At 55.0% G+C, this 118,767-nt stretch overlaps 2 protein-coding genes across 2 annotated transcripts; both read left to right on the top strand.

Annotated features, from left to right (window-relative positions):
* Positions 1-31,729: 31,729 nt before the first annotated feature.
* LAMC3 (laminin subunit gamma 3) lies at positions 31,730-92,898 on the top strand (the record flags this gene model as incomplete). The annotated part of the gene is made up of 28 exons (XM_079706011.1): positions 31,730-32,105; positions 45,599-45,903; positions 50,126-50,256; positions 53,646-53,812; positions 56,550-56,738; positions 56,818-56,935; positions 58,206-58,304; positions 61,023-61,159; positions 63,762-63,872; positions 65,771-65,963; positions 66,142-66,260; positions 68,400-68,618; positions 70,295-70,483; positions 74,228-74,473; positions 75,291-75,444; positions 76,113-76,255; positions 76,748-76,926; positions 78,247-78,388; positions 79,405-79,610; positions 79,996-80,072; positions 81,519-81,653; positions 82,801-82,948; positions 83,957-84,106; positions 86,254-86,356; positions 88,463-88,662; positions 89,379-89,525; positions 89,621-89,720; positions 92,648-92,898. The coding sequence occupies 28 exons, from the start codon at positions 31,730-31,732 to the stop codon at positions 92,896-92,898; spliced, it is 4,734 nt and encodes a 1,577-aa protein (XP_079562137.1).
* Positions 92,899-97,369: 4,471 nt separating this feature from the next.
* Positions 97,370-118,359, top strand: AIF1L (allograft inflammatory factor 1 like; the record flags this gene model as incomplete). The annotated part of the gene is made up of 6 exons (XM_079706541.1): positions 97,370-97,400; positions 97,581-97,642; positions 109,363-109,429; positions 111,968-112,009; positions 114,623-114,785; positions 118,178-118,359. The coding sequence occupies 6 exons, from the start codon at positions 97,370-97,372 to the stop codon at positions 118,263-118,265; spliced, it is 453 nt and encodes a 150-aa protein (XP_079562667.1). The 3' UTR covers positions 118,266-118,359.
* Positions 118,360-118,767: the final 408 nt, after the last annotated feature.

The following is a 118,767-nucleotide window of genomic DNA, read 5'->3' as shown; positions in this document are numbered from 1 at the left end:
CACCTGCAGGCCCTCAGTCCATGGTGACTCTGTTGTTTTATTATAACTACCAGCACTCAGCCTTATTACAATTACCCAGCACCCAGTCTATGTCAAATGGCACCAACAGCTGAGTCAAAACTGGGAACCAGAGTGGATTTGTTCGCAGCCTAAAAGAATGGTGCACCTGGGAGATCCAGCTGCATGCAACTAATGCAAGAGGACTTTCTGCTTTAGGGGTTCAGGAGGAGAAATGAGGCCGAGTCGCCTGGAACACTTGTCCAGGCTGTGTCCTGCACAAGGGCGCCTGGCCGAGAAAGGTGGTGGGAGCTGAAATGGGTGCCCTTTTCTAATTCATGCAAAAGCACCAGGTAGGATGGTGGGGCCCCAGATGCATTAGCATGTGTCTAGAAGTCGAGGGTTTGGAGGGGATGGTATGGGCTGACCCAGAACATTCGAACCAGCAGCAATTCCCAGGAAAGACTGAGACTCTGGACACAAGAGTGTGTCTGACGGGTGGGAGGGGTTGAGTTCAGCTCAGCAAGGGGAAGGGAACTTCTCTCCATGTCAGACCTGAGATGCAAGGCTGAGTCCAGCACTCACGTGGACACAGCTACCAGGGCTGGGTCCCCTCGCACTGCTGCCTCCTGGGGCTGGGAGAAGGGCCCTGGCCAGGAGCCTGCTCAGGGGGCTGGGGGTAGGACCTGCAGGCACAGCACTGGAGCCCCCAGCTCCTGGGGCCTTGAGAGCCCACCCCGAAGACTCCAGCAGTAACCAGAACTCTGAGCGAGGGCTTGGGCCTGCCCTGGGCCAGGTGGACCCTCTAGAAGCATCTGATTCATCCTGGGGGCCTACACATACCTGTCATCACCACTACCATGACCGCCACTTCTGGGGGTAAGGGCAGCTTCTGGAACTTAACCCCAAAGCAGGCACCATTCAGCCACAACAAGCCCCACAGTGTCAGGAAGGACAGTAGGAGGTAGAGGCCCTTCACCGTGCTGACCCCTGCCCCTCTGGGCTCAGAGACCCCTCGCTCTAACGGCATGAGGATCTCTGCCCTCTGGGCTCACCTGGTTTCTTGCTTCCCCTTGTGTAGCCAATCCAGAGCCTGGCTCAGGCATAACTCCACTGGGCCTCCGGCTCCTGGCTCTCCCCCTGGGGACTGCCATGCCCCCCTTGGCCTGAGCTTCGGGGTGCTGGGCCCCCCAAGGGGTGCACCTCTAACACAAGCCCATGCAGCCAGCCCTGCCCACCTGTCATAGCTGCCCCCACTGAGTTATAGGTTACAAACCCCCTGGCCCAGGGCAGGGGAAGGACAGCCCTGCCCAGAGTGTCTGCTCTGTGCCCGGCAGTTATCAGGCAGACTGTCCCCTCCCTCCAGGGTGCTCAGGTGATGGGAAAGAGCAAGGAGTGGGGGAGCCATGGGGGGAGGGGTGGCTCAGGGCTGCGGGGCAGGAGCCGGGGCCTCCCAGCTGCCCCCAGCTCCTGGCACCAGCTCTGCTCTGCCCGGAGCCCCGTGGCTGAGCCCTCAGCTCAGAGCTGACAGCCGTGCGAATCCCGTCCCAGGCTGGCGGCCGCCCCTGGCCGGGAGGGGGCACTGAGCCACCCGGAGAGCTGGTTTGGAGTCCCCATTCGTCGTGGATGGCATCACGGTGCCACCAGGAAATTATCTACACCCGGTGGGTCCCTGGCAGCCGGCCCCAGCGCCCCCAAAGAAGGCAGCTACCTATTAAGGAGAGTCCTGGGAAGGGGGCCAGGCGGGAGGAAGGCTAATCAAGCCTCCTGATTGTAAATCGTCTGAAGGCACTGCCCTCCTCCGGTACATGCAGACCGGGGCCTGCCTCTGCGGCTCAGCAGGGCTTCTCCCTGCTGGGACCGCGCTGGGTAATGTTCTTTCCACATAACTCTATTTAAATTCACATTTCCATCATCCCCCAGAGGAGCCGGCAAGAGAGCTGAGCTGCTTGGTGTAAGCCGGGAAAGGATTAGGTGGGGTGGGTGCGATTTTTTCCCTTTTATTTTCCCTTCGTGATGGAGATGAGGTTATAGGGGGCGGCTGTTCTAGAATCCTACAGCATCAGAGTCAGAGGGCCGTGAGAGGCCATCCAGCCTGAACCTCCCCCCAGTGTCCAGATGGGAAACTGAGGCCACAGGGGCCCTCAGCACACACAGCAGAGCCCCCTCTCCGGCTTCCTTCCCCGACTAACCCCGGGGCGGGTGTCGAGGAAAGGCCCAGAGCCCAGGTCTTTGCCCCTTTGCTAATTGGCAGGTGGGACAACTTCCCTGGAAGCGGAGCAGCATGCCGACCAGCTGAAACCCCCCAGAGACCCAGCCCCTCCCCTGCTGTGCATCTGAGTGAGCTCGTCAGTCACCTTTCTCCGGAGCACAGCTGGGGCCTCATTTCCTCTGCAGGAGGCCCCCAGGGCCTGGCAAAGGCCGGGGCCTCCCAGGAGCGGAGGATGGGGGCAGGCCCAGGCGCAGGGCCAGAGCTAGCATCCAGGAACGTGGCTCCGGGGGAGGCCGAAGCCTGACGGAGGGCTGAGTCTACAAGAGATGGAGCACTGTAAGGTGGGGTGGGGGGAACGGGGAGGAGGCGGCAGGGAGACGGGGATCCAGAGGGAGGAGCTGGCCCTCCCGGCCTTCTGCTGCCCACCTGGAGGGTGGGGGGCGCGTAGAGCTGAAGGCAGGCGGCAGCAGGGGAGAGGAACTTAGCTGCTTTGGGGATGAAACGCTCAGCCTTATGAATGCCAAAAACATTCAAGGAAGCATCTGGTTTTGTTTTTCTCAATTTCCCCCATTATCAACAGCTTGGGTGCTGCGGAGAGGGCTGCAGCCCAGCCTGGATGTGCCCACTGCCAAGAGGCCTTGCCACCCTGGTGGCAGCGGGTTGTGTGTGTGTGAGGACCGCCTCCTCCGAGCAGCCCGTGGGACCCGCAGCTCAGCCACTCGCGTGAGGCTCAGGAAAGCTCTTCACCTCCGAGGCTCCTCCTCTGAGACCCGTAGGAGGGGGGTTTTGGCTTGTCCTTAACTGGACTCCGACCCACTGGGATGGACTGGGTCCTCTCCTCCAGGGTGAGCACATTCCATCCAGGGCGGTGGGTGGCAGGGTGGCCTCCTGCATGGATCCCAAGGCTCTGGGCTTCTACCACTCGTGCCCAGCGTGGGCCCTCTGCTACACGTCCATGGACCGGCATTTTGTCCCGTTCCAGGGCCTGTGCTGAGTCCTGACCCAGGCTCAGAGAGGTTGAGACACCCACCTATGGTTGCACAGCCAGGCAGTGCCCTCATCACTACCTTGTGTGCCCCCGTTTGGGTGTCCCCGTGACCAGGTTGATGGCCCCAGGGAGGTGTTGGGTAGAACCTGGACTGAGAGTCAGGCACCTTGCCTTCTAGACCAGTTGCCTCCTGAACTGTGCTCCGTGACCTCTGTCCAGCCACATCCCCTCTCTGGCCCCCGTTTCCTCATCTGCTAATCAGCTCTACCTCTTAGGACCACTGCGGAAGTCAAAGAAGACAAGGGCTGTGAAGTCCGTCTGCGAAGGAGTTAGCGAGTCACACACTCAGATGCTATCTGGGCAGGGGGGTATGTGAGGGGCCCAGGGAAGGGTGACTGGCGGGGGAGGGAGGGGACAAGGGGTTGTGCCAGTTTCCTCCAGCAGGTCTGCCACCTTCTGGTCACCTTCTGGCCCTGCAGCGGGGGCCAGATACGAGAGGTTAATGCAGTGCTACGTAGGCAGGCAGACACGGGTTCCTGTCCCTATCTCACCACTTACCAACTGACCTTGATCTTGAGGAGGTGACTTTGCCAGTCTGAGCCTCAATTTTCTCATCTGTAAATAGGATGATAACCCAAGAAGCCACACCTCCTTGGGTGGCCATGAAGATGCAATGAGATAAGGCTCATGGACTCCTTAGGACAGGGCTTGGCACACAGTGAGGGCTCAATAAATTGTGGCTGCTGTTGTTACTACCATTACTACCACCACCACCATCATCACCACCATTACCACCACCAACATCATTATCACCACCACCACCATCAGCACCACCATCACTACCACCACCAAGATAACTACCAGCATCATCACCATCATCGCCACCAACAACAACACTATCACCATCATCACCACCATCATCATCACCACCATTACCACCACCACCACTATCATTATCACCACCACCACCATCATCACCACCATCACCACCACCACCATCATCACCACCATCACCACCACTATCACCATCCTCACCACTATCACCATCATCACCACCACCACCATCATCACCACCATCACCACCACCACCATCATCACCACCATCACCACCACTATCACCATCCTCACCACTATCACCATCATCACCACCACTATCACCATCCTCACCACTATCACCATCATCACCACCACCACCATCATCGCCACCATCACCACCACCACCACCACCACCACCATCACCATCCTCACCACTATCACCATCATCACCACCACCACCATCATCACCACCACCACCATCATCACTACCATCACCACCACTATCACCATCCTCACCACCATCACCACCATCACCACCACCACCACCACCACCACCATCACCACCATCACCACCATCACCACCATCACCACCACCACCATCATCACCACCATCACCACCATCACCATCATCACCACCATCACCACCACTATCACCATCCTCACCACTATCACCATCATCACCACCACCACCATCATCACCACCATCACCACCACCACCATCATCACCACCATCACCACCACTATCACCATCCTCACCACTATCATCATCATCACCACCACTATCACCATCATCACCACTATCACCACCATCACCACCACCACCACCATCACCACCATCACCACCATCACCACCATCACCACCATCACCACCATCACCACCATCACCACCACACCTCCCCATTACTTTTACACAAAAGTCCTCATTACCCCCTTTCACCCCAACCCTACTCTCCCCATGGACCATCAGGTACACCCCCAGGGCCTGGGCTGAATCTGAGTGGGCCCTTGAGCATTAGAGCTCTCTACCCAGCTCACAGGGCCCAGTGTTAATGCCTTGATTGTCATCCCAGCTCAGGCCCGCCCAGTGGGACCTGCTTATGAAGCAAGGGCCTATCTTTAGCCCGGATTTCCTGCTGGCCTCCTCCGCCCCCCACCCGCCAGTCAGCCCCCTTTTCCATAAATTATCAACATCAAACCTAAGAGGGCTCACAGAGGACCAGGTTGGGGTAAACCATGGACATGGCTACCCCAGGGCTCCAGCCCCGAAGGCACCTGGAAAATGGGGTGAGACAGACTCCACAGGATACGATTTGGCCAGGAACTCAAGGATCCTGCCCCAGACCCTGGTCACCCAACCCCAGAGGCACCTGAGGGAGATTGGTTCCAGGGACGATGATGGTGAATGGGAGGTGAAATGGAACTTGAGTGTGCCTCCAATTCCAGAAGGTTCCGTGGAGAGTTCTGCCTAGTCCTGAGCAACTCAGGTCTAAACTGCCCTGACTAAAGTGGGCTGAGAGGTGGTTCTGACCCCCAGGTGACCACCCCTTGTCTCTGCCAGGAAAGGAAAAGTCAGTTCTCACCTCAGGCCCCAAGAGAAGGGGTATGGGAAGCGGGGTGGGGTGGGGTTGGTCTGCCCTCCCTGGGGCCGGGGCCTGGACTGCCCACCCAGGCTGTGACGGGAGGAGGGGGCCCTCAAAGGCCAAGAAGGAGAGGAGAGAGCTGTGGTCATGGGCTCTGACAGCCCCACACAGCTCCCTCAAGCATGGTGGCCCGGAGGAGAGGCTTCCTCTGGACCCTGATGGGGGAGCAGCGTGAGGGTGTTCGGCCTCCTCTCCCCTGAGGCCAGCAGGTGGGACCTTGCCCTGGAGCTGTCTCTCAGCTCACATGACTGGTCGGGAGGGCTCAGGCCAGGGCAGAGAGAACAGGTGGCCTGAGGCCAGGATGGGCTCTGCCGTCCACAGGGCAGAATGGGAATCTCCAGCTCCTAGAATCTTCCAACTACTGAATCTGGGGACCAGAGGATCTTAGAATCATGAAATCATGGGCCTCCCAGGATGTTTGGGATAATATTTTTGTTTTTAAAGAGAGATAACAAATGGCAAAGGAATTTGGTAATTCTTCCCAAACCTGAGGACGGCTGATTGCTCTGTGCCGTCTTGAAGGGTGGGTGTGGGGTATCTGGGAGGGGGTGGAAACACAGAGGGGACTGGAGAGGCTGCCAGGACACCTGCTGCTTCCTGGGTGAGAGCCAGAGACTGACACCCACTCCAGATGTTGCCAAGCCCCCCTGCTTCCGCCTTCTCCTGCTAACTCCATCCCTGCGGCTGGGTCCCCGCTAGCCTGGGATGTGGCTGAGGCCAGGAGGAGCCCCCAGCCCAGTGCCCCCTCCCCCAGGCCCAGCTACACTTTCCCCATCTTCAAATGAGGTCTCTGGATTCGATTTCAGCTGCAACGCTCTGTTTACAGGAGACCTTTTAAGGAACCCCGCAGTCTAAGAGCAGAGTTGTTCTGGGTTGGGGGGCAGGGGGTACTGAAGGCCCCTGGCCCCCTCCTGGTCTCCCAGTTTCCTCCTTCAGCCCCTCCTGCCTTCAGCACCCCCAAAGCCACTCCACAGAACCTGAGATTGTGAGACGCCTTTAACCCCTGGCCTGGATGGATGCTCTGCAGATGTTAACACCCACACTTCTGCACATTGGAAAGCCCTCGGATTCTAGGACGATGGGGGAGCCCCTCAGATTCCAAGGGAGCCTGAGCTCCTTGCCAGCCTGGCCGTCAGCTCTGTTCGTGTCTATAACCAGCTGATCAGGGGCCCCAGATGTCAGCAGGTGGAGGTGACTGAAGGAGGTGGGAGTTGGGGTGTCTGCTGCGAGGAAGGGCCCCTTCCGAGGGCGGACCTTGGGACGCTTGGGGCTACGCAGTGCTGCTCTGGGACCCAGGGGACCAGGCCTGGACCAAAGCAGGTGCTTAATAAATAGAGATTGAATAACTGGCACGGGAGGGGGTGGCCCATCTCGCATCTCGGCCTGAAGCCAGCTTCCTGGGTGATGCCAGGAATCTTACAGTGGAGCCAGCACGCCTTGGGCATTGGAGGGGTCAGCTGGTGGGGGGCGTCCCCCGAGAGCTATCAAGTGCCCTCTGTGATGTGTCCTGAGGGAGAGAGACCCCAGCAGGGCGGGAACTTGCTTGGGGGTCTGACCTGGTCAGGAAGGGTCCCCTGAGGAAGCGACAAGGAGCAGATGAGATGCGAAGGCTAACAGGTGTCACAGGAGAGGAGAGGAGGGGACCAGGGCACTGTGCTGGGGGGGGCTATGGGGGCTGTGGGGGAGGGGAGGGGAGGGGAAGGGTGTGTAATGGGGGCTGCAGGGCAAAGGGACCAGACTCTGTGTCCCCTGCAAGCCCTGCTGGGGAGAGAACTGGGAACTCACTGATGGTTTTAAACAGGGGCTTGATGTGATCAGATGGTGCTTCTGGAAGTCCACTCTGATGGTGATAGGAGACGGACTGGGGGCCAACCAGGGGCTGCACAGGGGCCAGAAGAGGTGCTGGCCCCCTGGGCCAGCCTGGAGAGAGGAGACGGAGTGCGGAGGACAGAGTTGCAGGGACTTAGGAAGGACAAGGTCAGAAACGGGTGAAGGAGAGGCGGGCGTCATGAGTGACCCTCAGACTGGCATCTGGCCCAGGCATTTCAATGACGGGGTGCTAGTCACTTCAACAGGAAACCCGGGTGAGAACCAGGCTTGGTGGGTAGATATGAAGCCTCCTACTGACACAGTGGGTTGGGGGAGCCCTTGAATCATTCCATGCGGCAAGTTAGAGGCCGCAGTTAGCAGCAGTTAGAGGTCCAGGTGCTGGACTGGAGGTGCAGGTTGTGTATCATCGCTGCACGCGGGGTGATCATGGGTGCAAGATCCCAGGGCCGAGTCTCAGGGACTCCCAGCTTGAGAATCCTAGGTCGCCATCCTGGGCAGGTCGCCTGCCGCTTAGCCGAGGGGAGCTTCCTTTGTCAAGTGGCCGGTGCGGGACATCAGTAAGGACGGGTGGCCTCCTTGTGGGAAGCCCCCAGGATCTGGGTGGCTCTGAGAGTAGGCTGCAGCCACAGAGTCGTGTGGATGGTGGGGAGCGGCAAAGTGAGTCCTGTGGCTCACGTGACTTCGTCAGAGCTCACAGCTGCCAGGGCCATTTAGATGCAGGAGAGTCCGTAGCAGCCCTTCCAAGATGCCGTGAAACTGAGAATCTGTGACCTCTGATTCTCAGACACTGATCTCAGAGTCAGTGATTGGGACCCATCACAAGCAAAGCTCCCGGGGGTCGTCCCTGTGCCCCTCTCCTAAGGATGCCTCCAGCTGACCTTCCACCCTCAACAGTGGCCCCTGACACTAGTGGGGGGTCAGAGGATGGAGGGAGAATTGGGGGGGACGAGGGGCAGGCCTCCCGCATCTGTCCCACAGGCTGGGGGCTGCTTGGAAAGGGACCAGGTAGCCTGAGTTGCGTCCCTGCCCACGCAGCCCCTCAGACATCCTCATAATATTAATATTATTAATATTAATATTAATAATGAAAGGGCCTGCACTTGGCTCCAGCAGGAGCTTGGAATGCCACGTTGTCCCCCGCAGACAGATGAGGGAGCACTCGCCTGCAGCCTGCAGCCTGCACCCGCCCCTGGGGGGCTGTCTGGGCCGCCTTTAAGAATGCTTTGTTAAGCCCCATTAAATATGCATCGTCCCCATGAAACTTTAATGTCCCATTAAAGGTGTCACATTTTTCACCTCCTGGGATGAGGGAGGGTTGAGCTGCTGAGTGCTGACTTCTGGCACTGGGGACCCAGGCCCAGCCCCTCGGCCAGCGCCTGGGCCTTGGACAAGGCACAGCTGGGAGACACTGCCCAAGGGTGTGGATTGTGCCCCAAACCTCGTGCACCCACCCCCCGCCCTGAGGATGGGGGGCTCCTCCATAAGAGTTTCTCCTCTGGGCAAAGCTGGGGTCAGCAAACTTTTCCTGTAAAGGGCTGGCAGTGAATGCTTTAGGCTTTGCATGTACATCTTTGATTTCTTTGGGCAACCCTTTAAAAATATGAACAAGCTTAGCTCACAGGCTGGAGTTGAATTTAACTGTGGGCTGTAGTTTGCCAACCCCTGGGCTACCATATTGTGCCTAGAGACGGGGGAGCAAAGGGCTTTGGAATCAGGCGGACACGGGCCAGGGCTGGTGACCTTTGAAATATTCAGCAACCTGTTCATCTTTGTTCCACCAGAACAGGTGCCAGCTGAGACCTGTTACCCTGCCTGGGCCCTCCTGGCTTTGCTGTCCACCAGCCATCCTGTGGAGAACCCTCACCTCTGGGCATCTGTTTTCTCTCTTAGTGTAAAGTGGGTACACAAACAGGGCCTCAAAAGACTGTCCTGAGAATCAGAGATAAGGTGGGGAAACACTGACCAAAGCAAGCTAGGAGTTTATACCACAGGCTGCCCATCAGAATCACCCAGGTTCCTGAAAAAATTCTGGGGGCAAAACCACAGTGAACGAACAAGGCAAGGTTGTCTGCTTTAACCACATCTGTTCAATGTAGTATTAGAAGTTCTAGCCACAGCAAGAAAAAGAAATGAGAGGCGTCCATCAGAGAAATGAAAATTAAAACTGGAGATACCACTTCACAACCATTAGGATGGCTATGATTAAAAACAAAACAAGGGCTCCCCTGGTGGCGCAGTGGTTGAGAGTCTGCCTGTCAATGCAGGGGACGCGGGTTCGTGTCCCAGTTCGGGAAGATCCCACGTGCCACGGAGCGGCTGGACCCGTGAGCCATGGCCGCTGAACCTGCGCGTCCAGAGCCTGTGCTCCGCAACGGGAGAGGCCGCAACAGTGAGAGGCCCGCGTACCACAAAAAAAAATTTTTTTTTAATAAAAATAAAAAATAGAAAATAACAAGTGTTAGTGGGGATGCGGAGAAATTGGACTCCTGTGCACTGCTGGTAAAAATGTAAAATGGTGGTTCCTTAAAAAATTAAAAATAGAATTACTGTATGTTCAGCAATTCCACTTCTGGGTATATTCCAAGAAAAATATATTCCCAAAAGAACTGAAAGCAGGGTCTCAAAGAGGTATTTGTACACCCGCATTCTTAGCAGTATTATTCACAATAGCTAAAAGGTGGAAGCAATCTAGATGTCCATCAGTGAATGAACAGATGAACAAAACATGGTACATCCATACAATGGAAAATTATTGAGCCATAAAAAGGAATGACGCTCTGATACATGTTACAACGTGGATGAGCCTCAAAATCATTATGGCAGGGCTTCCCTGGTGGAGCAGTGGTTGAGAGTCCGCCTGCCGATGCAGGGGACGCGGGTTCGTGCCCCGGTCTGGGAAGATCCCATGTGCCGCGGAGTGGCTGGGCCCGTGAACCATGGCCGCTGAGCCTGTGCGTCCGGGGCCTGTGCTCCGCAACGGGAGAGGCCACAACGGTGAGAGGCCTGCGTACCGCAAAAAAAAAAAAAAAAAAAAAAAAAATCATTATGGCAAGTAAAAGAAGCCAGACACAAAAGGCTGAATATTGTATGATTCCATTTATACCCAGAATAGAAAACAGAGACACAAAGTAGAATAAGTGGTTGCTAGAGGCTGGGGGGAGGGGTTGGAGGAGGAGAGAATGGAGACTGACTACTTTATGGGTTTCCACTGGGGTGATGGAAAATTCTGGAACCAGATAGTGGAGATGGTTGCACAGCACTGTAGAAGTATTGAATTCCATTGAACTGTACACTTTAAAATGGTTAAAATGGTAAATTTTATGTTTTCTGTATTTTACCACTGTAAACAGATACCAGGAGATATCCGGGCTGGTGGAACTGGACTGTGCTGTGTGAGACCCAGGAATCTGGGCCTCTGATGTACAGCCAGGGTTGGGTGGCAGCCACCTAAGGGAGGGGCTTCAGGAAGTGTACGTTTGGAGAGGAAGCTCATGGGTGGGGGGAATAAGACAGTGAGGGGAGCAGTTTCCCTCTAACCCTCCATCCTATTGAGCCCTTGGGGCCGAGCAGCATGGACGCCGCCCGCTAAGACAGGAAGGCTGCGCCGTCGAGCTGGCAGTCTGCAGAGAAAGGGCGGGCAGAGTCGAATCGCTGCTTAGCTGGGTTATGGTGACGATTCGTAGACCAGGGTGGCGAAGACCTTTTGCTCCACGCAGAGGCAGGACTCCAGGACCAAGCCCCAGAGATGAGCTTGAAGTGGCCACACCTGTGCAGGCCCTGAGCGAGGACACATGGGTTAGGGGCACGGGCAGGAAGCGTTGCTGGGCAAGGGCTCTGACCTGACGGACGGGAAGGTGGCCCAGAGCACGGGCTGGGGTCCCAGTTCTGCCACCACAAGCTGTGCGACCTCAGATGTGACACCTCCCTCTCCCAGCTTTTAAGTGACGCCGTGAAGGCACTCTCCTTCCTGCGGTGGCAAAGCTGAGAGGGGGCCGCGCGTGGGCCTGGCACCGGGTGGCCATCCAGCAGACCCTCCTGGTGGTGGCTGCAAGGGCAGCCTGCACGCTGCTGCCCAGGCCTGACCTGATGGGGTGCGGCAGGCAGGGTAACATTGCACAGAAGAGGCTGCACGCGGTTTCTGAGCTCGGAGAAGGAGGCCTGAGGTCCAGCAATCTGCGGGTGGTCAAGAACCCTCAGAACAGCCTTCGAGGAACAGTGGAAGGGACGGGAGATACCTAGTTTCCAAAATTGTTTATCAGCAATCTACACTAGCCAGACAACTCACACATGTTCAAGAAGTGAATGAATGAGTGAGTGGACGGGGGAATGAATGAGTGAATGGCTCTCTGCCCCTGGTGGTGGACATTTGCCTATTTTTTTTAAAATTAAAGTATGGTTAATTTACAATGCTGTGTTAGTTTCAGGTGTACAGCAAAGTGATTCAGTTATACATACACATATATCTATTCTTTTTCAGATTCTTTTCCCATATAGGTTATTACAGAGTACTGAGTAGAGCTCCCTGTGCTATACAGTAGGTCCTTGTTGATTATCATCTAGTTTATATATAGTCGTGTGTATCTGTTAGTCCCAAACTCCTAATTTATCCCTCCTCCCACCCTCCCTTTCCCCTTTGGTAACCATAAGTTCATTTTCTAGGTCTGTGAGTCTGTTTCTGTTTTGTAAATAAGTTCATTTGTTTCATTCTTTTTTAGATTCCACGTATAAGTGATATCATATGATATTTGTCTTTGTCTGACTTATTTCACTTAGTATGACAGTCTCTAGGTTCATCCATGTTGCTGCAAATGGCATTATTTCGTTCTTTTTAATGGCTGAGTAGTATTCCATTGTATACAGGTACAACATCTTCTTTATCCATTCCTCTGTCGATGAACATTTAGGTTGCTTCCATGTCTTGGCTATTCGCTCACCCATTCTTAACAAAGGACTTGGGTTGCTTGGTCTGCCTGCTTCTAGGACTTGAGTGGTAGAAACAGATTTAAAAATGGAAACAAGAAGGGTCCGTGTCCCGATCTCATCTCTGTGGAGGTAGTTCTGTGGCCTCGGTCGCGTCACTGCTCTTGTTGGCCTCCGTGTTCTCATCTGGAAACGGGGTCTCTGTGCCTCACTCTGAAGGTCCTCAGGTCGCCAGATGGACCTGGCACATCAGAAGTTTCCGGAAAGGGTAGCTGCTGCTGGACTAGTGGTTCTCATCGTCTTCACCTCGTTTAACCCTCGAGATCACCCTGGAGGCAAGCGATGGGGCCTCCCGCTCCATTTTGCAGATATAGAAACTGAGGCAGGAGAGTGGTGAGCTGGCCTGGGGTGGGAGGTCACAGCCCCGCCCATCCCTCTGACCTCAGGCACTGCTGTCAGGTGGTCCATCGTTCTGTGTCCTGAGCACTGGAGCAGGGGGATGACCACACACACGCCCGTCACCTGAGGACCAAGGACAATACCCCATAGCTGGGATGACAGTGGGCCCAGGACTTCAGCAGCTTCACCCAAGCTCCCCTGAGGAGGCTCAGACCCCATAGCTCTACCCCACCCCCAGTGCCCCGGATCTCCGGTGTCCCCCATTCTCTGGGTGTCCCCCTGTGTCCCTGTCTCTGCTTCTGGGTGTACGTGTCGGGGTGGGGGTCTCAGTCTCTCCCTTTCTCTGTGCTGTATCTCTGTGTGTCTCCGTGTTATGTATTTACCTGTGTCTGTCTCTCTCCATCCCTCTGTCTCTGTGGGTTTCTGCCTGTATCTCTCTGTGTCGTATCTCTCCGTGTATGAGTATCTCTCTCTGTTTTCGGCTCTGTTAATCTGTGTTTCCCCAGGTCTCTCGTGTCTCTCTGGGTCAGTCTCTCCCCCTCCCTCTGTCCCTCTCCTTCGGTGGAATATCGATCAGCCTGGCTTATTAAGCCTCATTATCCCTCAGAACATTTGCCTTTGAAATTCCAGCAGGTGGGCTGGGGCCTCGGGTGGCACAGCCCACTGGGGGCCCAGTCGGAGGGGTGCCGGGTCCACTTCCCACTTCCCATTTGTGCAGATGCCAGACCAGCCTTCTTGAGGTCTCTGCCAGCCCCTGCGGCTCGAGGCTGTGGGCAGCCATCGCCTGTGACACTGACAGTGACGGCGGCAGGGCAGGACCATTCCAGGAAGCGTCGCTGTAGAAGGGAGTGGTGTGCAGGGAGAAGCAGTGGTCCCAGCACCACGGCTGGGGGCTCCCCTCCAGGCCACCCAGGGCCGACCCCTCCCGGCATGCCGCGGGGAAGAGGAATTGACCTAGGTCTGTGGGCACCGGGGTTCACTGACGGCCCAGAGCAGCAAGTCCCTGGCTGCTAACACAGCCCGGCTTTCTTCCAGAGTGTAGTTGCCCACCCTGGGGCTGGGGGTGGTGATCCCCTGCTTCCAGCAGCCTCCCATCGGCCCCAGCCCCAGCCTCTACCTCCTGCGTATCCCCAGGCTGTTTAAATGACAGTCCCTCCATCAGGCCTGGAGGCTGGGGGCGTAGCTGTGGCCACAGCTGGGACCCTTCAGTGCAGACACTGCCGCCTCCCCGGTGGGACAGGAGGGGCGATCCCCTCCCTTCCTGGCTCAGCCCCACCTCCAGGACAAAGCCCAGACTCGTGCCTGTGGGGCTGCTGTGCCCACCTCTCCAGCCCCGTGTCTCACTACTCCCCCCACCCCCGCCCCTCCAGGAGCAGCCACCCAGCCTTCCCTACACACACACTGCACACAGATACTCTGCGTCTTTATTTCCTCAGGGCCTTTGCACAAGCTGCCCTCCTGCCTAGACCACTCTTCCCTGACCGTCATCAGCAGCTGACTGTAGCTCTGGTTAATCCTTGGGTCCAGTCTTCCCCGACAGCCCGTGCCAGCCCCTGAACTTCCATCACAGCCCGTGGCCAAGGACTGCTCACTCTGCTTCCTGCAGCTGTGGCCAGAGTCCTGTCTGTGTGCATCCCTGTGGTATCCCCTCCTCCGGTTCCACTGGCCCCAAGCGGGCACCCATTGAGGAAGGGGTGGAAATGCTTCCAGAGCTCAGTGTAGGAGGACCTGCCTCTCCGGGGCTTCCTTGGGGACCACACAGCCTTTCCCTGAGCCGTGCTGTCACCTGTGAGCCCTGCCTTCCCAGCTCTGCCCCCGCGGGAGGAGACAGGCAGCCCCTCGACGGCCCCCTGGTGGGGACTCCCCTGCCTTGGTCCCAGGCAAGTGGGAGGCCGCGGGGAGCTCCCACGGGGCAGCAGGAGGCAGGACAGCGATGTCCACCAGGCCACGAACCCTGGCCATTCCGGCCACTCCCACCTTTTGCTTTGGGTCACAGATTCAAATTCTGGACCAGCCCACGTTTCACGCTCACTCCTGCCCAAACTCCAGGGACTTCTGCTCATGGAAGTTGATCATGGCCAGAGGATCACAGGTTTGGAAACGTGACCAAGACTTTCTCTCTCAAGCCCTGCCTGGGCTCAGAGAGAAGAGAGAAGGTTCACCTAATGACCCCTCAGGCCGTCACCTGATAGCTGCCAGCCTGGTGGGACGTGGCCCTTCTCCCGAGGTGAGGCCACACAGGCTCTCGGGGTGGGAGCACTCTCCAGTGATGTTGGTGTCACACCTTCGACAGGTACGTCTTCCTTGAGAATGCAGACAGGTGAGTGGTTTCTTCCAGATGTGAAACACTCCACCATCAAGGCCCCTCGGTGGGAGAGGCAGTTTCCGCAGAGGGCCAGTCCATTTTAATACCCTGTGAGTCTCTCGTGGTCAGCAGTACCAGCCTGGGGGAGCAGGTCCAAAGGGCAGGGCTGGGTGGCCATGGTCATAATAGCAACAACTTCAGACTCTGGAAGTTGGCTCGCCAAATCCTCATAATGGCCCTTGGGGGTGGTACCATTTTATACCCATTTTACAGAGGAAAAGACTGAGGCTTCCACTGAGTTGTCCAGTGACTTGTCCAAAGTCACACAGCTAGTAAGAGGGACTGGAAGGGAGGTCTCTCTGGCTCCAAAGGCCAAGGTCTTTACTACCCAGAACCAGCGTGAGGCACACGCTCAAGGCTGGAGGTCTGACTCCTGGGGGGCACGAGGGATTCTGCACATGAATTTCAGAGAACACAGACCCTGAGCACAGGGGCACCAGGAGCTGCCAGGACTGTGGGCAGGAAGGTCGAGTTCACAAGGGTGTTGCCCTATGAAGGGCATGGCTCGTCCATGGGGGGGGGGGGGCGGGTCTTGGCCTGTGTGTGGACCCCAGGACAGGGGCAGCTGGGTCTGTGTCCCAGCTGGGACAGGCAGAGAAATTCAAATACGTCTTCATTGACTCATGGCCACTCGAGGTGTCAACCAGTACAAGGCATTCATTCATTCATTCATTCATTCAGTGACTATTTAAATGCCTCCTTTGTGCCAGGCACTGGGCAAGACTCTAAGGACACACAGTAAAAAGGCAAAGTGGCCACCCGCATGGAGCTTCTGTTCAAGTAGGGGAGGTGGATTGGGAGCAACCATGGCTTGATGCAGTGGGTACAGGGCCTGGGCAGAGACTAGAGCATCTGGGGAGGGGTGTTAGGGAAGATGGAGGTCACACACGCACACACACACACATGCACACACACACACGCTCACATGTGTGCACCCACGTTTCCTGGGCCCCGACTCTGGGCTCTGGGGCTCCTCCACCCTCACATTCACTGCAGAGGCCTCTTAGACGTCTGAGATGAGGCCTGAAGGAAGTGTGAGAGTGAGCTAAGATCGCAGGGACAAGTGTTCCAGGAAGTGGGAACAGCCTGTGTGTGGGGTTTTGAGGGACGGAAACAAGCCCAGATTGTCCCAGGGAGAGAAGGGAGCTGGGCTGGGGGTGCTGAAGGGACTGGATCCGGGTCCTGCCGCCCCACTTCCAGGGGCATGACCTTGGGCAAGCCTCCTCTGGCCGCTGAGCCTGTTGGCTTATTTGTGAAATGCCCCATCCGCATGACTGGTTGGTTACAAGCCCAGAATTGCCTTGGCTTAAAAGCTCTGGGAACCAGGCGAACGGAAGCTCTACCATTTGGGGGGAGAGCAGAGCCAGGGGTCCCACACCCACATGTACCTGCTCTGGCCCAGAAGTGGCCCCCTACCTCCCCGTCAGCTTCCCTTTGCCAGAGCAAGCCACACGTCTGCGTCTAACTTCGAGAGGTGACAGCCCCCAGAAGCGGGGTGATGGATCCCACTTCCCAGGGCGCTGTGAGGATGGCCGCTGCCTTGTCTGGAGCCGATGCCCCGTATAGACAGGAATGACGCTTCCAGGAGTGACTCCCCATCCCTGCCCCTCTGTTTCCTCCTCCCTCAACTGGGCGGCTTGATCCAAACCCGGCCATATCCGTGGGCCAGTGGTCACATCATTTACAGAATCGTTTTCTATAAGTCCACTCGTTTGTTTGTTCGCTTTGCAAGGCAAGTGCCCTAATTCAGGATCGTCTAATTGTCCCTCTGCGTGTGGGGAGTTCTCCGAGTGTGCAGGGCCATGTGGGTATATATCCAAGGCTCACCCACTGTACCCCCGCCGAGAGTCCCATTGCATAAAAGATACATGAGGCCCTGAGCTACATTTTCCATGGTGAGACGTGTATTAGACATGATACAGTACATGGGATAATGAAGGCGTGTCACTTTGGCACCTACAATATGCCCCGTGGCTTCCTAGTAGAGAGCAGGGAATAGAGGGGACGCCGGCCTCTGAGTGAGGACATGCCAGCCCCAGGAGAGCGCATGCAGGACAGTGGGTGAGAACCCAGGGCTTAGCGCCTGGCTGGACTGGGTTTGAATCCTGGCTCTGCCACTTTCCAGATGTGTGACTTACAGCAAGTAAGGTAGAGACTTTGGTGTTCGGCCAGGTCCTCAGAGTCCCCTTTACTGGCGCTGTTGCCCATCAGCCAGCTTCTCTGGCTTTGCTGATAACAGTTTACAGCCACTGGCTGGCGGGTGGGTACAGAAGCCCAGCCTGGTCCTCGGATGAGACAAAGGCCAAGGGTACAATCCCGGCTCCAGCGCTCCTCACGGGATCAGGCTGAGTCCGGGCCTCACGTGAAATCACACCCTTCTCTGCCTTCTCTCCCTCCCCGTGCAGCTTCCCCCACTCCTTCTGGCTTCTCCTGGGAGCACTTCCTTCATAAAATCACTTGCCCTGAAATCCTTGACTCAGTTCTGCTCCTGGAAGACCTCGCCTAAGACAGCAGGTGACTTTGTCTCTCTGAGTCTCACTTACCTCACCTGTAAAATGGACAGACATAACATTCCCTGCTGCAGGCAGTTAGCACGAAGGGCCTTAGTGTAGGGCCTGGCACACAGTAAGTGCTCACTAAATGAAATCTCTTCTGATTGCTGTGGAATGCATAGCAGTCCTGTCAGTATGGATACTCAGGAATGAGACACTGCCCCTTGGGCAGTGGAAGGTGTCCCGGGTCACCTGCACAGTGGTTGAGCAGAAGCAGCTTTAGAAAATGTCTGTAGCCCCTCGGAGCCCCATCCCACCCACCCCTTCCCATCAGAGGAGTTCTCATCCTTGGCTCTGAGATTTAACAGCCCCTCTGACTCTCAGGCCGTGCGTTGGTGCCTTGGGGGAGTGGTCAGTTACGAGAGTGGGTTTGGCCTCTGACATGGTCATTTCCTGGAGATGTGGTCTAGGCCACGTGGGGCTCTGGGTTAGAGAGTGTGGGCATTTTGCTGTGAAGCCATCCTCATTGCGGGGGGACTTGAGGGTCTCTGCACAGACGGCAGAGTCGATGGGCTGTCAGAAAAAAGAGCCATCGGTGGGGGCCACCTGGACCTCATCCCCACCCTGGGCCACCCACCTCGGCCAGAGAAGACTCAACTGGCTGGGGAGCCCAGGGCAAGTCATATCGTCTCCCGGGGCTTGTGGCCACATCCATAAAGCGGGACATAAGTGAATAAGGGATCAAGGCAGGAACGTGCCCTTGTCCCAGAGCAGGCCATGGTGAGCCTCTCTTCCAAGTCCAAGGGAGATGATTTTGCAGTTCTGCAAACTGCTTCAAAAAAAGAAAAGGAGGGACTTCCCTGGCGATCCAGTGGTTAAGACTCCTCGCTTCCAATGCAGGGGGTGTGGATTCAATCCCTGGTTGAGGAACGAAGAGATCCCATGTACCGCGTGGAACGGCCAAAAAAAAAAAAAAAAGAAAAGGTCAGGCTGGGGCGAGGCCACCCCCCACCACATCCACGATGAGGGCAGTGCTGGCCGTTGGATGGGGCCCCACTAAGGGCCTCACTGTGCTCTCTCACTCAACCCCCACCCCCCAACCCCGGGGAGGGATGCCACTACTCCCCCAGTTCTGATGAGGAAAAGGCCGCCCAGCCTGTGACAAGAGGGGACTCACGGCCAACCAGAGCTGAACTCTAACCACTGGCCGGCCGTGCCCGCCTCTTAGGAGCCCCGACTCACACTGGTCCCTCCAAGGCTCTGTCCCCGCCTGGGGTGGGTATTTGGGACCTGAGGACTTTCCTCACACCTGGGCCTGGCTTCCCCGGCCTCCAGGCCACATCTCAAACCTTCAGTTGGTGTTTCCTGCACCGTCAGAGCTGCCTTTATTCTTATGAAGTCAGCAGCCCCTGTGGAAGGAGGGCGTCAGCCTCCTTCTGCCTCTGACCCCACCCCTCCCCCTGCCCCACGCCCCTCGCTGCCCCTTTCATCACAGGGAAAAAAATCCCAAGAAGATGACTAACATCCGCTCAGCCCAAGTTACCAAGACAATCTTCCCTGCCCACCACTGGCGGGCAGGGAGGAGAGGCTGTAGGGCCGACCCCACCCACACCTACGGTGCCCACCCTCCAGCGGGTCCCGCCAGGAGAGGCTGGGACGGCGGGCACCCCTGCCACGGGGCTGTCAGCCTGGCTTGCAAGCTGCAGCTTTCATCTGCGAGACGCTGCCTTTGCAGCAGATTTGATTCTCTCAGGTTCCCGGTGGCAAGATAATTGAGGAGAGGGTGACGAGCTGATGGACCGAAATCCTCTCCACTGTGGAAGGAGCTCGGTCACGGCTGCTCCCCCCTGCTGCTTGCCGTCTCGTTCGGCCCTGGCCCGAATTTGGAGGTCCAGAGCCCTGGGGAAGGGCAGCACATGGGCCAAGACCGGGGGCCCGAGGGGTCAGACCTGCCTGAGTGCGAACCTCAGCTCCGCTGTTGCTAAGCTGTGTGACGTTGGGCAAGTTACTTCACTTTGCTGAGCCCCAGGACTGACCAGACACCAGTTACAGCCTTCATGGGGTTGTGGAGACATCAGACAAGAGACGGTGTGGACAGTTCCTCCCATGAACCTGGCCCCTAGGAAGCGCTCAGCGATGAAAGGGGCTAGTGTGGATGCCAGGCCTGTTTCTGTCCCCACCCCACCCTCTGGAAGGGAAGGGGACTGATGTTTCCGCAGAGCCTGCGGGGCACCAGCCCCTGTTCAGTGTTGCAGCAGCGATGCCCAGGAGGAAGCGTTAGACCCTGTTTGCTGTTGGTTTGTGTAACGGGTGGGGCTCAGAGAGTGAGCTACTGCCCACAGCACTCAGCAGGGAGGGCAAGGCAGTGCAATCCTGCCAGGCTGCTGTGATTCGAAGCCCAAGGTCTTCCCCAGAGCCTGCCTTCTTCAAGCCGGCCCAAGTATCCGTGGCTTCAGCAGCAGGGGATGCAGGGCCTGCAATTAACGGTGGGGACACCGGAGTCTCCACGAGGGTCCACGGCCCTCGGAGAGCCCCAGTCTCCTCATGACCTCCCCCTCCTCCTACTCTGGGCCTCTTCCTGGGTGGTGGCCAGGCTTTCTACCCACCTCCTGTCCTCGTGGTGACCTCAGAACTGTGACAGAATCCCTGAGAGACACACAGAATCCAATCACCTGTCATTAGGAGTCCTCCACGGCAGCAGCCCTAACTGAGCGGAGGGATATGAAGAGCTCAGGACAGAAGGAATCAGTAAACTGATTAGCTGAATCCAATCTACTGGGGAGGGGGTGGAGAGGATGGAGGGCTTCAGGCTGGGCTGAGCAGAGAGGAGAATGAAGGGCCCAGGGGCACAGCCCCACCAGCCAGGGAGCCCCGGGAACCTGATCTTTCCATGCTGGGTTAACTTCTTTCAGCCTCAAGAAGCTTTAGAATTAAGAACAGGCACCTTTGTGACTTCCCTGGCCGTCCAGTGGTTAAGACTCCGTGCTTCCACTGCAGGGGACACTGGTTCGATCCTTGGTCAGGGAACTAAGATCCCACATGCTGCACGGTGCAGCCACAGGGAAAAAAAAAAAAGGCACTTTTAAGAAAATCAAAACAGGGCTTCCCTGGTGGCGCAGTGGTTGAGAGTCCGCCGGCCGATGCAGGGGACGCGGGTTCATACCCCGGGGGAAGATCCCACATGCCGCGGAGCGGCTGGGCCCGTGAGCCATAGCCGCTGAGCCTGCGCGTCCGGAGCCTGTGCTCCGCAACGGGAGAGGCCACAGCAGTGAGAGGCCCGTGTACCGCAAAAAAAAAAAAAAAGAGAATCAAAACAACATTAATATCTTCGTCTTCAGTGTGTACAGGTTGGGTGGCTTAAGCATTTGTAGGTTTCAGGATTTGCTGATTAAAGCACTAGTCAAGCCTTGCAATTCGAATTTAAAATATGAAATTGAGTACTTGATTTAGACTTGGGATTTCAGGTTATACTCTTAGGAAGTTTGTAAACAGTGCTGGAGTTTACCACATTTACAAATTCCGTGTATTAGATGTGCAAAGGATGTACTTAATGTTGCTGAGAGGCTGCCTTCTCAGTCAGATCGTTGAAGTACTTAAAAGAAAACTGGATATATTCAATTTATTTATGCAGTTTCAAATCCTTAAAGGAGTTTGATTAACTAGTTTTGTAAATGGGACCAAAGAGTAATCAAATGGCCCTTAAAAGAGACAGTTCAGTTGTGTTAATTTATAAATATAGAAATAGAATAGTAAGATGTAAGGTGAACTTAAAAACTTAAGAAAGAACAACATTTTTGTGTTTGGTTTTTTTTTTGGCCACACCACGTGGCTTACGGGATCTTAATTCTCCAACCAGGGATTGAACCCAAGCCCTCCGCAGTGAAAGCGCCAAGTCCTAACCACTGAACTGCCGGGGAAGTCCCAGAAGAGCATTTTGTAACATGGCACATTCATGAATCAAATCTGAATGTGTAAAGTCAAAGTCATTGTCTCAGGCATCTTTTCTGTGCACAAAAGTCACCCAGGGAGCAAACCAATCACAAGCCTACATTCCTGCCCCCGTTCAAAACTTATCCCTCCCGTGTACCCCACATGCCATGTCCTTTCCCCAAGGTGAGCTCTGGAGGTGACAGGCCTGGCTGTATTCATGGGTTTATGGTTAACAGGCTAATGTCTGGCTTCAGCGGGAAGCACTTGGCCCTTTGATCCTGGCCTTGGTCTCTAATGATGGGGCTGCCCCGAGGCCTTTAGTTGGCCCTCCTGTTCAAGGGGAGAAGGAGCTCCTGTCGTAACTAGGAAGTGTTCAAGGTACCCAACAAGGTAACAAAAGCTAACACGGCTATGGTGTTATTAACACCAGGGATATTAACTCATGAGATGGCCAGAACAACCCATTTCACAGACGAGGAGGCTGAGACACAGAGCTGTGGGTGGCAAAGCTGGGACGTGGCTCCGAAGAGCCTGGTGGCAGGACTTTGGCTCTTCATCACGCTCTTTTCCTTCAGTATCTCCTCCATCCTCCCACCTCTGGGAAGTAGACATTATTGTCCCATTGTGCAGATAGTCAACTGAGGCTCAGAGAGTCTAGAGACTTGCTCGAGGCTGCATGGCCAACATGGGACAGAGACTCAGTAGCCTCTGGCCCGTCCAACCCCTGTGTAACCCAAATCCAGTGGGGGGAGATGGATTTCCACATACAGTCCTCAAATGGTTTTGTAATATTGATTGTCATGACCAATGCTTTGCAGGCAGAGGACAGGGGCTCAGAGCGTGCGCAGCAGGAAGACCTGGACTGGACTGGGGACAGGGGAGGCCGGGTGGGTGCAAGGGCGGGAGATGGGGGGCAGGCTGGAGTGGGGAACGGGACCAGGATGGGCAGCACCCCCCGGAGGTGCTTCCTGCCTTTGGACTTTCTCCTGGAAACAGCTGGAGGCGACTGAAGGGCTCTGAGCATGGAAGAGACTTGGTTAGACTTACGTTTGTAAGCCGGCCATCATGGGCGGGCAGCAAGACGAGACAGGGAGACCAGAGAGGGGCTGCCTTTGGCGTCCAGGTGAGGGAGCTGGAGCCCGGGCCAGCCTAGTGGCTGGAAAACGGAGCCAGCTGGGTGCGCTGAGGTGGGTTCAGTTGGCAGCCTGGGCAGGGTTGGCAAGGATGGAGTGGGGGAGGGGCTGGACATCAAGGAGGACCTCCTCCAGGGCCTGCTTGGGCCCTGGCACGTGTGTGGACCCCCTGGCCTGCCATACCAGGACCCCAAGCCGAGGGCCTTCTGCTGGCCTGGAGTACAGCGTGGAGGGCAGCCCAAGGGACAGAGAAGCATGGCCGCAGGGCCGGCTACAGCAAACTGGCCTCCGTCGGGCCCCCCAGCCCGGCTTGAGGTGCCCTCACAGCGACCCGAACTGCTTAACACCCCCCAGAGGCGTCCGGGTAATTCAGTCTCTGTGTTTATTCCCACGGTGAGTGCCTCTGAATCTTTCAACTTGACTGCGGACTGTATCAAAATTCCCGTGGTAATTGGATCAGGTGCAGTATTTTCCATGAGGATATTAAATCAGGCCTTCTGCCCGCATCCAGAACGACCCGCTTCAGAATATAAAGACGCAGGAGATGGCATTAGCCAAGGTATTTTTCCTCCTTTAAACTTTCTCCCCCGCTCTTAATCATGGCAGCTCTTTATTTGTTGCCAAAGAAATTGGGTCGTCCTCCCCTCCCCCGGTTATCAGCCAAAGGAAAGGAAAGATTCCTGCGGGTCCAAGAGGGAGGCCGGGGGTGTGAGGGAGGCGGGCAGGGCTGTGGGACGGCAGAGCCCAGGTTTGCCCAGGACTGTCCCACCTCTAGGGGACTTGTGGGCCCAGGCAGAGTGGCCAACAGTGTGTGTGTTGGTGGGGGGAGGTGGGAGGGACAACCAGCCACTTCCCTGCCCCCAGTCTCTGCATCAGGCCCCTGGGAAGGCCACGTGGAGGGGGGTGCTCTGGGCACGGGGATGGGAGCCCCCGGTCAGCCAACCTTCACAGTGGGACGTTTGGACCATCTGTAAACACCGTAGGAGAGAGCTCCAGGATACAGGAAGACTCAGGGCTGGGAGCTGGAAACTCAAAGACATTTAGTTGTTTAAAAATATAAAGAGGGGAGGGCTTCCCTGGTGGCGCAGTGGTTGAGAGTCCGCCTGCTGATGCAGGGGACGCGGGAAGATCCCACATGCCGCGGAGTGGCTGGGCCCGTGAGCCATGGCCGCTGAGCCTGAGCGTCCGGAGCCTGTGCTCCGCAACGGGAGAGGCCACAACAGTGAGAGGCCCGCGTACCGCAAAAAATAAAAATAAAAAAAAATAAAGAGGGGAGACTGTTAAGGTCACATCAGAAGTTGAGGAGGCCACGTCAAAACTGCTGTCATCTGGAACAAGACAGGGATGGTGGTTGCACAACAGTGTGAATGCGGTACGTGCCACTGGACTGTGTGCTTTAAAATGCTTACTTCTACGTTATGAGTTTCATGTCCATTCAGAACAGGGGCTCTGCTAAATGCCATGTTGCCTGCCACTGACTCGTTTCAACTGTTCAGCCAGTATTGACTGAGCCTCTGCTCTGTGCCAGGCGCTGACCTAGGCTATGGGGATGCAACAGGGAGCAAAACACAGGTGCTGCCCTTGGAGAGCTGGCACCAGGGAAGGAGGGACAGATGACAATGGTGGGGGAAGGCCCGAGCACAGCAGGACCCATCAGGACCTCAGCGTTTACTTTCAGTGAGCTGGGAGCTATGGGAGGGTTCTGAGCAGAGGAGGGTCTTGACCTGACAACAGGGTCCCTCTGGCTACGGAGTGCGGGATGGACTGCCGGGGACAGGAAGTCAGCCCAGGGACCCCAGGTGGGAGGTCAGTGCAGTCATCTAGGTAAGAGTCGGTGGTGAAAATACACGTTAAAACCACAAAGAGATCTAGTACATAGCCACCAGAGTGGCTAAAATTAAAGACAGACATAACCAAGTGTTGACATGCACCTGCAGCAACCAGAACTCTCATATGTTGCTGTGGGCATGTAATGTTACGGCCACTTGGAAGACGTTCTTGGCAGTTTCTGGTAAAGTTAAATGTACCTCTACCCTACAACACAACAATTCCACTCACAGCCATATACCGTAGAGAAATGAGTGCTTATATTCACAAAAAGACACATACAAGCAGCTTTATTCACAATAGCCCCAAATTAGAAACAGCTCAAATGTCCATCCACAGGAGAATGGATGAAAAAATGGTGTATCCACACAATGAGATACTACACAGCAATGAAAAAGAAGGAACCCCTGATACATACAGTGACATGGATGCATCTCCTATACACTAATGTCAAACAAATTAGAAAACAGACACAAAAGAGTACATATTATATGAATGCATTTTTCTGAAGTTCTAGAACCTGCAAAGTGACCTACAGTGACAGAAATGCAGCTTCCTTTGGAAAGGTGTTAATGACAGGGAGGGAGCATGAGGGAACTTTCCCCAGTGACAAACGTTCTTGGTCTTGATCCTGGTGGTGTTTTTACATACTCAGGTAAAAATTCATCAAGCTATGTATTTATGTGTGCATTTCACTGAATGTGAATTACATCTTGGGAAAAAAACTGTCATAGGATGAAAGAGAAAGAATCCAAGATGTGAATTACATCTTGGGAACAAAACTGTCATAGGATGAAAGAGAAAGAATCCAGGCTCCAACCAGGTGCCAGGGTGGTAGGTGTGCAGGTGGAAGCAAAGGGCCTGCAGAAACCTACTTCCCTCCATGGGCTCACTGCATCGGGGCCTGGGCACCTTGTAATTCCAGCTACCACCTGCCCTTTCTCGAGGACCCCGCCCCTTACTCTGGGTGAAGGCAGCCCGGGTGACCAGATGCCTGCCTTAAAGAGGGCAGGTGGCCTGAGGAAGTACTTATTTATTTTGGGGACTCAGCCCGTTTGTCTAATGGGAGAGGGACTGGTGGTGAGCATCGCGGGACCAGATTCCTGATTATAACTTCATAACGGGCACTGGCTATTCGGGAGGTGCTGATATTTATGGAATAAATACGACGCGATTTATGGCTGTATCTCCCTCTGATGTCCCATCTGATATGCAATTCAATTTCTTTTATTGTCTTTGGGCTTTTGCCATGGAGGAGAATGCATAAATAAATAAATATGTGGGTAAATGGCAGCCGGCAGGCCGGGCCAGGGCTGCCAGCCCGCCGTCTCCAGTCCCATATTAGGCCCATCGATCACGCTTTATGAAGCCTGAGCCTGTCCCCCGGCTGGGACGGGAGCAGTCATGCTGGTCACTCCCTGTTATTTAGGGGTCTCTGCTGGCAGGCTGCCCTGCCCGCCTTCTGCCTGCCACCGGGCCGAGGCGTGCCTACTCAGGACCGAAACCAGTGCCACTCGCTTGCAGGGACCCCTGAGGTCCAGATGTCCCAGCTCTTCTGCGGGTGGAGAACACGGAAGACTCGTGACATGTGCCCCCTGCCCGCTCTCCCATGGGGACCCCACGCCACGTGGCCAGGCCGTGCTTCTGCTTGGGAGACAAACCACATTTTGAAAACCAAGCAGCAGCACCTCTGAGCCCTGGGGGCCTGGGTAAGTCACCCTGCCTGACCCCTGTCTCCTCATCTGTGGAGGGGGCAGTGGCCTTTATCCCGGGGCTGCTTCCAAGATGCGGGGAGGCCCTGCGCACGCTCGGGGCACAGGGCTGGGCGTTCAGTCCGCACAAACGTTGCCCGGGCACTGACTGGTTGAGGGGCTTCGGGAGTGGGCAGACCCCAACCCCGCCCTCAGCCAGCCCTGTTCTGGGGGTGATGGAAGGGCTCAGTGGCTGGTTCCCTGCCCCTTGCTGAGGACACAGCTGGAGAGCCCTGAGGCTGGCTTCAAGGCTGTCCTCCACAGCCGCTCTGTGGCCCCCCATCTCATGTGGACTCCTGCACCCCATGATTTGAGTAGCCTGCAGCGCCCCCCTGTGCCCCTCGGGGACTGTCCTCCAGGGGCCAGCCTCTGGCCTCAAGCCCCCCTCCGCGAGGTGCTCCCATCCGGTGTCTCTCCATCCTAGCAGTAGGCTCGGAGCCCCGCACGCCCCCAGCCGGGCCAGGCCACAGGGTCTAGGACAAGCACCGCTAACTTCCGGCTCCAGGGGATGCGTCCCTCACCCCCCATCAGTTCCTGCCACTCTGCCTCCTCTACCTCCCACGGAGCCTGCCTGCTGGACCCCACGTGTCTCAGGGCTCCACAGCCTTCAGACCATGTCTGTGCCCACCCCCAGCCCAGGTCCCAGCACACACACCACAGTCACACCCACACGAGCACACACCACACACACCTGCCCATACCCCACATCGATCTCACACACACACGGCTCACACTCACAAAACACACACCGCTCATGCATGCACACACACGTGCACACGCGCGTGCGCACACATCCAAACAGAAGCCTGACAGCTCCAGCACACCCCTGAAACAGCTGTGCGGGAAGGGCGATTTGCAAGGATGATCCCCACTGAAGAGATAAATTTCCCTGCTGGGGACCAGGATGGACAATCGGCCACAGTTTTGGAAAGGAAGGGAGTGTGGAGGGGAGGTGATCCAGTGGCAGGAACAGCGCATGTGCAAGTGCTGCGCGGCCCAGGCAGAGCATCCAGGATGCTCTCGGGGGGACTTCTAATCTGACACGCGTGCTGGGGGCCGTCCTACCTGTGGTTTGTTCTGGAAATCGGGAAAGGTGGGGGAGGGCAGGCACGGAGGCTGCTAGAGAATCCCAGAGAACTGAGTTCAAACCCCACCTGACCCCTCCCAGCCAGGGAACGCTGGGCAAGTTACTTTGCTTCCTGAGCCTCAGTCTCCCTCTCTGAAGTGTGGGGCCGATACCTGCACCCTAGCAGGATCCCCGTGAGGAGGAGCCTGATGGTTTGCGTGTCAGGTGGTCAGGGACAGGCCCTGTCCGAGGCAGGGAGGGTGAGCGGTCAGCATCCAAGGGTGCAGCAAAGGGGGACCTCTTACCGCCCGGTCCCCATGGCTACCCTCATCTGTGGGAGCTACCCTCTGCCCATCTCCCTGTCCTCCAGGTGCCCCACCCTCCTGGCCTTGGACCGGCCCCAGCAGGCGGCACAAATTTCCCGCAGCCCCTGCAGAGCCCCATTAAGCTGGCACCAGGAATGCAAATGGCTCCTTGTGGCCCCAGGCTGAGAATCCCAGCCTCTCACTGACATTTGTAAGGTTCACGTTTTCAAAATAAAGCCACGTGAAGGGTGAGGTGCATTTGTAGATCACTTCCCAGCCATGGGTCATGGGCTTGCGCGCTCCTTCCCTGCCCTTGATCTTCACCCCCATTTACGGGCAGCCTCACCCCCAAAGAAGAGCCCAACTGCAGCCTGGGCCTCGCTGCCAGATCTCTTTCTCCTTCCCTCCCTCCCTCGATCCAGTCTGCTCTCCCACACTCATTCATTCACTCTATGGACCATCTAGCGTACACCCTGCCTTGGGTGCACGTCAGGGACAGAGCGGGAAGCCACAGGATTCTTGTCCTCTGGGACCGGCAGCCTGACGGGAAAGAGGGACATGAAAGTAATGATGGGTCTGGAAGTGCCATGAAGCCAGGGGGCGGGGCAAGCTGCGGAAGTGACATCATCCTGAGGTCTGAGCCCTAGAGGAGGAGCAAGAGTCAGGCTGGTGAGAAGAGCAAAGGAGCCTTTCAGGCAGAGGGACCGGCAGGTGCCGAAGTCCTGGGGCTGGAGGGGACCTGGAAAGCCTGAGGGTCAGAAGGTGCTGGTCAGTGATGTAGGAGTTCTGGAGTCTTAGGAGCTGAGGTCTCAGAGACCGCCCTTACCCGAGAGCACTGGGAGCCTCTGCAGGGTCGTGCCAGGCCCTGGGGGCAGACGGGGTCCAACTCAGGCCTGGGGGTCCCATTCTGGTTCCAGCGGTGCTCACAGCAATGGTTAAGAATCCCTGGGGCAGGGCTTCCCTGGTGGCGCAGTGGTTGGGAGTCCGCCTGCCGATGCTGGGGACGCGGGTTCGTGCCCCGGTCCGGGAAGATCCCACATGCCGCGGAGCGGCTGGGCCCGTGAGCCATGACCGCTGAGCCTGCGCGTCCGGAGCCTGTGCTCCTCAACGGGAGGGGCCACAACAGTGAGAGGCCTGTGTACCGCAAAAAAAAAAAAAAAAAAAAAAAAAAAAAAGAATCCCTGGGGCAGCTGGAGTGCAGGTGTGGCTTATCTGTCTGTGCCTTCCCTTCCCTTGCTAGGTTCTGCTGCTGACTTATAATTGCCGTTTCCTTGTCCTCAGCAGAAAGAGCTTGGAAATGAAATTACTGTTTAAGGGTAGCTTCCCTGTGGTGGGGACTGCTGGCACAGACCAGTGTCTGCGTGGAGCTGGTCACTCCACTGGGGACTCTGTGCCCTCACCTGCTGCTTTGTGCCCCATGGATTCATCCCACAAGTGTCCCTGCTGGGCAGAGAAAGGGGGGCAGCACAGTTGCCGCCCTCAGGAAGCTCCCAGTCTGATGGGAGAGACGGACCACGGACAAACAAGCAAGTATGTGTATGTGTCACAGGTTAGGAAGGAAAACACTGCACAGTGCAGGAGCAGGAAGCACAGGGGAAGGTCAAGGAAGGTCTGGGCCGGACTCTCCATATCGGGATCCTGGGGCAGGGAGGGACACAGAAATCTGCAGGAACAGTGCTCCAGGCATAAGGCACAGCATGTGCAAAAGCCCTGAGGTGGGAATGCGCTCTGTGTTTGGGAAGGAGGCCCGTGTGGCCGGAGCTGAGTGGCCAAAAGGAGAGGGTGGCAGGTGCAGTGGGAGAAATGGGGAGGGGCTATCAGGTTGTGCCTTCTGCTGAGAGAGCAAGGGCCCCAGAACTGGGGGCAGAGGTTGTGTGAGGAGAACCCAGGGAGCAGAAGCTCTTACTTCCCACATGCATGCATTTATTCATCACCATCATTATCACCATCACCATCACCATCATCATCATCATCACCATCATCATCACTTCATCTTTATCATCACCATCACCACCATCATCACCATCATCATCACCATCATCACCATCATCATCATCATCACCATCATCATCATCATAATCATCACCGTCATCATCAATCACACTTATATCCATTCGTTCACCATCCATCCATCCATCCATCCCTCCATCCATCCATTCATTCAGATGCTCTCATTCTTCATGTACTTTTTATTCACTTACCATCCATTTAACATTCATCATCCTTCATTCATTCACTAGGCATTCTGCAAGCACCCACTTTGCTGCCCACCCAGGGGATGAGTCACACCCCTCCTGCCTACCCTCCAGGGACCCCTAGTTGGGGGAGCGGTGCAGACAAACAAGAAAACCCACTGAGGAGCAGCTGGGCTCTGTGATCTACCCACAGGGTGGGCTCCATGGCCTTGTGTTCCTGGCTGACCTGTGTTGTGGGTGACTTTGGCTGCGTGTGGGCAGTGTCAGGCACAGCAGAGACATGTCTGTGTGGACTCGGCCGTGGGGTTTCCCCAGGGAGTGCCAGGCCCAACGATGTCCATGCTGGACCCTGAGTGTCCAGAGGAAGTGGGAGGGGACCCACAGTACATGTTTGCTGAGGAACAAACGACTGGAAAACACGTGGTCACAATCCAGTCTTATAAAACAGGCAAGAACAAGCCTTGGAATGTCATCAGGCTGTTTCTTAGTGCCCTGTCTCCCTCTCCAGTCAGACCGAGGGCTCATAGAGAGCAGGATCTTGTCTTCATTGTAGTGATAGCAATTTATTGCCCACCTCTCCACCTTCACCACGCTGGGCTCGGCGCCAAGCACTTGGCAAGTGCTTAGGTGTTTGCAGTAGGAAGGACTGGATGCAGAGAGGTAAGTGCTCAGGGGATGGATGGAAAGACACTGGAAGTGCTGACATCTAGGACATTGCAGAACTGACCCACCTGGGAAACTGCCACCACCTGAGGCTCTGGGAGCTCACTCTGTAACTGCAATCCAGGGGGCAGAAATAGGAGTCAAGATGCCACGCCTGCTGCTGCCACCACACAAAGCCCTCTCAACCCCCACAGAGCTGGAGAATGGGAAGCACGCTGCTGCAGAAAGCCTCCTCCTCTGTGACCTCACTTGCCACCAGAAAAAATCACCAGAAGGGCAGAGGATGGCCTCTGCCCACTTTAACTTTCCCAGTCGCAAGCAAGGACTACTGATGGGAAGGACCTAGCTGCAAAGGCTGCAGCTGAAAAATAGTCCTGAGCATGTTTAGGAAGTTTATTACTATTTTCCTTAGAGTTTTTCTGGGAAGGGCTGCTAAGTTTTATCAAGTGTTTTCTCTAGCATCTATTGATATGAGCATCTGGCTTTCTCCTTTGATTTACTAATTTTAATGAATGGAGCATATAAGGGGGCATCTCCTGTGGGTGGGGGGAGGGAAGGTCTCTCTCTGAGGTGATGTTTGTGATGAGACCAGGTATCCTTGGTCACAAATGTCGGCTTAGAATCTCTGCTTTGAGAGCAGAGAATAGCCAGCAGCAGAAGCACTTTTCAGAGTTAATGGAACAGTGGAAACTTAAGGAACTACCCCTAGGGTGACTTTATTGCTGGGAGGAGACGTGCAACGGGAAAGACCAGGTAAAGACCCTGATGCCCCCTTTTATTTCAGGACTTGAAAGGCACTAGTGAGCAGTTTCCATGTCATGAACAGCCACTGAAACCTCAGAAGCACGGCAATAAACCTGCATCATTACCAATCCCTTTTTACAGACGCAGACACCGAGGCTCAAAGAGCCAGGGTCCCCCAGCAGAGCCAGGGCAAGGCAGCTGGGGCTGACTCCCAAGCCGGGCACTCCCGGGCACGACCACCAGGTGGGGGTGAGCGCCCAGGAACGGAGCCGTCGGGAGGTTGCGGGCGCTGCCCGCCGTCTGTCCCTCCCTCCCGCCATGGGTCCCGCCCGCCGGGGGAGGCGCGTACTGGGGCCCCGCGCGCGGTCCGCGCCCACCGGAGCGGGAGCCGAGGCGGGCGCGCAGAGACTGGCGGGCGCGCACTGCCGGACCGCAAGGGCGTCGGTGCCCTTGACCATGGCGGCGGTGGCCGCGCTCCTCCTGGGTCTGGCGCTCTTGGCGCCGCGGGCGGCCGGCGCGGGCATGGGAGCGTGTTACGACGGCGCGGGGCGCCCGCAGCGCTGCCTGCCCATGTTCGAGAACGCGGCGTTCGGCCGGCTAGCCGAGGCCTCCCACACGTGCGGCCGCCCGCCCGAGGACTTCTGTCCGCACGTGGCCGCTCAGGGAGCGGGGGCGCAGTGCCAGCGCTGCGACGACGCCGACCCCGAGCGCCACCACAACGCCTCCTACCTCACCGACTTCCACAGCCAGGACGACAGCACCTGGTGGCAGAGCCCGTCCATGGCCTTCGGGGTGCAGTACCCCACCTCGGTCAACATCACTCTCAACCTGGGTAAGCGCGGGCTCAGGGCACCGCCGTCACCTCGTCCCCTGTGCCCACCATCGGGGGCTCGAGGCTGCGCGCCCTGGGTTAGCTGTAGGATCCAGATATGGGGGTGGGGCTCAGGAAAGGGACCTGTGCCCCCCACTATCTGGAAGGATAGACTGATGAGTGTCTCTTGGGGCTGGGAGGGGTGGGAAGCCTCCTGGGAGCCCTTTACAGAGCAGTGGATCTGGGTGCGAGCACCATGCCCTGTAATGATTGTCCATCCTAGACCCAGAGCTGTTGTGGGCAAAGAAGGGAGGTGACCCACCAGGGGGTGAACTAGTCGGCTCTCTGGGGCAGGGGCTCCTAATCTTGGGGCATCTGGTTGACTTCTGGGGTTCAGTGAATCCCTGAGGCTGTGTGCCGTCCCTGGGGGTGATCTTGGGGACAGAACCAGCGTGTTCATCACCGGGAAGGTTGCCCTCAGGGCAGGAGCCAAGTTTCACCCGGCTGTTGGGTAACTGGACCGGATGGCATGGCCTCTCTGCTGTGCCCAAGCCTCTCCACCCAACCCCACGCCAAGGTGCAAGAGCCCTTAGGTCCCCGGGAATCACAGTCCCGAGTCTGGACGCAGCACTTCACTCCTGGCACCTCCCCCATTTCAGGGAATGGGAATAACCACCTCCGCCCCGACCCCTGGCTCCATAGCCCTTTCAGGGAGGGAGAGTTTCCATCGGTCCACACTCCCTTATCTGTGAGTTCAAAATCTCCCAAAGCTCTGAAAACTCAAAGTATTTTTTTTTTAATATTTATTTATTTATTTATTTGGCTGCGCTGAGTCTTAGCTGTGGCACAAGGGCTCTTAGTTGTGGCATGCGTGCGGGATCTAGTTCCCTGACCAGGGATCAAACCCAGGCCCCCCGCACTGGGAGCATGGAGTCTTAACCGCTGGACCAGTGGGGAAGACCCTCAATTTTTTTTTTTTTTTTTTTTTTTTTTTTTTTGCGGTACGCGGGCCTCTCACTGTTGTGGCCTCTCCCAGTGCGGAGCACAGGCTCCGGATGCTCAGGCTCAGCGGCCATGGCTCACGGGCCCAGCCACTCTGCGGCATGTGGGATCTTCCCGGACCAGGGCACGAACCCGTGTCCCCTGCATCGGCAGGCGGACTCTGAACCACTGCGCCACCAGGGAAGCCCTGAAAGTATTTTTATAACTCATTTCGGCTGCTAAACCTGACCTGAGGCTCCTTACAGACCTTGTTGATCCTAGAGTGAAGAGTCATACATTCTGGTCCTGAGATGTTTGAACATGGCTGTTAGCCCCAGACCTGGCTGGAGGTGTTAACACAGTGCATGGCATAAGGACTGCATCATCTCTCTAAAGTCTGAAGAGTTCTGAATTCTAAACTACATCCGGAGCCAAACAGTTTCGATAAGGAATTATGGGAATGTATCCCTATGTTTCAGATGAGAAAATTGAGGTCCAGAGAGGTTAAGTTTTTTGCCCAAAGACACACAGCTGCTAAATGATCCTGACATCCGTGTGTATCCAAGACCAGAGCATTAACTCCTTGACGTGAATTCCACTCATCGGTGGAGTTGGCTCTTCCTAGCTCTGGGTAACAGTGCCTTGGGGAGGTCTGGGGAATGGCACTGAAGTGGTAGGGGGGACACCGAGCCTTCTCAGAAGAGCAGGCTGGTACCCACTGCCACCCCAAGAAGCTCGGTTGCTCTGAGGCCTTGTTACCACCCACTGACCTGTCGGGCTCTCCAGGTGGGGCTTGTCGATGGGATGGGAGGGATGGGATGGGACAGGGTCTCTACCCAGGCGTGCGACAGGAAACCAGTGGGGGGAGAGAGGTTGGGGGACCTGGCTGGACTGGCCTGGCAGGACCCCAGGGCCACAGGGGAAGGAATCTGGGATAGGATGGGGTCTGTGGGAGACAGTCTGTTCCATGACAGAGGATGCGGTATTGGCTGATGTGTTGCTTGTGTGGGTGGAACCCAGGGCAGACGAGGGGCTCAGGCCAGGCACAGACGAGGCAGGAGTGGGCGGGGCAGGGTCTACGTGTTTGGATTTGGGGCAGTTCCCGTTTACACTTGGTGTGTGCCAGGCCCTACGCCACACACACACACACACACACACACACACACACACACACACACCGTTGTTCTTCCCATGGTGTTGTGCAGCACCAGGCACGTGGCAGGGGCTCTGGAAGGGTCTGCACAGTGAATGAATGAAGGAGGGACAATGTCACCTCCTCCGTCCTGTGCCCCGGGCCCAGCTCAGGGCTCTCTTTTGCCTGCCCCAGGCCACAGAAGAGGCTTTGCACTCAGGCCCAACACAGCCCCTCACTGGGCAAACGCCACCCCCTCCCCGTGCCTCGGTTTCCTCCCTGTCAAATGGGATGAGAGTTGCCACCTCTCGGGCAGCGTGCAGGTCCTGTGAGCTCAGGTCGGCCAGGTGCTTACAGGAGCTGCGACAGTCCCTGTGTGTGTCCCACAGGACTCTGCTGAGAGCGGCTCAGGCTGAGGTTCCCCTTGGGGCGGCCTCTTCCAAAGGGATTGAGAAATGTTCACCCAGCTGGCTCCCAAAAGACATCCTGACCCTGGTCGCATTTATGCAGGAGGGGTTCTGGGGACCCACAGCAGCCCCAGACGTGGCCCACGTTTGGTTCCATTCAAATTTGGTTTTCTCCACGCTGAGCCACAGATTGCGTAATATCAGGGGAAGACGAGGTCTGGGATCTTCAGGGTATTCCCGGTGGGGGCCGGATGGATCCTCAGTCACGGTGGGCGGGGCAGCCTCTCCTAGCCCTCAGGCCGCCTCTGCCGGCTCTGCCCTCTCTCTCCTTGACCTCGTTGGAGGGAGGAGTGGGCAGCGGCTCTGGCCCCGGTCTCCTGGAGGGAGTGGGGTGAGGCCGGGGGAGGGACAGGAGGCGGGTCAGCCCTGGATGGAGGTCGCTGCTTTCCCAGCCCCCTGCGAGCTCACAGACATCTGTTCCAAATCCCTGAGTCCTGTCGCTAAGCTGAGCCTTCCTGTCTGGGATGAAAGGCAGCAGCGGGGTCTGGTGGCTCCCAGCCCTCCACGGAGGCCACGGGAAGTGAGCAGGCTGGAGCCTTGTAGTGGGTGTGTGGGAGGTGGATGGTCATCGGAGATAACACAATATTCAGGGGGCCCTCACCACGTGCTAGGGATCCCACTAAGTCAGCACCCCATCCCAGCACCGTTTGTTCTTTTTCGTTGGCCACGCCGTGCGGCATGTGGAATCTTAGTTCCCCGACCAGGGATTGAACCCGTGCCCCCTGCATTGGGAGCGTGGAGTCTTAACCACTGGACTGCCAGGGAAGTCCCTGTTTGTTCTTTTATAGACAGGGAAACTGAGGCTCTGAGGATGAAATCAGTGCCTAGGGTCCCACTGCAGACCGTGGGACCCTCCCCACAGTGTGCTGCATTTGGGGATGATAAACGTCCAGGTTATGCCTCAGCTTTCGGCTGGGCTCAGGGGAGTCTCCCTTCTTGCTTGTACACTTTCTTGGATTCCTGAGAACCTACTGGAAAGACCATTAAGTCCCTGAGCAGGTGAGTTCTGAGCCCCTGAGCGAGGGGAAGGTTTCAGGAGGAATGGTGAGTGGGCTCCTGCCCCCCAGCCCTCCAGCCTCAGATCCCGGCTGGGGGCTGCCCATGTGCAGGGCCAGTTCTCCCTGCATCTGTTCAGCATCTGCTCCATCTTCATGGAGCCAGAAGACGAGCTGGGCCCCGGGAACGATGTGGATGAAGATTTATGCTCAGGGGACACACCCGGGGTGAGCGGGCCTCTCGGAGATCTGAAGCGTGGTGGGAGTTGACAAAAGAGTGGAGGGCATTCCAGGTCAGGGGGAGCCAGGAGGCCGCTCTGTGTGTTCTTGGACCTGCACGGCCTGGATGGCCAGAGCAGAGGGGACAAGAGGACAGCGGGGCCTGGCCCAGTGGGAGCTGGATGTCAGAAGGACCTGCCGGCCCCTGTGGAGCCCGATGCCGGCTGGGTCTCCTGAGCTTTGGCTCCACTGCGTCTTCCTGTCGAGTGGGCGGCCGTGTTTGCATTGGACGAGGCCAGTGCCGGGGCGCCAAGTCCTCCTTCCTTCTCCCTGGGGGTTCTGGCTGGAATGCCGGGCCCCAGTCAGGTCAGGGGTCAAGGCAGCAGCCCTGATTAGCCCCTACCACAGAAGCAGCCCCCCATGGCCCTGGGCCCAGCTGGCCCTGGCCGCCTCGCCCCCCATCTGGGCTCAGGATGGACCCAGCAGTTGCAGGAGTGGGAAGTCCCAAAGCCCAGGAAGGATGCAGGCAGCCTCCAGATCTCCCCTCCCTCCCCTCCCACTCTGGCTGCACCAGCTGCCCTGCAGCAGGGCTGAGGATGGGCCGAGACTGCCTCTCTCCTCCTGGTCTTTGCCTTTGCTGTTGCATCTGCCCAGCAAAACTTCCTGTTCCCGCCTTCTCCTGGATAACCCGTATCTCATTCATAAACAAAACAGCCTAGTGCCTACTGCGTGCCAGTCCCTGTACCAAGCCCTGGGGATGCAACAGCGGACAAGCCACTATCCGCCCCACTAGGCTTTGAGGTCACCTCCTACAGGAAGCCCTCAGCCCCCAGGATTGGGCGGAGAGCCTGCCTGCATGTTCTTGCAGCCCCTCACCCTTCCCCTGTCACAGTCTAGATCATGCACGTGAGGTTTTGGTTTGTTTGTGTCCATCACTGGCTCCAGGCTACAGAGGGAATGCCTGTTTTCACAGCTGCACCCCAGCGCCCAGTGCAGGGACCCCTGCACAGTGGTGCTGTTGGTTGGGTGGATGGATGGAATGACAGCATTTAGTCATGCATGTGCCGGGGACTGTTGTAAGTGCTTTGCAGGCATTTACTCATGAAGCCTTTTTATTGTGATGCACATTTTGCAAATGGAGAAATGGAGTCACTGTGTTCAAGACACCTGCCCATTTCACTGGAGGGAGGTTAGGTATTTTGCCCAAGGCAACAGAGCTGCTAAGCAGTGGAGCGGGGATGTGAACCCCTGCACATCATGGCTACACTGTATTTCCTCCCTGGAAACAAGGAATGAGTGGATGAATGCATGAATGAATAACTCCCCAGATCCATCCCAGACTCTTAAGCTGTGGCTCCACCCTTCCTCCTGGCCCTGCCCCGTACCTGGGCACGCCAGGGCTCCAGCCGCTTCACCTGCCTCCCTTCCCCTGCTCTCTCTCATCTCCCTGCCAGCCTTGCCACCAACTGTGCCCTTCCCCCATCTCATGCCCTTGGCTTTGCCTGTTGGGATCATGGTCGACATTTGGGGCTCCACCTGCACCTCCAGCCCAGTCCCCCACCTGAGCCCTTGACCAGGTCATTCAAGCATCCTCCTGAAAGTCGACCCTTGAATTTCACACACGGGCCCCAAACTTAGGGTCCAAAAGTAAAGGTGCACCGTGTAAACCATATTCATAGCAGCATTATTCAAAATAACTGAAGAATGGAAGCAACCCAAGTGTCCACTGATGAATGAATAAGCAAAATGTGGCATAGCCATACAATGGAATATTTTTCAGCCTTAAAAAGGAAGGAGATTCTGGGCTACCCTGGTGGCACAGTCGTTGAGAGTCCGCCTGCCGATGCAGGGGACACAGGTTCGTGCCCCGGTCCGGGAAGATCCTACGTGCTGCAGAGCGGCTAGGCCCGTGAGCCATGGCCGCTGGGCCTGCACGTCCGGAGCCTGTGCTCTGCAACGGGAGAGGCCACAACAGTGAGAGGCCCGCGTACCGCAAAAAAAAAAAAAAAAAAAAAAAGGAAGGAGATTCTGACACATGCTGCTACGTGGATGAACCTTGAAGACATTATGCTCAGTGAAATAAGCCAGACACAGAAGGACAAACACTCTGATTCCACTCATATGAGTCCCTAAACGAGTCACATTCATAGAGACAGAAAGTAGAATGGTGGTTGCCAGGGGCTGGGGGAGGAAAGAATGGGAAGTTAGTGTTTTTTGTTTGTTTGTTTGTTTTTTGCGGTATGCGGGCCTCTCACTGTTGTGGCCTCTCCCGTTGCGGAGCACAGGTTCCGGACTCACAGTCTCAGCGGCCACAGCTCACGGGCCTAGCCGCTCCACGGCATGTGGGATCCTCCCGGACCGGGGCACGAACCCGTGTCCCCTGCATCGGCAGGCGGACTCTCAACCACTGCGCCACCAGGGAAGCCCGGGAAGTTAGTGTTTAATGGGTATGGAGTTGCAGTTTGGGAAGATGAAAAAGTTCTGAAGATGGATGGTGGCCACGGTTGCACAACAGCGTGAATGTGCTTGATACCAGTGATCCATATGCTTAAAAATGATTAAGATGGTAAATTTTATGTTATATATATATATTTAAAATTAAAAAGTAAAGGCATCCTTCCTTCCCCCTCGTCTCTCCATGCACCAAAGCAAGGAACTCAGGAATCCGCTGCAATTCTTCCCTCCTCACCCTTTGACTTCAGCATTCGCCAGATCACTAGGTCATTCTCTGGAATGTTCCTTGTCTTTGCCTTCCTCTCCATCATTCCCACTCAGCCCCTCATCTGTTCCCTGATTGATTGCAATGGTCTTAAATGCCCTGACACCTCTCTTTGCAGACGTGTAGTTCGTACATTTCAGTCATGGCTCCATTCAGGCTGGACCTCAGAGTCCTTCTTAACACAAAGCCCTAGGCAATAGTCAATCAGACGAAATCTGTTCACTCTCCCCAGGTTAGACAATAGGCTTGACAATCTTGATCCATATTTGGGGATTAGACTCTTGGCCCAAAGTTGAGGGAACTGTCGTGGGCCTAGCTCTGATTCAGCCAGACTCTCATGGTGTCTGGCATTGTGGTCACAGGGATTCCCCAGCTCTTCACAGGGATTCAGCGAGCCCCAAATTGCCAAGAGCTAGGGTGGGAGAGGAAGTCAAGAACAGTGGATGGCCAGATGCTAGGGCGGAGGAGCCCTGCTGTGATGCCTCCTGCAGGCTGGGAGCGGCTCTCCCCACCTGGTTCTCATGCCCACAGTGGGCAGGGCAGCCTCGCCCAGGCATTTCCGCTCAGCTCCCCACCCTGTCCCCTCCAGCCCCATCCCCAGGCCACTGCTCCCCAGATGGCTCCAATTAAAGGGCTTTGTTTTGTTTCCATTTTCCCAAAATAAGCCTCTCCTTCGGAGCTCATTCTGCTCGGTCAGTGCCGGATGTGGGCCAGCCTGCTTTTATGACCGCCCTGGTGTCATTCCTGTTGGGCTTTATGTCCCAGCTGGCTGGGGAGGACATGGCTTGGTGCTCCTGGTGCTGGCTTGGGCGACCTCTGCAGTTTTCATGGGCACTGGCACCTCCTTCTGGGCAGCCCTTTCTCTCTGAGCATTGAATGGAGGGGTGGCTGGTTCGCCAACTTGGGGGCAGACAAGCCTGTAGTTGGGTAGAGACTCAGCTGTTTTCTACGTGACCTTGTGCGAGACCCTTTCTCCTGCCTGAACCTCGGGTTCCTTGTTAGTAAGATGTGCACGGTTATGGAACTGTTTGGGGGTCTCTGAGATAGAGTGTACATAGAGCACTTAACAAGGTGCCTGGCACATAGTAGGTGCTCACTAAATGCTGGCTGTTGTTAAACAGACTCATTCGGGGGTCGTGATTGGCAGAACCCTGTGACAGCCTCAGTCATGTTGTCAGGCCTGTCTGTCTCAACTTGTTCACTGGATTATAACCTCCTTGAAGGTACAAATCATGCTTCATCTGGCAAGCATTTATGGAGCACCTACTGTGTACCAGGCACTGTGCTCAGCTCTAAGGATTCACTGGCCCGTCCCAAGGAGGGCACAGACTAGTGGGAGGGATGAGCAGGTCTTTACAGAACAGGGTGAAGAGGCTCAGGGCAGCTGGGGAGCACCAGTGAGGCACCCAAACCCACAGCTCCAGGGATGAGTAGCCATCAGGGAAGGCGGGAGAAAGGTGTTCCACGCAGGACTCAGGCTGGGGCATTTGATCAGTCTGCTAAACCAGTGGGATGAGCAGGGATGCACGGAAGCCAGCCAGGTGAGGAGCGGAGGGAACAGCGTTCCAGGCAGAGGGAACAGCATATTGGGTGGCTGGGAGTTGAGATCCATGTGGTCCCAAGCAGTGTCACTCCGCAGTTAACAGGTGAGGATGATACTTTGGCCCAGCTCTTTTGATGGGAGCACACCTGTCTCAATCACCCTGAAGCCTCATTGGCCCCTGGAGCTTGCAAGGGTCTGGGTTGAGGCTGCAAATTTAATTCTTGTCACCGTTTAGAAGATCTCAGGGCCAGTTCCTTCCCCAGTCTTCGGGTTGCCTTTGGCAGAAACTTTTTCATCGCAAAGCAGGGATTAAGTTGCTTTCTTAGCCCTTCTAATTAACTCTTAGACCTTCTGTTAACCTTTTTTTTTTTTTTGTGGTACGCGGGCCTCTCACTGTTGTGGCCTCTCCCGTTGCGGAGCACAGGCTCCGGACGCGCAGGCTCAGCGGCCATGGCTCACGGGCCCAGCCGCTCCGCGGCACGTGGGATCTTCCCGGACTGGGGCATGAACCCGCGTCCCCTGCATCGGCAGGCGGACTCTCAACCACTGCGCCACCAGGGAAGCCCCTTTCTGTTAACTCTTGTAACAGAAAGTCCCTGCCGCGCCTCTGTGATGTTCCTGCATCTTCTCTCACCTCCTGGCTTGGCAAGGAAAGGGAAAAGCCGCGATGTTTCCTAGTGTGTGATGTTGCTCATTTGCATGAAATCCCGGTGGCTGCCTTTTTCCAATCGCACTTCTAGCTGCCAGCTACCTTTTAAGTGGCTCCAAGTACCCCTCCTGAGAGGTGTCTGGCTGCTAGATGTTTACAGAAGAATCTGGGCCTGTGGATCCACGGCGACCTCCACACAGCATCCTTTCGTGAACGCGGACCTGGGGCAAGTCCTCACCTGGTTCTGAGGTCTGACGCCTGCTCAGAACAGAAGCGGCCGCCCCAGACACTGGCTCCGTTGGCAACACATGCTTTCTTTTAAGGGGCTTGGAGTGACAGTGCCAGGCTGTGCTGCAATGTAACTTTGAAAAACGTCTTAAAACAGAACATGGCAAGGCGGTTGCTTTTTAAATTTTTTTTAATTTGTGTTTTCTCCAGTTTTTTAATTAGAACAAACTTAGTGAGAAAAAATTGGGAAAATGTAAAACACTTGAAAAGGGAAGAAAAGTCACTGGGTCCTCTGCCCTGAGGACAGTCACGCTTATGCGTTCGATGTCTTTCTTTTCTGCTTGTTCTTTAGGGATTTTTAAATATCATCTGACGATTCTAAACGTAAGATCGTTTGTCTTTTTTTTTACCTTCAACGTTTTCACTTTCCCATGTAATATAAACTCATTGTCAGCTGTTTCAGTGGTTTCAATCATCCTGTGAGTTTATCCCTACAATTTATTGAATCCTTATGGTTCCATTTTTTTCCCTATTATAAAAAGATTCCTTGATGAACTTCTTGATTTAGGTTCCATGCCTTGTTCGAATTCCCAGAAGTGGGATTTTTTTTTTTTCACCAAAGGCCATGAATATTTTTATGGCCCTTCATCTGTGTCACCACACTGCATTCCCAAGGGGCCAATATGTATACTTTTGCCCCAGTTTTTTCTTTTATTGTGGTAAAATACACATAACATAAAATTTATTACCTTAACCATTTTTAAGTGTACAGTTCACTGGTATTAAGTATATTCACATTGTTGTATTATTGTTGTATATTCACCACCATCCACCCACAGAATTTTTTCATCTTCCTAAACTGAAACTCTGTCCCCATTAAATACTGTTGCTCTCTTCCCTCACCCACCATTCTACTTTCTGTCTCTATAAATTCGACTCCTCTAGGGGCTTCATATAAGTGGAATCATATAGTATTTGTCTTTTGATGACTGACCTAATTTGCTTCACATAATGTCCTCAGGGTTCATCCACGTTGTAGCATGTGTCAGAATTTCCTTCCTTTTTAAGGCTGAATACTATTTCGCTGGGTGGATGGACCACATTTTGTTTTTTAATTAATTAATTTATTTTTGACTGCGTTGGGTCTTCGTTGCTGTGTGCAGGCTTTCTTTAGTTGTGGCACAAAGGCTCAGTAGTTGTGGTTCGCGGGCTCTAGAGTACAAGCTCAGTAGTTGTGGCACACGGGCTTAGCTGCTCCACGGCATGTGGGATCTTCCTGGACCAGGGCTCGAACCCGTGTCCTCTGCATTGGCAGGCGGATTCCTAACCACTGCATCACCAGGGAAGTCCCTGGACCACATTTTGTTTATTTGTCATCTGTTGATGGACACATGGGTTGCTTCTACATCTTGGCTATTGTGTGTAATGCTGCTATGAACATGTGTGTCCAAATATTTCTTCAAGACCCCGCTTTCAATACTCTGGGATCTATACTCAGTAGTGGAATTGCTGGATCATATGGTAAGTCTATTTTTAATTTTTTGTGGAACCGCCAAACTGTTTTCCAAAGCAAATGCACCATTTTACACTCCTACTAATGGTGCACAAGGGTTCCAACTTTTCCACATCCTCACCAATGCTTGTTATTGTTTTCTGATTTTTTTTAATATTTTTATTTATTTATTTAATTTATTTATTTTGGCTGTGCCGCGTCTTAGTTGCGGCATGCATGTGGGATCTAGTTCCTCGACCACGGATTGAACCTGGGCCCCCTGCATTGGGAGCATGGAGTCTTAACCACTGGACCACCAAGTAAGTCCCTGTTATCTGTTTTTTAAAAAAATAATAGCCATCCTAATGGATGTGAGGACCAATTTTTAAAAATATATGTAACAGCTTTATGGAGATATAATTTACAATTCACCCAATTCAAGCACACAATTCAGTGCTTTTTAGTATTATTCATAGAATTGTATACCCATCACCACAATCCATTTTTGAACATTTTTATCACCTCCAAAGAAACCCTGTGCCCGTTAGCGGTCACCTCCCCCTGCCAAGTATTCACCTAACACCCCAGGCCCTGAAAACCACTAATCTACTTTCTGTCTTTCTGGATTTGCCTATTCAGGACATTTAATATAGGTGAAATCATACATTATATAGTCTTTGGGATTAGCTTCTTTTATTTATCACAATATTTTCAAGGTTCGTCCACATTGTAGCATGTGTCAGTACTTTATTCCTTTTTCTTGCCAAGTAATATTCCTTTGTATGATATACCACATTTTATTTATTCATTTATCTGTTGACGAACATTTGAGTTGTTTCCATTCTTTGGATTTTATGAGTACTGCTGCTCTGAACATTGGTGTACAAGTTTTTGTGAGGACATATGTTTTCATTTCACTTGGGTACACGCCTAGGAGTGAGATTGCTGAGTCATGTGGTAACTCTATGTTTAACATTTTGAGAAACCACCAGACTGCTTTCCAAAGCAACTGCACCATTTTACATCTTCACCAGCTGTATACGAGGCTTCTGATTTCTCCACCTCCTTGCCAACACTTATTTTTGTCTGTCTCTTTTATTATATCCATCTTAAGGGAGTGAGGTGGTATCTCATTGTGGTTTTGGTCTGGCTAATGATGTTGGGCATCTTCTCGTGCTCATTGACCATTGATATACCTTTTTTGGAGAAATGCCTATGTAGATCCTTTTTTCTGTTTTCCATTTTTAAATTGGGTTATCTGTGTTTGTTTGTTTTTTTTTTGGCTGCGCTGCACAGCTTGTGAGATCTTAGTTCCCCGACCAGGGATTGAACCCATGCCCCCTGCAGTGAAAGCGAGGAGTCTTAACCACTGGACCTCCAGGGAATTCCCGGGTTATCTGTCTTTTTATTTTTGAGTTGTAAGAATTCTTTAAATAGTCTAGATAAATCCCTTAACAGATATAATGCTTTGCAAATATTTTCTCCTATTCTGTGGGTTGGCTTTTCATTTTTCACAGTGGTGTCTTTAGAAGCACAAACTTTTTGATTTTGATGAAGTTCAATTCATCTGTTTTTTTCCTTTGTCAGTTGTGCTTTTGGTGTCACATCTAAGAAGGCTTTGCCTAACCCAGGTCATGAAGACTTACTCCTATATTTTCTTCTAAGAGTTTTATAGATTTAGCTCTCACTTTGGGCCAAGATGTTTAAACAGAAGATTGAAGTGACTTCTCCTCAGTGCATAAGGAAGACTGTGGACAGTGACAGAGGTGGCAGCAGCGGGAAAGGCCTCCTGGGGTATCTGGGACCCGGGCAGAACAGCCAGAGGGAAGAAAGCAGATGTGGGAAAGGGGTGTAGAGAAGTTCTGTGCTGCTCTGGGGAATGGGAGGGCTCCCTCTGTTGGCCATTCGTTCGTTCATTAGTCCATCGGTTTCTTTGTTCTTAGGCATTGCTTGCTGACACCTGTCGGGGCAGATGAGGATGTAGGCGGCTGTCCTCCCCACCCACCCTGCTCCCCAGCCACATGTCCCTTCCCATCCCGGCCTCCCAGCTCTGAGTAATTGTGGTGGATCTGGAGCCATTGTGAGCGCTCCTGCGGCATAAAGGTGGCAGCTGGGCAGAGAGGAGGGCAGGGTGGGGCCTGAAGATCCCACATCTTGATGTCAGCAGGGTGGGGGAGGGGAGCAGGACTAAAGCCGATGGAGAGGCCACTGGGAGAGGAGGGACTGAGCAGAGGGGGCCGAGGAGGGGACCCAGGGTGGGCTGGAAGGAGCGGCCCAGGAGCAAGACCCAGGAGGCAGGGCCAGGAGTGTGGGCTGCACGGAGGCCTGGGGAGGGGGCTTCCAAGTAACGGGGACGATCCATGGCCCAGGAAGTAAGGCAAGGTGTGGTCCCCTGGCTGTGACCACAAGGGGCTCTTTGTGAGGAGGCTTTGCAAGAGCAGTTTCTATTGAGTGGCCCAGAGAAGCTGAATTGCAGTGGACTGAGGGTTAAATTGGGAGATGAGACCATGGGGCCAACAGATACAGACTTCTCTTAAGAACTTTGGATCAAACGGAAGTTAGATGGAAGCAGGAGAAAGAGAGGGGTTCAGGGGGGATTGTGTTAGGATTGGGGGGGGGGGCTTGAAACAGGCATGTCTCCAGACTCCAGGGGTCTAAAATCACTGGGAGGGAATGAGACCAAAAGGCACAGGTGGAAGGTTTGGTTTTGTTGGAGTGTAGTAAAAGAAATGACTTTCTAATGGTAGAGCAGGCTTCTTCAGGATGTGGCAACATCCCATTGCTGGAGATAGTTGAGCAAAAAGAGATGGCTGCCTGTCAGGGGTGTTACACTGCAGATTCCTGTGCAGGGAGACAAACGGGCCTAGTTAAGGGATGGCAGGTACTTGGGAAGCATGCCAGCATTGTCCCCTCCTGTGTCCTTGACAGGCATCACTAATTAATCATGGCACACCCAGCATGGTGCTCCAGGCAGCCTCTAACGATCCATCCAAGATAGTATACGCAGCACAGCCGTTCTGCTCTCCCTGGACCAGGATTCTGACGCTCCCTTCCCTTCTGTAAAATGGGTCCACGTCTTCTCACTGCAGGGAAAGCTTACGAGATCACCTACGTGCGGCTGAAGTTCCACACCAGCCGCCCTGAGAGCTTCGCCATCTACAAGCGCACCCGGGCCGGCGGTCCCTGGGAGCCTTACCAGTACTACAGCGCCTCCTGCCAGACGACCTACGGCAAGCCCGAGGGCCAGTACCTGCGCCCCGGCGAGGACGAGCGCGTGGCCTTGTGCACCTCCGAGTTCAGCGACATCTCCCCGCTGAGTGGGGGCAACGTGGCCTTCTCCACCCTGGAGGGCCGGCCCAGTGCCTACAACTTTGAGGAGAGCCCCGTGTTGCAGGTCAGAGAGGAGTGGGGCTGGGCGGGGGCAGGGTTGGGGCAGGGGCTGGGCTGGACACTCGGGTCCAGCGGAGCACAGGGAAGTCTAAAAGGGCAGGAGGACACAGGGGACTGTGAGAGCTCCCGTGGTCTTCAGATTTGAAACAACAGAAGCTTTTGTTGTATCTGAATCTTTTGTGGATGACTGATAATGAAATAGATGGAAGAGGGTGCCCTGTGACAGCCACCAACTCAGCTGACCCCTTCCTTAGGCAAGTGTGGAAACTGAGGCCCGGAGTGGGGAAAGGACTTCCCAAGGGCACACGTGGGTTGGTGGAAGGGCCCAGCACAGACCCTGAGGGTCCTGACTCCTGGCTGGAGCTTCTGCTAGAACTCCCTGCTGGGAGCTCCGCTTCCTCCCTCTGTGATGGATGGCGTTGCCTGCCTTGTGTGTCTCCAAGGGCTGTGACGGGGCTAAAAGGGAAAACACGAAAAGAACGTGAGTTTGGAGTCATAGAGTCCTGGGATCTGTGCTGTCAGGCAGAGCTATCCAACAGAACTTCCTGCAGCGACAGAAATGAACCCTAGCAGCACCCTCCGGTATGGTAGCCACAAGCCACGTGTGTGTCTGTAGAACACATGAAATGTGACTAGCACGACTGAGGAATTGAATTTTCATTTTTATTTCATTTTAATGAAGTTTAAACAGCCACATGGGGCCAGCAGCTGCCACGTTGGAGAGCCAACTATAAAGTGACCAGCACAGTGCGTGTCCTAGAAAAGATGCTCATTCACGCTTTGACGATGAGTTCGTGGTAGCTCACCCGTCTCATCCTCGTGGCAGAGAGCATGGCAGGCTTGTGGCTGTGTGCATCCATACAGGGCCCCCATCCTGCCCACCTGGGTCTACTCAGCTTTGTGGCCCTACCCGTATAAGCACCCACGCACGTCCACATTTCTGTGCGTCAGTGACGGTTCATCTGTGGATGTGGTGGTCTGTTTGATGTTTCGGGGCATTGGACGGCCCTCTAGCCCACTTCCCTGCGTTCCAACAGACCTCTGCCGAGAAAAACTGCTATCTTCTTCCCTCGACATGTTCAGAGCATTTCCTTTGCCTGTCTGGGATAATAAGGGGGCTGGGATTAGAATCCCGTTTGTTTCTGGAGGGGACACTGAGGCCCAGAAAGAGGTTGTGCCCCACCCAGGCTGTCCAGCACAAGAAAACACGGTGTCAGCTGGCTTGAGGTCCCCAAGACCACCCTCAGCTTCAGTGATTCACTGAAAGGACTCACAGAACTCAGAAAAGCCGCTGTACTCATGGTGACGATTTATTACAGTGAAAGGATACAGACTGAAACCAGCAAAGGGAACAGGCACACGGGACAGGTCCAGGCGAGACCAGGCATGGGGCTTCTGGGCGTCCTCTCCTAGTGGAGTTGTGGGGACAGTGCCGATTTCTCCCAGCAACGGCATGTGACAAGGACATTGCCAACCAGGGAAGCTCACCCGTGCCTTGGAGTCCAGGGTTTTTATTGGGGGTCAGCCACATGCACATGGCGGACTGCCCATGGCTGACCTTGACCTCCAGCCCCTCCAGAGACCAGGCTGATTCTGTGTGGCCCAAGGGCTCCCCATAAGTCACATTGTCAGCATGGACCATCTGGGGTGGCCCAGGGCCCCAGGTGGACAAAGTTCCTCTTTTCAAGCAGTACATTCTGAGGGCTTGCAGGTGACCCCCCAGGAGTAGGGGGCAAAGGTCAGAACTCTCTCAGGCAAGGTTAATCCTTTCTGGCACAGAGTCTCATCTCCAGATGCCCAGGCCCTGCTTATCCCATTAAAAACGTTCACTTGTGATCATCATGTGATCCTGTTGAAAATGACAATTTCTTCTCCACGGGGCTCCAAGCTCTGTAGACTAGAAAACATCGGCCAAGGTCATCTGAAGACAAGCACAAGGGCTGGGCACCTGCTCTGCCTGCATCTGTGCTCTCTTGACAGAGGGGCCCCCTGACTTGTTGCCCCTTATGTCCTGGATGCTGTCCCTAACGGAAAAACAGCCTTTTCAGAAATGAGACCCCTGCAGCCCCCAGGCAGAAGAAGGACAGAGAAGGTCAGAGAAGGACCAAAAAAGCCAAGCCCCCCTCCTCCTCTCCCCTCTGGGCACCCCCAGAGTGGCGCTTCCTCTGAGGACGTGGAGCATTTGGGGTGTGGGGTAACGAAGGATGTGCCCCTGCGGCTGCTGTGTCTTGGGTCCCTCTGTCCTCCGTGGGGGCCCGGGACCTTGGGGAGAAGGCTGACCCTCTCTGGGGTGCTTGGAGACGAAGCTCCTGCCTGCCGTTTCTCGCTAACGCTGCATTCTTGCTCCCACGTCTGTCCAGAGTCAACCCGAGAGCCCACTTGTAGTTTTAGCTGGGCCACTGCAAGTTGCACAAGGTCCTTGCCCCTGTGTATTGGGGCTCCGGTTTTCCCCCAAAGTTACCTCTAAGGCATCAGGGAGTGACCCGTACAATTTGGGCTAAGGGAACAAATTCCCCTTCTCTCTCCCAGCTCCCTTCCTGGTGTCTCAGGGAGATTTTGATGCTGTTCCTATCACCATTGTCTTCAAGACTGATGGAGCAGGTCATAGGCTGCAAAGCAGATGCAGGAACCCAAAGAGGGGTCACTGCAGGCCGAGACCTTGGGCAGGTCATTGCCCTCTGGACTCCATTAGTATGATGAGGGCTTTGGAGTAGATGCAGGAAGGCAGGCTACCTAGTAGCGAAAGCTGGGACCCTGGGGTCAGATAGACCCGAATCCCAGCTCTGCGTGCACCAGCCGTGCAACTAGGAAGCCGAGTACTTACCCTCGCTGATCCTCAGTCTTCTCATCTGTAAAACATGGGTAAGAATAACACCCCCCTGTGGGGTTATTGTGAGGACCTGAACCGTAACCACACAATAAGCGTCAGCTACTGCACCTTCCAGCTTGGACATCAGCTGGTTTGGGTTCTCTAGGGGCACTTTTTCTGGAGAAAGAAAAGACTCTTAGACCATCAGTTGTGCTCTGCTGGGTTCCCACCCCGGGCCTTAGCCCCTTGCTCCTCAGCTGCTTCAGGGACCAACCAGCAGCATCAGTACCCCCTGGGCACGTGTGGAAATACAGAGTCTCAGGCCCCACCTCTGATCAGAAGCTGCATTTTAACCTGAGCCCTGAATGCACACTGACATTTGGGAAGTGATTCAGGGAGTGACTCCCCGGAGGTTTACAAACTCAGCTGAGTGCTGAGGTCCCCTCTGAAGCTTTCTGGTTCTGGACCCCTCCCTGGCTGAAGCATCCTCAGGCAGAGGCCCTGGGCCCCAGGCCACGGGCTCGAGAGTTGCTGAGCCCAAGGGGATCGGAGAGACCCGCTGGCCTGAGTCATGCTGGGGTGAGAAGTCAGACTTTGCTAGTTCATTTTCTGTCCTGATGAGCCTGATTGCTAAACCAGGAGCTGCTGGGCTGAATTAAAATGCTGATTAACGTTCAGCTGGGGCTACCTCTGATTATAACAGCAGGCAGATGAAAATGTCAGCTTTCACGTGGGCTCTCCCCCACTTCACCACCAGCTCTTCCAGGGGGAAGCCTCTCATTCCGCCACCAGCAAGTATTTATCGAGTGCCTGCTGTGCGCCAGGCAGAGCCCAGGCTGGGGATGCAGCGAGAACCAGGGGCCCTGAGTCCTTGTCCTCTTGGGGCTATGTTCTGGTGGAACAGATGTCACCTGGGGCAGGTGCCTTGTCTGTGGGAGCCTGATCCTTAGAACGTGAGAAGCCTATAAACCCAGGGCCCACCCCACGCCAGGGCACTGGGATGCACCTTCCCTCAGCTGCCCTGTAGAACGGGGGTGCAGTCCCGCTGAGGAGTCAGGTAACCTGCGTGACACGGTTTTAGATGGGCTGCTCCAGCACCTCGACCACGTGCCCCGCCGCTGACATTGGCCATCCTCCTCCAGCACCCTCCTGGAGCCGACATTATTCCTGGTCCTATTTCACAGATGGGGAAATGGAGGCTCTGAGACACTGAGCGAATTCCCCAAAGTTGCACAGTTAGGAAGGGGCCAGGCATCCAGGTTGGTGTGACCCAAAAGCACAGGCTCCTTATTTCTGCAGTGTTCTCGGAATTTGTCTGTGTTTGGCCTGTCCCTGTGTCCCAGAAGATGCCCTGGGGAGCCGGCAGACACGCAGGAACCTGCTGATGGCGCCCTTTCCCTTCCACCTTGTCCCCCAGGATTGGGTCACCAGCACCGAGCTCCTCATCTCCCTAGACCGGCTCAACACGTTTGGGGATGACATCTTCAAGGACCCCAAGGTGCTGCGGTCCTACTACTACGCCGTGTCGGACTTCTCTGTGGGCGGCAGGTAGGCGGGAAGCAGCGCAGCGGCCGGGACGCTGGACGGGGTGGCTGCCACGTGGGCTCACCCGGTGGCTACCGTGGAGGGTAAAGAAACCACTTCTGGTGCTCCAGGGGGGAAAAAAGAAGGAGCCTGGTTCCCGGGCCCGGCGTTCGAGGCCTTTGTGACCCACCTGCTTCCCGCCTCCCAGCCCCGTTCCTGCTGCTTTTCCCACGTCAGCTGTGTTTCCGCTGCCGTCAGTGGGACACACCAGCCCTTTGCACCTGTGGTTCCCTCTGCCTGGTGGTCCGTCCCCTTTTCTTTCTTTCTTTTTTTTTTTTTTTTTTTTGCATCTGACAGTACATTCATTCCCGCCACATGTGCACCATCTAACACGTAGAACCTGCTTAAATTTCCAGTCGGACCACCGTTCTGTGGGATGTGGGCTCCAAACGAAGCTGGTTAACAGTGGCCATAGGCAGGCACGGGACCCCAGGCTTTCAAAGCTTCTTTCATCAGCACTCATGAGCTTATAACTGATGGAGCCCATCAACCCCATTCTTCCCCAAATCTTCTGGTAAACTTGGGTAGAGTAGGGCTTCCTGGGGACCCAAGCATGTTTTCGTGTTTTTTTTTTGCGGTACGCGGGCCTCTCACTGTTGTGGCCTCTCCCGTTGCGGAGCACAGGCTCCGGACGCGCAGGCTCAGCGGCCATGGCTCACGGGCCCAGCCGCTCCGCGGCATGTGGCATCTTCCCGGACCAGGGCACGAACCCGTGTCCCCTGCATCGGCAGGCGGACTCTCAACCACTGCGCCACCAGGGAAGCCCCCAAGCATGTTTAATAAGGCTCTGAGGCATCTCCAAACAGTACGAACGGTTCAGGCCACTCCAAAGCCCCACGGCCAGTGACCCAGAAAGGTCACCGAGGAAGGAGGCACCGCACTTCTGCCCCCTTCTCATGTGAGAAGCGTCGGGCTGTCCCGTCGGGACCCCTGGGCCTGGCCTACATACTCCTCCAGCTTCCATCAGTGCACATTGTAGTTTAAGCATCTCGCCTCTCCAAGAAGCAGGGGCCATCCTGTACACACATGGCCACCTGGTACTGGGCCCTCCGGGCACAAATGACGTCTTCAGTGTAAACGCTCCCTCGTCAGGCTCCTTCTTGGAAAGGAGAGAGGAGACAGATGTGTTCCCGCCCCAGGCAGACAGTAACCAGCTCAGTCCCCGGTAATCATGTCGCATGCCCCAGATTAACAAGGATAGGAAGCCAGGGCAGGGTGTGCTGGCGGTCAGGGAGACCACCCTGCAGATGGGGACCCTGCGGGAGGTCAGGGGGACCACCCTGCAGATGGGGACCCTGCGGGAGGTCAGGGGGACCACCCGGCAGATGGGGACCTGGCGAGGCTGGAGATGTGAGGGGCAAGCATCCGAGGTGGAAGAGCCAGCATGTCCGAGACCCAGGCTTGAGGAACGAGGTAACAGCTCTGCAGCTGGAACAGGGGGTGTGGAGACGGCCGGAAGATTGTCGGGGCCATGGACCAAGTTTATGCAGTCAGTGGGAAGCTGCTGAGGATTTGGCCAGGGTAGTGACAGGGTCGGATTTCTAAGACACCCCAAGCCCTGACATCGCAAGGGGGCAGATGAGAGAGAAGAAGCTGGTTGGGCAGAGATGGTGGTAGGATGGGAGAGGTGTGGATCCGAAAGCTATTTAGGGTGGGAAGTCAGCTCCACGCGGGAGTGGTGGCCCATGGGGGTAGGGGACGAGGGGCTTCCAAAATTCAAGGATGTTTAGGTGGCGTTCAGAGAGGTGAAGATGTCTGCGAAGGGAGCACGGGCACAACTGCCTACACGCAGGGTGTCTGCACCCTCTGGAGGCTGGCGCTCGGGAGTGAAGGGGAAATGGGGCGTGTCTGTGAGGGCCCCTCCGCTTCTCCTCCTCCCCCGCCACTCCCACACTTGATTCAGGTCAAACGGCCCGGGAGCAGGGCCTCTCCAAGGATGGTGGATGGCGGTGAGCTGCAGCGTCTGCCATCAGGGGGCTTCGGGACAGGGAACATCTGGGCCCCAGCTGCCAGAGCCGGACCACCCTCAGGCCAGCAGCTGGCTGGGGGGCAGTGGCCCGGCAGCCTGTGTCCCACAATGGCCTGTAGGAATTTCACTCTTCCCTTGGGATCAGAGGGCTTCGTGGAGGAGGGAGTGTTTGCAACATCCCCTTGGGGCCGTGGGTGGTCCCTTGTCCCAAGACGGGTGACCACTGTCTCCCAAGACTGCCTGGTGCCCGCCTCACCCCTGCCAGAAGTTCTGGGCATTCCCTGCCTACCCTGAGCTCCCAGGGAGGCCTGGCGAGGAAACAGTGCCCTTCCCAAGCCCTGTGTCCCCAGTAGCATGGGTACCGGCAGTGGTCAGAGGTTCTTCAACACCCACTTAAGGCAGAGCGTGGAACATAGCTTATGGGGAGACACCAGGTGGCCGTAGAGGGGCGTCTAGGGGCTCGGGGTCTGTGTGAAGTAGGAGAGGACGGGGTGCAGACTCTAGCTCTGCCACGTAGCATTCGTCACTTCACGGCCTGAGCCTCAGTTTCCTCATCTGTGAAACGTGGATAGTTATGGTCCTCGTGCTGCAGTGGTGAAACTCCAGAGGGAGGATGTGAGCTGACTGCTCTGTCGGGGGCTGCTACAGAGGAAGGCTGGGAGCTAGGAGCCACGGCCATCCTCTGCGTGTCTCAGTCTGGCCACCCGGGATGGGGGCGATGACCCCACCGGGTCAGGCTCAGCCGAGCACGCTGTGTGGCCCCCTGAGCACCTTTGTTCCTACCTGATTCCGCCTGTCTGACTCTGCGGGGTGGGGGGGGGTAGGCCCAGGGCTGCCTCCAAGGCACAGGCTCACTGGGTTCTTGAGATGAGTTGGGGGCTGTCCTGTGTAAGGCGCCATCTCCTTATCATCCCTTTAGACACGAAGGAGGGGGCGTGAGGCGCCTCCCTGGCTGCCTCCACCTCCCACCCACTGCCCTGAGAGCTGGCCCACCCTCTAGCCAGGAGACTGAGATGACTCTTCCTGGGTCCCCCTCGGCCCCTGGCTGTGGTGCCTTCAGTGGCAGCATCGAGAACGTCACCATTACTAACTGGTGGCCTCGGGCGGCCTCTCTGTGTCTTGGTTCCTCCGTCTGTTAAATGGGGATCATAGTGGGCTTGTGAAGATGTGATGGGTTTACACGCGTACAGAGCTCAGAACAGCCCAGCGCGGTCGGTTCCTTTCCTGTTGCCCTGGGCACACAGTAGGAGTTCAGTAAAGCTCCATAGCCGAGCAGTAAATCAGGGGCTCACCCGAAGGCAGGGGCTACCTGGTGATGAACCCCTTCTCCGCCGGCACCTCCCCCAGCTTCCGGACACCCCCCACCCCCGTGTTCTTTTCCCAGGTGCAAGTGCAACGGGCACGCCAGCGAGTGTGGCCCCAATGAGGAGGGCCGGCTGGTCTGCCGATGCCAGCACAACACCGTGGGCACGGACTGCGAGCGCTGCCTGCCGTTCTTCCGGGACCGCCCGTGGGCCCGGGGCACAGCCGAGGCGGCCAGCGAGTGTCTGCGTGAGTGTCCTGGGACTTCGGTGGCCGGGGGTGCAGGCCAGGAGACACACTCCCCATCCCTGGCAGCGGGGCTGCTCCCTGGGGGGCCTGGCCGTAGCTTGGGGCTCTAAACCCTGTGCAGGTATGAGGAGGAGCTGAGGGGGCGCTGGAGGGGGCACGTGATCCTCCGTCCTCACCCCCCAGGGCAGCCCCTCAGACCCAGTCTCCCCAGGTAGAGGCATGCGTGGCAGGAGGGCTGAGAAGGACCCCCAACTTGTTCCTTTGTGTCAACTGCTCCAACCACAGCCGCCAATCAAAGCCAGGTCACCCCAGGTCCTGGGGGTGCTGACCTGCCCACCCAGCCTCTCCTGCAGGCCCCCAGGCAGCCCTCTGCTGCCCCGGCCCCCATGCGACATGGCTGGCACTGCCTGATGTTGCCATCATACTTTTTCCAGGGACGGGGGCCGCGCATGGGGTGGGGGGCTCCTCCCAGCCTGGCGTGCCCCTCCAGCTTCCCTCTGTCCCCAAGCCCTGCCCTCTGACAGTCATCTGGCTTGCTCCGGGCTACCATGTGTGGCTGGTCGTCGCTGGGCACCGGACTCCACCTAGCTCTGCTGCTGGCAGGAGGCATGTCTTCATGTGCAGGCGCTCCTGACGGCTCAGCCTCTGGACCCACTGTGCTCCTGGGCTTGGGCTGCTGGCATGTAGAGCTGGGGTGGGGAGAGAACGGCTTGTTCCGTGGAACAGGGTGCTGTCTGCAGGAGCTTCCCGGGGCCACTGTGGCCCTAATGGGTTCCTGCTGCCCTTGCTGGCCTGCCTCCACCAGGAAGTCCTCTCGGGGCCAAGGAAGCTGGCTGGCTCACCCGTTCTGAGTCTGGGGCTCTCTCCATGGTGGGGACACAAAAGGCCAGATTGCTTCTCCCGTCAGGTCCTCACCCCTGAGGTCACACCTCTGTCCTCCCAGCCTGGAACCTGCGTTTCGTGCCTGACCCCTCACGCCCCCCGGTCCAGGCAGCCCCTGAGCCGCATTCACGTCCCCCCAACCCATCTGACTGTGTCCTTCTACACGGTCGACCCTGTGGTCCGGCCGGTCACCCCTCCTCTGAGCATCTGAAGCCCCCACCTCCCTGCTCTCCCAGCCCCCATACCCCGCCTGCCGCCCAGCTGAAGGCACTTTCAAGTGCAGATGCGATTATATTCATCCACGGAGCCCGTCGCTCCAAGGTGAAGTCCACTGACCACGGCTGGCTGCCCAGCCTCCCTGGATCAAGCCCTGGCTGACCTCTTGACCTCATAACTGCCCCTGCGCCCCTCCCTGTCCCATCACAGCGCACAACGTCCCCACCCTCTGCCCTGCCCATCACATGACATGCCACCCTCCCACGCCATGCTGGGTGAACCTTGCTTCTCTGCCTGTGCCGCAACTGTCCTCTCACCTCCTGCCTGGGACTCTCCCTTCCCTCTCCTCCCCTCCTCTGCCTGGACACTTCCTTCCTGCTCACCCTTCAGGTCCCACTTAGCTGTGACTTCCTCCAGGAAGGCAGCTGTAGGCCCCTCCTTTCACCTCCCGGAGCCTCCCTGCTTCTCCCATCACAGCCCTTCACCTGCAGGATTTTCACCTGCTTGCTGCATCTGACCTCCATCAAACAGTGGGACCATGTGTGCGGGCACTGGTCCACACCATGCTGGGCTCACCACGGGAGCCAAGACGGAGCCGATCTTTGGTACATACTTTTTTTTTTTAACATGAATGTACTTTATTTATTTATTTATTTTTGGCTGCATTGGGTCTTCGTTGCTGCGCGAGGGCTTCTCATTGCGGTGGCTTCTCTTGTTGTGGAGCACAGGCTCTAGGTGTGCAGGCTTCAGTAGTTGTGGCACGTGGGCTCAGTAGTTGTGGTGCACGGGCTTAGTTGCTCCGCGGCTTATGGGATCTTCCCGGACCAGGGCTCGAACCCATGTCCCCTGCATTGGCAGGCAGATTCTTAACCACTGTGCCACCAGGGAAGTCCCTTTGGTACATACTTTTTAAAATTGTAGGGAGAGTAAGCTGGGACGAAGTGAGAGAGTGGCATGGACATATATACACTACCGAATGTAAAATAGATAGCTAGTGGGAAGCAGCCACGTGGCACAGGGAGATCAGCTTGGTGCTTTGTGACCACCTAGAGGGGTAGGATAGGGAGGGTGGGAGGGAGGGAGACGCAAGAGGGAAGACATATGGGAACATACGTATATGTATAGCTGACTCACTTTGTTATAAAGCAGAAACTAGCACACCATTGTAAAGCAATTATACACCAATAAAGATGTTTTTTTTAAAATGTATTTACGAGTGAATGAAAGGTGACTTGTATTTTCCATGCTTCTGAGTGACCTCATGGTCACTGGGGATCAGATTCACATACTCTTATGGCTCAGAGGATCCACAGGAGATCTTGGAGGGAGCCACGCTGCCACTCGAGAAGGTAGCCAGTCTGTGATCCATGACCAGGTGACTCTACGTCCTGGCTTGCCTGGGAGGGTCCTGTGTGTGGGTATATTTATTAATGGTGCCCCCTTTGTTCTCGAGAGTGTCCTGTTTTGGAAGATCAATTGACTGGTCTCCAGATCCTTGATCAAGCCAGGCCTGAACTCCATCCTTGCCCTTCCTCCAGCTGCCTGCTCACTCACCACAAGGAAGCTGATTGGCCCATACTCCCCTCTTACCATGTGCCACGGCCTCTCTCACACACCCTCCCCCACCTCCTGCCCACAGCTTGCAATTGCAGCGGCCGCTCTGAGGAGTGCACGTTTGACCGGGAGCTCTTCCGCAGCTCGGGCCATGGTGGGCGTTGCCTCCGCTGCCGTGACCACACAGCCGGGCCACACTGTGAGCGCTGCCGGGAGAACTTCTATCGCTGGAAGCCACAGCTGCCGTGCCAGCCCTGTGACTGCCACCCAGCAGGTGAGTGGGCCACACTGCCCCGGCCCCCACTCTCGCCCACCACCACGGGCTCCTGCTGCCCTGTGCCCTTCCTCCCCAGGCTCCCTGCACCTCCAGTGCAATGACTCCGGCACCTGCATCTGCAAGCCCACGGTGACGGGCTGGAAGTGTGACCGCTGCCTGCCCGGGTTCCACTCGCTCAGTGAGGGCGGCTGCAGGTGAGGGCGGTGGGGACAGTGGGTGTAGATGACCCAGCAAGGGCGCACGGTGGCGGATTTGGACTGAATGATGGGAAGTGGGAGGGAGAGTCCCAAGCCCCTCGGAACGCAGAGTTGGCAGCAGGTGGTTACCCGGGAGCGGAAGAGGAAGAAGGGATGAAGCCTGACCCCCTGGGGTTCCGCCTCAGGCACCTGGGCAAAGGGGGGCCATTCATGGCAAGGGGAGCACAGGGTGGGGAGCGGCTGAGTCTGCAGTGCTCGTGGGGCATCCAGGGGGACAGAGATGGGCAGGGGCTACTGGGGTCTGGACCTCAGAAGAGGGTCTAACACTTTACTATCACTTGATTGAGAAAATACGCAATGACCAAAAAACATAAAGCCCTTATAAATTCAGAAGTACTATTAAATGACCTTGGCTTTGGTTCATGGCACCAGTCTCCTTGTATATTTGAAAGGCAGTGGAAATGCCATTGGGGAGGTTTGGGGAGTCTCAGATATCTCTCAAAATACTCAGTCGTTCAGGCATAAAACTGGCCATTAGGTGGGGACCTGGATGCTTCCCCAGGGTCTCTGTGGCCTCTGGGCCTCTGTCCGTGCCTCTTCTCCTACCCTGGAGCGTTCTCTTCTCCCTCAACTCCCTGCCTCTCCCCGGCCTGTGTCGGAAAAAAGCCCTACCCATTCTTTAATTTTCAGCCAGGGTACAACTCCCCACCTTGTTCCCACTCCAGACCCCTCACTGGTGCTGCCACAGCCTCTTCTTGTACATTCTCTCCCATAGCTTGTATCAAAGTACAGCATCTACCTGTTTGCCTGTCCATCCTCACTGGACTCTAGGCTCTGTGAGGACAGGGACCATGTCTTATCAGATGGGGGATGGATGGATGGATGGGTAGATGGATGGCTGGGTGGATGGAAAATGCATGGATGGGTAAGTGAATAGGTGTGTGGGTGGGATGGATAGAAGGATGGAAGGATGGATAAATGGATCAGTGGTTGCATGGATGAACAGATGGATGAATGAGTGGATGGATGAACAGATGGATGGATAAGCAGGTGGGGAGGCAGATGGATCACTGTTCAGGTGAGTGGATGGGTCACTTCCTCCACTCAGTGAGAACAGTAGAGCCAGGGGGCAGGCTCTTGGGTCAGCCTGCCTCCTGTTCCTCTCGGGCGTGGGGAAGGATAGAGAGATTCCTTCCAAGGAGGGTGGGCTATTCCCACTCCGGAGCTGCTCGTTGGACGCTTTCCTCTTGTCCTCTCTCTTTGGCAGACCCTGTACCTGCAATCCCGCTGGCAGCCTGGGCACCTGTGATCCCCGCAGTGGCCGCTGTCCCTGCAAAGAGAATGTGGAAGGCAACCTGTGTGACAGGTGGGTGAACCGATCCAGTAATAAGCCTGCTGGAAGTGACCTCAGTGGTGGTGGGAGGAGCAGGGGCCATCATCCTCCCAGACTTGGGCAACCCCACCACCTGGCACCCTTCCTGGAGCACCATGGATCTGACACTCAGGAAGTTATCTAAAGACTTTACAATACCATTTATACTTTGACCCACCACCACTGAGAGTTCATAAGCTGTGGAAAATACATCTTTTTCCCCCTAGCTCAGAATCCTGAAAAGAAAGATCTAGAAGGGATAGGAGAGACCATCTAATCCAGGGAGAGCAGATACATGGTACTCGTACCACAAGCCTCCCATCTCACACTCAGGGCAGACATCACTAATAGAGCGCTACCACAACCTCCCATCTCACACCCAAGGCAGACATCACCAATGGACCACAGCAGTTTACCATGAGCTCTACTGTAACCTCAGAATCCTTCTCTACGCCCTGCTCCAAGAAGCTCCCACCAGTTGAGCTGAGATTCAAGCTTGTGTGCCATCCTTGCCATCCTGTCATGGTACAAACAGAGCTTCTAAGGCTCAACGAGGCAGAGGACTTTTTCCTGCCCTTGCTCCTTCGTGTGTTTAGGGGGCCTCCTAGCCCCGGCAATGGGCTGGCAGACACATGTGGGTGTACGTCCTCGGGCACACACTGTCCCCTCTTCCTGGCTTCATCTCCAACCTCTGCAGCCTTTGCAGCCAGCGTGGGGTGTGCCAGGGCCTCTTTGATCCTCTGGCCATGGGCCGTGTGTGGGGAACCTGACACGGCCGTATATCATGGACTCTACTCTTGCCAGACTATGTTGGGCCTCTACTGGTTCAGGAAGAAGCCCGTCCTTGACTCTCACCTTGTCCACGCGGGGCCTGTGGGTCCTGGGGTGGGAGGTAGACTCCCTGCTGGGTCTTCCTCCCCCAAGACCCCTCAAGCTGAAGAGACAAAGTGGAGTTGGGGGACTAGACCCCACTAGCTGTACTCCACTGCCTCGCACCTTGAGGAGGTCCGCCTCTGAGCCTCACTTCACCTGTTTGTGAGATGGGGGCGCTGGTGAGATGTGTTCGTTGGAGCTGGCCCAGCTTTGGGGTAATTGGCAGCTTCTTATGAATTGGATTCCTCCACCTGGGTCGGCCCGAATGGAGCCCCCGTGGTGCAAACCAGGAAAATGTGTTTGTAAAAGGCCTCTGCAGGGCTCCTGGGAGAAATGGCTGATTCTGGGGCTGGGACGGGGAAAACACAGGATGAGCCCGAAGCATCTTGTAGAAAGCAGGGAAGCGCTTAAAAACAAAACCAGACGAAGACAAACCCAGAAAACCCCAAACCAGGATGGGGGCCCATGTCAAACGGACATGAGCGCCAACCTGAAAGAGTTCCCAGAGCTGGAACAAAATAAATAACAACAATATCGGATTATAACCCAAAGTATAAAATAAACATCCACGAGTCCACACTGATATAAATAGATGAGTGAATAAATAAATACAGGGGGATGAAGGGACAAATCTTCCTGGCAGAAGAATTCCACATTATAAATGGAGAAGGGATGAGGGAAATATTAAAGCACTGTTACAATATCAGAGTAACGATCGCTGTAGGCCAGAGCCGCTGATGAATGCTGAAATTCGTGGGCAGAACTTGAGGGAGAAACAGGATATTTGCATGGCCCCCAAATATCTCCCTCAAAATATTTGCTAATTACTGTGGTGCTTTCACCATAGGTCCACGATTCTTTGATTACTGCCCCCCTCCCAGAGGTGGAGCTTAATTCCCTTCCCCTTGACCCTGGGCTAGATTTAGTGACTTGCTTTTGATGACTAGAATATGGCAGTTTTGCAGTGGAGAAACCTGGCAGGGACTTCCCTGGTGGTCCAGTGGTTAAGACTCCGCACTCCCAATGCAGGGGGCCCGGGTTCGATCCCTGGTCAGGGAACTAGATCCCACATGCCACAACTAAGAGTTCGCGTGCAGCAACTAAAGATCCCACACGTGGCAACGAAGATCCTGTGTGCTGCAACTAAGACCTGGTGCAGCCAAATAAATATTAAAAAAAGGAAAGAAAGAAAAGAAAAGAAACCCGGCAGGCAGCGCCTTAACTAAATGGTGAAGGTTAACTTTACCAGTGACGTCATACATGACCAGTGACGTCATATATTACCAGTGACATCACACAGGTATCATTTACCCTGATATGATGTGAGAAGACGGGCACTTCGCCTCTATTTCTTCCCCAAACCCACAGCCCCAGTCTAATCTTGAAAAACACCAGACAAACCCAAATGGTGGACATTCTACAAAATATCTGACCAGTACTGTCAAAAGTGTCCAGGAAAGACCGAGAAGCTGTTACAGATGAGATTAAGGACACCGCTAAATGCAATGCCATGTCCTGGATGGGATCCTGGAGCAGAAAACAGACGTTCATGGAAAAGGGGGAGATATCCTAATAAAGTCTGGGGTTTAGGAAATAACGTTAATCAGTGTTAATTTCTTGGCTTTGATAAACCTACCCTGGTAATGGCAGATGGTAACATTAGGAAAAGCTGGGTGAAGAGGCCATGGGAACTCGTGTCTACAATCTTTGCGACTCTTCTTTAAATCTGAAATTAAAACAACTTTCCCCAGTGATTCTGGGCTCCGGTTAGTCTAGCTGGGATCCCCCGAATGTAGCCAATTCATCTGGCCCCCGTGGGCATGTCTGCCTCCATTGCAGATGTCGCCCGGGCACATTTAACCTGCAGTCCCACAGCCCAGTCGGCTGCAGCAGCTGCTTCTGCTACGGCCACTCCAGGGCGTGTGCGGCCGCTGCCCGCTTCCGGGAGCACCACATCCTCTCCGACTTCCGCCGGGGTAAGAAGTGCCCCCTCTGCAGCCACCTCCGAGGGTTCTGCTCCCAGCGCAGCTGGGACGGGTGGTCCTGGGTCCTGCTCTGGGGAGATCCTGTGGTATGGGTGGGTGTGGAAAGGAGAGGGCAGCCTCGGGCCCCAGCCCGGGCGTCTCCCACAGGCCCACACACCGGCCATGCCCCTCTGGGTCCTTCAGTACCCCCAGCACCTACCTGCACCCCTTGGCTCCCTTCTGGCCACTGCCTTCTTCCTCAGCCTCCAGCAGGGGTCGGGGGTGGGCACCTGGCAGCCTTTGGAGCCTGTGGGGGAATTTCCAGTTGCTCCTTGGCCCCCTTGGTGTATCCTAGTGCTGGGGATCTGGGCTCAATCCCCTGGCCTCCATTTATTGAGCACCTGCTGTATGCTAGCTCCTTATGTCCATGGAACCTCCTGGATTCCCTGGCAGGTAGATATCCTCATCCCCATTTTACAGATGAGGCACCTGAGGCCCAGAAAAGGAAGGTCACGTAACTTAGTTGTCGGCACCTTGGGTTCATCAGCTCCCGAGTTTTGCTCTTCACTGCTGTGCAGGTCCTGTCTCTAGTCCAGGGGTGCTGTGGGGACCTGGGTCCTCCAGCTCCAGGTGGATCTTTGGAACAGGAAAGCAGTGGATCTCTGAACTCTGCATTAAATCATGGCCTGCGTGGGTCCCTGCCATGCCCACTGAGTCTCCCCGCCCCCGCATCTCCCCCAGGGAGCTAGAACCTCAGGGCTGGCTCTGGGGCGCCCCAGATGCAGGGGGAGCAGTGCGCCCTCTGCTGGACACCACGCAGAAAGCAGGACCGAGCCGGGCTTGGAATGGGGACCGCATTGTGGTCACTTGGGCTGTAGTCCAGGATGTCAGCGTCAGAAGGGACTCATTTTATAGATCCTAGAATAACACCACGATCCTCCTCACTTGGAGCCAAGCCCTGGGTTTGGCACTTCAGTCTCAGCATCTCACGTGATCTCACTAACACCCTCGGCCAGCAATTCTCAAGCTTTTTGATCTCTGGATCCCTTCATGCTCTTGAAAATTAGAGAGAACCTCAAAGTCCTTTTGTTTATGTGGGTTGTTTATACGGATATTTTCTGTATTAGAAATTAAAACAGTAGTTTTTAAATATCTGTGTATTAATTCATTTACAGGTGACCGTAGTAAACTTATAACAAAATATAACTTCTGCCTGTGAAAAATAACCCTCTTTTTAAAAGACAAAAAACTTTGAGAAGAGTGATACCCGTTTTACATTTTTGCACATCTCCTTGTCTGGCTTAATAGAAGTCAGCTGATTCCTATCACGGCTTCTGCCAGTTAGTCTGTTGTGATATCACACATCCTGTAGCTTCTGGAAAATTCTCACTGTAAGAAAGAGAATGAAAAACGCAAATAACATTTTAATGTTATTTAGAAGATAGTTTGATGCCATGGACCCCCTGAAAGAGACTTAGGGATCTCCCAGGATATTCAAACCAACTTGAGAACTGCTACCGGGACCACAGTACCTCATTGCCCCCATTTTGCAGATGAGGCACTAACTGGCTTCAGAGAGGCTAAGTAACTTGCCCAGGGTCACACAGCCAGCAAAGGGGCAGAGCCTAGTCGAGCACGGAGGAGCCCCGGACTTCCCCTTTCTGACCTCCTTCTGTTTCTTCATCCCTCCCTCCTCACCCCTTGGGCGCCCCAGGTGTTGGGCCTCCACCGTATTCTCCAGCTGCCCCCCTGGAGAGCACCCTCTGGAGGTCACTTGCTCTGTGCCCGACTGTGCCTGGTGTACTGCCATCACCAGAGAGAGGGTGGACTGAACTGGGACTGGGTTCCCACCCTGACCTGGCCACTTCCTAACCAGGTGGCCTCCCTGGGTGCAGTGGGGCTCGTGGCACACACACCTGGAAGGATGGGGTGGTGAGGTCACGGGCGAGGAAATCCTCTGAAGACCTGAAGACGAGGTCAAGTCCAGTCTCGTTAGAGACTGCCCACAATGGGGTCTCCCGGCTGTCCTCATGTCCTCATCATGTGCTCAAAGCCCAGTGAAGGGGTCTTCCCTGGTGGTCCAGTGGTTAAGACTCCATGCTCCCAATGCAGGGGGCCCAGGTTCGATCCCTAGTCAGGGAACTAGATCCTGCATGCTGAAACTAAGAGCCTACATGCTGCAACTAAAGATCCGGTGTGCCACAGTTAAGACCCGGTGCAGCCAAATAAATATATATATATATTTAAAAAGATAAAAGCCCACTGAAGGGGCAAGGCAGGCCCAGAGGTCTGACTGTGCCCCAACAGAGCCGGGTCTCTGAGCCTCCCAGCTCCTCCTGGAGCCACCTCCCACCCCAAGACCCCCATCCTGATCTGGAATGGGGTTCCGAGCTGCCTGGCTCTGGGCACGGAGGGTTTGCTGGCACCAGCCGGCTCTCATCCCCCCCGGCCTGTCTCTAGAACAGTCTCTCCCCTCCCTGGGTCCTGGTGTTTCAGGCTGCACTCAGGCCTCTGGGGGTCGTCCTTGGGACCCGGGAAAGGGTGTGAAGTGGAAGGGGGCAGAGGCCACCCTCCAGGGCCTCACAGGGTCCCTGTGTGTGTGTTTGCTGTCCAGGAGCCGAGGGCTGGCGGACCAGAAGCATGGGGGGCCCAGAGCATCCTGCACAATGGAGCCCGAGGGGGCTTCTCCTGGACCCAGAGGGCAAGGAGGAGCTCACAGCACCAGGTACCTGCCTCCACAGGCAGGGGCAGGGCTGCCCGCGTTCATTTCCTGTGGCTGCTGTCACAGATTACCATCAACTTAGTGGCTAAAAGCAACGCAGCTGTATTCTCTTAGTGTTCTAGAGGTCGGAAGTTGAAAACGGGTCTTTCTGGGCTGAAATCAAGGTGTCGGCTGGGCTGGGCTCCTTCTGGGGGACGCTCTGGGGGAGAATCCGTTCCCTGGCCTTTTCCAGCTTCTCGAGGCGGCCTGCATCTCTCTGCTCGTGGCCTCTTCCTCCTCCTTCAAAGCCGGTCAAATCTTTCTCACGTTGCATCTTCCTGACACCACCTCTTCTGCCTTCCTCTCCCATCTTTGAAGGACCCTTGTGATTACATTGGGCCCAGCTGGATAATCTAAAATAATCTCTCTACTTTAAGGTCCGGCTGATTAACAACCTTAATTCCACCGCAACCTTAATTGCCCCCGCCATGCAGCATAACATATTCACAGATTTCAGGGATCAGGACCTGGACACTTTTGGGGGCCATTTTCCTGCTGACCACGTGCCCCGCAGCCTCTGCTTCCTCATCACAGCCTTGCCACCCAGGGCTCCCTCAGGCCACCGTCGCACCCCAGACAATCCCTGCGCGTTTCCCATCAGCGTCTCACCCTGCCAGGCCACCGCACCCCCATGCCTGGGACCATGGTATTCCTGTAGAAGCAAGACGTTTTAGATTATTCTGAACCACTCCCCACCAACTAGGGCAGCTTTGGTCTCCTGGAAACTATCTCAGACCAGGAGCCTGGAGCCCATTCTTAGCTCCACTGTGGCCAGATTTGGGGTCCACTGGCTCCCTTCACCCAGTCCTGCCCTTTCCCTCTCTCTGCAAGAGGGGCTAGAGAGAGGCACTCAGATGTCTGAGGAACTGTGTGGATGCAGCACCCATGTGCCCTGCAGCCAGGAAACAAAAGACATGGGGTCCTCGGGTCCCCTCCTGGGGCAGGTGTTCCAAGTTCAGAAGCCGTAGAGCTGAAAACACGCTCTGTTCCCTCGCTGCTTTGTCAACGGATTTAAGAAGGAGTTATTCACTCAGGTGTTTGCTGCGTTCTCTGCTGGGTGTGCTGGGCACACTGCAGTGGGCAGGGCAGGTGGTGGGCGAACTCAACTGTTTTTATTTCACTTCTTTTTACGCACACATTCAACAAACACTCGTGAGTACAGAAGGCCTGAAGGGAGGAAGGATGGGGTGTCTTTTGGTCCCTTTCCTTCTGTGTCATGATTTTCCGCCTAAGCACTTGGCTAATACAGAGAAATGACAAAGTAAGACAGGCTATGACAGGGCCCCTTGGTCCTTTGTGCATCTGCCGTCTTTCCACCGGAAGCAAGTTCTGATTCCCATGGAAAGTGTGGCCCTTGGGGGCTGTCAGTGCCCCTGCTTAGTCACACGTGTAGCACGCTTGCCTGGTACTCGCTTTGAGCCTCACGAAATGCCATGGATGCGGGTCCCTAGGGATTCTGAGCTCACGGGGTGTTGGGCGTCGTGAGCGCTGTGTGAACGGGCAGGCAGGTGCCCCCGCCTTGCATACTGTGAGTTTCTCCTGTGCTCCTGTACAGACTCCCTTGTCCCATGGCACTTCACTTACAAAACCCAAGTTCCAAGATAAAAGTCTTAAGAGTGTCAAGATAGTGACAGCAGAGCGTTAAGCCAGGCGTGTGGGGCCCCAGGTAACTGCCAGGGTCACATGCCCAGGAAGCCAGCCCTGTCTGCGGAGATGGGCCACCGTCAGCATCTTCTGTGCAGGGACCCTTTGGTTTTGTAGTTTTCTCTTTTGAAGGTTTAATTGCCAATAAAATCAGTGTAGACATTTAAAATCCAGCTAATTAATTGAAGACCGTCAAAGCTGCCCTCTCTTGTCTTCAGAGAAGTTCCTGGGAGACCAGCGGTTCAGCTACGGGCAGCCCCTCACCCTGACATTCCGGGTCCCCCCCAGGGGCTCCCCCATCCCTGCGAGGCTGAGGCTGGAAGGGGCGGGTCTGACCTTGACTCTGCGGCATTCCAGCTCGCCCAGCCCCCTGGACGCCAGGCAGCCGGGGGAGGTGCAGCTCAAGTTCCTGTAAGTGTCCCGCCTTGTCCTGAGAGATGGGGTCAAGCAGTCGGGGTGGTCCCTGAGGTCCAGGCACACCTGGTTCCCTGGGGTCTGGGGGCTCCCGCCCTCCCCACTCCCGCTGGAGGATTCCTGGCACCACCTGCCCTGGGCCTCAGGTTCTGCTTTGACCCCCTCCCCCTGCCAGGTTGCAAGAGACCTCCGAGGACGTGGACCCTCCGCTGCCCGCCTTCCACTTCCAGCGGCTGCTCACCAACCTGACTGCTCTGCACATCCAGGCCAGTGGCCACAGTGCCGGCCCTTCCAGTGAGTAATGAGAGGGACATCCCCGGCCCCCAAACCAGCTAGGCCCCCGGGCTCTTTCGTGCATAGCCTTGTTGAGTCCTCACAGCAGGTGATCATCATCCCCACTTTACCGCAAAGGAGTCTGAGGCTCAGAGAGGTTGGGACACTTGCCCAAGTTCATATAACCAGTAAGGGCAGCAGGAGTGGATGCTGGGAACAGAGGCAGGGGCTGGACAGGTGAGGGGCCTGAGGACGGACAGCTCTAAGGGACAGGTGCTTGGCCACAAGGCAGCCAAGAGCCTGGCGTGGTCGCACCATGGCAGAGTCCGCCACTGCCAGGAGGCCACACCCTAGGGGTTCCTAGGTTGGTGCTGGCCGCAGGGGCCAGGCCAGGGTTCCCAGGGTATCGCTTCCCCCTGCTGGTGGTCGGAGGTGTTGCACCTAGAGAAAGCCTGGTTTCTAAACCCTCTGAACCACCCAGCTAAGTCATCTCAACTTCAACCCGGACTTCTCACCACCTCTCATCCTGGTCACTGGGTGATTGCCCTGATGGTCCTCTGACTGTTCCTGGTTCCTCTCTTTTTCCTTAATGTACTTTCTCTTCTCCCCACCCCGTACCTGTATGTGCCTAGACCAGGGATCCTCCATGCCCCTTTTTAGAACAGATCTTTCATATATAGCACCCCTTTTACTATCTGGAAATGAAATTCACAGATATTATAACCTAGACACAATTTTTTTAAAACAGTATAATATTCTAACTGTAGTACACAGAATAAATAAAAGGAAAGTAAATGATATTTTAAAATAACCATATGAATTCCAGTCACTGCTTCTAGGAGGGTGATTTGCTCCTTTTGAGAATCCCTGGCTTAGATGGCCAGCTTTTCCTGGGGCGCCCTTGAGTCCAAGGCTTGGGGGTTGTAACCCAGCCCCCTCCAGCCCCAGACCTTCCTCCTCGTTGGGGCTGTAGTTTAATTGCCTTCATCCCCATCATTGTCTGCTCCCCAGACCCCCCCTTGCAGGAATTTCATTTTTACTCTTTCCAGCAGCTTCCAGAACTTCCTTCTGTCACTCACTCAGCCATCAGTTAACAGATGTTTACAAAGCACCTACTTAGGCCAGGCCCGTGCTGGGGGTGAAACTGGAGACGCACGTGGACATATTGACACTCATCTCACCCCACCCCCCAAACCTCCTCTGCCCACTGACAGCGTTCCGGGACGTATCCCTCCAGACCTTTCTGTGTGCACGTACTTACATTTGTATTTTTTAAATACAGAAATGTGAACCCACAGTATAAGGATCTGCCACTTTCTTTTTTCAGCTAACAGTGCATCCTGGAGGTTGCTACTTGCCTTACACACAGAATATCCACTGCGTATCACTCCGTGGTAGAGATGCCCCATAAAGTTTTACTCACCCCCCTATTCTTAGCTATTGAAGCGGTTTCCAGCTTTTCACCATTGCCAACAGCGCTGCAGGGAACAGCTTCGTGTAAAGGTCTTTTATCCTCGTGCAAGTGTGTCTTTAGGACAGATTCCTCAAAATGGAAATGTTAGGTCAAAGGGTGCACATTTTACATTTTGACACATGCTGTCAAATTTTGCTTCAACAAGGCTGTACCAATCTATATTCTGATGACAAGTGTCCACTCTCTTCCCCTATTTACCTGCTCTCGTTTTCCTCCGGTGTTTACAGATAGTTTTTATATTTTGTCCCAAGTTTCTACTTGTTTTCTGCGGGAAGGTTGGTCTGAGAGGAGCTACTGCCCTGTTACTAGGAGCAGGACCTCCTGATTTGTGTTCCCACAGTCCCGAGCCTGAGCTCCCCACACCCACCTCCTCCACTGTCACTGACTGTAAAATGTTCACCGATCTGAGGGTTGTGAAAACAGTCTTTAAATGTACACATCTTTAATAACCAATGAGAGTGAATGTCTTCCTGTAAAATTCCCAGCCATATCTATTTCTCCTTCTGAAAATTACCTATTTTTTCCTTTGCCCTGGGTCTGTTTTTTAAAAATTATAAGCGATCCATGGACTGCCTTTGTATACATGGGCCAATAACCCTTTGCCTTTTACCTATGTGAATAGGAAGGTTTGGGGGAGAAACATGTGCATGGAACTCTCTGCTTCTCTCTCTCTGCTCGATCTGCAGACCCAGTGTTCCTGACTGAGGTCCGGCTCACGTCGGCCCGGCGGGGGCTGTCTCCACCAGCCTCCTGGGTGGAGACTTGCTCATGTCCCAGGGGCTACACGGGCCAGTTCTGTGAGTCCTGTGCTCTGGGATACAAGAGGGAGACACCACTGGGGGGTCCCTATGCCAGCTGTGTTCCCTGCACCTGTAACCAGCATGGCACCTGTGACCCCAACACAGGTGAGTCTCCCTGCATCCCCCCCACCCCCCGCAAGGCCACCTGGGCACACAGAACGGCAAGATGAGTACTGACCTGCACGGGGTCAGCTGTGAGCATGTAAATGATCACGAAAAACAATACCGATAAAATGGTGTCCTCGAGGCCCTCCAAGTGCTAGGCACCTTTTTATATGCTCTGTCATTGAATCCTGCAAAACCCCCTGGTGGTGCCGGGACCGTTCCTGTCCCATCTTACAGGTGAAGGACCTACGGCGCAGGGAGGCTGCACGGCCAATAGGTGGCAGAGCTACTCCTCCCACAAGTTCAGTACCAGCTATTCATCCCCATTTGTAGCAGAGGAAACCTGGGGAAAGACCTCGCCCCACAGTCACTGGGCAGGAGATGCCTGACAGGGGCTGGATGCTGGTCCCTCACACAGGAGGTGGGAGGGTCAGCGCCCTGCTGCTCTCCTGGAGCTGCTGGGGTCTCTGAAAAGGGAATGCCTTTTCTCAGCTGGCAAAGCACAGTAACCTGGGAATGAACAGGCCAGCCAGGATGGGCATGCGCCAGCAACATGAGGGCCCTCCCCGCTTCTTGTGCCCATGGCAGGCATCACTAATCGAGCCAGATGAGACCTCATAGTCCTTCTATGCAGTGCTCCAGGAGAGCTGTCTCATGAGATGGGACTAGTTTGTCATCCCTCAGAGCCCCTTGCCTTGGCATGACTTCCAGCTCCATTTGGGCGAGTCCTCATCTGTAAAATGGGCACAGCAGCCACTGCTGTCCACCCTGGATGGGAGGAGGAGTAGTGAGCATGTGGGTGCTGGGCCAAGACAGGGACCAGTGGAAAGCAGGGCAGGTGTGACAGCTCCCCCTGGATGCCACCCCTGCTCTGCTTGTCCGCCCTGCGTCCCCTCTCCTCCTGTTCACCTCAGTCCCTGATGGGTGCTGCTGGGGGCCTCTGGGAAGTGCTGGTCTTGCTTAATCCCTTCTCGGCCAGGCTCCTCCCTTAGTCCCTGGCAGTGGCTCTGAGAAGACTCCAGATGCTGTGGGGCTGGAGAAGGGGGTCTGCAGAATCCCCTTCATTAGAAACCAGTGGGCAGAGACGGGGGTTCTGTTCTATGAGACCAGGAAGCCTCTGGAAACCCATAGACCCCCTAAATGGGAGCCTCATGTCAAGGCCAGAATCCTGGATCTGTGTCACTGTCCCTGAAGTTAAGAGGACACGGAGGCTTCAATTAAAAAGATAAAGAGGACACAGAGGAAGAGGAAAAGGAAAACTGTGACAGCAAATGCTAGCTGTATCGTCAGCTGGTCCGGTTACAGGTTTTGGAATACAAAATAATAATGACGACAGTAATAATAATTGTGTGCAAGAGACTGTGCAGGGCACTTGGACTGCATGGCCTCATTGAAACTTGATGAAAACCTTTTGAGGGCAGAGCCATTTATACCCATTTTGCAGGTGAGGACATTGAGGCACAGGGGTGCCCAGGTTCACACGGTCAGTAAGTGGTGGATGTGAACCTGGGGTGGATGCTTCATCCCTGGGCTATGCTGCCTCCACCTTGCAAGTGTTCCCACCCCTTTTCTGCCTGGGACGTGCTCTGTGACCCCCCACGGCCAGAAGCCTGCCTGCTGTCTCTGGAGCATCTGGGCTCAGGCAGTGGTGACCAGGTGCTTGTCTTGCCCCTCAGGGATCTGCCTATGCGGCCACCACACTGAGGGCCCGTCCTGTGAGCACTGCTTGCTAGGTTTCTACGGCAACCCCTTCACAGGCCAAGCCGATGACTGCCAGCCCTGTCCGTGCCCTGGACAGTCGGCCTGCATGACCGTCCCAGACAGCAGAGAGGTGGTGTGTACCCACTGCCCCCCCGGCCAGAGAGGTGAGTGGCTCATGCCCTGGGGCCCTGCCTCTGCCCGGCTTCCAGGAGTGAGTCCTGGGTCTGGAGTGTGACAGATGACGGAGGGCCCAGCTTAGGGGTGACAGGCCTGACCTCTGGGGACACTGAGTCTCATAGCCCCATCGCCAGGGCCCCAGGCTGAATGGGTTCCTGTCAGAACTTGGGCCACTGAACATACCACGTGGGATTTTGGAAATCCTCATGTCCGGTCCTGGCCCTGCAGAGCCTGGTTTAGTAGCTTAAGACAGAGCTCAGGAATCCATATTCCTATCAAGTTTCCTGGCTGATTCTAGTTAAGGTGGAAAACCTCTGATTGAACTTTCAGCTTTAAAAAAATGTCGTCGTGGGAATTCCCTGACAATCCAGTGGTTAGGACGCGGCGCTTTCACTGCCGTGGGCCTGGGTTCGATCCCTCGTCCGGGAACTAAGATCCCACAAGCCACATGGTACATCAAATAAATAAATAAATAAAAACTTAAACTGTCACCAGATAATGTGTGAAGCAGAAGTGTCCCCATCCCCAGCTCTCTCCCTGTTTTTCATTCCTGCTCCAGGACTCAGAGTCATCCTAGGCATCTGATTTAAAAAAAAAAAAAACAGCTTTATTGAGATATTATTCACATACCCTATGATTCACCCATTTAAAGTGTACAGTTCAATGGTTTTTCAGTATATGCCTTTATTGATTTTTTTTAATTTTGGAAAAATACGCATAACATAAAATTTCCCATTTTAACCTTTTTTTTTTTTTTTTTCGCGGTACACGGGCCTCTCACTGTTGTGGCCTCTCCCGTTGCGGAGCACAGGTTCCGGACGCGCAGGCTCAGCGGCCATGGCTCGCAGGCCTAGCGGCTCCGCGGCATGTGGGATCTTCCCGGACCAGGGCACGAACCCATGTCCCCTGCATCGGCAGGCGGACTCTCAACCACTGTGCCACCAGGGAAGCCCATTTTTAACCATTTTTAAGTGTACAGTTCACTGGCCTTAAGTACATTTAAAATGTTGTGCAGCCATCACCACCATCCATCCACGGAATTTTTTTTAATCATCCTGAATAGAAACTTCACACCCATTAAATTATTGTTTAATAGTTCTCCCTCCTCACAGCCCTGCCAACCACCATTCTAGTTTCTGTCTCTGAATTTGACTATTCCGGGTACCTCATGTAAGTGGACTCAGACGGTGTTTGTCCTTTTGTGTCTAGCTTCTTTGTTTCTTCCTTCCTTCCTTCCTTCCTTCCTTTCTTGCTGCGTTGGGTCTTCGTTGCTGCGCGTGGGCTTTCTCTAGCTGCGGCGAGCGGGGGCTACCCTTCTTTGCGGTGTGCGGGCTTCTCATTGCCGTGGCTTCTCTTGTTGCAGAGCACGGGCTCTAGGTGCGTGGACCTCAGTAATTGTGGCACGCGGGCTCAGTAGTTGTGGCTCGCAGACTCTAGAGCGCAGGCTCAGTAGTTGTGGCGCACGGGCTTAGCTGCTCTGCGACATGTGGGATCTTCCCGGACCAGGGCTCGAACCTGTGTCCCCTGCATTGGCAGGCGGATTCTTAACCACTGCGCCTCCAGGGAAGCCCTGTGTTTGGCTTGTTTCACTTGGCATAATGTTCCAAGGTTCCCAGACATCTGGTTCTACATCTAGTACCTGTGGCTGCATCAGGACAGCCCATTACCTTGGTCCTGTCAGATGCCTGCCTTGTTGGGACCACTCTGAAAGCAGCTCCCTGATGGCTAGCAGGGTGGGGAGATGCCCCAGAGCAGGGGTCCCAAGAACTGAGGGAGTGAGGTCCCACCACAGGACCCTGCCCCCTGCCATCATGATGCCCCTCTGTTTCCATAAACTTCCCCACATTTTCTGGCTCCCTACCTGTGGCTTCCTCTGGTCTGCAACACGAGGGGACCCCACTCAGTGAGAGGGTGGACACTTAGAGAAGTTACCCAAGGGAGGATTTTGGGGGAGCAAGGCACTGCTGTCCACAGAGGGAACCCTGGGAAGGCTCCCTGGGGTCGACGTGAGGTCGACCAGTTCCTGTCTTTATCACACCAGCATCCTTCAGGTCCCGCCAAAGCCCTCACCCAGACAGTCTGAGCCGAGACTGACCAGGGTCAAGCCCTGATCCCTGCCTGCCTCACTTGTCTACCATCCTGAACCCTTGCAGCTGCCTCCTACCTGGGAGCTGTCCTCACCTGGTCCCAAGTGGAAGGCAGGTTAACTCTGGGGACCACATTCTTCACCACCAGCTTCAATCTCCCCCTTGCCTGTCTTACCTTTTTTTTTTGGCCGCGCTGAGCCGCTTGTGGGATCTTAGTTCCCTGACTAGGGATTGAACCCAGGCCCTCTGCAGTGAAAGCATGGAGTCCTAATCATTGAATTCCCCCCTCTTACTTCATTTCTATTTCAGAGTCTCAAAGCCAGACACTAGCCTCTACCTTGAACTCCATTCAGATTTTTCTTTTCCTTCCTTTTCTCTCTTTTTTTTTCATCTCTTCCTCAGTATTCCTCCTCTCCATGTTCAAGGTTGCCTGCCTTTAGTCGTATTAACTTGATTTCAACTGGACCAATGAACTTTGAGGACGCAGGGAGCCCACAACTATCTTTCACCATGAAAGTAGCTATTTTTTAAATTATAAAGTTAGTAATACTCATTGTAACAATGTAAACTGTTTGTAAAAGTGTAAAGAGGAACATGAACATACATACAAGCAAGAAGACAACTTAAGATGCCCATCATCCTGCCACCCCCAGAGCCCCCCCAGTCTGTTTCATGCAGATATACACAGAGAGGTAGGTGTATTTCCCAAGAATGAACTGACACTGCATGAAGCACATGGTACGAGTGTGTTCTTTTATGCCCCGCCTGTGTTCAGAGTGAATCTCCCAGGCCGTGACCCTCCAAAAGCCTCCTCACACCCCTTCTTTTCTGAGACTCACAGTAACCCTGGGGCTGGCAGATGAAGCAGCAGCCCCAGCTCAAACCCAGGAAGCAAGGTGGGAGTATGAAATAAACAGTCCAAATGGAGTTCAGAAACCATGAGAAGCAGAAAAGGCAAAGGGGTTGGAAACCACAAACGAAAAAGCAACCACAGCTGAGGGAGGGAGATGGGGGAGAGGATGAGGAACAGGAGAGTGAAGAGGAGGGTGACAGTGATGTTGAAGATGGAGACAAGGAAGATGATGAGGAAGGCGATGATCAAGATGATGGCAATAATGATGAAGATGATGGATGACAGTGATGACAGAGATGATCAAGATGAAGGTGACGTCGACAAAGGCGATGATGACGGTCATGATGAAGATGGTGGTCAAGGCGCTGATGAAGAGAATGGTGGTGATGAGGAGAATGTGGGTGATGACATGATGACGAGGAGTTTGATGATGGTGAATGGGTGATGACGGCCACTACTGCTGAGCACCAGCCATGTGCCAGGATCTGTGCCAAGTGCTTTGCACAAGTGATCTCACCAAACCTTCTCAACAGTCCTTTGAGGTAGCTGCCATTATTGTCCGCACTCTGCAGACAAGGAGCTCAAGTTCAGAGAGGCACAGTGACTTGCTTAAGACCACACAGCCTGCTAATGGCCCAGCTGGGCCCTGGCCCCGGGTCAGACTGACCCCAGAGCCCCTGCTCCGCTCCACAGGAGACTTGAGGGAGCTCACTTTGGTTCATGCCCGGCCTCACCCCTCATGGACCCAGCGGGCTGGGTTCCTCAGTCACACAAGGTTTCTCCTTTCCCAGGGTGGCGCTGTGAGATCTGCGATGATGGCTTTTTTGGGGACCCGCTGGGGCTCTCTGGGCCCCCCCGGCCCTGCCAGCTGTGTCAGTGCAGTGGGAATGTGGACCCCAACGCAGTGGGCAACTGTGACCCCCTGTCTGGCCGCTGCCTGCGATGCCTACACAACACGACAGGTGCCCACTGTGAGAGCTGTGAGGAAGGCTTCTACGGCAGCGCCCTGTCCCCTCGGCCCGCAGACAAATGCGTGCGTGAGTACCCCCCTCCCAGACCCACAGAGGGGGGCGTGGTGGGCCCCTTCTCCACCAGATCCAGCTGGCTGCTCTGCAAGGCTGTGCAACGTTAGGCAGATTACTCACCTTCCCTGTCGCCTTGTCAAGAAAGTGTAAGGGTTTGCTCTTCTCTGAGGCCTTTCAGCCTTGGGATCTGATCAACTCTGATCCTGTGATTTTTCTTTTTTCCTGCCCGGATAATTTAGCACTTATCTCACGCTCCACAGTTGGCATGCAAGACTGTCCCAGATGGCCTGCGGCACTCATCATGTTTGTCCTGCCCCTGGGCTTCCTGTCAGGCCATGCCTCCCCACCAAGATGCTCAGCCCTCTGTGTGTGAGCTCGTGGGAGGCTTCCAGAAGTGCTGCAGAGAGAAGCTCAGCATTTGCCCCAAATTCACTTGCTCCTGAGCCCTTGCTGCATACAGCACCTGTCGCCTCTTGTTTTATGGGGCCCAGGAGAGCAGAGACAAGTGGCCCTAAACAGTGGGAACAGAGGTCTGCCCCTAACCCCCAACCAAGTTTCTGGCCTTCTCTCCAGCCTGTGGGGACTCAGGGCAGGCTCAGAAGGGCCATCTGCCACCACGACTATTCTGGGCTGTCTCTCCAAGGACATAGAAAATGGGCTGAGACTTGAGCCCAGCCCTAGAACCTTTTTGCAGAGACTGCTTAGGAGTCTGAGCTGAATGTGAGTCATCTCTGTGGGCTCCCCATCTTCTCTGCCTCTCCTGGGTCCCCAAAGGTTGGACAGATGATCGGCATGGTTCCCCAACACCCTTTCCTGCTCCCACCCCCAGCCTGCAGCTGCGACCAGGCGGGCTCAGTCAGTGAGCAGGGACCCTGTGATCCAGTGACTGGCCAGTGCTCCTGCCTGCCTCATGTGACGGGACGAGACTGTGGCCACTGCAGCCCTGGCTTCTACGACCTCCAGCCTGGCAGGGGTTGCCAGAGGTGGGTGGGGCGAGGCTGTGGGTGCCCTTCCCCTGGGTGTTTCTCCAGGATGGAAGAAGTCTCCAGGGAGCCTCCAGAGAGGGGCCTGGCTTGGCATGTGTCGTCCCAGGCCCACTGCCAGGTACACTGTGCCCTGCACTGAAGGGGGACAAAGGGACGGTCCCTTGGGGGTCAGATTCATGGCCCTGCCAGCCCAGGATGCAGGCCAAGAGCAGCCCTAAGGGATGTCCAGGTGGGCAGGGGCTGGTTTGGTCTCTGATTCCCTTCTCGGTAACTCTGTCACTCTGTGACCTTTTGGGTCACAGCAGCAGCTTAGATACCGTCTTTAGGGAGCAGTGGAGAACTCCAGGGAAATGCCCAGTGAAGCAAACAGGTTTCTTCCTGACCAGACTTCTCAGGCCTTTAATATGCTAATTGCATGGTGACTTTCCAACTGAAGGGTATAGTCCAAATGTATATAGGTCCCCATACCTTTTTTTTTTTGGGTGGGGAGCATTTTATGAGACTGTGCTTTCCAGGGCACAGCTTGAGGGAAGCTGTTTGACATGTGCAGACACAGAGGTGGGGCCTTGTCAACAGAGGGCTTGATCACCAGCCCTAGCCAGCAGAGGTGAGACTGGGAATGGCCCAGAGCTGGACTCAGACCTGGGTCCCTTTCCTTATCGTAGCTGCAAGTGCCACCCGCTGGGCTCCCAGGAGGACCAGTGCCACCCCAAGACTGGGCAGTGCCCCTGCCGTCCAGGCGTCGAGGGCCAGGCCTGCGACAGATGCCAGCTGGGTTTCTTCGGCTTCTCCATCAAGGGCTGCCGGGGTAAGGAAGCCAGGTCCTTCCCAGGCTGCCTAGAGAGTGAGGCTTCTAGGAAAGAGGACCAATGGGGAAGACGGCCATGCAGCAGTAGCGAGATCAGATATGGGGCAGGTTTTCTTAGAGCAGCCGTGGGAACATGGAGGGAGTGAGCAGAGCGGAAGACAGCACAGGAGGCCAAGGATCTAGTCCTAGACTCCACTGCTGAATTCCTGTGTGCCTGGGGCCATCAGGTCACCTCTCTGGGCCTCATTTGTATGGTTAGACTGCGTGGCAGTCCTAAACCTGACTGGTCCTCAGATCCCAGGGGCACTGAAATAACTCAGGCTCTCAGCCATCACCCCCAGCCTTCTGAATCAGTCTCCCAGGAAGGACCCAGGAATGTACTTGAGCTGCCCACGGGGTCTGGAGCAGCCAGGTGCAAGGGTGCAGGGGACCTGGGGGTTCCAGTGTGGGGTGGCCATCAGGGCACCCAGCGCCGTCTGCCTCACCCCCCAGCCTGCAGGTGTTCCCCGCTGGGCGCCGCCTCGGCCCAATGTCACGAGAACAGCACGTGTGTGTGCAGGCCCGGCTTTGTGGGCTACAAGTGTGACCTGTGCCAGGACAACTTCTTCCTCACGGCCGGCGGCACACACTGCCAGGAGTGCCCGTCCTGCTACGCCCTGGTGAAGAAGGAGGTGAGCCCTCCCCATCCAGGCCCTGCCCAGGGCCGCTCCACCTTCTGTTCATGTCACGCCCCCAGTGAGCACCAGCTCTGTGCTGGGCACCAGGAAATGCCCACTTACCCACAGCTCTCAGGCCTTCTGGGACCACCGGCCACCTCCTTCTTGTGCCCACCCAGCCATCTGGCCCAGCCCCACCTCTGCCCTCCCCTGGCTCCTGAGCGGACAGGAGAAAGGTGGCTCCTGCTATAGTCCTTCCCCACCACCCAGGCCGAGGTCTCACACTTTCTCAAGTTCAGTGGGGACGAGACCACAGAACGCCCTTTGGGGGAGGGTCAGGAGGAGGGCAATGCCCATTATGGGACACAAGTAGTATCTCAGGCAGGGAGGTGGTGTCGTGCAGGGGTCAGGAGCATGACCTCTGGGGTTCCCCTACCCGCCCCCAACCCTGTTAGTTGTCACATGCCCAGGCAGGTGACAGCCTTGGTAAGTTTCAGTGTGTGTCTCCTACTCCAAAATGAAATCGTTCAGGCCTGCAGCCCCTTAACCTGAAACCAGTGATGGTTCTGTAGAAAGATAGGATGGTGTGTGCTGAATATCAGGTACCACTCCCAGCGGTGCCTGGGCCAGCCCCCTAATCAAACCCAGCGATACATCTGCAGGAAAACAGGGGAATAGTCACACCAAGGGGGTAAATAAAGATCGTAAGTAGCCTTGTTCAGAGCAGTTTTGTTTCTAAAATGAGTGCAGGGTTTTTTCAACCTGATTTTGCCGCCCAATAAGGAATGGAGAGCTTTGCAGGTTTTCAGAGCATTTTGGACTTTGGAATCGAGGAGTGGGCTCGGGACCTGTATCCCCTGCCCCTTAGGGTGGTTACAAGGTGGATGTGAGCCGGTGTGTGGCCAGCGGTCGCTCCTACCTGGCTCCTAGCAAGTGCTCCATAAATGCGTGTATTGTTCATATGATTGAAAGAATGGGGCTAGGAGACGTTGCAAAGCACACTCACTCAGCCTGCAAGGATCACACGCCTGCTCTGTGCCAAGTCCTGGGAACATAGCAAAACAGACAGTAATCCTCCTGGGGCTTCCCTCCCTCAGGAGGGCAGAGGTGTGGTTGGCTGAATGCCAGCAGGTGCTGTGGGTATGAGAAGGGAAGGGACAGCTCTGAGGACAGGGTGGGCACGGTTGGTTCTCAGAGGTCCGGTGTGTGTTTAGCTTTGAGGCCCAGGGTAGGACTGGAGAAGGCAATGCTTGGGGCGGGCAGGCCAGGCAGAAGTTTCCAAGCAGGACTTTAGGCCACCCGCCTCACACACCGTTCCTTCCCTGACCCCTCCAGGCTGCCAAGCTGAAGGCCAGACTGACCCTGATGGAAGGGTGGCTGCAGGGGTCAAACTGTGGCAGGCCCTGGGGACCACTGGACATTCTACAGGGAGAGGCCCCACAGGGGGACGTCTACCAGGGCCACCCCCCGCTGCAAGGTACAGTGGGAGAGCAGAGTGGGGGACTGGGAGGCAAGGGGAGGGGGCTGGCTGGTCAGATGCCCCCTTTGGAGCCCTGCAGGCTGACCTCAGTCGGGTTCACCCCTAGAAGAACTCACTTGCTGGGAGAGCCTGTCTGACCTCCCCAGCTAAGTGAGTTCCTCCTGCCATGCAGTCCTGTCATCCCACGGACCTCTCTTTCAATATCCCTCACCCAGTTGTATTTTGTAGCCTTATTAATATCAGACTCTGACTATAGCCTCGGTCCCCATGGCCCCTGCGCCACCTAGACTGTACCCATGAGCTCAGTGAGGACAGGGGTTGGGTTTATTCGTTGAGTCAGTCACTCAACAAATAATCATTGGGGCGCTGTCCCAGGTGCTGAACAGGTAAAGTTCCTGCCGTCTCTGACTGTTGGCCGTTTTGCTCACTGCTGTATCCCCAGCATAGAAAATAAATGGGTAAATAAGAAAAAAGATGGTCATTCAGTCCACGTGGAATTTGTCCCTGGGACACTGAAATTTACGAGCATCAAACGTGAATTGCTTATTTTGTTAAATTTCGTGTTCACAAGCACCTGCACTCCTGTAGCAGCCATAGGTGAGCTGAGCACCTGTTTGCAAGACTAACAAAATAGGGAGCTATCAGATGCTGTGCGTTGAAACTCCCACACTGAGCCACGCTACGAGTTACAGAGCTGACTCAAGGCGGGTTTTACTGCTGTCTCAGGTTCAGGAATTGTTCGCTGTGGATCTAGAAGGCCTGGATTCCTTCCAGTCCTTCCTCTGTGGCTGACTTCCTGTTGGGGGGACCTTGGGTCATGATTTGCCATCTCTGGGCCTCAGCCTTCGCATCTGTAAAATGGGGAGGCCTTTCCTTTGGAACCAGTGCTCAGGCCTGGTGATGGAGTCAAGCTGTGCCCAGGGAGAGTAGAGGGCACAGATGGGGCCCCTTGAAGTTGCTTGATTGTGAAATCTCGACTGCTCTGTGACTCCTGGACTCTGGGCTTTCTGCAGGGGCCCAGGAAGACTTCCTGGAGCACGTGACAGGCCTTGAGGGTGCTGTGAAGGCTGCCCGGGAGCAGCTGCAGGCACTGAGCAGGAATGCCCACTGTGCCCAGGCCAGAGCTGAGAAGACATGCGTCCAGCTGGCAGACCTAGAGGCGGTGCTGGAGTCCTCAGAAGAGGAGATTCTGCATGCAGCCACCATCCTTGCATCTCTGGTACCCCAGGGGACCCCTCCCCAATTCCTCCCCTCTACTGAGCCTGGGGCATGCATGCCCCCGCCCCCTGCTTTGGGAGGCTCAGTTTTCTCACCTGCAAAATAGCGGTCACCCAGTGCCTCCTCTGGCGATGCAGTGAGATGATATTTGCAAAGAACAAGCCGTATTCCAAGTAGACAGTGAATGCCCAGCAACTGGTAGGCGTCGTTATTGTTATTTCCAAGCTCTAGGGCTCCGCCCACTGGATGCTGACTTTGTAGCTGGCTCTAAGCGTTTATGAAATAAGTGACATGGCCCAGGTCTGCCCGACAGTTTAGCCAGATGTGGGCCCTGCCCTTCAGGGATGGACCATCAGTTTCCTCCTATTTCTCTCTCTTCTCTAAAGGAGATTCCTCAGGAAGGGCTCGGCCAGCCCACCAACTGGAGCCGTCTGGCCATAGAGGCCCGCGCCCTCGCCAGGAGGTGAGCCCCCGTGCCCTGGGAGCATGGTGAGGTCCTGGCCACACAACCATGAAGGGAGCCCAGCCATTCTGCTGGGGGCTTCCAGAGTCAGGGCCAGCCCCATAGGTATCCCCACCCCGGGAGTTGGAATCACTTGAGTACAGAACTGAAGTGTCATCGCCATGGGAAGGAGAGGTGTGCAAGGATGGCATGAGATGCAGGGGTCGGGGTGGGGATCTGCAGACATTGGTCGACTGAAGGCATCTGAGAGCCTTCACTGGCTTTTTTTTTATAACAGCTTTACTGAGATATAATTCACATGCCATGCAAGTCAACCAGTTAAAGTACAATTCAGTGGGTTTCAGTATATTCACAGAATTGCGCAGAATATGCACAGAATTGTGCAACCATCTCCGCAGTCAGTTTTAGAACATTTTCCTTACCCCAGAAACAAGTACCCATTAGGCATCACTCCCCATTCCTCCTCACCCTCCTCAGCCCCTGGTAACCACTAATCTACTTTCCGTCTCTATAGATTTGCCAATCTGGACATTTCATATAAATGGAATCATACACATGGTCTTTTTTTTTTTTTTTTTTTTTTTGTGGTACACGGGCCTCTCACTGTTGTGGCCTCTCCCGTTGCGGAGCACAGGCTCCGGACGCGCAGGCTCAGCGGCCATGGCTCTCAGGCCCAGCTGCTCTGCGGTATGTGGGATCTTCCCGGACCGGGGCACGAACCCGCGTCCCCTGCATCGGCAGGCGGACTCTCAACCACTGCACCACCAGGGAAGCCCACACAGGTCTTTTGTATCTGGCTTCTTTCATACAGCATAATATTTTCAAGGTTCATGCATATTGTACCATATATCAGTACTTCATTCTTTTTTACAACCAAATAATATTCCATTGTACGAATATGCCACATTTTGTTTATCCAGTCATCCGTTGATGGACATTTGGGTTGTTTCATCCGCTGCTTTTAAGAAGCAGCTTAAGATCCTAAAGACACAAGCTCTGAAGCAATTTGTCCCTTTAGCTGTACTTTAGGGACTGTAGACTCATTTTACAGATGAGAAAAGAGACTCAGAGAAGTAAAGTGATTTGCTTAAGGACACAGGGTTAGAAGTGATAGAGCCAGATTCAAACCCAGGCTGTCTTTTCTATGCTCTCTTTATTAGGGTAACCATATAATTTATTGTCCAAGCTGAGATTTTATGTGTGATCAAAGGCCCTATTATTTATTATGCCAGGACAACAGGCGTAAACCCTATATAACAGGAACAGGGGCACGGGTCCCCTTCCCATCAGTCTTCACTGTGCGTCAAGCAGAGGGAGGACAGGGGCCTGGCACCCGTGGCTGTACTCCCTTTGGGACGGCAAGAGGCCCGTGCGGTGGCGGGGGGTGGGGGTTGGGCCAGGGCCCCCTCTGTCAGCCCCTGGTGATGGGCGGGTATTGTCATACAGTCACAGGGACACCACCACCAGGACTGAGGCCACTGCTCGGAGGGCCCTGCTCACCTCCAACAGCAGTTACGCGCTTCTCTGGAGTCTGGTGGAGGGGAGAACAGCCCTGGAGGCCCAGCAGGAGCTAGAGGACAGGTGAGGAGACCTCCCAGGTGTGGGTAGGAGCTTGGGTTGGCTTCCTGAAGCTGGCAAGGCCTGGTCAGAGGCCGCTGGTTCCAGAACCGGCTTCCTTCCCTTGAGTCCTGATGTTCTTTAGGGCGGGGTGCGATGCCTAGGGTCTTAGGCCTGCTTGGTGGTGCGTTAGAGGAACTCACTCATGCCGGGGTGCAGCTTAGCCTCCGGAGAGAAGGAATGAGAACCTAAACAAGGAGGGCCCAGATCAGCTCATCCTCGGCCCCCTGAAGCTTCCCTGCCCCTCCCCAGACCCCTGGGGAGGTCCTCTCAGGCACCAACTTTCTTCTTGGCCTCTGCTTCTCTGCTGTGGGTGGCCCCCTTGTATCCAGCTCATTCAGAGGGTCAAGGGAGACCCATCAACGTCTCACTGAGCCCAAGTGGATTTCCTAGATGAGAGAATCTGATTGGCCCAGCTTGGGTCAGGTGGCCAGTCCTGAGCCAATCGGTATGGCTGGGTGGATCACATGATCCACTCCCAGGGGGCAGGGGGCGCTGGCTCGGTAAAGGGATGAGGGATGGGCGGCACCCTGGTCCGGGGGTGGGGGGTGGTCCAGCAGTACCCATGGTAGGGGAAGCTGGGTGGGGCAGGGTGTGGACAGCTGGACAGGAAAGCTGTCCTAGTTGATGGATTACAGCATTTCAGGGAAAAAGGGCCCCAGAACAGTCATGCAGCCCAGAGGTCTCCATTTACCTGGAGAGCAACATGCCCAAGGTCACTCAAGGGCATCAGGGCCTGGGCCGCTATCCCCCCAACAACACCAGGCATTTTCCTCTTCATGATTCATCCAGAGGAGCCAAACATTTGCAAAACATGTGATTCTCAAGTGGAAACCAAGCGGGAGCTCCTTCAGAAAAGCATGATTGAATTAAGTGAATGAAGAAACAAGAATGCAGTCCCTCGGCTGCCTTTCCCATTCATTAGACAGCTGCCGAGCAGCAGCCAGTTTCCAAGGCCAGCTGCTGGGTACCAACTCCGCAGACGGCGGTTCTGCCCGGGAAGTTGCCAGAGCCCCTTCAACCGGGAGCTCCACTGGGGGGGCCGGGACAGCAATGGGGAGGGATGGCCTGCATCCTGCTCCTGGGCCATCCTGTCTCTGTCTCCTCCCAGGTACCAGGAGGTACACGCGGCCCAGAGGGCACTGGGCACAGCCGTGGCAGAGGTGCTGCCTGAAGCTGAGAGGGTGCTGGCCGCCGTGCAGCAAGTCAGTGCAGATGCAGCCCAGCGCCTGGCCTCACCAGCTGCCCCTGCAGCACTGGTCAGCTCAGCTCTCCTTGGAGCTCTGCATGCAGTGGTTGTGAGGGAGAATGTGGCAGCTGGGAAACCAGTGCGGCCCAGGCAGAGGCAGAGGACATGGCTTATTTCTAACTCTCTAGCAGTGGATTAAAAGATCTCAGCCAATCTTTGTTGTTGATTATAATGATGATATCAAGGCCGAGGCCTCTTCTTCATCATAGTGGCATTGGCAATGACACCAGACGGACATGGGGCCAAATCCCAGCCCCGCCACTCTAGCTCTGTGACCTTGGCAAAGGACTTCCCATCCCTGTGCCTCGGTTACTTTGTCCGTCTGTCGGCTAGAGCTCACGCATTTGGTTATTTCAGGGCTGCATCCATGAGGGGCTGGAGGGGATTCGTGAGCAATGCCCTCATCCTCTATGTGGCTGTCACCCTACACTCCTCACCTCTGGATAAATCAGCTCATCAAGTCTTCTCAGTAATCCTGAAATTCCAAAACTTGGGAGCTAAACTTAAAAAAAAAAAGACTAAACTTATAGAAATGCATCTGGGGCCCAGCCTGCCCAGGACTGACTGCTCCCAGGCTGTTTCCTCAGGGTGTTTGATCCTCCCACTGTGTGTGAAGTAGGAAAATGTAGGTAGTGACATGTTTGGCCCTGAGCACTGCCCCAGATACTGCTGAGGGCGTTAGGTAATAAGCAGTCCCCACAGGAAATTCTGAATTCAGAAGTACGTCCGGCCCCAAGGTTTCAGCTAAGGGATTGTGAGCCTGGGGAAGGAAACGCAGGTCAGGGAGGTTAGCTGGGCTGCCTGAGTCTGCGCTTCTAGAAATTGCTGGGGCTGGAATCAAACCTCAAGTGACAGCTTCCCCAGTCTGGCTTCTCTCGCCCTGGCCCCTCTGCTTCTTAGGGTCCACGTGCAGCCCTGCTCCCCACGGTCCCTGCCCCTGGGCTTCTCCCACCCAGTAGAGGACCTGCCCCTCGGACCTTCCCATCAGGCCTTGTCTGAGCCCTCCATCTCCCGGCAGCCTCAGAAGTCCCAGGCCAGGACCCTGGACCTGAAGGTGCAGGCCCTGGAGAAGACGGTCGCATCGAGAGAACGCGTGGTCACCGAGGATGCCCGGACCCTCCAGGCCACCGCCCAGGCCGTGCTGCACAAGACAGAGCCCCTTATGCAGGTGGGCTCTTGTCCTTTGAGGCAGCACCTGGAGAAGGTTGGGGCTGCCCCAGGCATGATCTGGGCTCAGGGGTTGCAGGGGGAGGGAAGGGCAAAGACCAGAAGTAGTTCTTCCCCCGCCCCCCAGTGCCTTCCCCCAAATTCCAGAGAACCTCAGTTAGCTCGTGCCAAGGCAGGAGGTCCTGATTTCCCGAGAAGGAGTAAAGGTGTGAGAGGAGGCAGGATGGACAGACAGACAGAGCCATGCCCACCACCCTTACTCAGTGTTAATTACAGCTGGGATGGGTCTCATTCACTTATTCTTGCATTCATTAGTTCACTTGCCAGATACTTTAGTGAGCACATACGTTGCTCTAGTGCTAAACCCCACTGCAAGACTAAATAATCAGGGAATTCAAGAATTATGGGGTGAATGGAGCCCCAGCCAGTGGTTTCCAACCTATTAAAGTATAAGCACCCCTTCAAGTGTTTTTTTTTTAACTTTTCATCTTTCATCTAGACTTAGAAAAAGGTTGCGAAGAAAGCACAAAGAAGTCCCATATACCCTTCACATAGATTCTCCTCCTGTTAATGTTTTACCCAGCCACCTCACAAGGATCAAAATAAGGAAATCAACATGATATCATACAATGAGCTAATCTACAGACCTTATTCAAATCCCAGCAGTGGCTTATCCCGTAGCCATCCTTTTTTCGGGGGGGTTGTGGCGTGGAAGATCTTAGTTCCCCGACCAAGGATCAAACCCATGCCCCGTACAGTAGAAGTGCAGAGTCTTAACCACTGGACCGCCAGGGAAGTCCCCTGTACCCATCTTTATTTTCCTTTTAAAGACAAGAAACACGGCAGAAAGCTGTTGCCTGCATCTGAACAGCTGGGCCTGGTGCCTGTCACATACTGGGAGAGCTGTGCTGTGTCAGGGCCCCCTGAGGTGGTACCCATTGATTTAGTCCATCACCCTGGTCTGGGGCACAGATGAGGCCACAGCAGAGTCAGGACCAGACCCCAGTGCACAGTGCCCCAACACAGTGCCTCCCACCTTCCTCTCCCATCCTGCTAGGCATTTGGAGTAAGACTTAAGACACAAGGGCTCCCAGGGCAGCACCTGGTGGCTCTTCAAACCCACATGATTGCAACTTCCCTGGCGGTCCAATAGTTAAGACTTCTCCTTCCAATGCAGGGCATGCAGGTTCCATCCCTGATCGAGGAGGTAAGATCCCACATGCCTCGCAGCCAAAAGAACCAAAGCATAAAACAGAAGCAGTATTGTAACAAATTCAATAAAGACTTTACCAAAAAAAATTTTTTAAACCCCGCATGATTGATTGATTGATGGCTTGAAATTCACATCACATAAAATTACCCATTTGAAAGTGTACAACACAGTGGCATTTAGCACATTCCCAATGCTGTGCAAGCACCACTTCTGTCTAGTTCCAAAACATTCATCACCCCAAAGGGTGACTGCTTATACCCATTAAGCAGGCGCTCTTCATTCCTCCCTCCCCCCAGCCCCTGGCGACTGCCCATCTGCTTTCTGTCTCTATGGATTTATCTATTTCAGACATTTCATATAAATGGAATCATGCCATATGTGACCTTTTGTGTCTGGCTGCTTTCACTTATCATAATATTTTCCAGGCTCATCCACATAGTAGTATATATCAGCACTTCGTTCCCTTTCATGGCTGAATAATATTCCATGATGTGGATACACCATATTTTGTGTATCTATTCATCCATCAAACCCGTATTCTTTAAGTATCCAGCCTTTTTTAGTGGCAATGGGGAAGAAACTAATTTTCTATGAGTAAAAGTTGTATAATAAACAGATTCACTACTTCACATCCTCTGGCTGAGATGCAGCAGCATTCTGACAAGAAATTTTCAGTTGTCCATCTTTCTTTTAGTTCTTAGGTTCCAGTTTTCCTCTGAGCTTTTGTGAGACAGGTAACTTCTTGGGAGAGATATTCAAGGTTTAATATTGGTATAATAAAACAAATCAGATGTTCCTGGTAAATAGCATAATTCAGTGTCAGAGTTTTGGTGATGTTTTGGGACCTTGTACATGTGGGTTTGGTGCCCACCTGACCCCTCTCTGCCCAGCACACCTCCAGCACCACCTGACCAGCCTCTCTCTTCTCTCTCCAGCTGCACCAGGAAGCCAGAGCTGCCCTGACCCAGGCTTCCTCATCTGTCCAGGCTGCCATGGTGACTGTCACAGGAGCCAGGACTCTGCTGGCTGACCTAGAAGGTATGTGTGCCCTGCTTAGCCCCAGGCTCATGGATGCACAGATGCCTTTGACAGATACCAGGACTCATGCCTCAGCCAGGGCAGGCTTGGCTGCAGGGGAAAGAAGTCCAGTCATGTGGACGTAAGTCAAGGAGACCATTCCCTCTGCCTCTAAGGACCTCCCTGTCCTGTGGCTGCTTGTCCCTCCCCATCTCACACACCACTCACCAGGTCCTTGCCTACGTGGCCATCCATCATCAGACCAAACACAGAGCCCCTCAGGACCAGATGGGAAGAGAATCTGATGCCATCAGCTGTCCATCCCTGATCTAGGCCACTCTGGCTGGGGGTCTGGTTACCTGGTACAAATATGGCTGCCCTGGTCCAATGTCCAGTGGGCTATGGGAAGGGATGCAGTGTTTCTCTTTAGAATGTGGGTTGATGGGTTGATACCAGTCCAGGTCTCTTTTGAGCTGTAGGAAAATGAGGCCAAGGGCCCCCATTTTACAGTTGGGTAGACCAAGAAAGGAAATTTTACTGAATGAAATGTGGAACAGCCCCTAGCCTGTAGTTGCTCTGCCAAGAGAGGATTTGTGTTCAAATAAGTTTAGGAAATGTCACGTGCTATAGATCCCCCTGAGGCCTTGCAGTGCACACCTGAGAATATTAAAGGCTCTGAGAAGTCCTTCAATAAAGAAACCGGGTTCACTTTATGTAAACATAATTTCCCCTAGCATTTATCAACACCCTGTAGAATTAGGGCTCCCCAGTGTGCACTTTTTTTCTCTTTTTGGCTGTGTTGGGTCTTTGTTGCTGCGCACGGGCTTTCTCTAGTCGTGGCGAGTGGGGGCTGCTCTTTGTCGCGGTGCGCAGCTTCTCACTGCAGTGGCTTCTCGTTTCAGAGCACGGGCTCTAGGCGCGAGGGCTTCAGTAGTTGTGGCACGCGGGCTCAGTAGTTGTGGCTCGCGGGCTCTAGAGCTCAGGCTCAGTAGTTGTGGCACACGGGCTTAGTTGCTCTGCGGCATGTGGGATCTTCCTGGACCAGGGCTCGAACCTGTGTCCCCAGCACTGGCAGGCAGATTCTTAACCACTGTGCCACCAGGGAAGTCCCCCCAGAGTGCACTTTAAGAAATGCCAATTTTGCGTACAGGAAGCAAAGTAGATCTAACTTTTGGATTATCTTCATAGAATGATTATGTAGTATTATGTCCCTGGATATTAGAAGGCTTGATTCTTTTTTTAAAAAAATATTTATTTATTTATTTATTGGCTGCATTGTGCCTTGGTTGCAGCACACGGGATCTTTCGTTGCGATGCGTGGGCTTAGTTGCCCCGCGGCATGTGGATCTTAGTTCCCTGCCCAGGCATCAAACCCACCTCCCCTACACTGGAAGGTGGATTCTTAACCACTGGATCACCAGGGAAGTCCCCTTGATTCTTTTTAAATTTGACTTTGTCTACTATAATCAGTACTCCTTAGGATAAATTTCCCTTAAAATTTTATCTGAAAGGAAATGAAAAAGTCTCTCTTTCTATATAGAAGGAAACTACTTCTTATTAGATAATAAAAACCTATGTGAATTGTAGAATTTCTCTTTTTGTCTTGGCTGCTAGGAGGCTAAAAGGTAAATAGTGCATTTGGTACCTGCACCATCATTATTCTAATTTTCTGGCACTTCTCACTCTTCATCATCCCCCTAGTTACATATGGCCTTTGGTTTATCATTTTAATGGTCCAGTTTTTGGTCTGTTCATCACGATAAGCTGCCTCAAAGCTTATTTAGAAATGCGTGGTATGTAAAAACAAAGAACTTAATGGATCTTGCTGTGTACTGTGCTATAGCTCCCATCTCTACCACTGGCCCAGGCATTGACCACCATGTAATTCTGTGACTTTAGTAAGTATCATAATATAACATGAATCTTTACACTCACAGGGCAGTATGTCTCACTCATTTGTTTTCCCTGGGTGAGCCTGAGAAGTTTACCCACAGATCTCATGCATCTCATACCTCTGCTCACGTTGTCCAAGGGTCTGGGGTTGGTCAGACATCTGACAGTGACCACCCGATGGGCTCTCCAGGCATGAGCCCAGCCCTCCTGACACAGCCTCGGCCGGGTTTACAGGAATGAAGGCAAGGTTTCCTCGGCCCAAGGACCAGGCCGCACTGAGGAGGAAGGCAGCCATCGTCCAGGACAGGCTCCTTGCAGAGTCCAAAAAGAAGACCAAGCAGGTGGAGAGGATGCTGGGAAATGCGGCCTCTATCTCCTCCGGTGCCAAGAAGAAGGGCAGGGAAGCCGAGCTGTTGGCCAAGGACAGTGCCAAGGTCAGGGCCACGGATGTGACTCCAGGGGCATCCCTGCCTTCTGGGCCTGTGGGAGGACTGTCATAGGAGAGGTGCCCTTCTGTAGGGTAAATGCCCCTTCTGTATGCAATGCTGAATACTCTGCACTTGCTAAGGGGTCCCAGGCTCTGAGCTCCGGAGCTTCACGCGGGTGACCCTGTGGATTCCGCAGGAAATAGATGCCACTGCTGTCCCCATGGGACAGGTGAGGACCCTGACGCCCAGCCCAGTTCAGTAACTTACCATAACCAGGGCTCACACCTCAGTCTGTTTGGGTCTACTCCCTAAACTTCTAGACTTTTCTTGTTTAATTAGGGCCAAATTTGAATCGATATGCATCTTCCCAGCTCCGTCACTCAGGGCCCAAGTAAACTGCCTCTACAGCTCCCTAGAGACAGTGCTGGGTTGAAGGGGTCCCCAGGCTTGGTTTCTGGTCCTGCTATTTTGATTTTGGCCAGCTTCTCCTCTCTGCACCTCTGTTTCCCCATCTGTAAATTACTGGAATTTCTTCTCTCGGGGGAGATGTGTAGTGTCCAGCAATCTGCACTTTGCCGGCATCTGGTACACAGCTGTTGAATGAATGAATGGACGATCTGGTGCGTGAATCTATGACCGCTTGGCGGGGCGGTCACCCTTTACCTCTAAAAGGAGTTTCTCTGCTCACACTCCCCTCCCTGCTGCTGCCGCCCACCCCGTAGCTCGCCAAGGCCTTGCTGACGGAGGGGAAGCAAGAGCACCGCCGGGCTGGCCGGCTCTCCAGCCAGACGCAGTCGATGCTCCAACAGGTCTCCCAGCAGGTGCTGGCCTCAGAAGCACGCAGACAGCAGCTAGAAGCAGCTGATCGGGTACGTGTGCTGAGACCCCAGCGCTCCTTCTCCTGTGGTCCCGGGAGCCAGCCAAGAGCCGCTCAAGCTTTTCTTCTCACCCCCTCCCCAAAAAGGTGGGTGCCGGGCTGAGCGAGATGGAGCAAGAGATCCGGGAATCACGCATCTCTCTGGAGAAGGACATCAAAGCCTTGTCGGAGCTGCTTGCCAGGCTGGGTAAGGAGACCCCAAGGCCGGGCCCTGGCCCCCTGGGTCCCTGGTGCATCTCCGGGATCTTCCTGGGAGGCCCCGTCCTGGGGAAGCTTACCTCCTAGCCCTCCTGTCCGTGGCTCCCCCCATCCCGAGACTTGTGGTCAATGACAAGCATTGGTAACCGCGCCAGGCCCCCCGGGGCGAGGCAGGGATGGTGTCCAGAAGCATGCTCACTTCGTCCTCCAGGGGCTGCTAGTCAGGAGGAGAGGAGAGCCACAGAACACTCACCACCCACAGAACACCTGTAGGTACCAGGTGACTAGGTCCGCCCTCCGTGGTGGAGGGTTTCAGAGAAGGAGAGAGAACGTCACAGAAGCAAGTCTGGCATCAAGGATCAGGTGCTGGTCTGGAATGAGAGAGACTGGCAGTCAAGTCTGGCACTTTCCCTTCCTTGGCTGTGAGACCTTGGGAAAATCACTCCACCTCTCTGAGCCTCAGTTCCCCCACCTGGGAAATGGGAGTAACAATGGGGTAGTTTAGAGAGTGCTTTCCACACTGTGCAGTGTGTGATGAGATAGTAAATCGTGAAAGGGACAGCCCCCAAGACGTGGAGCCCTCAGAGCAGGGGCGAGGAGACAGCGTCAGAGCAGTTAGGCTGAAATGAACAACAAGCAGTTTTAAAAGTGGGGGTAGGGCTTCCCTGGTGGCGCAGTGGTTGAGAGTCCGCCTGCCGATGCAGGGGACACGGGTTCATGCCCCGGTCTGGGAGTATCCCACATGCCGCGGAGCAGCTGGGCCCGTGAGACATGGCCGCTGAGCCTGTGCGTCCGGAGCCTGTGCTCTGCAACGGGAGAGGCCACAACAGTGAGAGGCCCGTGTACCGCCAAAAAAGAAAAAAAGTTGGGGTAAAATACACAAAACATAAAATTTGCCATTTTAACCATCTTTCAGCGTACAGTTCAACAGCATTAGGCACAGCATTCACCTTACTGTGCAGCCATTGCCACCATCCATCTCCAGAACTTTTTCATCAGCCCAACATGAAACCCGTCCCCATTATACACAGACTCCCCATTCCCCCTCCCCCAGCCCCTGGCAACCCCTGCTCTACTTTCTGTCTCTGTGAATTTGGTACTGTAGGCACCTCACCTAAGTGGAGTCATATAGTGTGTGTCCTTTTGTGACTGGCTTATTTCGCTTAGTGTAGCGTCCTCAAGGCTCATCCACGTGACAGCATGCATTTTGGTTACTGTGATCGATAAGACAAGGAAGGGCTTCCCTGGTGGCGCAGTGGTTGAGAGTCCGCCTGCCGATGCAGGGGACACAGGTTCGTGCCCCAGTCCGGGAAGATCCCACATGCTGCGGAGCGGCTGGGCCCGTGAGCCATGGCCGCTGAGCCTGCGCATCCGGAGCCTGTGCTCCGCAACGGGAGAGGCCACAACAGTGAGAGGCCCGCGTACCGCAAAAAAAAAAAAATAAATAAATAAAATAAAAATAAGACAAGGAAGAATCACCAGGTTCTGGATTTTAGCTGGATGCCAGGCCTCCGCTAAGCTATTCACACATGTGATCGTATCTCATTTTAACTTTCGAGGCAAGGATCCTTATGCTCTTGCTATTTTGCAGATGAGGAAACTAAGGCACAGAGAATTTAAATGATGTGCCCAGGGTCCCACAGGCAGTCAGTGGGGAGGCTGTGGATCACGCTCAGGTCTGACCGATTCAGAGTGCCCGCTCGTAGCCACAGGTCTATACCCGTAAGAACTCAGCTCACTGGACACGATGCCCAGCATGAAACAAACGCTCTATGTGGGTAAACCACTCTGGCCGTTGTTGTTGTCATTTATTCTTTCACATCGGCACTATGCTTGACTCAGGGGTGCAGGAGTGACCACGCACACCTAGACCCTGTCCCCGCCCCAGGAGACCCAGCTGGGCAGTTAGAGTGGAGGCTGTAACCTCTTCAAAGGCCAGGCTGTTTGGACTTTCCCGTGGATGGTGGGACCTCTCCGAGTCTTGGCTGGGAGCACAGCCTGCCCGGCAGCAGGGCTCAGCTTCTCTCTGCTTCTCCCTGCCCCGGGCTCAGCTCTTGCAGCCGCCTGTCCTCCAAACCAGCCTTCATTGCCCCGGAAACTCAGGGCCATGGGGAGCCCTGGGGCCCAGGGGGGTCCTGTGGGATTCAAAGGCATTGAGGATTTGTTTCTGTGACTCCAGCACTCTCCCACCTGGCTCAGCTGTCTTTCCATTGAATGCCACCTTAATGACAAGGTGACAAAGGCCAGGTGGGGGAGACAGCCCGTGGATTCCATGCCACCATCACCAAGTTCATATGTGAGCACCCAGCCCCACCCCCTCGTTTTACACTTGGAGAGGCTCCTCCGGGAAGTCCTAATGTGTGCTGGGCCAGGACTAGACCCCTGCTGCCTGCTTCCCAGGCCTGCAGCCCCTCCTGACCCGTCTGCCTCACCCACCCTCATTTTGATGCCAGAAACCTTTCTTTTCACCCTGATGTCCCCACATCCTGGCCCACAAGTGCCATCGGTAAGTGTGGGCTCTCAGCCAATTGAAACAGTGTGTGGGAGCAGCAGGCGTTACGGGGCCTCCCCCACACACGCTGCTTTACAGATGAGGAAACTGGGGCTCAGGACTCACCCGAGGCCTTCATTGTTTAACAGGAATAGTAATACCAACAACAAAAATTAACAGTTGCCCAGTGCCACCCAGGGGGAAAGTTCCAGGGTCTGCACATAAGCCCGGTGGGGCGCCCAGGCCAGGCCCTCACCTGCCTCACCACGCTGCCCTCTCAGTCCCTTGCCTTCCTGGTAGATCGTGGGCACTCGGAAACCTGGAGGGTTTGGGCTGGGGAGGGCTTCTGGGGGTGGGGCCTGAACAGGCTTCTGGGGCCTGCAGGGGATCCAGCCCATCCTGAGGCTGTCTGTGCCCCACCACAGGGTCACTGGACACCCTCGGAGCCCCCGCCCGGGCCCTGAATGAGACCCAGAGGGCACTGGAGCGCCTGAGGCTGCAACTGGGCCCACCAGGGGTGCTGCAAGGGAAACTGAGGCTCTTGGAGCAGGAGTCTGAACAGCAGCAGCTGCAGATCCAGAGCTTCGAAAGCAACCTTGCTGAGATCCGTGCTGACAAGCAGAATCTGGAGGCCATTTTGCAGAGCCTGCCCGAGAGCTGTGCCAGCTGGCAGTGAGGGCTGCCCGGACCCACGGTGCCCCCGGCCCAGGGCATGCACGCCTGCCACAGGTGTGCCATGCAGGCACACTGCCCAGACCCTGCTGCCGCGTACCCTCCCGAGTCTGTGCCCACACCCCCTCCACACCGGCAGGAGTGAGTGTGCATTCAGAGCTCACCCAGGCGGCTACGGTGTGCACACCCCCATCAGCGTGCACTCCCACCCCATACGCACATACACACGCACAGGTACATGCGGACATGTGCCCGTGTGTGCAGTGCACACGTGTGCATGTCTATCCATGTGTGGTGTGCCCCCTCCGGATGCTGGGGGTGTTTTATGTTATGTTATGTTATGTTAAATGCCCTGTGACACTGACATACTCAGGCAGGGTTGGTACCTGGGAGGCTGGGACCGGGCAGGGTCGGAGGGGCATCCACAGAGATCCAGGGCAGGTTCAGCAAGAACCAGAGCCCCCAGTCCTAGCCCTGCCCTCTGTCCTGCAGCCCCCTGACCAATGTGTCACCCGCCACGAACACCCAGCAACTCTGCATAGCTGAGGGACCAGGCAGGTCAAAAGACACAAGATTCTGGGGGGTTCTCAGCAAAGGAACCTGAGTCCTAGGGCTCCTGGGGCCGTGGTGCAGCCTGCTAGGCCAGCCGGGCCGTGGCCTGCCCATGCAGGGGTTTCTTTGGCTTTGTGGAATACTTCCTTCTCAAGATCCTGGGACTGGGTCAAACTCACTGAAGGAATCACCTGCCCTAGGCCCGGTGCCCCTTTTGGGCCATGGCCTTGTGACCTGAGGGGGCCTGGGTCAGGGGGCTCAGACAGGTTGCTTGGATCTTCCCTTTGTGACCCTGCCAACCCTGGCTGGCCTTTGACCGATTGACACTTCCCAAACTGGCCCTGCAGCTCTGTGGCACCATCTGCCACATGGGAGGCCCTGCTGGGCGTGGAGGCCTGGCTGCCTTTCTAGCCTGTCACGCAAGGGTCTCCCACTGTGGCTAGGCCCTGCCCAGGGTTCCCGGCATCTCCTCCTGGCACTCCTCCCCTTTCCCGGGCCCTCTTCCAGCAGACCGCGGGGCCTTGGCACTGGGAGGGTGGGTGCCTCGGGGGGCCCAGCCCCTTCCCAGCGTTCTTCCTGCCCCCCAGCAGGGGAGACAGGCAGCAGCCCAGACCATTTCTGTTTTACCAACTCTGTTTAACGTGGCAATAAAGGACCCCTTTACTAGCCGGTGGTGTGCCTTTGGTCCTCCGGTGCAGACTCACCACCTGGCTATGGGTGCACATGCCATACACACACACCCCCCTCTGTGAGTCAGTGGCAGAAGGTTCAGTGATCCCTCTTGGCCCACATGAGGTAGAAGGAAGGTGACAAAGCTGAGCCCATCAGCTTTGCCAGTGTCTTCCCACTGGGGGGTACTCTGCTGGGGTCCTGCAACTCCAGCCATCTGCCCTCTCCTCTCTGCTCCGGGGAACTTATTAGGCAAAGTCTAGGGCCTGGGGGAGTTTGAGGGGTGGGGTACGGAGAGGTCCTCAGCTGACCTCTGGCTCAGGCTGGAGACACCGAGGCAGGAAAGGAACTCAAAACCAGTGTCCAGCAGCGCAGAAAGGCTCAGGGTGGGACACCAGTGAGGAGAGGAGAAGGAGGGCTTTGGGCCAGGCCTCAAAGGGTGGGGAGACAGCAGGGAACATTCCAGGCAAGAGGGTGGGCAACAGCGCAGAGTTTGCAGGGTAGGGGCCTGGCCCGCACGGGTCACTCCAGGAACTCAGGTTGCAGGCGGGATTATGGCGCATGCTCAGTCAGGGCTCTGGACCACGAGGCCTGCCCCCCTCCCGGGTTGGTTTAAGCAGAAAAGGGGAGTTCGCTGGGAGGACTTGGGCGAGTCTCCTGGAATCCTGGGGTAGGAAGGGCTGCCAAGGCTCAGAGATGGTCAGGGGCCGGGGGCTTGCCTCTCCCTTCCCTCCCACCCCTCCCTTTGGTCTCTGCCTCTGCTCTCTCCGCGTTTACTCTGTTTTCTTCTCTCCGCAGAGCAGCTTTCTTTGCTTTTCTTGTGCTTGATGGAAGAGAATGTCCCCACTGCCCCCACCTGGACCCACCATGGCCCCCACGTTTACTTGTCATCAGGTCAAAAGCTTGGCAGAGACAAGCTGGAAAACTGACCTGATTCCAGCTTCCCAGGAGGGACCAACCCAGCTTAGGCCGGGTCCCCCCCTACTCCTGTTCGGAAAATCAAGGGTCTCCGGGTCCAAGGCCATATAATGAGAGGTGGGCTGTGCCTTCCCCACCCCCGCACACTCACTGGGGGAGGGCATTCAGAGAAGAGGTGCGCTCCTCCATGGAGAAACTGAAAACCGAGGCCGGGGGTAGGGGGGTGACGTGATGCACATCAATGACCCAGGGAGGGAGCTGGTAGGTTTGGGAGGGAGGACACGGGGTGGGGAGCCCAAAACAGGAAGTGGCTGCTCTACCGTGAGTTTAAAGATTAATGTCTGGTGTAAGTGGTGTCAAGGAGATGGGGGTGCTTTGCAGACCTCTGGGGTGGGGTCTGATGCCCCCAAACCCTCTTCCCTGCTACCCAGCTTCTCTGCTGACAGAGGCACACAGCTGTTCTGATGCCTGCTCTTGGCCTTAAACCTTTCTCTGCTCAAGCCGTGGGGGGCTCAGCAAGGCCCAGTCTCAGCATCCCCAACGGGTGGAGAACAGGCTTCCTCTCTGTTCCGCGGTGACGTACCTCAGACCTGACATCTCGTGACTCATGCAGTCCAGTCATGCTTCGGGTGTAGAGAGCCACTCTCTGGCCCCAGAGGTGGGGCTGTGGCTGGGTGGAATGTGGCAGCTGCTGAACATCTGGCTAGCAATGCAGCCCAGCAGCTGAGCAGTGGAAGATGAGGTGGCCTCTGCCCTGCAGAACCAGTGACTGGGGCCAACCAGCCCAGGGCAACAGGCTCTCTGAGCCTGAACCAGGAAGTGCATTATGAGGGTCCCATTCTATGTCAGCTGTCTTCTCTGACCTCCAGACGGGACATCTCCCAGCAACCAAGGGTTATAACTCCTATCTGCTTAAACCACCCTGATGGTAATAAAATTTATAACAGCCCCTGCTGGGTGAAAAGCATTGTTTCCTCCGTTCTACAGACCAGGAGACTGAGGCTCAGACAGGTCAAGTGCCTTGCCCAAGGTCACACAGCTTGGTCAAATCCAAAACCTAGGTAGGGATGAATGGGCCTATGGAGAGTAACTGGCTGTGCTGGGGAGGTGGGGCCTGCCCCTCTAAACTGCTGCCTTGGCATTAACCCACCTTGGGCCGTCCCATTCTGTGTAGCCTTCTCCCTTGGGACAGCCTGGCCACTTCCCTCCCCAGGGGCAGCTATAGAAAAAAAGAGAACCAGCTGGTCCCAGGATCCCAATCCTAGGGGTCAGGATGGAGGCAAGTCTGTGGGCGGGGGACTTCCTGGATCCAATCCCCAGGGACCCACTCAGTGTACCTGTGGGTGGGTTGGTGGGGGGGATGAGTAGGTACACATTACTGGTGACCAGGTGTGCTGTTTGCCCAGAAGAGTCCCCATCTGTGCCTGTGACCCCAGCATAATTGTTAGGAGTGCCACCTCTCATTCTCAGAAATGTCCTGATTTGGACAAGTCCCCAGTTCCCGAGCCCCACTATTCCAGGAGTTAGAGGCTTGGTTTATCATCCTGGTGGACCTATACTCCAGGCTTCAACTTTCTGACTTTTCTGTAAAATGGAAATGCCGAGTCCTATTTCATAGAGGTTTGAGAATTAAATGATGTAACACATATATCCTGGGTTGACGTGGCAAAGTGCCTGGTGCCCAGTGAGTGCTCAAGAAAAAAGGGCTTATTAACAAAACACTAATTCGTTCTAATTGATTTCAAGTGTCACTGATACCCTAGAGGCACTTTGTCATTATGCATTTTCTCAAGAAACTAAAAGTTTGTTCATCTTTCAAGAGTTCAGAGTAAAGTTTGAGAACCTAGGCCTCCCTTCCAAAAGTGCGTGCTGCGCAAAAGGCGAAAGGCACGTTACAGCTCCCGGCAGCTGGGAGCCGCGTTTGATCCTTATAGCCATCCCACGAAGTGCGTACTAAGGTCGTCCACGGTCTGTTTAAGGGGAAACCGCGGCCCGGAGAGGGAAGGGACTGGTCGAAGTTCCTGCAGGAGCGGAGAGGGAGGTGCTCACAGGCGGCCCCCGCGCCGTGCATTTTCCGCGTCCTCCAGCAGAGGGGCCGGCGGCGGGCTCGGCGTCCAGCATAATAGCCGCTTTGATGCCGGGCGGCGGGGAGGGGAGGAGAGGGGAGGCGGGCCGGGAGGGGTGGGAGGGAGGGGAGTGTCCGGCAGCCCGCGCCATCCCTCCGCCCCTCGGTCCCGCCGCCACACGCCGCGCGAGCTCGGACCAGGCGCCCGCCCCTCCTCCTCGTCCTCGCCGCGGTCGAGAAGCCCCGAGCCGGCGGAAGCCCGGTGCTCACCATGTCGGTCGCGCTCAGCAACAGGTTCCAAGGTAGGCGCCGCTGTCCCCACGCTGTCCCGCGCCCCTGCCCACACCCGGTGTCCCCCGCCCGCCACCTGTGCGCACGGGGCGGTCGGTGGGGTCTGCCGCGCGCGGGAAGCGGGCGCGAGCCGAGGGCGCGCGACCCTGGGGAGACCCCCGCTTCCCCGGCCGCCTCTTTGTCTCCTCCAGGAGGGAAAGCGTTCGGTTTGCTCAAAGCCCGGCAGGAGAGGAGGCTGACCGAAATCAACCGGGTAAGCGCGCGCCGCCGCCTTCGCTTTTCCAGCCCCGCCGCCTCCGAGGGCAGCTGGCGAGTCGGCCCTAAAGCTCCCAGCGCCCCGCGGGTCCCACCTCCGTCTGCGCGGCTGTGCCTGCCGCAAAATCACACCCCCTTCCTCTCCTTCACCCGGGCTTCCCCCGATTTCTTTCCTCCAGCCCCCTCCCTGTGCCTCCAGGTAGGTCCCCCTCCACCCCGTCCACCGCCCTCTGGTCTCGGGTTGCAAGTTGTTGCTCGTAGACTAGGGAGGTAGGGCCCTCCCAGGAGCTCTGATGCCAGCCCGGCCCACCGGCCCCGGGCTCCCCAGGAGCCGGCCTGGGACCAGCTGCAGGGACTTGGCGCTGGAAGGGACCCCTGATGTCTCGAGTAATTCCCAGTTTTACAGCGAGGGAAGGAAGAGAGGCTCAGAGAGGCGAGGTGGCTGCCCCTAGACGGCACAGCAAGTCTGGGTCAGGCTGCAGTTAGAACCCTGGGCTCCAGACTCACAGGCCAGTGCTCTCTCCACCCAAAAAAGGTTGGCCTCCTGCCTCCCCGCCCCCGCAACACACACACACAGCTCCTTCTCACTCAGGCTTTTAGGAAAGGTTGCCTTAGAGACTTGGTGCTTTTCATCCTGATCCTAGTGGATTTCTAAAAAGAAATCCTTCCGGCTGTTGCCCGGCACACAATGGGACGTTTTAGACCTTTGCTTAAACACCATTTAAATGTGCTTCCCTGGTGGTGCAGTGGTTGAGAGTCCGCCTGCCGATGCAGGGTCACGGGTTCGTGCCCCGGTCCGGGAAGATCCCACATGCCGCGGAGCGGCTGGGCCCGTGAGCCATGGCCGTTGAGCCTTCGTATCCGGAGCCTGTGCTCCGCAACGGGAGAGGCCACAACAGTGAGAGGCCCGCGTACCGCAAAACAACAACAACAAAAAAACTATTTAAATTCTAGAAGATAAGGAAAACTGTTAGGGCCTGCCTGGATTGGCCGAAACTCAATGGCAGCACAGCAAGACTGGGGCTCAGATCTGGTCTCCATTATGGACCAGCTCTGTGGTCCCCAGCGAGGACCTCTCATCACAGAGCCGGGGCCCAGCATCTGGCACAAGAGAAGACCTCCATGGATGGTACTAGGATTACTTCTTGAGGAGGATGTCTCCAGGTTTCCTTCTAACTGGTTGCAGAATCCAGCCCACTGAAACAAGGCTGGACATTTCCCCTGCAGGTTTCCCTGGGCCACTGGGCACCCAGCTCAGAGTCCCAAAGTGGAAAAAGCTGGTGAGGGTCAGCAGGGTCCTGGTGGAATCCAGGTGGCGTGGGTTCACGGGCTGCAGCACGGTTGTAGTATAACTCTCGCCAGGGGCTTGCAGTCTTTATTCCCTCCTTGATTTCCTTGGACTGCCTAGAGCTAGGCAGCCTGCCTGGTTTCATTCCACTGGCCGTAGGAATCCCATGGAGGGTTCTGGGGACCCCAGGGTCCCTCCAGGTAAACTCTGGCCTCCTCATCGCCATCCTCATCTGGCCTCTTACTGCCATCTTGAGCACAGCTGAAAGGGAGCCTGGGTGTCTGGCTGGGGCTCCCGGGGGTCCAGGCTGCTGGGCTCCCCCCCAGGTCACTCTGCAGCCAGCTCAGCCTTGGTCTTGGCTGCTTTTGCCCTCTGGACAGGAGCCTGGAACCCTGACCTCATACAGCCCCCTGGGCCACTCAGCAGGCTGGGTTCCAAGCCAGTTGAATCCACCCACAGCCAGAGGACCCTGAGCCAGAGACAGCTGGAGATGGGGGAGAGGGGACTGTAGTTGGACAGACCAGAGGAGCTGAGAGCGAGTGGGACTTTCCATGCCAACCCTGCCCTTGGGGGGATGGGGGGACTAGGTGGGGTGTGGAGGTGAGGCCACAGGGCTGTTTTGGGAGGTGTACTGGCTTGGCTCAGAAAGGGGAGGGGCTGTGGCTCTCCGGGGCTGGTCTGGACAGCGCTGAGACTGGGGAAGGTGAACAAGAGGGGGCTGTGTCCAACCACCTTGGGACCCCAGCGCCCGGAGAGGGCAAGCAGCTGGCCAAGGCCACACCGAAGCCAGTGGCAGAGCTTCCAGTCTAGAGTCCTTTCCCTGACCAGATGCTACTCTGAGATCCACCGTATGAGCCCGGGCTACCGTCAGGTTGCTGGGACCCAGGCTCTGGGCTCCCGGAGGAAGGAGGCTCCAGGATCAAACCAGAAGCTTGAGCTGCTTCCCACCACAGCAGGTCAGGGTGGCCCCACCATAGTTTAGAGTCATGGGCAGAGGGGGCTGTTCACTGGCTCTGTGACCTTGGGCAAGCCACTTGAGATGATGGTAGTAGGTTTGTTGTGATTTTGCAGCGGAGATAATCTATGTAAAGTACACAGGAGAGCTGGCTGCTGTCTTGATTGCTATCATTGGTTTGTTTGGGACTTAAGGGTGCGGGAGTGGAAACCCGGGGGCGAGGTCTGAGGTAGACCGTGTGCTCAGCCTGGACCAGACCCCTTTGTCTGGCAGAATCTTATCTTCCCCCGCCTGAAATGGGAGCAGAGACCCCTGCTCTGCTGTAGGTCGCTACAACAATCCGAGGAGATGAACAGACTGAAGCTCCTTGCAGACTCTTCAGGGAGTCGCTATGTTTGAGGGTCTGAGTCGGTTTTACCCACGGCCATGGCCATGGTGGAAGTTCCCTTGGGTGGATGGATTCTGGAGGGAACCACATTGGCAGTCCAAATTGCCTGCCTTTGGGGTGCAGCTTCACTGCCCCACTGGAGGGGGGCTTCTGGGGGGCTGGGCTGAACAGCTGCCCCAGCGGTCCCGTGGAAGCCAGAAGGCATGAAGGATGGGGCTTCATGACTCACTGTATGTGCTTGGGCACCGCTGTGGCTGCTGCCTGGGGCAGAGCCCAGCCTGGCTTTGAGCTCTGGAGGCTTCTCTGGGCCAACAGTTCCTCTGGGGCCTTTCTCCCCGCTGGGATGGGCCAGCTTCCAGAGGGCAGCGGGGTAGCTCATTCTTGGCTATTGTTCTTAGAAGAGATTCAGGAGTCAAAATAGAAGGGGACTTGGGTGGACCTAAAGGTCCTGGTGGAACTGTATGAAAATGCACTTTTTGGGGTTTCACTCTAGATTTTGCTCTCATTTTCTGAGCCCTTGGCGTGTGCCAGGCAGTGTGCCAGGCATGCTTCAGACATTATCTTGTCGGATGCTCGCTCCAGCCCTGCGAGTGTCTGTTCCCATTTTGCAGGAGACGAGAGTCAGAGGGCCTGAGTAAGTTGCCTGGGTTTAAACAGCCACACTTGAACCCAGCCTCTTCTCTCCATTTCGGAGCTTGACTGGGGCTCCTCTGTATGTGCCCACCCCACCTCCGGGCTGTATGTGTGTGCGCGCGCATGCTCACGCGTGCGCGTGCGCGTGCCCTGCACCACTGGAGCGGGCAGGACCAGCGCGCGTCTCCTACTCCCCCACATAGCTGACATTCCCCGCGCCCTGATGGCATGGCAGGTGACCCTGGGCCAGCCGGAGCTGGCCTTATATGGCAACGGGACAAATTCCCTCCAGCTTCCTACAGGGACAGAGGGAAGCTGTGGGGCTGGGTGGGTGCCCCTCAGGGTGCCCTTAGCCTTGGAATGGAGGAGGAGGACCCTGGAGGATGGTGAGAGCCGTGGCTTTGCACCGGCCAGAGGCCAGGATCTTTAACAAAATAGCATGAGTGGTGCCTTTGCTCCGGGCCTGGCACTTGACCTAAATCATCTCACTGACTCCTCTCAATGGAACACTTGATTAGATAGATGCCCAGCAAGAGTCTGTAAACATCCCCATGAGACAAGGATTACTAAGCCTCCCATTTTACAGATGAGGAAACAGAGGCTCAGCCAGGTGAAGTCACCCAGCCAGGAAGTGACACAGCCGGGATTCTGTCTCCAGACGCTGCCCCTGGCCCGCCCTGGCCCCTGTCCACCAGGTGGCTGTGGCCTCGCTGTGACACAGGCCTCTCTTGCTTATGTGGATAAGGATCTCTGGCTACTGTCCTGCCCTCTCAGCCGTCCTGGGTCGAATGAAGGGCACTCAGCATTCCCTGTAGCATTTCGGTGCCTGATGATTATTTCAGAACCCACGTGGCACCTGTGCTGGGAAGAACTGGGTACAGCAGGCTGGATATCTCTACCTGGGGTGAGGCTTGTCCCCAGCCCCTCCCCCAGCAGTGGGGGACCTCTGAGACCTGACCCAGGCACTACACAGGTGTGTCTCTTTTCCTGTGTACTGGCAGTGCCACCCTGTCCCTGCCCAGGTGAATGTGCCCAGCTGGCATCACTGGGCATCCGTCTCTCTTGCTCTTCCTTAATATATTATAAGGGAGATGGTGATAAGGAGCCACGTGAGCCTCTGAGGATTCAGTGTCCCCGCAGGTCCAACCAGTCGCGACCTCGGTGTGGCCATGTCGCAGGAAGCTGGAGATGGAATTTCTGCAGGGTCTGCTTCATTTGTGTAGTCAGTGGGGGTGTTTTTCTCCAGCTGCCCCATCTGTTGGCGAGGACACAGAGTCCGGATGAGGCCCCAGAGCTGCCGTGGGGAATGTGAGCCTGCTGTCCTCGTGGGTGCACGTTACAGGCTCCTGCTACACGCCAGGCACCAGGCCGGGCATCTATGGCCTGGCCCTGGCCCTTTAAGAGCCTGTGGGCTGCATCAGAGGCCACACGGCCAGGCATCGTACCGCCTGTCCTTGGGGTTTTCCCCCAAGGCTTCAGCCACCAGCCCCTTGGATGGCCTCCGAGATGGTGCTATCTGCCAGCCCTAAAATTCTGCTGCGGCTGATTCATAAAGGCAAGCCTGGAGGGCCAGGAGCAAGCATCCAGGAGCAGGTGCTAGAGGTACCAGCCCAGAAAGAGAGTTAAGTCAGGGTGGGTGTTGGGGGGTGCAGGCAGGTGGCAAAGGTCTGGAGGCCAGGACACAGCAGGGGCTGCCAACCTCTGCTGGTTGGGGAAATAGCCCCTTCTGGTCATGAGCACTTGGACAGGGCTCTCGGGGTGGGAGGAGTCTCTGATGTGCATCGGAGGTTGTAGATGACCAAGAGAGGCAGCAGTGAGCCCGTGCAGCTGCAGGCACTGTCCCTCAGGGCTGAGATGGGTACACTCTGCCCTCCGTGGATGGTCAGTCACGGCCAGTTCAGACAGGTATCCAAGGACAAAGCAAAGTTTGCCCTTGAGGAGGAATGACCAGAGGGTCAAGACTCACCAGGAGGACTTCGTGGCACAGTAGGGGACAAAGAAAGTTGTGGGTGGGTCTCTTCTCTGCCCTTCCCCAAGAGTTGTCTCTTGGTGTGGCTTGAGTTTGGGCGATCCAAACGCACAATGATAAATGCTAACCGTTAGTAAGTATACTAGGAGCCAAGCTCTTTCTATGCAGTTCGCTCATTTAATCTTTACACCAACCCAGTGAGGAGGTGCTATCTTTATGATCCCATTTTGCAGATGAGGAAACTAAGGCCCAGAGTGGTAAAGCAAGTTGCCCAGGGCCACAGAGCTAGTAAGTGCTGGAGCTGGGATTTGAACCCCGGCAACCCAAGTCAACCTCCCTGCCCTGTCCCTCTGCCTTGCACGCCCTGTACTTGCCTAGAGGAAGGATGGTTTAATCAAGGCCTTGCCCTCTGGGCCTCAGTTTCCCCAGCTGTTGAACAAAGAGAACAAGCTGGATGCTGTGAGGAGTCCCTTCTGGGTTCTGTGACTGGGTGGATATTGGAACAGCTCTGCCACCTCCCTGGGCCTGGCCTGTGGACACTGGCTTGAGAAGTGACTGCCTGGTTCAGAGCTTCCTGTTTTCAACCCCAGGCTCCTCCCTGCTTGCATTTCCTGGTTCTTTGCCAGGGACTGACCAGGCCACCAAGGCCTCTAGACTTGCCACTCTCAGAGCCCAGGGGACCCCTGCATCCCTCATACCTGGAGGCCCTGACAGCAGTTTCTACAGCCAGAAAAACGTGTCTTTTGGGACGGTGGGTTGGAGTAGGAGAGGGGGTGGGGCTAGAATAAACCATCTACACTCACACCCGTGCCCCTAGAGGGCTATAAAGTGGTTCCCTGGCCTCTGGAATAACATCTTTCTGCCCAAGAGGAAAGGTAACTCCCAGTATTGACTTTCTTTGCCCAGAAACCTGTGGCCAGGCCTTGTTTGGGGCAGGGAGGGAGCTGGGATGGTGAAGGGAGATAGGCCTTGAATTGTGAAAACGTTGTGATCTTTAGTAAGTTGAGCAACCTCTCTGGGCCTCAGTTGTCCCATCTGTCAAATGGGAATACCCAAAAAGGAGAAAGAGCAACCATAACCAGCCTAAGTTAGGGGAGGGGTTTCCTTCCTAATCTATTTAATAGTCAGTGATGGTCTGGATGATGAGCTGTGGGGTTGTAAGTGGACTGAATGTATGTAAATGTTAGCCGATAATAATAATAAATGGCTAACATTTATTTAACATTTACTAAGTGCCAGGCACTATGTTAAGCACTTTAGATATGTTTACTTACATACTGTAATTCTCAGGACAAGCCTATGTGGTTAATATTTTTATCTTTCCTACAGATGAGGATACTGAGGCACAGGTGAATGAAGTCATTTTCACACAGTACTAAGTATGCTCAGACCTAGACATTCTGGCTCCAGTTTGCCCTCTTTTTGTTTCTGTTTTTGTTTTTCTTCCAAACATCTGGAGTGACTTCTAGCTCCATCTCCTCTGCCTGGGGGCCCAGAGTTAGGGCAGGGTGGGGCGGGGCTGGGGGCTAGGGTGGAGTGGGTACAAGGGACCTGCCCTGTGGGCGTGGCCGTGCCCTGAGGCTGAGCTAGGATATGGGGGGAGGACCCCTGGAGGGAGGATGCTGTGGGCTGTGCATGAGCAGGAACCAGGAATCCAAAGCTTGGAGGTGGGGTGGGAGCTGGCAGCCCAGCCAGTGGAGCTCGTGTTCCTGCCACCCGCCTTCCTGCCTCCCCGGCCCCCTGGTCCACACAGCTGCCCCAAGCCCTGGGTCAGCCAGGGCTGCCCACCCACACGTGAACAGGTCAGCTGCTTCTTCCACCCCCGGTCGCTCTGTGGCTCAAGCATTTGTCACTGTTGGCTCTAAGGAAATATGTGATTCCAATCTCTGAGGCCTCTCCAGCCTCTGTCATACACATACACATGCATTTGCAAAGCTGCCTTTCCATTGCAGGGCTGAGAGTGGAGAAAGTCATTCTGGGCGGAACGGCAGTCTTCTCCATTCATTCAGTAATGTTTATTGAGCACCTACTGTACGCTGGGCACTGCTGGGTGCTAGGCATCCGTGGGGCAGAGACAGTAAACACATCCTCCTGAATGTGTCCTGTGACCAAGGACCTGCCTCCTCTCAGCATCCTTCCAACACCCACTTCCTTGGGTCACTTCTACTCCCCAGCTCTCTGCAGGGAGGGAACCCAAGCAGCCTCTGCTGTGGAGCTTAATCCCAGCTCAGCCACCTGTGAGCTGTGCTGCCTTGATGAGCAAGTTGTTCATCCTTTCTGAGTCTCAATTCATTGACCCTTCCTGCAAATATTTATTGAGCACCTACTATGTAGAACCCAGCAGGGGGAGACAGATAATGGACAACACCCTTAATAAGCAATTACACTGTAAATTGTGTTAGGAGATGACTCATCATGGAATAAAAGGTGTTATCTTTTTTTTTTTTTTTTTCTTTTTGCGGTATGCGGGCCTCTCACTGTTGTGGCCTCTCCCGTTGTGGAGCACAGGCTCCGGACGCGCAGGCTCAGCAGCCATGGCTCACGGGCCCGCTCCGCGGCATGTGGGATCTTCCCGGACCGGGGCACAAACCCGTGTCCCCTGCATTGGCAGGCGGACTCTCAACCACTGCGCCACTGGGGAAGCCCAAAAGGTGTTATCTTAAGGTGGATTGGAAGTGGAGGAGGGGACTCCAGTGGATAGAGTGGATGGGGTTGGCCTCACTGAGATGGTGACAGTTGAGTAAAGACTTGAAGGAGGTGACATGCAGATATGTGCACTCCAGGCAGGGCACACAGCTGGAGCAAAGGTCCCATGGTGGGAGCACCCCTGGCATGGGAGAGGCATAGAAGGGAGGCCAGGGTGGCTGAGGGACCCACTCTGGTGGAGAGGGGTGGGGAGTTTGGGAGAAAAATGAAATACTATGTTAGATGGTGATTGGTGCTAAGGAGAAAACCGGCTTCATCAGCGAAAAGACAATAATCCTGGAAGCCCCCGGGCTGCTGAGAGCATGGTCCCAGGGTCCCGGGGTCAGGTCCAGGGAGGGGTGTGGCTGTCAAGCACCCTGCGGTTTAGGCTGAGCTCTTGTCTGTCTCTCTCTGTGTCTCATTTGTCTCCAAGACCCAGGACCATGTCCTACCCCTTGAACCCAATCTGTCTGGATCCCTAGAGGTGATCAGTGTACATTACAGACAGGCTGTAGGCTGGTGCGGGATTTCTGGTCAACCAGAGCCTGGGAATTTGGAGGACCCCCAGGTCTTTCCCCAGAGGTTCCCAGATGTTGAGCCTTACCTGTGTTCTTGTGCCTCCCCAGGAAGGCTTTCCAGTTCCTGATGTGGTGAAGTGAAGGGAACGTAGGGACAATGTGGTGAGTTGAACGTAGGCTAAATGGGTTCCACTTAAAAATTCGGAGATTGTTAAGTTCCTACTTCTACGAAATATCCTTTTCTGAACTCGTGGCAACAGTCCATGGTCATTATTTAAAGTCTTTACTTGGCAAAATAAAATCTTGGAAGCCCAATATTAGCACCTTCCCCCACCCTTTTTTTTTTGGAAATGTTTCTTTCTGCTTTACCCCAGAGTCTGGGAACCATTGGCCAGTTTGTACCTCCGTTGACAGATATGGGATCTGTGACCCCAGGAGGTGCCTGGGTTGCTCAGGGTCACAGACAAGAGTTAATTGTCCTACTTTTGGTCAGGGAATGGGGGTGGGGGCCTCAGTGGAGAAGACCTACGAGAGGAAGCCAAGAGGAAGGGAAGGACAGACAGAGCCAGCTGACAGGAGGGCAGCCTCCCAGGCTGCAGGGGAAGGTTCCAGCTCCGTGGAGCTAAGTGCAGGCAGGGCTGTGCATGGCACACGGTAATGAGGCTCTAAGTGAGGCTGTGGCCGAGCCAGCTGGACCCCATGGGCCCTGGAGTCTGATGGACACAGGTTCCAAACCAACCCTGAGCTTCCCCAGGGCCTGGGGACCCTGGACATGTTATTAGCTCTCTGGTCCTCCTGTTCTCACCTGTAAAATCAAATAACAGTGGCTGTGAGGATTGATGGGATAACATAGTGCCTGCCAAAAGCAAGGGGGCTATCCGAGGCCCCCTGACCCAGCGAGGGAAGCCACATTGGCGGGGGGTTCCTTCAACTCAGTCAGAGGGTGCTGAGTTAGTGTGGAGGAACTTGAACCTTGGAAGGGATCAGATTCTGCCCTACACGGAATTGTACCTACTGTTTACTGAGCACGGACGCTCGAGCCAGGTGCTCACTGCCCGCCGTGGGTTGTCTCCATGGAGGGGTAGGTGCCTGAGGAGGTGGGTACCCGTGAGCCCATTTGACAGCTAGTAAGGAGGGGGCTGAGGATCCAAACCCAGAGGGCTTTATCCTCACTTAGGTTCTTGTCACTGTCCCATTCTACATTCCATTTACAGTGACTGGAGAGGTAGTGAGTTCCCTGTCCTAGGAGATGTGTAAGTACAGACTTGGTCATCATTTAGTGGGAAATGATGGCAGGAATTTAGAAACATATTGAGTGATTGACCCAGATAAATTTTTTTTCATTTAAAAGATCATTTATTGAACTACAAGTACATATTTGTATGGAATGTTCCAAAATTTAGAATTAGAATTTTTTTAAACCCCTCAAAGTTAACTTATAAGATGTCTTTTTACAGTTGTAGTTGGCCTAGTCATAATAGGAAAAACATTCAAGAGAATGGTAGAAACCCCAAGTCCAGCATAATGATTACCTCTGGGAAGGAAAAGAAATTGGATTAGGGAGAGGCTGAAGCGTCCTTCAAACTGTGTATTAGTTACACCTAGAAAACGTTTAACATCATTTTGTTTTGTTTTATTTTATTTTATTTTATTTATTTTTTGGCTGTGCCACGTGGCATGCAGGATCTTAGTTCCCCGACCAGGGAACGAACCCGTGTCCCCTGCAGTGGAAGTGTGCAGCCTTAACCACTGGACCGCCAGGGAAGTCCCTGACATCATTTTAAACAGGGACTTCCTGTAATTTTAGGATAGAATTAAAATTTATCCTAAAATTATCCTTTAGGATAAGGACCTTGTCTTATTCACCTTGGTCTCACCTGCTTCCTGGATGCCTAGAATAGAGCAGTGTATACTGTGGTCCCTCAAAAACTGTTGAAGGTGGGCTTCCCTGGTGGCGCAGTGGTTGAGAGTCCGCCTGCCGATGCAGGGGACACGGGTTCGTGCCCCGGTCCGGGAAGATCCCACATGCCGCGGAGTGGCTGGGCCCGTGAGCCATGGCCGCTGAGCCTGCGCGTCCGGAGCCTGTGCTCCGCAACGGGAGAGGCCACAACAGTGAGAGGCCCGTGTACCGCAAAAAAAAAAAAAAAAACTGTTGAAGGAGTGGAGTCATAGCCATGTCCAGTTGAAGTAGAGGGGATTTGTGGACCTGGTGCCAGGATGGGAACACACCCTCTGTTTCCTCATCTGAATGCAGGTTCTAGGGACGCTTAAAGATGAGCAACAAGGCAAGGAAGATACCTGGCCACTGCGCCCAGCCTAGCAAGTGCTAATTGTTAGTTTTTTGTTTTAAAGCCGGATGAATACCTGCTCACTGCCCATCTTTAAGTGTCAGGGTTAAAGATAGATGCAGGCTCTGAAGTCAGACAGAGCTGACTTGAAGTTCTGGCTCTGTGAGCCTCCGTTTCCTCATCTGTAAAATGGGAGTAATAATAGTTGCTACCTCTTGGGCCCACTGGGAGATCTGCAGCGACCGTGTGGGTAAGTGCTTCATTCTGGGGGCTGTTGTTAGTCCCTTCCCATCTCCTCCCAAGTCCATCTGGTTGTGAAAAGACTCATTTGAGTCTCTCCAAGCATCTGAGGGGAAGGTGGGCCCTGTTTTACAGGTGAGGACACAGGTGAGAGGCTAAGTGACCTCTCAGGCAGTGGACAGTTATTTTCTGACTAGAGAGAGACTAATAATAATAATAGTAATAATAATAATAATAATATAGCAGTTGCTGTTTATTCAGCTGCTAAGATTCATATATACACTCTCCTTGGATTCTCATGCAAGAAGAAGCTATGATAGTTATACCCATTTGGCAGATAAAGCAATAGAGATTCAAAGAGGGATCAGTTTGTTCAGGGTCACATACCTAAGAAGTTAATGCCAGAGCCAAGTCACGTGTCTTTGGTTGCTCATGGCTTCATGGATCTTGGAGCCGGGGTGCCCTGGGGGGAAGCCCAGGTCCCTGCACCCGTAATTCAGAGGTTGACTGAAGGTGTTTAGTCTTCTACAGCGGAACCTCTGGGCCCCACCCCCAGCTGCTGAGCAAACTTCCTACCCATGGGGTAGATTGTACCCATCTGCCTCTGGGGGTTGACAGGAGGCCAGGACTAACACTGCCCTGCGCGGCCAAGCCCAGCCACCTGGTGGGAGAGGAGGCAATGGGCAGTGGGCCTGTGTGTTGGTGAGTTCTGCCTGCTGACCCCTTGCTCCGTGCTGTCCTCTCTCCTCTGTAGGAGTTCCTCTGTGACCAGAAGTACAGTGATGAAGAGAACCTTCCAGAAAAACTTGCAGCCTTTAAAGGTGAGCTGGGGCTGGCTGCCCACCACCCCAGGAGAGCTGGGTGGGCCCCTCCACCCCTTATACAAATCCTCACCCACAGGGCCAGGCTGCACCCGTGTTGCTGCATCCACAATACCCCTCTTCCCGACGGGCTGTGAGACGGGATGCCCAGCCTGGGGGCACAGGCCCCTCGTCCCTCGCCTGCGGGCCCCGGCCTGCCCTGCCCGTCCCTCCCTTCTGCTGCCCAGCAGGGCTCAGGTTGGCTCCTGCCCGCCGCTGCCCAGGCCCTGCTCGCTCCCGGGGCCCCAGCACACAATCAGCTCTTTGTAGCAGCCCTTGTCTCTCCCCCTGCGTGGTGGAGCATCTTGGGAGCCCCTGCGGAGAATGGACGTTTGTGTCACCACAGTGGGGCAGGGGGCAGAGTTTCTGCCCATTGAATCTCGGCAGCACAGGATGAAAAGAAAACAGGGCCCGGGAGTCCGCGCGGGGAGGGGGCGGCATAAAGGTCCTTCTGTTCCGGGCCCTGGCGCTTGGTTCTCAGCCAGCGGCTCGAAAGGAGAGGAGCTGTGCACATAAGGAGCGGGGCAGACCCACCTTTCCTGTCCGGGAGAGGCACTCGCGCTGCGGGAGCCCTGGGCGCGCTGGGGGACCACGTGAACGTCCTGCAGGCTGCGTCCCCCCTGCCACCCCCAGAGTCTTGGCAACGTGGGCATCCTCCCTGCTCCAGGGCAAGGAACCTGCCAGTGCTCCTCAGACCGCTTATAACGTAGCCATCCTTAGGCAGGACACCAATGGCTAAGCATTTGCTGAGCGCTGACCTTGTGTTCAGGGTTGCCATCTTCCTGCCTCATCCCAATCCAGCCAGGAGGAAGATGGTGGGACCTTTAGTTTACAGATGAAGAAACTCAGGCTCAGAGAGGTGGGGCCATTTGCCTGGGGTCACACAGCTCACCTGTGGCAGAGTTGGGGCTTGTACCCATATTGGTTTCACTCCAAAGCCCCTGCTTGTGACCGTTACACAATGGTGCTTTTTACATGGGAGGGAAGGAAGGGAGGAAGAGAGGGAGGGAGGGAGGGAGGAAGGAAGAGAAAGAGAGAGAGAGGGAAAGAAAGAAGGAAAGAAAAGAACTAGAAAGAAAGAAAGAAAAAAAAAAAGAAAGAAAAAGGAAGGAAGGAAGGAAGAAAGAGAAAGAAAAGAAAGAGAAGAGAAGAAAAGAAAAAAGAACTAGAACAAAGTCACGCCCACCCCTGGCTGGTTCCCCACCCCTCTGCCCCTCCCCCTCCCAGTGCAAAGGAGGAGCAGCCAGTCCATTCCCTTCTCTCTGGATCCCAATAGGGTCACTCTTCAGAGGTGGCTCTGAGAGGAGGGACAGAGGTCCCAGGGGTCTAGCGACCATTCTCCTTGTCCTCATTGGGCTGTAGGATAAGGGTCCATCCTGGGACCACAGGAGGTTACCTTGGAAGCGAAGGGACTATGGAGGTTTCAGATCATTCACTCATTTGATGTCCAAATGAGCCTTACTAGGCACCAGGCCCTTTGGGGCCTGGGTACACAACGGAGAACACACAAGACGGCCCCTGGCCAAAGGAGCCCGTGTCCTAGTCGGGGAGGGGTGGTGAAGAGAGATCAAGGAAGTAGAAAGGGTGTCAGACGGTAGCAGGTGCTTTGCGGGGGTGATTGACGGTGCCCAGTTAAAAGGGCTGGGGGGCCCTGAAGGCATGAGGAGGGGCCCTGAGAATGCCTGGGAGGAACATGCCAGGCAGAGGGGCGGCAAGCCTGGGCTCAAGGGTCACTGGGAGGACCTTGGCTTTCTCGTGCTGGCTGCTGGTGCAGAATAGACCCTGTGGCTACTCAAGGCCACACGACTTGTTTGCACCCACTGCCTTGTCAGGAGACACCAAGCTCGTTGCTCTGACCCCTTGATCAGGGAGGTTTAACTCAAAGTCTGTAGGTGAGGTTTGCGGGGAGGGTCTCTGCGCCCTGGGCACTGTATGTGCCACTTTGTAGTCAAGGGCAGGTCCGCGGGCATTCCTCCGGAGAGAGCATCAGATTCTCAGTGGTAGCCATGACCGCCCCCCACCAAAAGTTCAGAACTATAGGGACTTCTTAAATTGGGGGTTCTCACACCTAGCTGCCCATCTGAATCACCTGAGATACTCTGAAAACACCAATTTCTGCCTCCCAAATTCTGCGGATCTGCATCTCCAGGGCCGGGCATTTATTCCAGTCACTTTACAGCCGATCCGGATGCAGCCAGCCCACACTGGGGGCCTGGGAGGAAGCCACTGCCCTTCTTGGTACAGGGTCAGAGTGGCCCCCGGGCACCTTTCTCCATGGTGCCTGTGAGCAGGTGATGCAGGTGGGCAAGCCCTTTTCCCAGAGACAATGGTTTTCCCCAGAAGAATGACGGGACTTGTGTCAAGACCCCGACGTAGGGTGAGGAGGATGGTGTGGGCACCCTGGGGACCCAGCCAACTGCCCTCAAGGGAGTCACTGGGACCCTGCAGGGGGCAACCCTGCTTCCCAGTTAATGCCAGTTTTTGCTCTGTGATTTCCAGAGAAGTACATGGAGTTTGACCTGAACAATGAGGGCGAGATTGGTGAGTGAGGCCTTGGGTGAGCCGGGGGCTGGGGTGGGGGAGAGGGCTCCGTGGGTAGAGGGTGTGGGCGTCCAGAGAACCCCACTGACTCACCTGCATGGGTGAGCAGCCTGGGGCTATATTTTGAGGGTGACAAGCACCGACTGAAGCTTCCCCGATGGGCCAGGCCAGCCAAGCTGGCCTTGAACTTGTCTGCCTTTCACCCTGGATCCCCTGCCCCCCAAACTCCTCTCCCCACTGCTTCCCTCCCCCGACCCCAGCTCCCTGCCCACACCCCAGCCTCCCACCCCAGGTGCTCCCGGGACTCAGGATAGAGGTGCCACCCAGCCCAGGGCTGGAGATGCTCAGGCTGTTGCCACCCTGGCCCATGGGGCTGGCATTTCCTTTGTCCCCAAGCCTGTCCTTCCATTTGAACACTGTCCTGCAGTTGACAAGGGGCTTCCATGGACATTGGTCCTCTCTGCCAGCAGACCTTTATTGTGTCCTGCCGTCCAGGCGCTAGGGGTGACAAACACCTTTTCCATGGCACTTACGTTCATGACCATACCTTGACCTTCACCAGTAGTGTTATGACACGGTCAAGGCCAGTTTAATTGTTCCCATTATACAGATGAGGAAACCGAGGCTCAGAAAGGCGAAAGGACTTGCTTGGGGCGTGTGGTCATTAAGTAAGTGGCAGCCAGGGCCCAGATCCCAGCCTGTGGTTTCCGAGTGGGTTCTCCCTCCAGCGTTTCTCCCCCTCCTCTGTCTTCTCACATTTTTCTCCTTTTTGAATATTTTTATCCCTTTTTTCTTAAAAAAAAAAAAGGGAGGGTGTTATCAAATGAATACATTGTCATCATAAAACGTTTTGGAAATCACAGCAAAGCACAAAGACAGAAATACATCACCACAGGGCTTCCCTGGTGGCGCAGTGGTTAATAATCTGCCTGCCAATGCAGAGGACACGGGTTCGAGCCCTGGTCTGGGAAGATCCCACATGCCGCGGAGCAACTAAGCCCGTGTGCCACAACTACTAGCTTGCGCGTCTGGAGCCTGTGCTCTGCAACGTGAGAGGCCGTGACAGTGAGAGGCCCATGCACCGTGATGAAGAGTGGCCCCCGCTCGCCGCAACTGGAGAAAGCCCTCGCACAGAAACGAAGACCCAACACACCCAAAAATAAATAAATAAATAAATTTATTTTAAAAAAAATACATCACCACAATCCCACCTCCCAGAAATAACTGTGATAAAGATTTTGGTTTATATCCTTCCATTCTTTGTTCTAATCGCAAACACTGTTCGATACCATTTTAGAACCTCCTTTAAAAATTTTTTACAATATATTGTTAGTATTTTGACATATAATTCATTTTTTAAAAATATAATTAATGGCTGCATGATATTCCATTTGGGGGCAGATTATAATTTATTCAGCCAATGCCTTAGTATCATCCATTTAAATGATGTCTGGTCTTAACTCTTATTGATAATCCTGTGAAGAATGTCTTTGTACATGAATCATTGTCCACATTGCTGATTATTTCTTTAGAGTAAATCTCAGGAATTAGACCTTCTGGGTCAAAGGCTTTTGAAGCATCCTGCCAAATTGCCTTCCAGAAAGGTCTTGCCAATTTAGAGTCTGGCCAGCAGCATGTAGGAGACCTTTCACTTCTTCCTGTAGAACGTTGCCCAGCTTTCTTTGAAATGTCCTGGACATCCTGGCACCTAAGGGCCTGGCACCAGTCGTGCCGGCCCTGCCTCTCCAGTGAGCTGGCCCACTACTCCCCCCACCCTAAAATTGGACCCTTGCTCCACCTGCACTCCCGCTGTCCTTTGCTGACCTGACCCATTGTTCACGGAACAATCTGAAGGAAATTGCCTCAGATATTGGGAGCCAGGCGGTCAGAGGCAGCAACTCCTCAGAGTGTCGTGACTTTGGTGCCTCCCTTGTTTTTCTTGAATTTTGTTCTTTTGTTGGTTTTCCTGCTCTGCGGGATATTCTTGGCATCCTCTCCCTTCCAGCGAGGTGGAGCCCGGGACCGCAGGGTGGGAGTGGCAGGTGGGGAGAAGCTGCCACCGCGCCCTGGAGAGTAACTCCTGATGCCTGGGTCAGGCCGACTCCCTGACCCCACCTCACTGGGCCGTGACTTCCCGGGTAGCTGGAGCCACAGGCTCACAGTCACCTGAACCTCAGGCAGCAGCAGGGAGAACAATAGAATGAAGAAGAAAGGCTGTGTTTCTGGGCACCTGCTGTGTGCCAGGTGCTTCTGGTGCATCCTCACTCCAGATGATCCCATCAACCCATTTTACCACTGATGGGAGGAGGGGCTCAGAGAGGTTAAGTAGTTTGTCCCAGGTCCCACAGCCAGGAATAGCAGAGCTGGGTTCCAACCCAAGTCTGTCTGACTTTAGAAGCCCAAGCCCCTAACCACTAGTCCATACTGCCTCTGCAGAGAGCAGGGAAGATGTGATGGGCTCATTCTCCCTGGAGGAGAAAAGCTGTTGACTGCAGTCTCCAGGGATGGGCTCTCCTGCCGGGCTTGTTCTGGGTACAGGGGTGCCAGAGGGGAGCTTCCCCACTCAGCCTGGCCCCCTGTCTCCACTTAACGGCTCTGCTTTTCTTCTGGCAGACCTGATGTCTTTAAAGAGGATGATGGAGAAGCTTGGGGTCCCCAAGACCCACCTGGAGATGAAGAAGATGATCTCGGAGGTGACGGGCGGGGTCAGCGACACCATCTCCTACCGAGACTTTGTGAACATGATGCTGGGGAAACGGTCGGCGGTCCTCAAGCTGTGAGTACCTCCCACCTCTCCTGGGACCTCTGGAGGCAAAGTCATAGTGTGTGGAGAGGCTCCTGGCTCAGGCACCTCAGCCAGTCCCTAGCCAGGAGGTAATTCACTATGTGATCTGCTGGGCAAGATGCTTAATTTCGATGAACATGATTTTCTTATTTGTCAAATGGTCACATTAATATGTACCTTGCAGGCAAAATGAGCCTGTAGCAGAACATCTGGTAGAATCAGTGCTCGGTAAGTGGCCGACTGTGATGGTGACGATGATGATAAATGCACTGCTGGAACCTTCTGAGCCTCAGCTTCCTTGTTTGTAGAGTGACTCTACCACCCCATGGGGTTGTGAGCATAACAGAGTCAAAAACCGGCTCTAAAGGGAGGTATCGTTCAAATTTTGATGCTATTTCTTGCCACTGAAATGACCTTGGGCAAATTACTTTCCTTCACCTATAAGACAGAGATGGTCATAAATATCTTTTTTTTTTTTTGCGGTATGCGGGCCTCTCACTGCTGTGGCCTCTCCCGTTGCGGAGCACAGGCTCCGGACGCGCAGGCTCAGCGGCCATGGCTCACGGGCCCAGCCGCTCCGCGGCATGTGGTATCTTCCCGGACCGGGGCACGAACCCGTGTCCCCTGCATTGGCAGGCAGACTCTCAACCACTGCGCCACCAGGGAAGCCCCGGTCATAAATATCTTGCATGAAGTGTTGTCCTGAGGGTTAATGAGATAATACATATGAAGAGTCTAGCCCAGTACCTGGCTGATGGCGAACACCTAGTGTATGGTGGCCAAAATCACACTTTGCGGGTACTTCCCCACTGGAGAGCAGCAGAGATATTCCTTGGAGAGTCCCATGGTATGTGTTCAAGCTGTAAAGGACACTCACTTGGCTTTTATGCGATAAGATTAACTTTTTCTTTAAAAAATTGAAGTATAGTTGATTTACGATATTGTGTTAGTTTCAGGTGTACAGCAAAGTGATTCAGTTATACATATGCATGTTTTTTTCAGATTCTTTTCCATTATAGCTTATTACAAGATACTGAATGTAGTTCCCTGTGCTACACAGTAAATCCTTGTCGTTTGTCTATTTTATATATAGTGGTGTGTATCTGTAAGATTAACTTCTTCAAATGTACCAGTGGAAAATATACCTGTCTCATTTTACAAAGGGGGAAGCGGGGTGACCTGCTGGTAAGCCCACGGTTCAGGCTGGTCTGGTCGGAGTGTTTATTGTAGGGAGGGAGGGATGGGGCAGGAGGTGTGGTGGGAAAACCGTCCAGGTCAGATCATGCTGCCCCTGAGAGGCCAGGTGGTAGCCATAAGAGTGGTGATGCTATTAAAAGCCACACCTAAGATTTAGTGGACATTTACTATGTATTGGGCACTTCCAATTTGATACATCTACTCTGCCTATTGACTCCTTAGATGTATCATTCATTCATTCAGCAAATATTTATTAAGCACCACCTATGTGCCAGGAATTCTGCTCAGTGCTGGGGACACATGAATTGCTTACATTCTAATGGAAAGAGACAGACAAAAACAAACAAAAGACCAAAACACCAGATTGCAATAGTGCAATACAAAGAAAAATGAAGTGGGCAAGAGGCATAGAGGGGGGCGGCATAGTAGGCAGAGAGGATCTCATTGAGCAGGTGACATTTGACCTGCGCGAGGGAGATGTGAAGAAATGAGCCATGTGAATATCTAGGGGAAAACATTCCAGGCAGAGAAAGCGGCAAGTGCAGAGGCCCTTTTATGCTCAAGGAATAGCACAGAGGCCAGTGTGCCTGGAGTGCAGTGAGTGAAGGATGGGTCTGCAGAGGTGGGCAGGGGCCAGGTGATGTGGGGCTTTGTAGGCCACGGTTGATTTAGCATTTTGTACTGCCGTGGAGGGTTGCCATTGGAGTACTCTAACCTAGGAGGTGACTTTTAAAAGGCGCCCTCCGACTTCGGTGGGGACAAGAGTGGCAGCAGGCAGGCCGGTAGGAGGCTCGTGCACTTGTGCAAGTCAGAAATGAGGCTTTCAGCCTGGAGAGGCTGTAGTGAAGGTGGGCAGGGGCTGTCAGAGTTGGGAGTGATTTTGGAGGTAGAGCTAGAAGGGTTGTTTCCGGGTTTAAAAGAAAACAAGGAGTCTGATGGTTGTAAGGTCTGGGGTCTGAGTTAACTGAGGGATGGTGCTGTTTGCTTTGAGAAAAGAGCAGGGGGGAAGGTGGGAACTGAGCTCAGTTTTGGTGTATTGAATTGGAAGAGCCCCTAGACATGCAAGGGGAGAGGTTGAGGAGGGAACTGGCTGTGCAGATCTGGAGCTCAGAGGTAAGCCGTTTGTGGACTATCACACTTTGTTGTTGTTTTTTTTTTAATTTTATTTTTTAATTAATGTATTTATTGGCTGCATTGGGTCTTCGTTGCTGCGCATGGGCTTTCTCTAGTTGCGGTGAGCGGGGGCTACTCTTCGTTGCCGTGCACGGGCTTCTCATTGCGGTGGCTTCTCGTTGTGGAGCACGGGCTCTAGGCGTGTGGGGTTCAGTAGTTGTGTCACACTGGCTCGGTAGTTGCGGCTCACGGGCTCTAGAGCGCAGGCTTAGTCGTTGTGGCGCACGGGCTTAGCTGCTCCACGGCATGTGGGATCTTCCCGGACCGGGGCTCGAACTCATGTCCCCTGCATTAGCAGGTGGGTTCTTAACCCCTGCGCCACCAGGGAAGCCCGACTATCACACTTTGGATGGGACTTAAAGCCGGGGACTGAAGGAGCCCACCCAGGGAGGGAGTACAGAGGGTGAAGGGCACTGTCACTTGGAACAGCTCCAGGATGCAAATGCTTTTGGCATCCTCACTTTCAGTTGGAAACATTGAGCATCGGTGGGGTTGAGTGTCTTGCAGGAGTCACCAGCTGGGAAGGAGTCGGGCTGGGATTCAAATCCAGGCAGTTTCCCTCCGGAGGCTCTACTTTGAACCCCCATCCTCTTCTGCTGCCCAGATTTTACTGTCAGAGTAGTGGGAGGTTTTTGAAGATCTGAAGGGGTTTTGAGCAGAGCCACGGCCCAGCCGACCTCTGCTTCCTCCAGGCAGTGTGCTCAGGGGAAGGCGCATGACCTAGAAGTCCGAGGTCTCGAGTGAGTGTCGTCCTGCCTCGGGCTGCCTGTGTGACTCTGACGAGCCTCATTGCCCCTCTGTGTCTCCGTTTTCTCCTCTGTAAAATGGGACTAGCAGCCCCCTCTGTGGAGTTGCCGCATGGGCGTCTGGGAAAATCTCGCTGGAGAGTGGATGCAAGGGCATTCTGGGGAGGACCCTGCAGACGTGAGGGCTGGGATGATCTTTCCCTGGACGAGGGAAGGAGTCCTAATCCTGTTTTGTGTTTTCTTTTTTTTCCTCCGTTTCTGAACCAGAGTCATGATGTTTGAAGGAAAAGCCAACGAGAACAGCCCCAAGCCAGTTGGCCCCCCTCCAGAGAGAGACATTGCCAGCCTGCCCTGAGGACCCCCGCCTGGACCTGCCCCGCCCTCCCCACTCCTCTTCCTCCCTCCTGATCTCACTGCCCTTCTTGACTCATTGCGATGCGTCTCATTTGTTCTGTTTGGTCGTTGTGCGTTTGTTTTTTCATCAGCAGAGTCAGTGATCTCTTTGTATAGCACAAGTTATCTGCCTTAAAGGGGCTCTGGGTTGGGGAGTCCAGATCGCCTCCTTCTCTTTTTCCCTGCATCTCCCCTCCCTGTGCAGAAGGGCTGACATTAAACCAAAAACCAGAGGGGGCAGGGCCAGGACAGGGAGACCAGAAGCCTGTGATTCCCGCACTGGAAGCTGGCACTGTTTGTCGTTCCAGGTCACTGAGCTAAGTCCTGGGACCCTGGCCTGGCCCTGGTGAGGCCCTCAGCCCCTTTCGGAAGACCCTGGAGTCGGGATAAGGCTGCAGGGCCTCCTTAGGGTATCCTCGGACAGCTCTGTGGTTCCAGTGCTCTTGGGTGGGCCAGGATGTAGC

The sequence above is a fragment of the Hyperoodon ampullatus genome (assembly GCF_949752795.1).
Source record: "Hyperoodon ampullatus genome assembly, chromosome: 6".
Taxonomy (NCBI): Eukaryota; Metazoa; Chordata; class Mammalia; order Artiodactyla; family Ziphiidae; genus Hyperoodon; species Hyperoodon ampullatus.
This window is presented reverse-complemented; position numbering and strand designations above follow the sequence as displayed.